This window comes from Lycium ferocissimum, chromosome 4, assembly GCF_029784015.1.
Source record: "Lycium ferocissimum isolate CSIRO_LF1 chromosome 4, AGI_CSIRO_Lferr_CH_V1, whole genome shotgun sequence".
Taxonomy (NCBI): domain Eukaryota; kingdom Viridiplantae; phylum Streptophyta; class Magnoliopsida; order Solanales; family Solanaceae; genus Lycium; species Lycium ferocissimum.
Genome location: NC_081345.1, coordinates 29,604,065 through 29,735,126, shown reverse-complemented (window position 1 = coordinate 29,735,126; position 131,062 = coordinate 29,604,065). Strand labels below are relative to the sequence as shown.

At 36.6% G+C, this 131,062-nt stretch overlaps 10 protein-coding genes across 17 annotated transcripts; 4 read left to right on the top strand and 6 right to left on the bottom strand.

Annotated features, from left to right (window-relative positions):
- The first annotated feature begins 11,450 nt into the window (after positions 1-11,450).
- On the top strand, positions 11,451-19,009 carry LOC132052198 (probable phospholipid-transporting ATPase 4). The gene is made up of 11 exons (XM_059443600.1): positions 11,451-11,682; positions 12,394-14,340; positions 14,438-14,548; positions 14,957-15,233; positions 15,326-15,414; positions 15,521-15,608; positions 15,692-15,901; positions 16,003-16,128; positions 17,515-17,613; positions 17,720-17,911; positions 18,015-19,009. Exons 2-11 carry the CDS (start codon positions 12,563-12,565, stop codon positions 18,684-18,686), a joined length of 3,642 nt encoding a protein of 1,213 aa, XP_059299583.1. The 5' UTR covers positions 11,451-11,682; positions 12,394-12,562; the 3' UTR covers positions 18,687-19,009.
- Positions 19,010-22,737: 3,728 nt separating this feature from the next.
- Positions 22,738-30,927, top strand: LOC132052197 (casein kinase 1-like protein 2). The gene is made up of 14 exons (XM_059443599.1): positions 22,738-23,216; positions 23,299-23,339; positions 24,606-24,675; positions 24,762-24,910; positions 24,988-25,083; positions 25,174-25,244; positions 26,822-26,883; positions 26,986-27,049; positions 27,661-27,745; positions 27,833-27,959; positions 28,098-28,180; positions 28,254-28,317; positions 28,769-28,905; positions 30,359-30,927. The coding sequence occupies exons 1-14, from the start codon at positions 23,141-23,143 to the stop codon at positions 30,593-30,595; spliced, it is 1,362 nt and encodes a 453-aa protein (XP_059299582.1). The 5' UTR covers positions 22,738-23,140; the 3' UTR covers positions 30,596-30,927.
- A 1,658-nt stretch (positions 30,928-32,585) lies between these two features.
- LOC132054552 (uncharacterized) lies at positions 32,586-33,366 on the bottom strand. The gene has a single exon (XM_059446535.1). The coding sequence runs from the start codon at positions 33,197-33,199 to the stop codon at positions 32,831-32,833; it is 369 nt and encodes a 122-aa protein (XP_059302518.1). The 5' UTR covers positions 33,200-33,366; the 3' UTR covers positions 32,586-32,830.
- Positions 33,367-34,868: 1,502 nt separating this feature from the next.
- Positions 34,869-39,152, bottom strand: LOC132052195 (eukaryotic initiation factor 4A-8). Of its 2 annotated transcripts, none has more exons than XM_059443598.1 (5): positions 38,959-39,152; positions 37,593-37,675; positions 37,350-37,456; positions 36,671-37,101; positions 34,869-35,914 (listed from the first exon to the last, which is right to left on the bottom strand). In XM_059443598.1, the coding sequence occupies exons 2-5, from the start codon at positions 37,661-37,663 to the stop codon at positions 35,279-35,281; spliced, it is 1,245 nt and encodes a 414-aa protein (XP_059299581.1). In that variant the 5' UTR covers positions 37,664-37,675; positions 38,959-39,152; the 3' UTR covers positions 34,869-35,278. The 2 variants fall into 2 exon arrangements, with proteins under 2 accessions (XP_059299581.1, XP_059299579.1); XM_059443596.1 differs by having other exon boundaries at positions 34,870-35,914; positions 37,593-37,665.
- A 9,878-nt stretch (positions 39,153-49,030) lies between these two features.
- LOC132052194 (glycylpeptide N-tetradecanoyltransferase 1-like) lies at positions 49,031-51,733 on the top strand. Its single transcript, XM_059443595.1, has 2 exons — positions 49,031-49,254; positions 50,280-51,733. The coding sequence occupies exon 2, from the start codon at positions 50,305-50,307 to the stop codon at positions 51,598-51,600; it is 1,296 nt and encodes a 431-aa protein (XP_059299578.1). The 5' UTR covers positions 49,031-49,254; positions 50,280-50,304; the 3' UTR covers positions 51,601-51,733.
- Positions 51,734-61,067: 9,334 nt separating this feature from the next.
- On the bottom strand, positions 61,068-66,403 carry LOC132052193 (U-box domain-containing protein 52-like). Its single transcript, XM_059443594.1, has 10 exons — positions 65,826-66,403; positions 65,497-65,582; positions 64,982-65,103; positions 64,490-64,690; positions 63,709-64,315; positions 63,067-63,150; positions 62,520-62,948; positions 61,679-62,431; positions 61,420-61,498; positions 61,068-61,270 (listed from the first exon to the last, which is right to left on the bottom strand). Exons 1-9 carry the CDS (start codon positions 65,977-65,979, stop codon positions 61,451-61,453), a joined length of 2,484 nt encoding a protein of 827 aa, XP_059299577.1. The 5' UTR covers positions 65,980-66,403; the 3' UTR covers positions 61,068-61,270; positions 61,420-61,450.
- Positions 66,404-67,899: 1,496 nt separating this feature from the next.
- On the top strand, positions 67,900-71,669 carry LOC132052191 (large ribosomal subunit protein eL20z-like). Of its 5 annotated transcripts, none has more exons than XM_059443589.1 (5): positions 67,900-68,022; positions 69,402-69,453; positions 70,640-70,766; positions 70,912-71,029; positions 71,296-71,669. In XM_059443589.1, exons 2-5 carry the CDS (start codon positions 69,444-69,446, stop codon positions 71,347-71,349), a joined length of 309 nt encoding a protein of 102 aa, XP_059299572.1. In that variant the 5' UTR covers positions 67,900-68,022; positions 69,402-69,443; the 3' UTR covers positions 71,350-71,669. The 5 variants fall into 5 exon arrangements, with proteins under 5 accessions (XP_059299572.1, XP_059299574.1, XP_059299573.1 ...); XM_059443591.1 differs by lacking the exon at positions 67,900-68,022 and adding an exon at positions 68,117-68,169; XM_059443590.1 differs by lacking the exon at positions 67,900-68,022 and adding an exon at positions 68,182-68,268.
- A 1,301-nt stretch (positions 71,670-72,970) lies between these two features.
- LOC132052190 (threonine synthase, chloroplastic-like) lies at positions 72,971-76,248 on the bottom strand. The gene is made up of 2 exons (XM_059443588.1): positions 75,957-76,248; positions 72,971-74,621 (listed from the first exon to the last, which is right to left on the bottom strand). The coding sequence occupies exons 1-2, from the start codon at positions 76,190-76,192 to the stop codon at positions 73,286-73,288; spliced, it is 1,572 nt and encodes a 523-aa protein (XP_059299571.1). The 5' UTR covers positions 76,193-76,248; the 3' UTR covers positions 72,971-73,285.
- A 14,265-nt stretch (positions 76,249-90,513) lies between these two features.
- On the bottom strand, positions 90,514-96,203 carry LOC132052189 (PHD finger protein ALFIN-LIKE 3-like). Of its 2 annotated transcripts, none has more exons than XM_059443586.1 (5): positions 95,958-96,203; positions 95,091-95,123; positions 92,545-92,773; positions 91,366-91,495; positions 90,514-91,052 (listed from the first exon to the last, which is right to left on the bottom strand). In XM_059443586.1, exons 1-5 carry the CDS (start codon positions 96,055-96,057, stop codon positions 90,777-90,779), a joined length of 768 nt encoding a protein of 255 aa, XP_059299569.1. In that variant the 5' UTR covers positions 96,058-96,203; the 3' UTR covers positions 90,514-90,776. The 2 variants fall into 2 exon arrangements, with proteins under 2 accessions (XP_059299569.1, XP_059299570.1); XM_059443587.1 differs by having other exon boundaries at positions 90,514-91,049; positions 95,958-96,200.
- A 19,364-nt stretch (positions 96,204-115,567) lies between these two features.
- LOC132052188 (polyadenylate-binding protein-interacting protein 4-like) lies at positions 115,568-129,596 on the bottom strand. 2 transcript variants are annotated; one of them, XM_059443583.1, is made up of 15 exons: positions 129,468-129,596; positions 125,834-126,028; positions 125,623-125,769; positions 125,362-125,495; positions 124,943-125,133; positions 122,975-123,152; positions 122,636-122,869; positions 122,094-122,212; positions 121,932-122,001; positions 121,793-121,826; positions 117,852-118,171; positions 117,541-117,681; positions 116,545-116,637; positions 116,377-116,439; positions 115,568-115,938 (listed from the first exon to the last, which is right to left on the bottom strand). In XM_059443583.1, exons 2-15 carry the CDS (start codon positions 125,964-125,966, stop codon positions 115,909-115,911), a joined length of 1,887 nt encoding a protein of 628 aa, XP_059299566.1. In that variant the 5' UTR covers positions 125,967-126,028; positions 129,468-129,596; the 3' UTR covers positions 115,568-115,908. The 2 variants fall into 2 exon arrangements, with proteins under 2 accessions (XP_059299566.1, XP_059299568.1); XM_059443585.1 differs by having other exon boundaries at positions 125,840-126,028.
- Between the last annotated feature and the right edge of the window lie 1,466 nt (positions 129,597-131,062).

Sequence of the window (131,062 nt, the reverse complement as noted above, 5' to 3'; positions counted from 1 at the left end):
AGTTTCTCCTTTTTACAAATGAAGTGGGCCTTTTATTTCGACCCAGGAAGATTTACTTACGTACCCCACTAACAAAGAGTGACCAAATGGCAAATGCATATACTGAATGATAAATATAATACAAACCAGCCCATAATCACTAGGCCCAAATATGTAATCTAATATGTAATTGAACTCTAACAAGCTTAGAAAGGCATCTAACAAAAAAAATTGGGAGGATGAAAGGCAGAAATGTCTAATATATTTAGTGTGCTTGCATCATTATTTTTAAGAGTTGGAAAACAGGGACAATCCTAATATACCATAGATGTGCAATAAATAATATAAATTCTATATAAACATATGTATTGTGACTAATTAATTAGGAACGGCCAGAATTTATCCACTTGCAGCAACTTCAGTAGTGGTGAGTTCCGTCCATCGTATGGCCGGCCTATTTAAATGCTACTTATTCTCATGTCAAGCATCATCTTTTAAATTGTTTCTTCACTCTTTATTTATTCAAAACCCTACTACTAGTGCTACAATTAATGTTGCCGGTAGAGTGGTAGTATTACGCTACTTATTGCTAAGCAGGTGGAATCTCCTAACGAGTAAAAATAAATTAGTATGCGTTTGGATGTGCGATACAAAATCATAATTTCATATGGTGATTTCAAATGCGGTTGTGTATACAATTTGCACAAAATTTTAACTTCATATCATGATTTTAAATCCAAAAAGGCATGATTTGGGATTCCGAATCATGATTTCAAAAATTTTAAATGTAAAACTTGACCCATAAGTTTATATTTTGTAAAAAAATATCCAAAAGTTGGTAAATATATATATTCACCAACCATGTTTACCAACTATTTATATCAAATATTTAAAGATCTGCAAGTTGATAGTGTATTTATAACAAATTTACTCTTACCAACCATGTGGGAGGATTATATTAAAGAGTGTTACACTACAACTCATGTTTAATTTTCCTTTTTATTGAACTAAAGTTTGATTTTTTTTATTTTTTTTTAGAAAGGCCTTCTAGTAGCGTATTAATTTTGTTATGAACTAGGATTTGTTTATTTGATAAGATTGTATAAGAATTTGAAAAGTTTTGATGATTTTCACAGTTTGTAGAGTTTTTATCTCTGAAAAAAATACTGTTAAAGAAATCAGAGTGCGTGTTAACAATCTTGACTTCAAAGCTGCTTACGATAATGTCTCTTTCTCTTTGGCCAGGCCTACGTTGGTTGGCACTCGGATGGGGTTGGGATAGGGGTGGCTTGAGAGGCTAGTTAAGTCGCTGCTTTAGACCTCCAAAATTTTAGGGCCCCAAATTTTTTTAATAGTGAATTTGATGCTTTTATTTTTGCTTAGAAAATATTGTAGTTTGTGGAAAATATTATGAAAGAAGAATGGCTACTTTCTAACGTAGAAATTTTTTAGAATTTTAAATCAAAATATTCAAATCTTCATATTAATAACTAAAGTTTTATACAACAAAACCTAAGATAATGTATTGCATTTATATGAAAAATATATTATTAAATTGAATTAACTCTTACCCCTATCAATAACAATAATATTATTATAAGATATTTGTAGGCTGACCGGTGAAGAGAAACCCTTTCTTGCTTCTATCATGTATTACTACATAATTTACTGGAGATTTTGACTTTCAGTCCCGCTACTTGTAAACTTTATGAATAATATATTTCCTCTGTTTCAATTTGTTTGAATCTATTTTAAATTTTAGTTGATCGTACTAAAATAAATGACCTCTTTCACAATTTGGAAATAAATTCGCTTTATGAATGATTTGTGTACACAAATTTTGAAAGGCTTTATTTTTAGCCAAGTTTCAAAAGTCTTTCCTCTTTCTTAAATGTCGTGTCCAGTCAAATGGGTTCATATAAATTGAAACGGAGGGAGTATATGATAGATGATTTTATTAAAAAAATTACTGTCAATCAAGATGCAAGTGAAACTTACTAATGGTGAAGTTGTCTTGTATCAACTCTCAGAAGGGTTACGTCGATCTGGTTGGAGGTGGTGGGGCCCTCACATCCACCAAGTCTAGTTTTACCCTCATGAGCATTCGCAATGGGGCCTTGAGCCCCTCCTGATTGGGGATTTCATATTTATCGAGTAAATTAGAAACTTTAAATTTCAAAGTAAACTTCTGTCATATTTTTTAAGGCAATTAATTGTTTTGAATCTTATTTGTGCAAAATGACAATGTGGCTGCTGGTGACGTCTCTGATTTTGGGGTACTATTCGGGTTTTCACTCGGATGGCAGGAATTTGGAGTTAGAGATGTCAAAATATGTGTTGTTGAGGCAGAGGCATAAAATTTAAGGGATGGTTGACTTTTAGAAACGTAAATATTTGTCTGTAAAAAGTGTTTGCTATGGTTGTAAGCTTTAAAGCTTGTGTACAGTTGTTCATCTTTCCCTTCTCTTTTCGGATAACTTTTTTTTTTTTTTTTTTTTTTTTGTGTCCATTGAATATGTTGAATCTCTCTAGACATCTATGTCTATAAATTGGCACATGGAACTCTCGCGAAATGAAAATACCACTCCTAAAATGTATATTTTGCAGTGGTACTTTTAGTCCCTCATGGAGTACGAAATGAAAGATATTGAACTTCTTGATGGGAAATGGATAATTACTCTCTTTTGACTACAAATAACTAGCGTGACGAACCTTGATTTTCAAAAATTGAATATGTTATTGTTCTTGATCGAACATAGTTCTGAATCAGGTGAAACTTGATCTGTTGTGAAGTAAATCTTCAATGGATTTCTCTTGATCTACTGTCTGATTCCCTTTCAAATAGCTTTGAATGATGTACAATGAAATTCCTGATTTATCTATCAAATCTTGATTAATTTATAACTTGATTTAGGAGTTTTGGTTTGACTTTGTTTCACTCCTATGGGATATGAGAAATTAACGTTATAGAGTGAGACATATGCAGTTTTCTGTCGTTTCCTTTTGCCTGATTGAAAATGTTTGAGGTTTACGAAATCTTTAGTTTAGGATTGCCCTTCATCGATATTGGCCCGTTTTCTTCTTCAATGCATGCATGTGCTTCTCTTGCTAAGGGGTCGTTTGGTAGAGTGTAAAAAGTTATGCCGAATATGGTGTATTAGTAATGTTAAGATTATTTCTTATCAACTGTTTGATTTGGTGTATTAAAAATAACATGCATCACATAATTTTTTTAAAATTATTAGTTTATAAAAATGCCTTCAAAGTGTTTAGTTTTGTACATTTGTGGATATCCAAAATTTAATCAATAATCACTCCGCCACTTATCTTTTTAAAAGAAGCATATATTGCGGATGTACTTTTCGTCCTTAACATAAACAATGTAAATGTGTTAAAAAAAATGACGAATCCTAACAAAGTTCTCCCAAGATTAATGTTTTTATATAAAAAAGGCTAAAAAAAATTCTTTGATTTGTCTACCTATGTAGTATTGAACTGAACATTTATTTATAAAAAGCGAAACATGCTAAGTATTTATTTATCTACCACGGATATGTATGTTTTGAGAAGTTATGACCAATGAAATAACAAAAAGAACCGGCGGAGAATGAATATAATAGGGTTATTTATAATTTTATTTCTCACTTTCTAGGATTATAGGTGCAGAAATAATTTCTCACTACTTCAGTTTGCAAACTCAATATATTCATATTAATCCACCGTTAATTTAATTTCTGTATAATTAGTTTAAGTTTATAACTGTGTATAATTGGTCGAACAATCAAATGACTCCTAGTGACACCACTTCCTCAAAAACAGAAAACAAAGCTCACTCCCAATAAAAAACCAAAATGGTTCTCGTAAAATAGTAGATCTACATATGTACTACGTGCATACGTTAATATCCCAGGTCACATATACGTACGTGGCAATAAAGTTACTCTGAAACAAAAAAGGCAAATTAACCTTTATGTGTCACTATAAATCTTACTGAGTACGTAATAGGAAGTTTTTATATTCCTTCCGAAAATGTTACTTTGCAAAATTTTCTTCTTATTCTTTCAACAAGAAAGTGTCGAGAGAGACGCAAATGTATAATATTAGTGGAACGGCATGGAAAAAATGACACTGACAAGATATGTATATACATTCTTGTGAAAAATTCTACCATGACGCGTAAGGAACATCATGGTCAACCACAATTAAATTCCTTCCTCCCCCAACAAGAAAACAAGAAATACAATAGATAGAAGACCCAAATCCTAAAAGGGCACGTTATTTTTAAATTTGCTAATGTATTGTTCCCTTTGTTTCAATTGATGTGACATCATTTTCTCGTGATATACTTTAAAAAATAATACACAATTCTATATTTGAATAAGTTGATTTTAAATTTTTCATTTTATCTTCAATGAGGAGTTTTATAGTTACACAAACATCATAATTTTCACAACTATTCATTTCGTTCTTATATGTGCTAGCAAAGTTATGTTACTTCTATTGAAACGGAAGAAGTACATAATTGTAGTAGGTTAGCATTATCTTTTTTTTTTTGTTTTTGTTAATTTGCACTTTAAATTATCATTGCCTTTTTATTACTTTGAGAGCCATATTTCTACATTTGATTTGAGTCCAATAATTACGTCAATTTAAGGCACTTATATTTGACGTGTGAATTGTGGAATGAAACAAACCAAGAAAAGACCAATCAGTTACACCGTACGAAGGAAGGGGCTGGAAAAAGACCAATCAGTTTGTCCACTATATTTATTCATATCCTACTAGTGAGCTATAATTACACGTAACATGCCGCCTTTCCTAACAATTACACAAACATTTAATCAATCTACACTTTATTATTTGAATTAAAACATATTCCTCTTGAGAGAGTTCCAAATGACCTATTCTGGTTTTGAGAATTTTACTTTGTGATAAACCACAGTTTTTCAATTGGTTTTATGTCTAATCTTATTAAGTTTAGGTGGACAGTCGGAAAATATGTCCGTTAGCAAAATAAATTTGGAAGAAAATACTTGTCGCTCTAAGAAATTAAGAAATTTTTTTTTCTTTCAATTTCACCCTTATGGCTTATGTTATTCAAGAGGGAGCTAGCTATTAAGTAATTATTTAAGAGAGACAGACAATTTTAACTTAATCAAATATTCCTCATAATTAAATACTTTTCCTGTCCCAATTTATATGACACTCTTTCATTTTTAGTCAGTCCAAAAAAGAATGGTACATATCTATGTTTAGCAACAATTTAACTCTAAAAATCTCATTTTATCTTTAATTAAATGATTTCTAACCACAAAATTTCTTTGACTTGATGTAGACCACAAGATTTTTTTTTTTTTAATTAAAACGACCACAAGATTCAAGAGTCTTACTTTCTTTCTTAAACTTCATGCTACCAAACACCCTCGTCTATATGAGGACGAATGGAGTATTAAATAGTTTTCGGTATCGATATTTCAAAACCTACAACGACAGTTTAATTTTCTGGTTCTAAAGTTGAATCAATCCAATTACACTATTTTCCCAAAAATTTAAATGCTGAATTCTAGGTAGAAACTTGTTTTCTAAAAACCTTTTCTTATTAAAAAAAAGAAAAACAAGAAAAAAATGAACTATTTCAAGGAACTAACTGAGCTACATTTTGACGTTGAGATCTATGGCCCCAACCACATGGTGAGCGTATTTTTCTAATTAATCTGGATGATAAGTGTCAATTCTTTGTGAACTTTATATTGGGAAGGACAATTAAGCAACTTGCAGTACTATTCTCACCGTAAACTTGTTAATCACGTTTAGATTTTTTTTTTTGGAAATTTTAGAAACGAAAACTCATAAAACAAAAAGTCAATGATGCAATTAGTGCGGACCCCCTTGTTTGGAATAAGAAATTAAGAAAGATGCAAGATGGGCATAAACAAATTCTTTTGTACCATCAAAGGTTGTTAGAATAGATGGAATAAAAAGGCACAGACCCCTAAATTTGTTCTGATATTTTATTTAGATTTTCCAACTAAGACGTTGATCATCTGGACCCTTGAACATAAACTAAACTGTGTCATTTGAACACATCGTGCTAGCTTGGCACATGCGTGCAATACACTGCTTTAAAAAGAGAGTGAGAGACCAAATTTTTCCTTTTTTAAAATTTTTAATCATTGAAAATTAATTTTAAGAAAAAATCTATTTAAATAATTAAAAAAAACTGAAAAACCTAACCCATCCTCTCCGATAGTCCACTTCGCCACCGCCACCGCCGCTGCCGCCACCGCCGCCGACACCACCACCGCAGCTTCTTCAGCCGCCGCCGCTACCGCTCCACTTAAAAATCTATTTAAACAAATCTCCGAAGAAAAATGATACCGTTTTTTTAATTATTTAAATAGATTTTGAAGCAACGGCGGAGGCGGCGAAGTGGGCTAGGTTTTTAGATCGGAGAGGATGGGTTGGGTTTTTCATGTTTTTTTTTTTTTAAAAAATTATTTAAATAGATTTTAAAATTATTTTTCTTAATTTTTTTTTTTTGTTGACATGACTTATTTTTATTGATCTATTTTTTCATGTCACAGCAAGTGTAGCTCACACACCACACTTGATCTGGACTGTGTTCAAATGGCACAGTTTAGCTTGTGTTCGAAGATCCAGATGGTCAACGTCTGAGTTGGGGGTCTAAATGGAATATCTGGACATGTTCAGGAGTCTATCGATAACTTTAGCCTTTAAAATTTATGAATTTTGAATCGTAACTTTTTTTTGTTTACTGGATTTCTGATACATTATTTAAATATATTAGCTGAATCTTTTAATACAAATCCAGTCAAAGCTTTCTGGTTGTGCCGAATCCATAACTACTATTGCAGCTCCGCCTCTGATACAGTGGGGTAGTAGTACTCCTCCATCCGGGTTTGAGCCTCAGAATAAAATTCCTTTAATGAAACGTCTTATCCCAATTATAGAATTTTTTGGCACAAATTTAAATTAATAGAGCCCAAAACACATAAAATGAATATTTTTGTAATGTAATGAGTCATGTCCTTTAATTCCAAGTTCCTAATAAAATCCACTTAAGTTGAATGAAAGGAGTTTTCGCATGTTTGATTTGCTGTACAGTCTACAGAGTGGGAGGCCTCAACTGTTGGTCCCAAACTTTACTTCTTCAACGACCTTATTTATAACGTACCACTGTTACTTGTTAGAGTACTACTATACGTACATTTAAGTATAGTCAATCAATATTCCTTGTTGCAATTTCCCAAATTAACTTTTTCAACTACTGAACTACATTTTTTTTTTTTTTTTAAATAACTGAACTACTGAAGGAAAAATAAAGAAATTGCTTGACTCCCTTTGGTTTAAATATTTGACGCTCTAGCAAACTAAATTTATTTCAGGATTACAGGATATTTGATGCTTAGAAAAATAAAAATCATTTATTGAGTTCTAAAATTAGAAGAATATTATGTTTAAGAGTATTAGATGACAAATTGCAGCTTACATGATTGAGACTTATGTTGCAAAAAGCCAAAAATTTTACGACTATTCTTAATGTTAGGTAGGATTCTAAACCTTGTAAATATCCAAGAGACCTACGTTTTTGTTTTTATGTTTCCGCCCAAAATCTCCAAATTTCGTACGAAAGTATATTACATACCATGTGAAAGAAAAAAGGCATTGGCAAGTAATTAGACCAAGTCGTTAAATGAATGCAAGTGCAGTGTATCATCAAGCAATACACAATTTATTCATTTGGTTTACAGACAAAGTTATATAAAATTATTACAAAAATTGTAATATAAGTCCATAATTATAAGATTATTTAATATTCTTATTATTATTTTTTTTGCAAATATTTAATTCATTGTGTTAACGTAGAATACATAATATATAAAATAAATATTCACAATCTTAGATTTTTCTAAAAATTAAATAAAAAATAGAAATAGGAAATCAAGATTATTTCAGCTTCTTATGTGATTTATTCTAAGTAACTATTCTTGTAAAGTTATTCCATATTAGATTCGAGGGAAAAGACATGTTTTAACCCTATAAAAACTCACTTTAAACTAAACTTAAGTTGTATTTATATACCCCCTTAACAACTTTTATTTCAATTATTTTCCACCTCTAATGTGTGGCAAAAAAGAAAAAAGAAAAAGAAATTTAGGCAAGTAAATGACATAAAAAGATGGGCCACTAATATATATATATATATTATTATTATATAATAAATCAATAAAATTAAATAAAAATGGGTCTTTTCTCTTTTTTTCTAACCACCCCCCCCCGTCCTCTTCCCCACCAACCTCCACCACCACCACCACCACCTCCACCACGCGCTACCACCATGGAAGTATATTATTAACCAACTTTCTTCATTGTTTAACGATTATATCCCCTTCTTGCACAATATAATCTTTCCCCTCTAACCTCAACTGCGTACACAAAGATAAATCATGTAACCAGCTTGATCTATTCTTTGTTTGCACGGGTCAGTAGGCACAAAGAAACATCTCATTTTGAAGTGCTGGATTCAAAGTCAGGAGATCGGTAACAGCTATCAATATCCAATTACATAAATAAGGATTATTAAGGGATCTGACATGATAATGAAGTGGTCCACTAATTCTTTTTAAAAAGGTTCACTCCAGCAAAATGTTATCCGATCAATACTAAATACTAATCAGGAAATGACACCAAAAAACAACCATGGATTCTTTACTTGTTGACTCATCTTCATCCGAATTCATGAAATGGAATGGTCGTAGTTAGGAAGTGGATACGGTGACGGTGTTCGGCCCACCACCGAAGATGGGGTGCGGAACCATGGGAAGGGTGTGGAGGCGCGGGCGACGATGATTATTAAGAAATAGGGGAATGCGGGGCGTGGGGTGATGAACAAGATAATAGGGTGGGGGCGGGGGGGCTATGGCGGCGGGGGGGAGGGGCGGGGGGTGGGTGGGAAGTAGATGGTGGGTAGGGGGCGTCGGAATAGTGGGGTGGGGGAAGAGGAGCGGGTGAAGAAGAAAGAGAAAAGGAGAAGTGGAAGAAGAAAGAAAGAGAAAAAAAATGATAAAAGAAAAATAATTTTCTTTTGGGCGGCGGCGGCGGCGGCAGGGCGGCGGCGGCGGTTGGTGAAGAAGAAGAAAGAGAAAGAGAAAAAATAATAAAAGAAAAATAAAAAATGAAGTGTTGGTATTTTTTTTATTAACATCTTCGAGAGTGATATTATTTTTTTAGGTGGAAAATAATTGAAATGAAAGTTGTTAAGGGGTATATAAATACAACTTTAGTTGTTAAAGTGAGTTTTAAAGTTCGGTTTGGTTAAAACATGTCTTTTCTCTAGATTCGATATAAACTAATATCAAGTACATTTTAGTAATATTGTTGCAGCGAAAACAACATATTACCAACTACACAAAATATCAAATTATACTCCTCAATTATACATTGGAATTAATTGACAAGGTAGGAAAACGAAAGGGAAGAAAAAAAATGTTGGAGTTGTTTGGTGTTATGGGGTTTGAAATTGAATAGCCAAAAAGCTGACTGCCGGCTCTGATTTATAGACTCATGTGGGTCAACCTGTCAGAAAAACCAATCATCTTCGATGTTTTGGTTAATGCCACGTTTGGAAAAAGAGGGAACAAACCCCATTCAAATAATACTCCTACCATTGTTGCTTCCTCCTTAAATTAATTGAAGTAGGAGTGTGATTAAATTATGTATTTTTCTGAGAATAATGACAAAAAAATGAGAAATTTTTTAATTTAAATTTTTCTAACGTAAGAAAGGTTTTAAGAGAGAGGAAAACAAAGCCCCGGTGGAGAAAAAAAAATGTCTAGAAATTTTGATATAAATTTTTAAGAATATCATAATGAACTACAAAATCAATTAATTTAATTTTTGTGAGGTATCATTATGTTTCAAAGAAAAACCATGATTTTTTTTTTTAATACTGTTCTGATTATATACCAGAGCAAATATTAATAGAGCTGTACTTACTACTCCTTTGTTACCGGATTTGTCATACACACATAATTTGAAATGAAGGTAGGTGATCACATTGTGAATAATTTTTAATTTGTTTGGTGTTAAAGCAAGCAACGCTAGTAGATTGAACTTTTTTCCTAGTTAATCCAAGTCAGACTTTCAAAATTAGTAACTCGTAATCTTGCTCTTTCCCCTTCTTATTCTTGCAAAGGAAAAGGGAAAAAATACGAGTAAGAAAGAATTAAGAGAATTGTTAAAAGATCTAATCAAAATCAATCTTTTTTTAATTACATCAAGAGGGAAAGAAAAGCTTGGCTAGCTATTAACAGGTTTAAACTCTTCACCGTAACAACGGAAGACACAAAATTCACCAATAAACTAGCCCTCAACCTCGATCACAATTTATTTAATACAATAATTTTTCTTTTTAATTTCCGCGATTTGAATCATACACTTGAAAACAAATTGGAGTATGCATAGTTGGTCAAGTAAAAGTTGACCCAACTAGTGATACTAACCTAATCTTTTTCTAGATGACCAACCAGACTATAAGACCTAGTCATGGTACAAAGATATTTTTTTATAACTTTAGAAGAATGATACATAACTATCTTTTCAAAACAGTTGTAATTAATTAAACTACGAAAATGAAAACACATTAGTAACCACTATAGTATACTCCTATATGTTTATTTTTTACAAAAATAAAATTGAGAGAATGAGGTTAGTAGACTAGTAGTGATTAGCACGTCGTACTGTCGTAGTCGTCAATTTATATAATAGCTACATACACCCACATTGAAAAAGTTGTAATTAATTAAACTACGAAAATGAAATCACATTAGTATCCACTATACTATACTCCTATATGTTTATTTTTCACAAATAAAATTGAGAGAATGAAGTTAATAGACAAGTAGCAGTGAATAGCATGTCGTAGTCGTCAAAGTATATAGCTAACATACACCTACATTTATTAAATACTCATATAATAAATACTCCCTCTATTTCATAATAAATGGGTTTTTTTTAGCTTATGCACACTGTTAAAAAATTAGGAGTGTTTTTATTAATTTACTCCTAATTAAATGTCTAGAAAAAAAAAAAGGTACTTAGTATTTTTGGTTTCCCACCCAGTGTCCGGTACTCGCATTAAAGCTCGATCATATTCGGATTCGCGCCTGTGGAGCCCCATTCTAGGATAAGCGCTTCTACCAAAGTTTTTTCATACTCAGGGCTCGAATACGAGACCTTTAGTTAAGGGAGGAACAACTCCATCCGCTGCACCATATCCTTTGTGATAAAAAAGGTAGTCAATGATTCTTGGTTATATAAATAAAGATAATTTTAAAAGAATAGAATCAATTTCTTTTTAAAATTCTAAAATATGCTTATTTCGAAACATAATGAAAAGTCTAAAACAACATTTATTATGAAACTGAGGTAGTATAATTTATTTTTGGGAAACCCCGTAAATTAGACTTTACTGAAATAATACAGAAACAGGTTTGAATCTTCAAACACAGAAGAACAAGTCTTTTATTTGGCCTACTAAACCCAAAATCCCTTCTCCTTTCTCTCTCTATACATTGTACATTGCGCGATCCCTGCAACTCCATAGCTATTTTTGTATTCTGCTCGTATAGCTTTCCTTTTTGGGTCTTCATCTATTTCCTTTTCGGTATTTGTTGACTTCAGGTGACTTTTTTTCATTGTTTTATATCATCAAAGAAAAATGTATTTTCCCTTTTTATTACTTGAGCTTTTTGTTTGTTGGAATCAGTAGATGAATTGTTGCACAAGTATGCTAGATTTCGGTTTGTCGGTTAATTTATTGTTTTTATTGTGTTAATGTGCTTGATTAGCTGTAACTTAGCTGAAATTTTATGTGATTTTCGTTTTTTGTTTCTTTATTTTTTTTTTCTATTTTTTTGATTTACAGTATTTTGGCAGCCAAATTGGGGTTTTTTCATTGTTTTGATTTTCCAATATTCCTTGTTGTTGTTGTTGTTGTTTTTGGGTTGGTCAACTTTTAATTAGTTTGTGATTTGGATAAGAAGCTAAATCTGTGGTAATTTTAGTTTTTCCTATATATGCTCTAGGAGGTGTTTTTCTAATTGACTGCTTAAGTTGACTAAAATGTCGGTTCAAATTTTTGTATGCAATTGGATGGGTCTTAAATGATATATACATGGAATGCTATTTGTATAGGGATGTTTTTTTTTTTGTTGAATATTAGTGTCACTTACATTCTGCTGAGATTAATTTGTGTTTTCGAGGTTAATATATCATCTGGGAGTTTTTTGTTGGAATTTTTCTACCGTTGAGTTATGGGGTTGGCCTGTCTATTTCTTTGTTTGTACATGTTTATTGTCTAGTTTATGAGAATAATTTTTTTTTGATTGACAGTTCAAACCTCGGGGGGTTAAAGAAGAGGCCGATCCCCTATCCACTCGAGCAGGATATTGTGCATGAGGGTGCCCTTCAATTGTCCTGGTGAAAGCTATTGATAACGATTCTTTTTTAAACGTATAATGTGGGTGTATGACTGATTTTGGCTTTCATTGGGAGGAAAACAATGGCACGAGGCAGCAGCAAAAGGGCAAAGATTCAATGGAGCAATCTATATACATTTGGTTGCTATCGACCACGAACTGATGAGGAAGAGGGTCCCCATCAGCTGGGCGCTGGTTTTTCACGAGTAGTCCATTGCAACCAGCCCCATCTCCATGAAAAGAAACCTCTTAAGTACTGCACAAATTACATATCTACCACGAAGTATAATTTCATCACATTCCTGCCCAAGGCCACGTTTGAGCAATTCAGACGTGTTGCTAACTTGTATTTCCTCCTTGCTGCAATTCTGTCAGCCACAACGAATCTTTCTCCATTCTCACCTATCAGTATGATAGCTCCTTTGGTCTTTGTTGTTGGGTTGAGTATGGCGAAGGAGGCATTGGAAGACTCGCGGCGGTTCATACAAGATATGAAGGTCAATCTGCGAAAAGCTCGTCTACATAAGGAAGGTGGTGATTTTGGTCCAAGGCCATGGATGAAGATTCGTGTCGGAGACATCGTGAAGGTGGAAAAGGACCAATTTTTTCCGGCTGATTTGCTTCTTTTATCATCGAGTTATCAAGATGGAATCTGTTATGTGGAAACTATGAACTTGGATGGAGAGACAAACTTGAAGGTAAAAAGAGCTTTGGAGGTTACCCTACCATTGGATGATAACGAGGCTTTCAAGGATTTCAGGGCTACCATAAAATGTGAAGATCCCAATCCTAACCTTTACACTTTTGTGGGCAACCTTGAATATGATCGTCAGATTTATCCTCTTGATCCTACTCAGATTCTCCTCAGGGATTCAAAGCTTAGGAATACAACATATATCTACGGAGTTGTTATATTCACTGGTCATGACAGCAAAGTTATGCAAAATTCTACAGAATCTCCTTCGAAAAGGAGTAGGATCGAACTTCAGATGGACAAGATAATTTACATCCTCTTCACCCTCCTTCTCGTGATATCATTTATGAGTTCCATTGGCTTTGCCGCAAAAACAAGATTCAACATGCCAGACTGGTGGTATATGCAGCCTATGGACAAGAACAATAATACAACTGATCCAAACAGGCCTGAGTTGTCAGCCTTTTTCCATCTGATCACTGCACTAATATTATATGGTTATTTAATTCCTATTTCCCTCTATGTTTCTATTGAAGTAGTGAAGGTCCTACAGGCATTGTTCATAAACCAGGATATTAATATGTATGATGACGAGACAGGCACTCCTGCTCAAGCACGAACATCAAACTTAAATGAGGAGTTGGGGCAGGTTGATACCATCCTCTCGGATAAAACTGGCACTTTGACGTGCAACCAAATGGACTTCCTAAAATGCTCCATTGCTGGTATTGCATATGGGACACGAGCCAGTGATGTGGAACTTGCAGCTGCAAAGCAGATGGCAGAGGACCTTGGTAGGCAAGATCCTGACATTTCACGGAGACGCTCATCAGAAATTGAACTAGAGAGGGTCGCCACTCCTAGATGTGATGTCAGGCCGGCAATAAAGGGGTTCAGCTTTGAGGATAGCCGACTTATGAAGGGAAGTTGGATGAAGGAACCAAATGCAGATATCATCTTGCTATTCTTTAGGATACTTTCAGTTTGCCATACTGCTATTCCTGAGTTAAATGAGGAGACTGGCAGCTACAATTATGAAGCAGAATCTCCTGATGAAGCAGCATTTCTTGTTGCAGCTAGGGAATTTGGCTTTGAGTTCTGTAAAAGAACTCAATCAAGAGTTATTATACGGGAGGGGTATCCTTCTTTTCATGAGCCCAATGAAAGGTGAGACACAGCCTCAAATATTCCCAGTTGCTTTCAAGAGCTGCATTACCATTGTAGTATATTATTACCAACTTACTCTTGATTTTTTTAACTCTAGGGAATTCAAAATTCTCAATCTATTGGACTTCACCAGCAAGCGGAAGAGAATGTCTGTTATCGTCCGAGATGAGACGGGACAGATTCTTCTCTTGTGTAAAGGAGCAGACAGGTCTTTCTTTTGACATTATCTAAAACTAGTCTCTATTATGTATCTATTCCCGTATACCTTGAAGTGGACCATTGAAGAGGCTGTTATGCTTTTAAAGATGCTGCTAACATGCCTGTAAATTCCAGTCCGTTTTTCTAGTTATGACTCTCCATAGCCACCTCTCTGTTACCCCTCCTGTTGGGTGATTTCCTTCCTTTTAAATTTTTATTTCCCAGCCCACCGTTTTCTTTGATCGAACATGGCATTGTTGTTTGCTAAGTTTGGGTTTGCTGAGCGCATGAAAAAAGAGTTTCTAAGTTATGTTTATCTCTTGGCTTGGCTAATTGTTTAGTCACAGACTCCCAGATGTGGCCTTTGCGACCTTTCTGATGTAATTTTTAGATGATATGTTGTTTTTTGGATATGCAGCATCATCTATGAGAGATTAGCAAAGAACGGAAGGAGATTTGAGGAGGCTACCACGAAGCATTTAAATGATTATGGGGAAGCAGGGTTGCGTACTCTCGTGCTTGCCTATAAAAAGCTGGACGAGACAGAGTACTCTGTGTGGAATGAAGAATTTACTAAAGCAAAAACTTCAATCAGCGGTGATAGAGATGCCAATCTTGAACGTCTATCTGATTTGATGGAAAAGGAATTGATCCTTGTTGGTGCTACAGCTGTGGAGGATAAACTACAGAAGGGAGTATGTATTTTGTGCTCCTCAAAAATCCGAACTATATTTTCTCAGACACAATAGCAATTTTTGACTATTTCTCATCTGTACCTTTTCATCAGGTTCCTCAGTGTATAGATAAACTGGCGCAAGCTGGTCTCAAGATCTGGGTTCTGACAGGTGACAAGATGGAAACAGCCATTAACATAGGGTCTGTCTCCCACTCAGATATATATCTTCTACGATCTCATTCATTATTCATACTTGTGTAGTCGTTGGATTTGAGTTGGTAAAATAACACTCCGGATACCATGCAGGTACGCGTGTAGTCTACTTCGGCAAGGGATGAGACAAATATGCATAACGACGATGAATGCAGACTCAGTGGAAAGAAGCTCTGAACAGGTAGGTCACTATAAAACAAGTTTTTCAAGTTGTTACTTGTATTATTATTCATGCCGTCTCAATTGCTCTCTTTCACTTATCAGACTATCAAGGAGAACATTTTGATGCAAATCACAAATGCTTCTCAAATGATCAAGCTTGAAAAGGACCCACATGCTGCATTTGCCTTGATTATTGATGGGAAAACTCTAACATATGCTTTGGAGTATGATATGAAACATCAATTTTTGAATTTAGCAGTCGATTGTGCATCTGTGATTTGCTGTCGTGTCTCTCCTAAGCAGAAGGCCTTGGTAAGCTATGTGAAATCCATCTAAAATTTCAATTCTAGCCCAACAGTTCATCCATGAAATTGGTCATATTTACATTAATTTGTATTCGATTTGGATCGCAGATTACTAGGTTAGTAAAGGAAGGAACTGGAAAAACCACATTAGCAATTGGTGATGGTGCAAATGATGTCGGGATGATCCAAGAAGCGGACATTGGAGTTGGCATTAGCGGTGCAGAAGGAATGCAGGTTGGTGATACATCTAGCTGGCATTTTGGTGGTCTTAATATACTAAAAGAATTTTTACATTTTGCTTAGATTAATTATCTTTTCAATACTGCATTCAAAAAATTTGTTAGAGAAGTACGGTCAAAGGGGTGCAATACATATACATTAGAGTGTACAGAATTACAGACTGACTTGAAACAACATGAATTTTTCCTTTCTCCTATTTCTATTGAACAGAGAGAGAGAGAGAGAGAGAGAGAGAGAGAGAGAGAGAGAGAGAGAGAGAGTGAGTAACTTATATTTCCTCTTCCCTAGATCTTTCTTTTTCCATGTTTCTTGCATTGGAGAAGAGCGGAAAAGAGTTACTGAATGCAATCGCTGGCATGGGAAAAGGGGAAGGAACAAGATTGTGGTGAATTTATGAGATATTTTAATATTTTTTCTACTGAATATTTGTCTCCCTCAGAGATATCACCTAATATCATCTTTTTTAGAAGCTAGCCAGATTGACATCAGCAATCTGACCCAAGGAAGGGTAGTAGCTGGGCTGGAGAATCTTTCCTACTTGGGAAAGATGATCATAAATCCATTTGCCTAAGTAGATTGCTGCATATAGAAGTTAACCAAAAAAGTGAGTGTGATTTCATAGGAAGATATGTTATGTCATGACAAAAATAACCTAGATCAATTGTCTCTCTTTAAGGAGCCTTGGTCATTTTAAATCACACCGAACTTTTTTATTGATTGTTAAGATCACACGGATTTTTTTTATTGATTTAAAGATCACACCGATTTTTTTTCTTGATTTTAAGATCACACCGATTTTGATCGGTAACAGCTAACATATGAGTACATATCTAACTGAAATGGTAGAATATTCAAATAATTACACACTTTGTTGAACTGCCCTTATTTTTGCACAGTGTGTCAAAAAACTATATGACTGTAGATTTCTTGTTACTTCTGGAAAACAGTGTAATATATTATCTCATCTAATATCTAAGGTCTTGCATTTCTTCGATTCAAGTAAATTCAAATTAGTAACGTAACAAAAGTTTTTATGTTCTATTCCATTTGGGTTTCGACGAGGTTTCCATGATTCATCTTGCTGCGTGTTGTCGGCAAAGATTGATTAGCTTAAGTAGAATCTGGAAAATCCTCTCTAATTTGGAAAGATGACCCTAAATCCATTGGCTCAAGTAGAGCATTGCTGCATTTATAAGTAAAAAGATCACTTAACAACTCATATTTGCTTTCCAGTTTTTAACATAAACCAAACCCGCTTTTAAAGTTTGGCATGCCAGAGTATATGGATTGAGAAATAAAACAAGGCTACTTCCCTCTCTGCAAGCATATTTTGCTCTTGGACGCTGTAAGTCGGCTTACTTGATTATTAGCTTCTTGCAGGCTGTGATGGCTAGTGACTTTGCTATTGCACAGTTTCGGTTCTTGGAGAGACTTCTCGTTGTACATGGGCATTGGTGCTACAAACGAATTGCTCAGATGGTAATTCCTCTGAATCTGTCTTATTTTATTGATAGAAAAATGATCATGTTTTGGTTCATGGATGCTTGTCATGTTTCATCTAACTTGCGGCGTATTCTACGTGCAGATATGCTATTTCTTCTATAAAAATATAGCTTTTGGCCTCACACTCTTTTACTTTGAGGCTTTTGCGGGCTTTTCGGGCCAGTCTGTCTATGATGATTCATACATGATTCTGTTCAATGTGATTCTTACCTCACTGCCTGTGATCGCGCTTGGAGTATTCGAGCAGGATGTGTCTTCTGAAGTTTGCTTAGAGGTGAGTCTACTCGATACCTTTTTCTCAGAGTTCCTAGAAGATCGATTTGCAGAGTAACCTCCATTGAACAATAGTAATTTAAAAACTGTAATGTCGTATGCAGTTTCCAGCACTGTACCAGCAAGGGCCCAAAAACTTGTTCTTTGACTGGTATAGGATATTCGGTTGGCTTGGCAACGGTGTCTACACCTCCCTCATTGTTTTCTTCCTCAACATCATCATCTTCTATGATCAAGCCTTCCGGGCTGGAGGCCAGACTGCTGACTTGACTGCTGTGGGTACTACGATGTTCACCTGCATTGTCTGGGCCGTCAACTGCCAGATTGCACTCACAATGAGTCACTTCACATGGATACAACATTTTTTCATCTGGGGAAGTATTGCCAGTTGGTACCTATTTCTTTTGATCTATGGTATGATAGCGCCAGATTATTCTAAATATGCCTTCAGAATCCTGGTGGAAGCTCTAGCTCCTGCTCCAGTCTACTGGTGTACCACCCTTTTAGTAACTGTTGTCTGCACTCTGCCCTACCTTGCGCACATATCTTTCCAAAGGTTAATCAATCCAATGGATCATCACATTATTCAAGAAATCAAGTATTATAAGAAAGACGTTGAAGATCATCATATGTGGACGAGAGAGCGGTCTAAAGCTAGACAGAGTACCAACATCGGGTTCACAGCAAGAGTAGATGCAAAAATTAGGCAGTTGAGAGGGAGGCTGCAGAAAAAGTATTCCTCAATGGGTCCTCAAATTGAGTTAACACAATCATAGCTGTGCATTACTGATTTTCCTTTCTTTTCTTTTTTCTTAGGGATTCTCCCCCTTTTTAATCACAAAAGAATGTAGGGTTTCGCCATTTGCAATTCTTTTGCTGGCGCTTTTTTGACTTGATTTGTAAAATTATTTGTCCAGTGTAGGTCATTCGTTTGTTCCAAAATTAGTGTGCACACAGTATTGTAAAATATTCATATGATTCACGTACAGTTTGGGAAAGAAGACGATGCATATAGTCTTTTATTGTTCTCAAACTTTGTGCTTTGTATATACTCTTCTTGGATATTGATACCCCTTGAAAATACTATATTCAGATCATATTTCATTGCTCCTTTTTTTTTTTTTTTTAACTTGCCTGAATAACAAATGTTCATATACATCATCAATCAAGTCCGATCTAATAATCAAGTCCGATCTAATCTTTTGATCAACAATACTATATTCTTCTTTTTAGTTGGACCAACCTTATTCTTGGTTTATTAATTATTAGAGTTAATCCCGCTTTGCCCCCTAACATTTAAGGTTTGGGAAACAATACCCCCTCCACATATTGAACGGGAACGATAATCCCCTTATGCAATATTTTCCGGTGAGCAATTTCTTTTTTGAATATAGATCTTATTTTTTTTTCTTTCTAGAATTAAAACACAAAAATATATAACTCATATTATTGTCACATTCACTTATTCCATTGTAAATAATGTAATTCTTTTAGGATGTAACAGCTACTTGGAATAATTTGTAAATAAATTTCAAGTTACGTGGCATTCGTTTTTCCTGCATGCGCATTAAATTTTTGAATTCTAATTGCGCATCAACAGTCTACCTAATTTCATTCACCTCTTCCATTGAACACCAAAAAAGCAAAATCAAGGCAAAATAGAACTCTTCAGGTACTTTCTCGATTAACTTAAGCTTGTGTTTTCCTCCTTTTTGATGAGTTTAAGCTAAAAGTCGTTTCACTTTACCCCCTTAAAATTTAAAGGTTGAAAAACAATACCTCCTCCACATATTGGATGGGAACTGTAACTCGCTTATATAATATTTTCTGGTGAGACTTTTTATTTTTTAATAAAGATAATTTTTTAGAACTAAAATACAAAAATATATAACTTTTATTTATTAAATTTAAGTCGCTCATACATTTGCATAAGCATAGACACTCCAATAAGGTGCCTTTTAATTTCATGTAACCAAGCATTTCGTTCTTAACCCTCAAAGAATTACTTATATAATTATAATTAGAATAATGTTTCATATAGGATAAGAATGATTTTTCACGTAAAAAAAATTATTTGCTTGGCTCATTTGTGTCGTTTTGAAAATATAAAAATAGGCTTAAATAATTGATTTATGTGGAAATTATTGTGAAATATATCTTAGCGAATGGAATTGCTACCGTACAAAATATTCATAGATGACCCAAAGATAATGTTAGAGGGGAAAATTAGATAGACGCTGATGTGCAATTAGAACAAAAATTTTAATGCGCATGCAGGTAAAACGAATGCCACGTAACTTGAAATTTATTAACAGATTATTTCAGACAGCTGTAATATCCTAAAAGAAGTACATTATTTTCACGGAATAGGTGAATGTGACAATAATGAGAGTTATATATTTTCGTAATTTAATTCTAGAAAGAAAAAGAAAAAAAAATCTATATACATAAAAAGGTCTCATTGAAAAATATTGCATAATGGGGTTATCGTTCTCATAGAATATGTAGAGAGGTATTGTTTCCCAACCCTTAAATGTTAGGGGCCAAAGTGAGATTAACTCTATCGACAACGTTTCTTCTTTTTAGGTAAATCATCCTGAAAGTATCTTAAAAGTAGCAATTTTAAAAGTAGTTGAGCTTACTTCATTGACTACTTGCACTGCGATTGTGACTCTGGAATTTGGTTTTGTTGGGTGATCTTTAACAAACAATCTGATCAACTTTCATATCAAACCTAGAGCCCGTTTGGATCGGCTTATAAGGTGGTCAAATCAGCTTATAAGCTATTTTTAACTTATTTAAGTGTTCGGCAAAAATAGAAAATAACTTAAATTAAATTAAAAAGTGCTTAAAATAAGCCAAAATCAAGAAGTTGCTCGACCCCAACTTATTTTTTTAGCTTAAAAGCCATTTTGGTTTGACCAACAATTTTACCCTCTTATTCCTTATATTTTCTGTTAATTTCAATACTACCCTTACTTCTAAAAACCCTTTAAGCACTTTTATCCAAACACGTAACTGCTTATTTATAAAATAACTTTCAACACTTAAAAGTATTTTAAGCACTTATGCTTAAAAGCCACTTTTGTTCAGCTAATCCAAACGGCTCCTAGTGGAAATGAGCCAAGGTCACTATTTTAGGTTGAACCAAACTACCCAATTCTTGTTTTGCATACTGCTAGTAACTTTAACTTTGACAACAGGGAGTAAGCTCAGGTGGTAAGCGACCTCTACCTCCACCTCCAAGCTTAAGGTTGTGATTTGAGTTATTTAGAAAACAAAAAAGGTGAGGGATCCTAAGAGGGATAAAAAATTATACTAATAACTTTTTCTACTCAGGCACGAAAATACATAGGTATTTCTTATCCGCCTTCTAAACATGATCCAATAAAACTCAATGATCTACATTCTTGGGCGTGTCACCTAATAGTCAATGAAGTGAGATGAAAATGATAAGAGACGAGCTCTACTTTTGTATAAACAAAAAAATAATACAAAAGTTGGTGGAATGTAATAGACACCGAGTGAAATAGTTGAGATATATAAAAAAATAAAAATGTAAACTCAAAGGTTGGCCACATACAAAGTGGGTAAAAGTGGCCATCAGTCATTACACACATAAGAGTGTGACCTAGTAGTTAATGAAATGACTTGAGAACTATGAGATTTTAGGTTCACAACAAAAATATTAGGCAATTATCATCTGTCCAAATCTGGTTGACAAAGTTATCTGATACCTCTACCGATAGGAGATAGCGACTCTATAGAATTTTATTGAGATGTGCACAAACTAGTCTAAACACCAACATATCCGGTGTAATTTCATAAATGGAGTCTGAGAAAGTTAAGATGTACGCACACATCTGCCCTAGGTTGTTTTCGAAAGACCCACGGCTTAAAAAAGGACACAAACTAGTCCAAATACCACAATAATATTGTATTAAAAAAAAAGAAAAAAAAAGTAGCCATCATACTAACATGTACAGTCAAACCTCTCTATAATGGCAGCGTTTATTCGAAAATTTCATGGCTGCTATAGTGAGGAAGGAGGTTTGTTATGCATGTATACTGGCATTTGATATTTGGATCTCATGTAGCTGTTATAAATAAAAGTACGCAAACAATTAACTTTTTATACTTTTTATGTTATAAACGAAAACAGTATACTTGTAAATTTAAAATCTCAATTGATTTTCATATCTCATAAATTAAAAATTGAAAAGACTAATAAATTACTACTAAATCTATAACTAGTCGTACCACACAAATAAAGAATTAAAATATATGGAACATATGCATTTTAAATTAATTGAGAATTTAGATATTTCAAGTTTGACGTAAGAACTCTATAATTGTAGGTCAAGCTTCGTTAATTCTAAATTTCTTAATGATAATATAATGCTTTGAATCCATTTAAAATTTTTGTCCAAGCTTTTAGCAAAAGGAAATTCAATAGCTTTTCTTGAAGGTTGTCTAAGTGCTTAACAGTTGATTCTTCTATCTCCAAGTAGCAGTAGGTTGAGGCTCTTCATCGACACTTTTATTGTCACATAATATATTTTTTATAAAATATTATTACACGCTATTTGAGTATGGTTTTGTTACGAGAGAGTAATTTTACAAAAAAATATCATTATAACGGATGACATTACTCTTATATGCAGAATGCTATTATAGAAAAGTAAAATATAATATAAAAAATTAATTTTAGAAAAAATTAGGTTGTTATAGTGAAATGTTGTTATAACGAATGACAATTATAGAGAAATTCCACGTCAATACAGTTTTCTGACTAACTCCATTTATCTTGTAGGTCTCTCATCAAAATACGTATGGGCAGACTATGAAATTCAGTTCCCCTCTGACAAACTTCCAAACAATTCTCACCGAAATATCTATAAGTCTTAACGTACAGCAGACCCGAAGATCTCGCAAAGACCAAGTACGATATCGTATTATTCTTTGAGGGGGGAACAAGAAGATATTACCAAAGCAAAAAGACAAAGCAAACAACGTACTATATAATAATAGAAGGAAAGAAAATGGGGTAAAGAGATAGAATCACACCCAATTCAAAAATGGGATGATAAGCATAGTTTATATGCCCTGATGTAAACTTACTCATTCATCCTCATTTTAGGACAAAACCCAAAAAAAATACAAAAAGCTGAAATCTTGAAGGTTTTTTTTTTTTTTTTGGGTTCAAGATTTTAATTATTATTGGTGTCCAATGGAGCCTCGTGTTGGTAATAAGTTTCGGCTTGGTCGGAAAATTGGCAGCGGTTCTTTTGGGGAGATCTATCTTGGTATATGAATCCTTCATATTTATCTATTTTTCTTTGAAGGATTCTCTTTGTTTTGGGGTTAATTTAATTTTATGTTTTTCAGGTGCTAATGTTCAAACTAATGAAGAGGTTGCTATTAAGCTGGTGAGTTGAAATTCTGTTCATTTTTTTTCTTCCAAACTTACAGTTTTAACTTGTTATAGGAGTATAGTTATGTAGCCTGTGTTTTTGTAATTGCCAAAGCATATGGTTTGCTGTGAAATACTTGAGAATTGGTGGTTATTTGATGATGGATGGTTTTGGTTAGCTATTAAAACACACAATTATGCAGATGCGCGGTGCTTGTGTATTGTTGCTAATAATTTTTGGATGTTATTAAGCTTAATATTTCAGAGAGCACACACTTAGTTATATTTTACCACGCTTTCTCCGGTGCAACCGTGGTCCTTTTCCATGGCGAAGCACTTGGGAATCTCTTTTTGATGAAGGTGATAGTAACGTTCGAATTCGGGATCTTTGCTTGTTTTAATACCATGTTAATCTGAGCATGCTACACTAAACTTAAGATAATAGGTGGATTGACTGAAGACCATTACAAACCCCCTGCAATCCTCATATAATTGTGCGGGAGAATTTATAGCTCAACACCTATATTAAGCGAAGAAAGTTGTGCCCTCTCTGATGGATTATTTTTTTTGATTAAAAATGCTCTCACACTCAATAGGGTTGTGGCCATTTGATCATTTAGTCTTATGATCGTAGTTTGCTTTAGTGCACTGGATTTCAGGATGTTTTGTCATTTTTGTGTTGTGAAGTTATGAAATAACCACCAAGTTTCAGGACATTTATAAATTTGTGAAGAATTTGTTATACATATTCCAATTCTGACTTTCTCTGTGTTTGATATCTTCATCTTTGTTATTTAGCCTTCGAACTGAGACTCCGAATGGTGAATTTGCATTAACTGAGCAGGTCCCGCGATTTTGAAAAGATTGCAACAGTTTCATTGCTTCAAATTGGTCTTTCTGGAAATTTTGATATAAAACTCGATAGCTATTGGATTTTGTAAACTGAAGTTTTGGAGCAACTGTAAAGTTGTCTCTGTGTGACATATAGGTCACAGGTTCGAGCCATGGAAGCAACCACTAATGCTTGCATTAGGGTAGGCTGTCTGCATCACATCCCTTGAGGTGCGACCCTTCCCCGGACTCGGCTAACACGGGATTCTTTGTGCACCGGGCTGCTCTTTGAAACTAAAGTTTTGCCTCTAACTTGCTGATACTCTTGACCTCATTGTACTGAACAGTTCTGCAAATGCTCGGTCATTTGCAAACTTCAATTGCTTCATAGTTGAAAATTTCATTAATTTGCGAGATTAAGTTGCTAACTTTTCTTATTTCTTGTACTCAGGAAAATGTGAAAACCAAGCATCCTCAACTATTGTACGAAGCCAAGCTGTATAAAATACTACAAGGAGGAAGTAATTTCTCATCCTTATGTTGCCTGCTATTCCTTGATTTAGTACTCAATGCTTATTAGTTGGATTTCTCTTTTTTATATTGGTAGCTGGAGTTCCCAATTTAAAATGGTTTGGAGTTGAAGGAGATTACAATGTCCTCGTGATGGATTTACTGGGACCTAGTCTTGAAGATCTCTTCAACTTCTGCAGTAGGAAGATGTCCTTAAAGACCGTTCTCATGCTTGCAGATCAGATGGTACGTGTGGCGTTTTGCAGCACTTTTTTATTCCATTAACAATTTAAGGACCTTTTCTCACCCTTGTCGATTTTCAGATTAATCGGGTTGAATTTGTTCATGCCAAATCTTTTCTTCATCGAGATATAAAACCTGACAACTTTCTTATGGGATTAGGAAGACGTGCAAATCAGGTATTTGGATTAAAGCTCTCACTTTGCTGCTCATTTCACCTATTGCAGGCATGGTATCTGTAAATTCATAACCACGATTGATTAATGTAGGTCTATGTTATTGATTTTGGGCTGGCTAAGAAGTACAGAGACTCATCAACTCATCAGCATATTCCATATAGGTCAGCTCCCTTGAAACACTATGGTTTGATATTTGTTTTGCTTAAGAAGATAAGGTCCTTGAAATATGATGTTCATACCTATGAGATGCCTATATGAGCTTTGTGTTCAAGCTATTATGGTCTGATTGCTCTTTCTGTAGAGCAATAGAAAAGAGTGATTTCTTTAAGCTTGCATCATCTTTGAAGCCCTATGACCTATCCCCTCACTTGTTTTTGATAACGGTGGTGTCATGACAAGCTTACGCACCTCGAATAATTCTATGGGGTTCTTGCTACCTCCCACCAGCATAGGTACCGGGTAACTCTGTCCACCAACCACCAATGCTTGGACAGATGGGAAGAAGTCACCTAGTGTTTTGATCATGTAGTCTTCACTAGCATGTACAGGTGCTTCCTTATTTCGCGGGGCGGGTTTATTTGTGAATTAACACAATATAATAAGAATAGAAACACAACTTATTCTCTGTATTGGATGTAAGATAAGTCACCAAAGCTATTTAATGACTTCACAAAGGTATCCGAGTGCATGACATAGCAAATTTAGATTTACTTACTCTCTGTTCGGGAATAGCCATATCCTTACCCCCCCCCCCCCCCCCCCCCAAAACACACACACACGCATCAGGGCAAGCGTGTTCAGCCGAACACCCTTCGCCGAAAAATTATACTGTGTAGACATGTCAATTATTACGTATTACAAATATATATTACATATTGAACACTCTTAATATATAGATTATATGAATTCGAACACCCTTGACAAAATTCCTAGCTTCGTCACTGCCCCCCCCCCCTCCTTTTTTTCTTACTATTACTACTTTTCATATTTTATACCTTCTCATTGCTAAATTCTAGTCATTTCTTAACTATCCTTTCAATATGATCAAACTACTTCCTGGTTTGCCTGGAACTGCTAGTTAAGAGACACAAAGCGACTACGAACTACTTGAATGGAATGAGGTAGTTAAACAAGAAAATTTTAGCACTTCATAAATGACTGTTAAAAGTTTGCTGATGGGGAGAAGAAGCTGATATCCTTTTAAGTTTTTCTTTGGTTAAAGCCTTAATATCCGAACCCCTTTTATTAATAACTTTGGTTAGGTGATGACATTGAAAAAAGATTGTCATTCTAGTTCCCTTTGACTGGGACACGGAGAATATCAGTACATGATACGGAACCAGGTCTTGTTGATCTTCCCCAACCGTTTCGTTTTGGTCATTCACATATCATTGAATTTATTTAAGCGACTTAGAGTTACTAATAGAAAGAATTGATGGCATCAATGATGCAGTGCCGTCATGCTTACCATAGAGGAAGTAATCTTTTTTTTAATATATATTTTTTTTTTTTATGAAGCTTGTGCAATTCACAGAAATTTTAACAGTGATTCTGGAGAATTTTCTTTAATTTACTAAATTACAGTTGGTCATTTGTATTTCGAGCTTGTGAAGATGTATATTTATATGTTGAATCATGATTAATTACATTGGATGCTTGTAGTCTTAATTAGTAATTAGCTTACAATGAGATCATCCTCCATGGATATATGATTTGTTCTATTTTTAATGTGACACAGAGAAAATAAAAATTTGACAGGAACTGCTAGATATGCAAGCATGAACACTCACCTCGGGATTGGTAAGCTTTTGTTTTGTTTTACCAATTTGCTCCAATTGGTTATATGAACTGTGTTTACTCTGTAAAACATGCTTACCTCTGTGTTGCCTATGAACCATATAGAACAAAGTCGACGGGATGATTTGGAATCATTGGGTTTTGTTCTAATGTACTTTTTAAGAGGAAGGTAAACATTTATCCCTCCCTAGATTTTCTTTTATTTAGAGCCCGTTTGGATTGGCTTATAAGTTGCTGAAAACAGCTTATGAGCTGTTTTCAGCTTTTTTGAGTGTTTGACTGGCCAACTTAAAGTCATTTTGTTCTTATAATAAGTCCAAAAAAATAATTGGGCCCGTTTGGCTTATCTTATAAAACAGCTTATAAGTTAAAAAAAAAAAAAAAAAGTTGGGCTACCCCAACTTATTTTTTTTTGGCTTATATAAGCTGCTTTTTATAAGCCCATCCAAACAGGCTCTTAGAGCCCGTTTGGATTGGCTTATAAGTTGCTTATAAGCTGTTTTCAGCTTTTTTTAGTGTTTGGCTGGCCAGCTTAAAGTCATTTTATGCTTAAAATAAGCCTAAAAAAATAATTGGGCCTGTTTGGCTTAGCTTATCTAAAGCAGCTGAAAACAATTATAAGCCAAAAAAAATAAGTTGGGCTACCCTAACTTATTTTTTTTTGGCTTATAAGTTGTTTCCAGCTTATAAGCTGCTTTTTTTAAGCCTATCCAAACAGGCTCTTAGTGTCTTTACTTCTCTTTCATGGTAATCTTACATCATGCTTTCAAAAACATGTAGTCTCCCCTGGCAGGGGCTGAAAGCTGGCACTAAGAAACAGAAGTATGAGAAGATTAGTGAGAAGAAAGTTTCGACATCAATAGAGGTAATTTATGTTCGACCAATTTTCATATGCTAGCTATTTAGTTTCTTGATTCACTAAAATGATAGTAGTGCAAATTTTCCTATATAGACCTTGTGTCGGGGCTATCCTGCAGAGTTTGCATCATATTTTCATTACTGTCGATCCCTGAGATTTGATGATAAACCAGATTATGCTTATCTCAAGAGAATTTTCCGTGACCTTTTCATTCGTGAAGGTATGATCATTTTTGCATTTCATTCCTTGCTATTTCATCTGTACAGACGTATTATAACCAGTACCTCAATTTCAATGTTCTCAGAATGTCTTCTGTTTTCCTTGCCCTCTTACTTTTTCCTTTTCCCGTCTATTTCAGGGTTTCAGTTTGATTATGTATTTGACTGGACTATATTGAAATACCAGCAATCACAGCTTGCCAACATTCCATCTCGTGCCCTTGTAAGTGACTTAAATAGATTAGATTATGTCATTGGTCTTAAAATATCAAAATGAAATGACGATTTTGGGACAGGGCGGTACTGCTGGGCCAAGTTCAGGGATGCCTCATGGTCTTGCTAATGTTGAAAAGAAATCAGGTATGTTTGATCACAAGGCACCCCCCGGCCCTCTCAAACATCCCACCCCCACAACACACACCAAAAAAAGAAAGAAAGAAAAAAGAAAAAAGGGAAGATTAACAAAAAAGATGAAAGACCAAGCAAATAGTCTGTGCTAACTGGTGTGGCATAAAGTGGTCGGGAAATTAATTACTTTTAACAGCGAGCCGATAGTTCATCCGGGTTTTCTGCTTCCTACTTACTTTATAGAACATGTCATACTTAGCCCTATCCGAGTTCTTCTATGGTATGTATGTTGTCTCTTACATATAGTTGAAAAGATAAAATTGGAATCAATTTCAATTAGTTCATTATATCATTTATTTTGGATGGCGTGGCAGCTGCCCTGTTCAGTAAAGTACATTACCTCTAAATCTGCTAGCTGCTTATTCTCTGTGAGATATATAAGCATGCTACACTTATTATACAGGTGGTGAAGAAGGTCGACCAACTGGTTTTTCTTCATCAAATCTTACACGTAATAGGAGCACAGGGCTTCATTTCAATTCTGGAAGCCTATCGAGGCAAAAAGGCGCAGTTGCTAATGATTTATCCATGGGTAAAGAGGTTAGTCCTCTTCCTCCCTCCACCTCCCTTCTCTCTCTCCCTATTGTTTTTACCTTTCTCCTGGTTGGGATGTGTTTGGAAAATTGTAGTACTATTGCAAATAAATTCTTTGGCAACTTTACTTATTACAAAATCATTGTGAATGCATTTGACTTTATCCAGATATAGGACAAGATTCTTTTGCAATGTTAATTGTCAAGTACCTCGGCATGAGGAATTCATACAGTTCCCAAAGTATAAGCAAAAAATTCCTGAACTTGTGTGGCAATTCTTCTTTCTGAGAAAAAGAAAAAAAAGGTAGGCTGCAGCTCTTTTGAGTTATCTAGGTTTTTCTTTTGAGTGAGGGGGATACGGAATAGTTGTGCAAGGATAGAAGTGGAATAATTAGAGGATGAAATGTTGTGCCTCTAGCTCTCATGTGGGTTCTTTGGAGGCAAAGGACCAGGAGAGTCTTTGAAGCAAAGGAAGATGACTCTGTAAAACTTAGGGCTTATCTTTCATTTTGCTAAACTTTTGGAGTACCCACGAAGTTCCTATAGGCATAGATGATTGAGAGTCTTTTATAAAGACCCATATTTTATGGACCTATTTTAATTATGAGTTATCCACTGGCGCTGTTTCCAAGGACTAGCGAAGTCAAAACAGCAAAATTCTTGGATCATCCCAAGGGGTTCACAACTACACATTTCTCTGGACCATCATAGCGTACTTGCACAACTCAGAGGAAGGTATTTTCATACTGGATGATCCTTGAAACTATAATCTGTTGAGATACGGGGTAGATCCGGATGATTGATGGAAGAACTACCAAACATATCCAAACTTCTCGCTCCCACTGGCCACTGATGGAAATAGACCCAACGGAGATACCTCTTGTATACTGGGTTTTACCTCTTGTATACTGGGTTTTCCCCCATAACATATACAAAATACTACTTTCATAAAAGGTGTGGAAGTGGAGTTAAATAGAAGTCTCCTTTGACAATCATGAAGAAGCCCGAAAAAGAAGTGGTAAAAGGCATGAACTCTCCCCCACCCTCCTAAAGAAAAAATAACCCTCTCCCCATCATTTGCTTTTTGAATTACCTTCACTAAGTGGCACTGATGATTGCCTATAAGTTAGAGGGCCAAAAAGGTGGTCTTGGCCTGTCTATATGACAGAGAAATGAATGGTGACTGCACAATTGGGGGTATCATTTATCTTTTGCTCTTCTAATGTTACCTTTACCTCTATTTCTTCTACATATTTTGTGCTTGCGTTCGTGGAACATAAGAGTAATTTGTATTCATTTGATAGTTCTTGAATATAATGGCCAACCTGAGAGCAAACTGGTGGTATACATTAAGAAACAGAATTTAGTACAATTAAGTATTTACCAGCTTATACTTTGGGGAATGGTCAAACTTTACTTGTTTTATGACTATCTACTAGTAACTGAGTTTGTATTTGCAGTTATCCAGTTCTAATTTTTTCCGGTCAAGTGGATCAACAAGGCATCCTGTTGTCTCTAGCAGTCGAGACCCAGTGATTGCAGGGGGTGATGCCAGCACAGGATCACTGCTTAAAATATCCAATGCTGCACAGAGGAGTTCACCAGTTGTGGACAAGCGCCGCTCCTCTACCAGAAACACGAACATGAAGAATTTAGAGTCCGCCGTCAAAGGAATAGAGGGTTTAAGCTTTCGATGATGAGGGACTGCATTAGTAGCTCTTCTTTGTCTCAATTCCCCCTTTACTGTATATTTTGGCCCAGCAAAACTCAGACGTGGTGGAGTACGAGTTCTGATATTAGTTGCTGCGAGGAACCATAAGCTGAAATGCCGCCCCAAAAACGCTGCAAGGATATGTTGGGGTTGCAGAGGCAAATTCATAGATCCCAGTTTATGCTTGTCCATACAATTCATAGATCTCCTATTCTTGTTCTATCGTGGTATTCTTGTTGACGTTATGTTGTGAATTATGAAGACCCCCTTGTATTATTGCCGATAAATTATATTCCTAAGAGATGTTTGATGCTAGCAGATTCTTGGTTTTGGACATGAGCAAATTCTTCTTTGTTCAAGCCATCTAAATATCAATCAATCTCTGAGTGGTCATTTACTCATTTAGGGGTCTTATTAGATGTGATTGCATTCAGTGTATTTAATAGGCATGCTTCTTGATATATATACATGAATAATTATTTTATTTGTAGTAAGTTTGTAGCCATTGTTACAACTTAGAAGTAGTAACAAGTAGCAAGTACTGTGAAAATCCAGAAAAAAAGGACAATGAAAGTGACCTGCCTTTTCAAGCAGAACAAAAAAAGGTTTCAAGTACAGTGAAATTTTGCACATGTCACGCAAAAAAATGACCTGCCTCGACCTTCTATACAGCTATAGAACCAATAAAGGAGGTTATGGAATTCCGTGAAGTCTCCCAGTACAATAAACGCACATGCTTTGTGGGACTCAAACAATCTCTCTTCTGCTTCTGTTGATCTGTTCTACTCTTTTCGAGCAAAAGACAAAACTCCTAATCTAACATAAGTATTTACTTAGTACTGTACATAGAATATCATTACTAATTGAAAGAGACAGCCTTCTTAAACTAATTATCACTCGGACAATTATTACTCTTTTCCTTTTTGTTCTTTTCTATTTTCTGAACAATTTTATTGTTAGATTTTTATTAGAATTTAATTTTTGTTAGTATGAAAATCCAATAAAAAGAAATTGATGAAATCCTTGTTGAGATTTCTTTTCAAAAAATGAATTTGTCCAAGAACCACATTTTTTTTTTTTTTTTTTGGCATTTGTCGTCTAAATGGTGCAACTTTTGATGGGTAAAACCGTAAAAGTATGTCAATTAGATTTTGTAAATTGAAGGCGACAGCCATTGTAATTGGAGTTATACCGAATTGAACCTATGTTCTCAATGGATTTGTCTATCTACCAAAGAAAGCTGAATAAAGCCAAATGAATAATTGGGAGAAATGAATTTTTGGTCCTCTACAATAATTGGGAGAAATGGATCTGAAAAGGCGTTTTATTGTTAGTGTAAGTAGAGATCTATTCTTACGAATAATTACCCTAAAATATACTACCACTTTATATTACTTTAATTATTCCTAATTAAAGGCAGCCTTCTTGAATTACTTTCACACAGCCCCATCCCTACTTTTTTTCTTTTTTTTTTCTTTTAATAACCGGATCAACTTGTCCACATTTCAATTAATTTAATGAGTTATATGCTACTTCCTCCGGATAAAAAAGAGTGTCCACTTGATCATTTACACACCCCTTAAGAAAATACTAACTGTTGAGATTTGACCACATAGAACTTTATAGGGGCAAATTTTAAAAAATAAATTTAATTTTTTTATTTGAAAAATGGACACTCTTTTTGACCAAAAAAAGAAAACTAAGTGGACACTTTTGTCGATACGGAGGGAGTATATCCCAGCCGTAGGGAGTATATCCCAGCCGTATAAGTATAAAAAAACTCCCAACACTTGGACAAATGAGAAGAAATTATCTCGTATTCTTGCTTCGGCTGAAATTTAAATTTGAAAGATCTCGTGGTTTTTAACTATGTACTTCATTGACCATTAGCCACGCATTTGGGTGCCATGTATCCTCTTTCTTTTTGTGAAATGTTTTTCTTTAGTGGTGGGAGAAATCAAGTACTAATAAAACAGGGGAAGAGGAGAACAATCTGTTATATAAGGATGGAAGTTTTTACAAGATCACAACAATCTGAGTTTTGAGATTTTCTGACTTATGGGGTTCTCAGATCATTCTTCATTAAAAAGGAGAAAAAAGAAAAAAGAAAAAAAAAACTCTCTGTCTCTAATAACAGAAGATTAATTGCTTAATTCTGAAAAGATAAATGAAAAAAAACCAAGAAAATTACCAACCAAATACAGAAAAGTATCACAATTGATCACCACAACCCGTGGACAACATGGTTGCAAGCATTCTTGATCCACCTAAAGCTCTTTCTGAATGAACCTTTCATCTTACCTTCCACACCATAAGCCTTATATCCAACTACCCTTTTCTTTCTCTGCATTTCAGGGTCATTAAAACTCCAGTTTTTCAAAGAAGAAGATGACATCACTTTGCTCTTGCTCCTCTTGATCTTCACTTCTTTATCATTATTATTATAAGAAGCATGTGATGTACTATAACTCCTCAAATCTTGCATGTTTGTTGGACCTGCCCTGCCACTGCCACTGCCACTGTCAATGCTATTATAGTTTTCAATAGGCATCCTTCTTTCTCTTGTTGATTTTGATCTAAAATTCTCCATTGGGACACCGTAAAAAAAAAAAGAGATGCTTAGCTAGGCTTTGCTTCAAGTTTAAGTTTGGAATAAGTGTAAGGATTGGCTTTGGAACAGCACAAAGGGGGTGGCTTTAATATCTTTGAGTAGCCTCTTTTTTTCCTTTAGAGGTGTGCTGTGACCTTTTCCAATGATGCAATAAGGCTGGAAAATTTAATGGTGTACCCCACTATATATTTGAATGTTGATTGCGCATGGGGTATGCATGACTCATGAGGGCTGCTAGGTGGCTGGGTGTATCATTTTTTTACAACCACATGCCATTTGTATTATTATTATTAGTCAATGTTGACTGTTGAACCACGTTGAATAAGTTCCTTCCTTGAAATATTATCAAAACCCTGGTCAATAAATAATCTACTCTCAATGGTCATGAGGGTATGTTAGATTGAAAAAAGGAAACTGAAAAATTGAGCATAGAAAAAGATAGAGAACGGGTTATTACGTGTAAATAATGAAAATCTAATGATAAGAGGCTAATCTTCTCGTTTGAGTATCATGAGTTTAAATCTCAATAAATTCTCAATAATTTTGGTTTATCTATTTATTTATTTATTTGTTTTCTTTGTCTTTTCTTTGGCAATTTTTGTAAATATAAGCAAAGGAAAGGACATAAGGAATAAGCGCCTATAAATGGCTTGGGGATATGATATTTGAACATTTACTGTGTTTTTAAGTCAACCCAAGAAAGTTTGAAATATATTTGGTTTGTGTTTGTCCGTTGATTTGTTTTGTATGAGGAAAATTCAAGAAAGAAAAGGAAAAATTCCATGATTAGACTTTATCTATGGGGATGAAAATGACAAGGGGCGTGTCTTTATAATTCAAATACCTTAGCAGTCTAATTTGAAGGAAATGCATAAATTCCCAATCGAACGAGCAGTTGAGAAATGGAAGTTTGTTTGACCAAGTCTGGCTTCAAGGCTTTGCACATGTAAGTTTGTTTTCACATATATAGTTGTACCAACTATTAATGTTGATATGTGCCTTCACACTTTATTAGAGTACTACTATTTAATTAAGCAAAGAGTACTTCAGTAATGCCACAACACTAAAATAAACTAAAAATCTATTCAATAATGTGTCCTTGCAGCGTCAGGACTTCAACTTGTCATGTACTAACAACGAATTAACAACCCATGTTACATTGAACACAGCTTTCAACGTCATATTTAATGTTTGTTTGTGCAATGCATTTCAAGGGTGTCAAGCAAATTGTGTAACCGACAATTCGAAAAATATTTGTTTTCTTTTCTTTCTGGAGACAAAATAAAAACTTTAGCTTAAAAGATAGAAAGGAATTTCGTATACGTGGCAACTGGCGAGAATGAGGGCAACTAATTCGACGTACCTTACTACCCCTCACCCCACAGGTACTGAGTAATTCTATAAATTTCAGTATCACCAAAGGCATCATAATTGGTAGTACTAATGACGATCATTAGTTGATATGATTGTGGTACTCGAAGCCTGGGACATCACCCATTCTGGTAAATAAGTGCATGCCAAAAGTTGAAAAATTGCCAAAGATAAAAGTAACTTTCGGCAGAAATGGACTTTTATTCTATTACAAACTTTTTTTAGTTTTATAACCCTTTTACAAGAGATTGTTATTTTTTACACATAAGAGATTTGAAAAAAAATACATAAGGGATCAAAAAGGCCATTTTCTTCTATTCAAATTGTAAGAGATTTCCTCGTAATTTTTCCTAAAGGATGCAATCTACAAACATTTTCTGTCCTTACAATAAGCTCTTCAAATTATTTAGAGAAATGCTTGTCCGGTTGTCCATAATGGTGAAGAATCAAGATTCCACACTCTCATAAAGAAATTAAAAAAAATAAAAAAATCCAAAGACTCATGTCTCCGTGCCCAAAAGCAAATAACAAGAACACAAAATTAACTTAACTGAACTACAAAATGCCAAAGAAGTATAAGAATTTGGAAATGAAATAAAACCAAGATCTTACTACTGACTGCAAAATTTTGAACAGCATCAATGCCACGGGTGTGTCTTCGACGCTTAGATAATAATGGTTAGTTTTTTAGAGTAGATCAGCAACATTTGAGGGGAGTTCTTCGATGATCACATTGTAAAATTTTTGAATATCAAACAACATTCTTTCATCATCTGTTGTCACAAAGTTGATTGCAACTCCTTTCCTTCCAAACCTGCCACTTCTTCCAATACGATGGAGATAATTCTCCGGCTGAGTTGGCAGATCATAATTGATCACAAGCGATACTTGCTGTACATCAATACCACGAGCCAACAGATCAGTTGTGATCAGGACACGGGAAGAACCAGAGCGAAACTCGCGCATGATTATGTCCCTAGTGTTCTGGTCCATGTCTCCATGTGTAGCCGAGACCGTGTGGTCACGGCTTCGCATTTTGTCTGTTAACCAATCAACCTTGCGCCTAGTGTTCACAAAGATGACACTCTGTGTGATAGCTAGCGTCTCATAGAGATCGCAGAGTGTCTCAAGCTTCCATTCCTCCTTGTCAACATTGACATAGAACTGTTTGATACCCTCGAGTGTCAATTCATCGCGTTTAACCAAGATTCTCACAGGCTTATTCATGAATTTTCTTGTGATATCGAGGGCTTCTGGTGGCATAGTCGCAGAAAACACCCCGACTTGAACTTTGGTAGGCAGCATCTGGAAAATATCATATATCTGCGAGTATAGACACATGGATGAAGAATCAAAATTACTAATTTCTCAGAGTCTGCATAATATCAAATCAGGGGGAAAGATTATGAACTCTCTATTTAATTTTACTCATCTTAATCAGAAAATCAAGGAATAAAATTCAATGGGATGAGTTTTTTACATTATGGCCTTACGAACTAAATAAATTGTGTGTGTGTGTGTGTGGGTGGGGGGGGGGGGGGGTAACTAATAAAGTTACGCTCCAATAGCACAAATGGTAACTAAACTCAATTGCTAATTCCCAACAATGATTAAAATGACTGGTTAACGGAGTGCAAGCACATCTTCACATCAAATAAGTTTTCATCTTCTATATTGGTTGCCTCAGACGAACTAATTCCTGATGTATTCTGAGATTAGCAAACTTAAAGACCTCAGAGCTGAACTTGTTCAAAAATATCTACTTAGGTGTAAAATTGTGATGCCCCTGACGGAAGGCGGGCTGATGAGGGCGGGTCAAGCACGACTGACAGGCTTCTAGGTCGGCAAGCTTTTGAAAATGAGGTGCACATGATACCTCAGGCGAATCACATCTAGGAATGGAAGAGGAAAGTGAAGAACTTTGTAAGGCATAGCTCGAGTGTACATGGTACCTTTTGGGCTCGATGTGGCGTAGCTCGAAAGATATCTGTGCAGGTCTAAGCCCAAAGCGGACAATAGGTGCCATGGACATGGGTTGTGACAAAAAATGCATTAATCTAATAGGAGAGTTTGAAGTACCTGATCCTTAAAACCTCGTGACAGCATTTCATCAGCCTCGTCTAGCACAAACATCCTGAGGCAATCAGGACGGAGAGACTGTCTTCGCAACATGTCAAACACCCGTCCGGGGGTTCCAACAACAACATGAACACCAGCTGCGAGAATACGTTGATCCTCCCTGACACTAGTGCCACCGACACAAGCATGGACCTTAACCCCAAGGTAGTCACCGAGTGCTCGCATTACCTTCTCAATCTGTTGAGCAAGTTCCCGAGTAGGTGCCAACACCAACGCTTGGCATTGAACTAAACCATAATCAAGTTGCTGCAAAATTCCAGAACAAAAAGTAGCTGTCTTCCCTGTGCCAGATTGAGCTTGCTGAATTACATCAAGTCCCTTGCAGAATGGTACTATACCTCTTTGCTGAATTGCAGATGGTTTCTCAAAACCTTTAAAAGATTGTGTGCAGAAAAAAGGACTATTATGAAGCAGGGACAGAATCAATAACTTTAAACCAAAAAAGGAACCTTTTTTAGAAAAGTCTCAACTAAATGGTACAACTTGTGAACAAGAACCTACAGAAAACTAGCTGCATGAATCCATTTTTTTAAATATTGACTACTGATCATGTAAAGAAGCAAAAACGAAAGAATTTTCCGTAACTTGAGAACAATTACTTAAAAGGTTTACACAATACCATAGGCATAAATGCCTCTGAGAAGGTTCTCTTGCAGACCCATAGCATCAAAACTGTCATAAACTTCGTCATAAGATGTAAAGAAATCTTTCCCCTCAGCGGCAAGTCTGCACCATATAAGTAATAAAGAAAGTGCAGGTTTTAACCATCCAATACTAGTAGGCAATCACATATAAACATTGTACTGTTTCAAGGAAGAAACTATTAAAATATTACTGTACTATGAATACCATGATAACTTACAAATCGTTCATCTTAGAATCAAATTGACGAGCATCAAATTGAGCTGCTCCATCTGGTGCCAAACGTGCCATGACTGCAATGTACTTTATGCATCGGTAAATACTAGTAGTACCAATGTCCATAGATATAATAATACTCTACTGTAAATGCTATGCACCAAATAGATAACTAACTAAAATAGATGTCAATAACAAAGCAAGACATTGGATCTCAAAATGATTTGTTTATTGAGAAACTCAAAAAGCAGGGAGGGACATAAGTCTCATATGTTTGTAAAGAGGTCAAAAAATCTTCAAGCCATGTACAATTGAACACACGCATTTTCTTCTATTCCTGTATGTGGATAGAAATTTGAATGCGGATGGCAAGATACCTGTGGAGAATACTTAAACGCACTCAATTTTTACACCAAATTAAACAATTTAACCATAAGGCAGTGGCATATTGTTACCCTTCACCAAATTTCTTACTTCAAGTACTGCCATTATTGTCCAAATTAAATTTAGTACATAGTAATATCACAAACCATGGACATGGTTAAGGGATAAAAGTCACATGCAAGACACGTCTTCATTCATTTGTTTGGTATAAGCATGAGTGATTAAATTTTTACTATACATGAAATACTCTAGTAGCCCCTCTTGCCATCTCCCCTGATTCTTATCTACCCTCCCATTGACAAATTATGATTCATGTAAACCTTTTTAAAAAAAAGGAACATTTCCATGATGAACCAATGAATCCACATTTACATCACTCCTATTTTAATGGATCTCAACAAACTAAGCAAAATGGATATCCGACACAGGCATTTAGCCTCAGTATTACTTTGTCTGAACCTTAAACTACAGATCTTATTCGTTAATAATTATCTTAAAACGCAACATGATCACAAACGGAAAAAATTATCTTAAAACGCAACATGATCACAAACGGAAAAAAAAAAAAGAACTTGCTCCAGTAGTTTCTCTCGGGAACAGTACATCACATTCTTCCATGGGCAGCGCTACGGTACCAGAAGGGGTTCATCTTCTTGAAAAATTACACAAGGTGAAGATTATTTTTTTGCATTTATATATAGTAGATGTTGCTTCCCCTTGCTTATGTTTATTTATTCATATTTTGAATCAAAAATCTGACACTGCATTCATCATTCCTACAACTAAGTGCAACAAATAAGATCGAATGATAGCAAGGACCCAAACAGCGCAAAAGAGAGAATTTGAGACTTTGCAATTTGTCGATGATTTTCTCAGTGATCATAAGACAAAATATTTGACCAAAAAAAAAAAAAAGATACAACAAACAAATGATGTTAAGTAATTATTAACATGCGAAAATGAGGAAAAAGACAAGATTTACGTACTGATCAGTATAGAATTCGGAATGTCGACGGTAATAGCGCTGTATTGAAACTAAAGAATAAGCAGAAAAGAAACTTTTATCTGTTAGAGAAGGTAAGTATGAAGATGGGGCCTGAGTGAGGCAAAGGTCTTTCGACAGCTGATAAAACGGGTCTGAGGACATGTGTAAACTAAGCACAACATTTCATGTACTTTGTTGTACCTCTTCTTCTTCTTTTTTTCCCGAAGCAACTAATGTACTTATTACTATAGTTTTAACAGAAAAAGCTCAAATATACTATCGAACTATTAGAAATAATTTATTTATGTCATTTATTAATAGTTTGACTCATTTATGTCATCAAACTATCTGAAATGGCTCATTTATGTCACTCATCAATAGTTTGGCTCATTTATGTCATCGTCCGTTACCAAAATAACTCATCCACACTATTTTTCATTAATGCTGATTTTATAATATCAGATATGATACGTGACCTCTAATTAGAGGTCTACATCATTTAATTAAACCAGCCCAATTTTAAATCCTAAATTAATAAAAAAAATCCAACACATACACCCTACCCACCCACCACCATAATCTAGTTGGAGGCCATGTGTCATATCTGATATTGTAAAACCGGTCTTAATGAAAAATGACATGGATGAGTCATTTTAGTAATGGACGATGGCATAAATGGGCCAAACTATTGATGAGTGTCATAAATGAGTCATTTCCGATAGTGGGATGGCATAAAAAGGCCAAACTATTGACGAGTGACATAAATGAGCCATTTCCGATAGTTCGATGACATATTTGAACTTTTTCTGAAGTTTTAATTTATAGCGTATACAATAAGTTCCGTTCATAACTCTCTATAATAACTCTAATTTGCTAACATAAAAAAGAATAGTATGTAATATCTTATATATATATATATATATATATATATTCAAGATAAGAAGTGTATAAATTCTTTATATTTAACATTACTAATATTGTAGTACTATATAACTTAAACGCTTATTACATTAATAAACAGATTCACTAACCATCCATGTAGAATTTTTTCGGGAGACCTCTTGAACTAAATAGATCCTAATGGAAAATATAATAAAAACAAGTAGAAAACCATTCCTTGTAAAACAGGAAACAAAGGTCATGAAAATAACAGTGGAGTTTGACTTTTATTAATGATGCAAGCCGAGTTGCCTCAAGGACATGTAGAGAACCGTTCCGGAGATTCCAAGTGTGGATGATAGCATAGGAGGACGGATTGGAGATGGAAGAGCATCGAAGTGGCTAAATGAGTAAAGGAAGGATATGATTGCAAAAGAGGCCACTTCCTAAATTCAAGACTTTCATCTCCACAAGGCTAGCCAAACAAGGCCCTTGTCTCATTAAGGGCATTTATGTAATAATGTAGTTGTCTTCTTTATTGGCTTAGCATAAATAGTAGTTCAAACATTTCATTTTGGAGCTTTTTGATGAATTGATGAATATATTGAGTGTTATAGGATTATCTCTAGAGAGAGAAACTTGTGAGAGGCTTATGGAATTAAGCTCTTGTTGATTGTTGTTGTTGAGATGATTGGTTGCTTGGGAATTCAATTCCCTTGAGGTCATCCTAAGACATTAGGTACTTATTTCTTAGGTACTTAATTGTATGTAATTAGGAGGTCTTAACTAATATAGAGTTTTGGTTGCCTAATTGTGCCAATTTTTGTGTCAATGTATCTATCTTTTCTTTTTTCTTTTGTTTATCTTTTTAATTTCTCGTTTCCGCGTATCCGTTATTGTATCAATTGGTATCAGAGCCACTAATAGATTTGCCCTGGCAAATCTAGTATTGGGTTTTGATTCTGAAAAAAAAAATCTATCCAAAAATTCGTTTGATTCCTTGTTTTGTTATTGATTCTAGTGTTAGGTTCAAGTTCCTTAGAGTTCTTAGGTTCTAGATCTTTAATTTGAGTCAAATTCGAGTTGCGGTTTGATTTCTACCATTATTGGGTTTTGAAGTTTTGAAGAACTTGAGTTGGGGTCTTGATGATTTGGGTGAAATTGGAGCTTGAAACTTAGTGGGCTTTGTTCTTCTAGTGGAAGGGAACTTGAATCCAAAATTTGGGAAGATTTGGAGTTAATTTGAAGAATCCAACATTTTTGGAATGGCACAATACATAAACAAGCCCTTTAACTTGGCGCGAGTTGGCAACTATGACCTTAAACTTTGCTAGTGCACAAGTAGGCACTTAAACTTGCCAAAAGTCGAACATATAAACACATATGCTGACGTGACGCTGATGTGGCAGTGACATAACACTGAACAAAATTATGTGCCACGTCAGCATTTGTGTTTACATGTTCGACTTTTGGCAAGTTTAAGTGCCTACTTGTGCACTAGCAAAGTTTAAGGTCATAGTTGCCAGCTCGCGCCAAGTTAAAGGCCTTGTTTATGTGTTTTGCCTTTTGAAATTTGAAGCTCGTGAAACTTGAAGAACAAGTTGGTGAGTCTTGGTGATTTAGGGTGCAATTGACTTCAATTCCTAATGGGCTTTATTCTCCTTGTTGAGGGGAACCTAAATCCGAAATTTGGGAACCAAACAAGTTGGGATTGAAGTAGTTGGAAATTTGAATTGTTCTTGGGCATCTTCAAATCTTCATAGTGAAAAAGACACCAAAAGGGCAAGTTAGATCTAAAATTTTACACCCAAGTTTTGGAAAAGTGTTTTCTAGCCCCAAATTAGAAAGATCCTAGGTTGAGTTGGTCCATTAAGTCAACAAAAGTCAGAAATTCAACCCAAGATCTAAGAATTACGTACGCGACGTCATCAATGGAAACCATTCTACGGGTCCCTTATAGTGTCCGTAAATAAACTACGGACTGTACAATCACAAGTGAAGCCGACCGTAGAAAGTGTACACAAGAATTGAAGATACTATTGCTAATCTACGGACACCATATACGGTCTGTAGATAGGATACGGTCCGTATAAAATTTTAAGGTTCAACCGTGATTTGGAGGTGCAAAGTTCAAGCTACTGTTCCCAATTTATGGTTCCAATTGACGAACCATAAAAAAAATACGGTCCGTATATTATACAAGTCCCAACCGTAGATTTCAACCACAAAAAAATACGGACCATAAAATACACTCCTCAAATGCATTTTATGCTTCCTCTTGTGGGCCTGCTTCGGCCCTTTGCAGGGTAGCATTTCATGCCATGAACAACACATATGTGAAGTCTCAAACCCTGATTCTAGCCGCATTTTCCCGAAATTTCATTGCAAGTTTGTTCTTCACCCCGGTATTATCTCTTCTTCGTTTCTAGGTTTCTCTAGGTAATTGATAATTCTTTTTCTTAGCTAATTAATTTAAGTAATTGTCCTTACTTAGTAGATAATTAGTTCTTGTGTCCGTTTATTTTCTTTCGTGCTTTTCTTCGTTTTTTACTTCATTGTTAATTTCCCGGCTCAAGTTCGTTAGTTTGTATCGAGTCGTCTGTTCTTCATTCCGACCTCAAGTAGCAATTGTGCACCTTGCGAACCACCGGATCTAAATAAGAATCAACATCGGCCAGTCTAATTGAGTAGTAAAAGGCAAGAGAGTGTGAGTTCATTTGAGTGGTGCTAGCCAAGCATAAAAGAGTGTAAATACGAGTGTGGTGAGATTCCTATACTACTAATGTTGTTTGCTTTTTTTTAAGTGTTCTTAAGCAGGTACGTTGACGACGGTGAAGGAAACTCAAGTTCTCACCGGGGGACCTACACTTGGTGATGTGATGGCTATGGTAATAAAATTGAAAAACCTAGTGGATAACCTAGATGAGACGATGGGAAAGATAGAGAGGAGTAAGAGAGTGTAAAGTGGCAACTCACGAGTGGAAAAAGGAGAGGATGTGCTGAGTGATGTGAGAGAGTTGCCATAAAATCATTCTAACCTTTCCACTCCTTCATCTTGTTTTAAAGACTCTTTTGTAGGTACTCAAAGAAATAAATTGCTAAAGAAGTCTTCATGTGAAGAGCTACCATTCTTGAAGGAACAAGCTGAGATCAATCAAGGTGAGAAGAACCTTTCAAATGGACTACAAGGTAAAATGCCTAATCTTAACACTCCAAGTGACGTGATCATGCATAATGAAAACTTAAGTGTAAATGAAGGATTATCTTTTTGTGAACTTAGTAATTTCTTGCATTGTTTTGGGTATCATGATCCATTGTCATGTGTTGATAATGTCATTATCAATAGTGCTCTTACACTAGTTGATCCTATTGATGACCAACTTGGTCTTTCTTGCAAGGTCGATTTGTGTCCACCTAGTGTTGACACTTGTGATTTGAATGATAGTGCATTATCAAATGGAAGTGCTCATACACTAGTTGATCCTTTTGATGACCAAATTGATTCTTCTTGCAAGATCGATTTGTGTCCACCTAGTGTTGACACTTGTAAATTGAATGGTAGTACATTGTCATGTAGTCATCATGTTAGTAAATCTTATGAGCTTGACATACTACCAACCAGTGTTGATAATTGTGTTGATCAACTTGCTTGTAATGATAATTCATTAGTTGAGGAATCTTGTTTTGTGCTTAATGAGCCTTGAGTTAGTGATGATGTTGATGTAGTTGGTCATTCGAAAGAATATGACACCTCGCCTTTGTTTGTTTCATGTCAAAATGAGTCTCTTGATCTTGCTTTAGTGTCATGTGATAAGACTCAAGATTGTAATGGTGATGTGTGTCCAGTGGATAGTCATGTGAATGAAAGTACTTTGAAAGATGACATTTATCTTTGTGAGAATGTAATTGCAAGTTTTGATTCCTCATTGTTCATGGATTACTCTTTCATTAAAGATAATGTCTTATTTGATGATAACATGACTAATGGAAGTGAAGTGCCTAGTGGAATGTATTGTAATGTTGAAAGTGTAGCCATTTTTAGGGGCTACATGGTATTTAAAAATCCACTATGGAATGATGACGCTCTTCCCTATGATGGAGATCTTCCCTTATGGAATGATGATACATTTAGGGGGAAGGAGTGTTTTGAAAAGGAAGGGGATACTTGTTTCGAAATTGTTACTTCTTCTTTGTGTGTTCAAAATTGAAGTAGCATGCTAGATCTTGTTCTTGAACCTAATAGTAAGGCTACATTTGAGGACACCATAGATGAAGTTGTTTTGCGTGATACCTTTCTTTATTATTTTTTTGCATATGATGACATTCATGATCTTTTTGGGAGTGCATCTTATGTAGGGCGGGGTCCTATTGGGGTGCTTAGTTGTTGCCTTGACCGTGACATGTGGGTATCTTTCCCTTTTGACCCCGGTGAGGTTTTTAATTTGGGTGATTGGTTTAGTTTGGAATTAGAGGATCATTTGTACTTCATGTTTCCTGGAACCAATGTGACCTTTTCAGCTTGGTATCTTGAAACCATTGGCTCTTTTAGAATATCCTCATTTCTTGATCTTTGGGATAGCCAAGTCCTTGGTGCTCTACTGAGAGCTTATTCTTCATGAAGATGGTTGATACTTGGCTATATTACAAATTTGTGCTTAATTGGCATGGTGGTAGGTTGGTCCACTCTTACACTAACCCTCATTCTTTGAGGACTTGGTTTTTGTTTGTCCTTTTTATGGGTTTGCAAGGTATAGATTCGAGGACGAATCCTTTTCAAGAAGGGGAGAATGATGCAAGCCGAGTTGCCTCAAGGAAATGTAGAGAACCGTCCCGGAGATTCCAAGTATGGATGATAGCATAGGAGGACGGATTTGCCACGCCCCAAAAAACACCCTAGGCGTAACAGGCATCCGATGCTATGAACAACACTAGAAGCACCTTATAAAATCAATAAACGTCTAGTCTCTTTCGATAATCTTTAATAAACCAAAACCAGTCATTAATAAATTGTATAAAAGAACGATCATACTTATAGATAACTCAGCGGAAGTCAAATCAAATACTTAATTAATAAATGTGGCAAAATGTCCCAACGAGTCATACGAAACTCCACGACACTACCCACAATCTGACAACAATCTATGGAGCTTCTAAGAGACATAAATAATATTCTAACTTCGGGATGCAGCCCGAAAACTAAAAGCAATAAGTAAAATAGAGGGTGTCCCACGAATGAAGGTGTGGACTTACCAAAAGTACGGAAGGCGACTAATCTCTAATCCCAGCGAGATCTATCTGTATAACGCTTTCGTTACCTAAAATACCATAAAAAACAACAATGGTATGCTTGAGTACTGAGTACTCAATGAGTTTCTCGGGGACAATAAGTAATATAACAAAATAATATAATAATGATTAGTGAAAACTGTTCCAATAGAATAATGCAAATCAAAGAAAAGATCAATCGTACAATTCAAAATCATCAATAGAACAACATCAAGACAAGTATATATCTTTTTCGATTCAATATACCGTTTATTACCATTTGAGCCTTTTCAACTCGAGATCAATATCATCAACAAGCCACTCACAGGCGAACGAGTTCATTATCATCAAGCCACTTACAACAAATCAAAGCAACACATGCCAATACAGGCCCAAATCAATATACCGAAGGGATGACCATTTAAGGTTCCCTAAACCAGCTTAGTAGCACCACATCGGGGTTGTCACCCTCGAAGGCTATCCTTCCTCCCGAATATCTCGGAAAAACCACATCAGGTTTATGAACCCTCGATGGCCGCTCTTCCTCCCGAATGGCTAGGCAAACCCCACTAGGATCCATAATGACTACCCTTTCTCCCGAGTAGCTAGGCCAAACACAAATAACAGAGAATCATAGTAAAGCAGTTGAACCACAATGATAGCATAGAAGCCAAATCTCAAATCATGGCATGAGAGCCGAATCACAAGTCATATCATGATAATCTCATTTTTCGTTAAGGATTATGTTCATCATCCCATTATATAGGGGTACATCAAATCATTTCAATCTTTGAAACCGGATTCACTTCTTTAAACAAGTATCAAGTTCAACACAATCCATTATAGAGCATTCACGTGAGATAGTCAAGCTTTTCAATTATCAAGTTTAAACATCCCTTATGGGTTAATTCGAGTTCGGATATCAAAGCCTTATATCTAAATTTTTAATCATCCTTTAGAGAGGCAAACAATCATGAATACGTGTATATATAATATAGTACAAACAAGGTTTAATATGGGCTTGTCCCTCATGCACACAAACCACAACCAAAGAGTTCATAAAAGCCGTTTGAAAGAGTATGTTAAAAAAAATAGACATACAAATCACCATTATAGTCAAAAAGGATTTTTAAAAAGAGACATACATCAAAGAAGGTTTTCAAAAAAAAGACATACCTCAAATCCCTCTAAAAGCTAGCAAAACGAAATTTCCAAGGTTCAACAATCAATCTACAATGGATTTAGATGAGAAACATTAAAGCTTTATTCGTTTCTACGAACTCTCTTTATGTTTCAAAAAACTAGGGCTTTTCTAAGCCTATAAACGTGTTCTTGAACCTCATGTGAATCATTAGTGGATTCCAATCGCGTAGTATAATCTACATTAGCCTAAAAGTCATTAATTAAATTAGAGAAACCAAAGTTCATACCTTTTAGACGAAGTTCTACAGAGTTTTCAAGAATCTAGGGTTTGGAGAGATGAAATAAGGTTAATTTGATATTAGATTGATGAAGTAATGATGGGAATTGATCAAGAACTTACCTTATATGTTTTGGGAAAACCCTAGGGTTGTTTCCTCTCAAAAAGTCGGCCAAAACGAAGTGGGAATGAATATAACGAAGTTAGGCTTTTATAAAATTCGGAAAAAATCACTTCAAGAATAAAATGGCCTCGTACTTCGCCCAGGGCGGCACACACGGTGTATCTATTTCGACGGTATCAAAATTTTGAGTTTCCTAAAAATTTAGCCTAGGCCATCGCCCGAGGCGCCGTGCACGCCTAATTTTATACTGCACAGATGATGTTCAGTAAAATGGGTATAACTCCTAGCACAGAGCTCTGTTGGATCTAGGCGACCTACCGTTGGAAAGGTATTTCGAAGACCTACAACTTTCATTGAGGAAGTTTTCCAAATTCCCAACTTATTTTCACGAAACTAGCTTAGAAGTCAGAGCTATTTAAATTTAGGCGAGCTTGAGAACTCTTACGAACTTCACTATTTGGTTTGACTTCAAAGCTACTGCTTAGCCCCCAAATACATCCCGAATGGATTCTATAGCTAAAATATAATCTTAAAACTAGTTTTTACACATACACACCTAAATCAGGTTTACAGGATGTTACAGGATTGGAGATGAAAGAGCATCGAAGTGGCTAAATGAGTAAAGGAAGGATATGATTGCAAAAGAGGCCACTTCCTAAATTCAAGACTTTCATCTCCACAAGGCTAGCCAAACAAGACCCTTGTCTCGTTAAGGGCATTTATGTAATAATATAGTTTTTATCTTTATTGGCTTAGTATAAATAGTAGCTCAAACATTTCATTTAGGAGCTTTTTGATGAATTGATGAATATATTGAGTGTTATAGGGTTATCTCAAGAGACAGAAACTTGTGAGAGGCTTATGGAATTAAGCTCTTATTGATTCTTGTTGTTGAGAGGATTGGTTGCTTGGGAATTCAATTCCACTCGAGGTCATCCTAAGAGATTAGGTGCTTAATATTGTGTAATTAGGAGGTCTTAACTAATCTAGAGTATTGCTTGCCTAATTGTGCCTATTTTTGTGTCAATCTATCTATCTTTTCTTTTTTCTTTTGTTTATCTTCTTAATTTCTCGTTTCCGGGTATCCGTTATTGTATCAATTAAAGAAAGTCAAAATATAAAGAAATAAACATACAAAAGTATTAAAGGGATTCAACATATAAGAGTAATATATACACATTAAAATATATCTGTACCTATTTTCATAAGGTAATTTTTTAAAATTCCTTGAAAAATAAGCACAAGCATGTATTATTGAAGTCTCACGTTGATAGTGGAAGGGAAATTGAAGTCTTGGGTATTTCTCACCACTTAAGCTAGTTTTTGAGATTGAATTTAGTCTTACATATCAATTTTCTTATTATAATAACGTCACGCTCATTTCAATTCTTCATTTACCCGATATCTAGTTTCGTATTATTTACCTTATTTATATTTGGATGGGGTATTGTGTTTGAAATGAATGAAGAACAACATAGCGGAGTCCAGGTATATCAAGTCCAAGGTCGAATTGCCCTTCTTTTGGGGTGGTCTTTAAATTTTGCCCCTCAAATTGCTGGTCTTTAAGTTTTGCCCTTCGCCTAAAACTCATGTGTTCTGGGTTCGAACCCCCGCTCAGTAAAAAATTTAAAAAAAAATTGCAAGGCAGAGTGTGAATTTCGCTCTGCCCCCTTGTGCAGACTTTGCCTTGAGGCATATATTTTTTTTTTTTTTTTTTTACTTTTCAAGGCAAACTTTTAGTTATGCCTTAAGGAAAAGTTTTGCCTTATGGGGCATACTTTTAGTTATGCCCTAACTAAAAGTGTGCCCCATAAGACATAACTAAAAGTATGCCCCATAAAGTGAAACTTTTCCTTAAGACATATCTCAAAGTTTGCCTTATAAGGCAAAGTCTATGCCTTAAGGAAAAGTTCTGCCTTATGGGCCATATTTTTGGTTATGCCTTAACTAAAAGTCTGCCCCACAAGACATAACTAAACTATACCTTAAGGAAAAGTTTTGCCTTATGGGGCAGACTTTTAGTTATGCTGGATCCGACATATCTTAAGTTTTTCCTTAAGGAGTATATGCTGGATCCTGCATACACGCCCCCCAGCCTTGCCTTGCTTTGCCTTGCGAAATTATTTTTTTATTTTATGCCTGAGCGGGGGTTTGAACCCAGAACCTCAGGTATTCTCTCACCTTTTCAAGCGACGGGCAAAACTTAAAGAACACAAATATGAGGGACAAAATTTAAAGACCACAAATATGAGGGCCAAAATTTAAAGACCAGCCCAAAAGGAGGACAATCCGCGCAAAAAAATGATGTGGAATATTGGACAAAGCCCAATAGGAAATAAGATATTCGAGGCCCATTGACAGTTCATATTCCTTCGTTGGTTCCAATGCTTAGCGAAGTCTCTCTCTCTCTCTAGCAAAAGCAAACCTAAACAATATTCTTTGCTCTCTATAGTGCAAAGAACATTCTTTGCTCTCTTTATAGTGCAAAGAACATCTTCATACTATACTGCAAACAATATTCTTTGCTCTCTCTATAGTGATTGCAAAAAAATATAGAGTCTCTCTCTCTCTATAGATCGAGATCTTCATACTATACTGCAATTCGCAAGGTTTGATTTTTCAATTTCTTTCTATATTTTACCATTGATCCTTTTTTTTTTTTTTCCTTTTGTTTTGTGTTTTTGGATAAATTGGTTTATTATGATTTAGATAGATCTTCTGGAACTGAATGTTTGCTACTGTTTCACACCTCAAGTTTGAATCACTGTTTGTTAGAGTGAGCGATTTGATTTCTTTTTTTAGTTTTCAATGTTTTGCTATTGGATTGCGTAAGTGGGGAAAAATAGTGAAAATTTAATGCTTGATCAGGCTTCCATTGACAATGTGGAATTCAGCTTGCTGTTCTCATCAACAGTGATAATTGAGCTCATTTTACTCTCAGATTCTTGAGGAAGCCTCAAATTTGATTTGATGTTATAGTTAATACATGCATCCATTAGTATGACATTTCGATAGGTTCATTCATTTGTCTGCAAACTCACATGGAACGTGTAGAACTCAAATCGCGTTTGTTAGGATGTGTTTTATCCATCTCTAATACTAGCAAATACAGCATGCTGCGAGCTTGGGCATACTCGCTGCCTTCAGCTCAGACTGTATACGTATTGAAATTATTACACACTCATAAGTGCCAGAGTTTAACTGGGCACGGAGTTTAAGAAACAAAGGGAGACTTTGAATCTTGTGGTCTTAAATTAAAGATGTGTATAGTTCTTTAAATCTTGTGGTTGTACACTTTCCATTTAGAGTGTTGGAATTGGAAAACTTACTAAATATAGAAAGAGACATCCTTTTTGGGACAGACCAAAAAGGCAAATAAGACACTTAAATTGGGACGGATGGAGTATATAGTAGGTCTGAACCCATCTCTCAAAGAAGTAGTTGGTGCAGTGGTACTCTTCATTTTACAAACTTAAAATCCCAGATACGCCTTTGGTTGTGGACCTTTTTAAAGCTTATGGACTCTTCCCGCATGTGTGCTGTGAATCTCTTCTATATTTTTTAATATGTTCTCCATGTTGCTTACGTGTTATATAACTTAGTGATGGATTTTTAATTTATGACGTTATGGCAGAAAATAATATAGCGAAGTCGGTAACATGGCTGATGACAGTAAGGCAACTGAGAACCATAACCTCACTTCTGATAATAACTTATCATCAGAGAGCGGTAAGGAGGTAATTGATTCCTTAGCACGACAAGTGCAAGAATCTCTGTCACTGGCAAAGAGGCATAAGTTTTGGGAGACCCAACCAGTGGGCCAGTTTAAGGATCTTGGAGTTTCAAGCTTGCCTGAAGGTCCTATTGAACCCCCAACACCTTTATCTGAAGTTAAACAGGAGCCATACAATCTTCCTGGTCCATATGAGTGGACTACCTGTGATTTGGACTCAGAAGATACGTGTAATGAGGTCTATGTTCTGCTAACAAACAATTATGTTGAAGATGATGAGAACATGTTTAGATTCAATTACTCCAAGGAGTTCCTTCGATGGGCACTACATCCTCCAGGTTACTATAAGAGCTGGCATATTGGAGTCAGAGTGAAGACCTCGAAAAAAATGGTTGCTTTTATCACAGGGGTACCTGCAAGGATACGCGCTAGAGATACTGTAGTTGTTATGGCGGAGATCAACTTTCTTTGTGTTCATAAGAAGCTTAGATCAAAAAGACTTGCTCCTGTCATGATAAAGGAGGTCACGAGGAGAGTTCACTTGGAAAACATTTGGCAAGCGGCTTATACAGCTGGGGTGGTCCTTCCGACACCTGTATCAACATGTCAATATTGGCATAGATCTTTGAATCCAAAAAAGCTTATCGATGTCGGGTTTTCTAGGCTTGGCCCGAGGATGACAATGAGCCGCACAATGAAGCTTTACAAGTTACCTGATCACACTGTCACACCTGGTTTCAGAAAGATGGAGCCTCATGATGTTCCTGCTGTTACTCGGCTGCTTAGGAATTACTTGAAGCAGTTTGTAGTTGCACCTGATTTTGATGAAAATGACGTGGAGCACTGGCTTCTGCCAAAGGAGGGTGTTGTTGACAGCTATCTGGTTGAAAGCCCCGAGACTCATGAAATCACCGACTTCTGTAGTTTTTACACCCTCCCTTCATCAATTCTTGGTAATCAGAATTATTCCACTCTGAAGGCTGCGTATTCTTATTACAATGTTTCCACTAAAACTCCATGGATTCAGCTGATGAATGATGCTCTCATTGTGGCAAAGATAAAGGATTTTGACGTTTTCAACGCCCTAGATGTTATGCATAATGAGACTTTCTTGAAGGAACTAAAGTTTGGCCCCGGTGATGGGAAACTCCACTACTATCTCTACAACTATCGAATAAATCATGTTTTAAGACCATCAGAACTTGGGCTGGTACTGTTGTAGTTTGTGCTCGGGAGATTATTGCCTGCCTTGGAAGCAGTTTATTTAATGTGTGCTCGGTCTCGTATTAGGGCCCCCTTAATTGCCCAGTTAAACTTTTTGCATCCATGAATAGGCGCCAGTGTGAAACCTCTGATCATAGTTTTTGCGCTTAATTTATTTGTACTTTATGATGAGTGATCTTCCATAGCTTTCATTACCTTATTTCTTGTTAATTTTCATCTTTTGCACAACTCCAAAATCTTTTCTATGCTTGACTTGTTCCCATTGGCATCATAGTCAGATTGCTGGAATCATATAACAGGAACCTGGCAGGCTCTTTTATGCCGTGAAATAGACCCAAGAAAAAAAGAAAGTGTTTTATGTTATAAAATAAAAACTATAAAGTAAGTACGCGGAAGAAATAATAAAGAGAGGTAAGGTTGTATTACTTCCTTTTTAGCTCACACCAAATCTATAAATAAGCCTTCTATTTATAGAAGGGAAACAATCAGATTGGTGGCAAAGCCAATCTAGAAAAGGCTCCACGTTTAGTGGCCAAGCCACGTGGTGGCCAAAAGAAACTTAATGGCTAAGTTATTTATGATAACTTAATGGACAATCATATTCATAACACTCCCCCTTGGATGTCCATTAATTAGATGATGTGCCTCATTAAAATCTTATTAGGAAAAACCCTATGGGAAAAAGCCTTAATGAAGGAAAAAGAGTACACATATCTAGTAATACGCTTTGAGGGCTACCTCATTAAAAACCTTGCCAAGAAAACCCAATGGGACAAAACCTTGGCATAGGGAAAAAGAGTGCAGCGCGTATTCTACTCCCCCTGATCAAGACCACGATTCAGATGTTGGAGTCTTCGCATTCCAATCTTGAATATCATCTTCTCAAGAGTTGAAGTTGGCAAAGCTTTGGTGAACAAATCTGCAGGATTGTCACTTGAACGGATTTGTTGTACATCAATATCACCATTTTTCTGAAGATCATGTGTGAAGAATAACTTTGGTGAAATGTGCTTCGTTCTATCTCCTTTTATGAAGCCCCCTTTTAGTTGAGTTATGCATGCAGCATTGTCTTCATATAATACTGTGGGTATTTTTGTATCACACTTCAAGCCACATCTTTCTCTGATGAAATGTATCACTGATCTCAACCACACACATTCTCTACTTGCTTCATGAATAGCGATTATCTCAGCATGATTTGAAGAAGTAGCAACAATGGACTGCTTTGTCGATCGCCATGATATAGCAGTACCTCCGTATGTAAACAGATAGCCTGTTTGAGATCGAGCTTTATGTGGATCAGATAAATAACTCGTATCCGCATAACCAACAAGATTCGTACTACCTTTGTTAGTATAAAACGGACCCATATCGCTAGTTCCTTCGTATATCGCAATATATGCTTAATCCGTTCCAATGCCTCCGTGTAGGAGAAGAGCTATATCTTGCTAGCAAATTAACAGAAAATGCTATGTCAGGTCTTGTAGCATTAGCAAGATACATAAGTGCACCTATTGCACTAAGATATGGTACTTCAGGCCCAAGTAGCTCTTCGTTTTCTTCCTGAGGTCGGAATGGATCTTTGCTCACTTGGTGAGCGAACAACCATAGGAGTACTTAAAGGATGCGCATTGTCCATGTAAAACCGTTTTAAAACTTTCTCTATATAAAGCGATTGATGGATAAAGATCCCTTTTGTGAAGTGTTCAATTTGCAGGACCAAGACGAGTTTTGTCTTTCCGAGATCTTTCATCTCAAATTCTTCCTTCAAATATTCAATCGCCTTTTTGGAGCTCTTGGAGTTCCATGAGATTTATGTCATCAACATAAACAAATAAGTATAATGAACCCGATTTTGTTTTCTTAATAAAAACACATGGACAAATGGCATCATTTGTTTATCCTTCATTTATCAAGTACTCACTTAAGCGATTATACCACATGCGCCGATTGTTTTAAACCATATAATGATCTTTGTAATCCGATTGAATACATTTCCCGAGACTTTAAACCAAATGCTTCGGCATTTTATATCCTTCGTGGATTTTCATATAAATTTCATTATCAAGTGAGCCATAAAGATAAGTCGTAACCACATCCATCGATGTATTTCAAGGGTTTCATATACGGACTAAACCGATAAGGTATCGAAATGTTATAGCATCCATAATCGGTGAATACGTTTCTTCATAGTCAATGCCGGGTCTTTGAGAGAATCCTTGTGCAACAAGGCGTGCTTTGTATCGTACAATTTCATTTCTCTCATTTCTTTTCCGTACAAAGACCCATTTGTGGCCAACTGGTTTTACACCATTAGGCGTTTGGACTACAGGTCCAAAAACCTCACGTTTAGCAAGTGAATTCAATTCTGATTGAATTGCTTCTTGCCATTTTGGCCAATCATATCTTCGTCGACATTCTTCGACGGATTGAGGTACCTGATCCTCACTGCCTTTCATAATATTTAGTGCAACATTATATGCAAAAACACTGTTCACCACAATTTTCGAATGATTCAAATTGACCTCATCACCGAAAACTTAATGATAGTTCTTTACTCACCGGAGTCTCGGGTTTGCTGATTTCTTCGGAATATCAAGATTAATCGAGATCTTGAACCTCTTCATGAGATCCTTTCATAGTGTCATTCGATCATTGTTTGTATTTCTTTTTCTAGATTTGTATCCTTGGAGCCCATGGCCTACCACGCTTCGGGCGTGGATGAGATCGAGGCTATGACACTAGTATATTGTCCCTTTGGAACGTCAATTCGAATAGGCACATTCTCTCGGCAGGATATGCGACTTAGTTATTCTTTTCAAATCGGTAAATCCGTCCGGCATTTGATTTGCTATTTTCTGTGTGGATGATCTTTTGGATCTCCTGCTCACATATAGGGGCACGTAGATCAAAATGAGATAGTGATGAAACTTTCCACGCAATTTCTCTTTTGGTTTCTTCTTTTCTCTCTCCCCCTAATTGTGGGAAATTTGTTTCATCAAATCGACAATGCAAATCGTGCGTGAATAAATCTCCCGTTAATGGTTCAAGGTAGCGAATAATAGAGGGTGATTCAAACCCAACATATATTCCTAACCTTCTTTGGGGCCCATCTTAGTGCGTTGTGGTGGTGCTACGGCACATACACAAGACAACCAAAGATTCGGAGATGAGCAATATTTGGTTCATGACCAAATACTAATTGTGATGGGGAGTATTTATTATAATGACTCGGTACGAGGCGAATAAGGGATCTTGCCGTGTAAGATAGCATGACCCCAAACGGTGGTAGGCAACCGTGTTTTCATAAGTAATGGTCTTGCTATCAATTGCAAACGCTTAATAAATGACTCAGCAAGGCCATTTTGGGTATGAGCATGAGCTACGGGATGTTCAACTTTTATCCCAACTGATAAACAATAATCATCAAAAGCTTGGGATGTAAATTCTCCAGCATTATCAAGACGTATAGCCTTAATAGGATAATCTGGGAACTGTGCCCTTAAGCGTATTATTTGTGCCAATAACTTCGCAAACGCCAGGTTGCGAGACGATATGAGGCATACATGAGACCACCTCGAAGACGCATCTATTAGAACCATAAAATATCTGAATGACCCACAAGATGGGTGAATAGGTCCACATATATCCCCATGTATACGCTCTAGAAAAGCAGGAGATTCAACGTCAACTTTCATTGGTGATGGCCTGGTTATCAATTTGCCCTGATGACAAGCGACACATGAAAATTCACTGCTTTCAAGAATCTTCAGGTTCTTAAGTGGATGCCCATTTGAATTTTCAATAATTCGTCTCATCATTATCAATCCAGGATGACCCATCCGGTCATGCCAAAGCATAAAAGTTCCTGAATCGTTAAACTTCTGGTTTACGATTGAGTGCGTTTCAATTGTACTAATTTCTGCATAGTACAGGCCAGAAGACAAAGTTGGTAATTTCTCCAAAACATATTTCTGGCCGGAGACATTCTTTGTAATAATAAGATATTCATCATTTGTTACACTTAATGTCTCGACGTGATACCCATTACGGCGGATATCTTTGAAACTCAACAAGTTTCTTGGGGATCTAGAAGAGAATAATGCATCTTCTATAATAAGTTTCGTCCCCTTAGGTAGAAATATAGTAGCTCTTCCGGAGCCTTCAATTAATTTCGAATTGCCAGAAATTGTATTAATATTTCCCCTTTTTCTACGCAAGTGAGAAAAATATTTCTCATCTTTGAATATAGCATGCGTTGTTCCACTATCAATCACACAAATATCTTCATGACTGGTCATTGATCCAAATAATGTTCGAGGATTTTCCATATATTCTTCAAAACGAAAGAATAGACAAAGTAAACATCGAAGTAGATATTATGATTAGACAAAGCATTACATACGCTTTATAACATACATTACTATTAAACAAAGCATTACACACACTCTATTTACATAACTATGAAAACATAACCATATTAGCTAATATAAACGACATTTATGAAATATCTAAGTTATTACGGATCCATCGCCGATCGGATGATCTATTTTTCCTTCGAGTACGTTCAAAGAAATACGCCACATCTAGATGCGTAGAGTTCAACATTATCTTCGAAATGAAATTTGCTTCGGCATTCTTTTCGACCTTTTGAGGGAGGCACGATACGGTTCAACTAGGTGCTTTGGCGTACGACGTGTACGTGACCGGTGCCCTTTCCTCCACATCGGAAGCATTTATTTTCTGAATTTTTCTTTTGCACATTGTCATGCTTTTCATCCTTCCTTTTACACTGCTGGTGGTGAAGGGTATTATTTGGTGCAAGACGAGAATCATGATTAAAATTCCTTCCTCGACCACGACCATGACCACGACTGGAGCCACGACCACTTCCACGCCTAGAATGGCGAAAATTTGCCTCATTCACTTCAGGGAATGGGGGCGCACCGATGGTCGGCTTTCATGATTTTTCATTAATAATTCGTTATGTTGTTCAGCAATTAAAAGATGTGCAATGAGTTCACAATACTTCTTGAACTTCATTTCTGCATCTAACGTTGCAGGAGCATACTCGAGGCGGGAAAAGTGGAGAATGTTTTCTCCAGCATATCATGATCAGTGATATTTTCACCACATAATTTCAACTGAGAAATAATTTTAAACATTGCAGAATTATATGCCTTAACAGATTTAAAATCTTGCAGCCTTAAATGGAGCCAATCATAACGTGCTTGTGGAAGTATGACCATCTTCAGGTGATCATATCTATCTCTCAGATCATTCCACAACATAAGAGGATCTTTAACCGTGAGATATTCCATTTTCAAATTCTCATCAAGATGATGGCGGAGGAATATCATTGCCTTGGCACGGTCTTGGTTTGATGCCGTATTTTTATCTTTGATGGTGTCTGCCAGACCCATCGCATTAAGGTGAATCTCGGCATCAAGAATCCAAGACATATAGCTATTGCCAGATATATCTAAGGCTACAAATTCACGTTTAGTAAGATTTGCCATTAGTAAAGGAGAAAAAAAAAAATCAATACCTTCGAGGCTTTTAAAGTATTTGCTTGAGATAACAGAGTCTCGTGCTGATAACGTGTTATAAAATAAAAACTATAAAGTAAGTACGCGGAAGAAATAATAAAGAGAGGTAAGATTGTATTACTTCCTTTTTAGCTCACACCAAATCTATAAATAAGCCTTCTATTTATAGAAGGGAAACAATCAGATTGGTGGCAAAGCCAATCTAGAAAAGGCTCCACGTTTAGTGGCCAAGCCACGTGGTGGCCAAAAGAAACTTAATGGCTAAGTTATTTATGATAACTTAATGGACAACCATATTCATAACATTTTATATCTATTTTGAGTAGCAAACAAGTTCCGGCCGAGTTGTGCTCCCTTTCCATTAGGAAAAAAGGCACTTGTAGGATAACAAGCAGATATCCTGTTCAGAATGCATCTTATAGCCTGTTAAAATTACTTTTGAAGAGCATATCAATTTTAACAAGCACTTTTGGCAATATTAGAATAACAATTTGTGCTTAATCATGATCTCAAAAAAAATTCTGGAAAAAAGCTATTTTAGTTTCTGAAAATTGCTTTTAGGCTAACGTCATCTGGCGCCTCCTAAAAATGTCCACAGATTCCATTTAGACACCTCAACCCAGGCTTGTACCTATTGAACACCTATACCATTTCGGACTTGAACTACTTAGACACTTTTTGCAGACATGACAAACTGTGTGTAATGCACACAGCACAAGCGCGTGAGAGGTTTTTTTTTGCCCAATTTCCCTTTTTTTTTTTTTTTTTTTTTGGTCTTCTTCTTGTCACTCTTTCCGCCACCTTCTTTGCCGGAAAAAATGTAGGAACTAGTTGAAGGGAAGATTGATAGGAGCATTAGAGGGATACACGGCCAAAAAAGAAGAAGAAAAAAAGAGGGGATTGGGGTCGTCTTCTTGATAGAAGCAGGCCGCATTTCTGACGGAGCATCATCATCGGAACTTCGTCCAGCACCACCATCGTCTCAGGCGTACTGTGACCCTTTTTCTTCATCTACACCACCGATCTCTATGTTAAACTGTCGTGAACTACCTTTCTCGGACATCATCATCATCTCAAACACCCAAATCCCCACCAGCGAATCAAACCCAGCCAATAGCAGCTCCCCTCTCTCGTCTTCCTAACAAGTCTAAATCTAAAACAAACAAAACACCAAATCTGAAACACAATGAAAAAAATACAGATTTGATACAAAAAAATGGATCTGCAATGGGAAAGAAGACATAAAGGGGACATTAATGGAAATGGAGAAGAAAGATGCTTTGGCCGGCGACGGGTGAAGATGGCGACGGCAGTGATGTAGCGGCTGATGGAGGGGTGGTAGCGGCCCGTTACGTGTGGGGTTTAAGTTTAAAAAATAAATTTTCTTTTTTTACTCAATTCTTTTTTAATAATTTTTTTGGACTCGTCTTCCACATGTCCTCATTTAATTAGTCATTTTGCCACGTCACCGTATTACACACATTTTATATTTTATGCTAATTGTCAAAAAAGTGTCTAAATGGTTCAAATTTGAAATGGTGCAGGTGTTTACAACTATACAAACCCGAGTTGAGGTGTCTAAGTGGAATTTCTGAACAAATTTAGGGGGTGCCAGATGACTTAAGGCTAGCTTTTACTATTACTCAGAAGCGCTTCCTTTTTTAAGAAAAACTTATCAGTCACCTCAACCCTGTCAAGTAAACATTTAAAAAAGTCTATTTGGCTGCCAAAGATTTGACCAAACAGGCTATTGATGTACAAAGCCGTATGCATCTTGGTAGGCATGGATACAATGTTTGGGTTGTGATTTATAGTAGAAAAGCTTCTTAAGGAACATTTTCGAAAACAAAATCCCCTTGTAATCATCATGTAAACAATTCATACACAATTATTTTTGAAAAAGTACATTTCAAAAAGCTTTTCCCCCAAAATTTGTTTTCATAAACAAATTAATTGTAAATGCCAATCAATCCTTTTGCCTGTCTAACCATGTCTATCGTTTTTGCACGTAACCATGTTCATTGTTAAACGGAGAAAAGAGGTCATCATGAAACAAACAAATCCGTAGAGCTGGCTGATCCAGTGCATGATATTTGTTGTATCTTTTATCGTATATATATTTTACTTAATTAAAAAGCACAATGTTATATAAATGAAGTAGCTCCTTCAAACAAAAAAATGGAAAGAGACTACTTATTTTGCCTACATGACATGAAAATAAAGTGATATAAATTTAGAGGGCTGCCTTGTTACTTTTTCGGTGAAGAAAACACATTGTCAAGCATGTGTTATACAACAACAACAACAACATACCCAGTAAAATCTCACAATGTGGGATCTGGAGAGGGTAAAGTTATGCAGACCTTACCCATATCTCGGAAGATAGAAAGGCTGTTTCCGAAAGACCCTCGGCTCAATAGAAATCATGACGAGAAAAGGTCAGATAAGCACAAGCGGTTCAAAGCAATATGAAAATGAAACTAATGAAAGCGAAAAAGTCATGATAAAGCCGTCTGAGAAAAAGAAGCAGTAGTTACTACAGATAAATAAGATAATCGAAGTACAAGAAACAACATATAGTAGCAAGAATAAAAGGACAATAGACTATAGATCAAAACTGTGACTACTTATACGAAGGGATACGTGGAACTACCTACTAGTCTTCTATCCTAATCTGAGTCCCCATAAAATGAGTGACTTTATTGTTACCAAAAAAAAAAAAAAAAAAAAAGTGACTTGACTAAGTCGGTCAACCTATCTGACTATATAAGGAATTTAACTCATTTTAGTCTCAAACTAGTCAGGTATAATATACCAAAATTTTTTATGTTGCACCAAATGCATTGTAAAAATAAAGCATCTATCTTGTATCTCGAAGGTAGGAGATTAATTGAGAACAAAGTAATTTATGCAAATCTTTCTACTTCTCGAAAGCATAGGTACTGTGATTTGCTAACGATTCAGCAAATTCTTCACTGCTAATCCTGATTCCTGTATGTCTTACCACTTGTAGTAAGATCCTAGTTATACTTGTGTTGCTTAGAACGTAGTATCTAAATCTTTCTTTTTTGTAATCTTTAAGATTTTACACCGTTACGATCCTTTAGCTGCAACTTTCTAATCATTTACCTGCAAGAAAAACTTTTTGTCTTGGGATATCCATTTTGCACTAGTTACATGAAAACGTGCTTAGAGAGGAAACACAGATGTAGAGGCCGTTTGGTTAGCTGATACACATCAAGTGCTGAAAAGTAATTTTAGGTGCTGAAATTGATTTTATAAATACTTGTTTGGATAGAAGTGTTGAAGCTAATAATAAGTAGTTAGTGTGTTTGGTAAAGGTCTTTCTGAGCCAATGTTCCAACACCTCCTGAAACTCTTATAATCGTGGATCAAGAATATATAATAGCTTGTTTGCATTATATTTTCGACAGGGGCGGAGCCAGCCCTTCGGGTGTGGGTTCGGCCGAACCCAGTAGCTTTTGTCCGAACCATATATTTGTATTAAATTTTTTGTCAAATATGTACAAATTATTAATTAAGAACCCAGTAACTTTAAAGAATTAGAATCCCGAACCCACAAGTTTCGAATCCTGGCTCCGCCTCTGATTTTCGACCTTCCAATGCCTAAAGACATTAATCATCAATATCAGAGGGTGGTCATGTTCATACCTTAGTTATCATAAATAAGAAGTCAATACTTTGCTCTAACTCCTGAAGTCAAGTAATAGGAAGCAATTCTGCAGATGTATGTACTGACATTTACAAAGCTGCAATACAGTTTCATTGCCACAATTGCTTTGTTTAGTTTTTACATGTCTATCGTAAAGGTAATTAATGCTCTGGAGAAACTAAAAGTATGTCACTCAGGTGCTCTTTCCATAGGTTTATTGACAAGATTAAAAAAAATGACAAGATTTCATTAGAATATCAGTTTTGTGTACAAGAATTCCAATGGTATCAAAATGTATAGTAGTATTTTCCTGTTTCCAAAATTACAACGGGACGATGTGGTGATGACTATATATGGTATCTCTGTACATTTAGTATTCACATTCTTGCTGGTCAGGAGAGGCCAAAATATGCTTGAATACTGAGGTGGAGACCAGCGGATATCACCTGAACGACATCATAGTTGGGAAGTTAACAGATCTGAAAACAATTCATTGTATATACTCCTCAACCTCAGTCAGGGTTGGATTATGGAAGGGGGAAATGTCTCAGAAACTATTTGAAAGCAACTAGTGAAGGCTTCTGGTAATCATTACCTTGTCAATAGGTACTAGTAGAACTGTGCAGTTATGCTGCTTTATCTGATTGACCGTCAGAAATGCTGCTTCTTATTTCCTGATAGATAGAAGGACATAGAACAGCTTAAGTACATGTAATTTCTATTTGAGTAAAAAGGGCAACCCGATGCACTATGCTCCCGCTATGCTTCGGGTCAGGGGAAGGGCTGGACCACATTGAAGGCAAATAATATTAATGTCCTTGAACATAAAATGAAGCTTAGAGTAGGTAACATACCTCACTCACTGCTAAGTTTTCTTGTGAACTTGAGGGACATAAAGTAAACCGGCCTCTGTGTCTGTAGTCCAATCCAATGTTTTTCAGTCGTTCCAATTCAGGCAATATGACTGAACCAAGGTCTGGCCTGTCCTTCCTCCTGAGTTCACAACATTTCAGAGCCAATTTAGCAAAGGATAGAGCCTCCTCCAAGGGCCAATCGTTCACTGATGGATCTAGTATATCATCAAAGTTTCCTTTTTCAATTGACCTCTCAACATGGTGCGTCAAACCCATTGGAGGCCTTGCTGTAATTATTTGTAATAACATGATTCCCAAAGAATAAATGTCTGATTTTGTATTCAGCATCCCAGTCTGTTGGTATTCTGGGTCAATATAGCAAAATGTCCCAGCAGCTGATGTCATGAGATACTGAGTGACACTATCCAAGACAGATGCTGGAACCAATCTGGCTAGGCCAACATCACTAATCATACTTCTGTAGTTAGCATCTAAGAGAATATTAGCAGGTTTGAGGTCTCGATGCACGATAGGTTCTGGTTTTGTTCGGTGAAAGAAGTGAAGAGCAGCAGCAATCTCTGCAGCTATCCTGAAACGAGCAGGCCATGGTATAGGAGGACTTTTGTTCTTGCAGAACAACCTATCCTCTAAGCTACCATTCTCCATACATTCATAGACAAGGCAACCGTACTCCGGACATGCTCCCAAGAGGAGAACCACATTTGGATGTCTCAAGCGGCTTAGAACTTCAATCTGCAATAAAAGTAGGCACCTAACTGTATTGGATTTCCAAAAATATCTGCCTTATCTGTTACGTGAGCTCAGAAACATGGATAGGTACCTCTTGCTGAAACTGTGCTTGCCCCTGTGTGATGTCTGACCTTAAAACTTTAATAGCTACTGCAGTGTGATCCAGATAGCCTCTGTACACAGGACCATATCCACCTTCACCAATCTTCTTTGAAGTGGAGAAGTAATTTGTTGCAGCTTCAATTTCATCAGTTGAGTATTTCCTATAGCAAATTGCACTGCGGGCAGATGCAGCTTGTTCTTTCTTCTTCTCTTCTGCTTCACGCTGAAATTGCCTTTCCACACACTTTCGCTTCTTAGATTCCAATTCTGCTATGTGTTGCGCCATCCGCGCTACTTCTAAAGCAGCTTTGCACTTCTGCTTCTCCTTTTCCAATATAGCGTCTGAAGCCTCTCGAGCCTCCTTGGCTTCTTCTAAGTTGCATGCCTCTTTTGACTTCAAATTATCAATCTCTCTTGCCTTGAAAAGATGGAAAATAAGTTGCATGGCTTTTGTCTAAATGTATGATTATTTATTTGTAGCAGTGAAAATGAATAATTCACGTGCTGATAAAAATATGTGACTGCCGAACTCTGACCTGTCGTCTACAAGTTTCATTGTACATATTCAGGGTTTGCTTCAGTTGAAATTTTAGCCTTTTCATTTCCTCCTCCAACTCTTCCTGCAATGCATGTAAATATGAGGAAAGACTAGACAGTTGACCTGTGTTAGCTACAATCTTCCAGGTCACACTATATGCAGTTTTTAGATAAGCTCAAGGACACTTAATTATCTTGAGACGATGGGTAAAATAGATAGGCCATAAAATGCAATCCATAACTAGACTGCCATTTGGTTTTTGGTATAGTTTTTAAAAACACAGAAGTTTTTCTGTCTTAAAACAAACCGGGTACTGATGCTGTTATCTAATAATGTGATAAGCATTACCAAGGAAAACAGAAAAGAGGTTAAAAATTTAATTGGTATCGTGACTTGATTGTCCACTGCACAACTATCTCCTAGCTGTACATGCCCATTTAGACAGAGTTCTAGCAGAATAGTTGCTCGTGGATTTCCTACAAGGAAAAAAGTAGGCCACATAATAGCCTTAGATGTTCGCTGATGTAGTAAATAGTGTAATAACAAGTGATCTGCAACAGGCAAAATGGTTTGTGAATCAAGGTTTAAGCTTTTAGTGGTTCATTTTTGCCAAATCAATGGAGCATATATTTGAACTTACTGCATTTTGGGAGGAGATGGAACACCTAGAAGCATCTGAAACACTGTGAGAAGAGTCCGAATGCTCAAAGGACATATCAGAGAACGGGTAATTTGAGGAGCCAGAAAGATTACTCGAACCAGATGTAGAGTAGAATGAATTCTCTTTAGTGTTGGTACGAAGATTTAGGTGCTGGGACGGAGGTATTAGGCTACCAAGGTGTTTATCATGTAGTATTTGAGTAATATCCAAATTTGAATTCACAGTATCCTGGGAGGTATTTTCACTACTTCCAGCAAGCTCTGCTGGTGGTGCCCCTTCACCAAAATCACCACTACCGCCCGGCGATGGCATAGGAGTAAGATTCTTGCTGCCAGGCTGCCTCATTAGTTGAATTTTATTGAAGACTTCACTGATATTGTTGACAGATTGATCTGGTGAATGAGTCCTGCTGCTGGGTTGGCTGTCGGACAATGCCTTTGGTGTGTGCTCACTGGCACTGCTATAGTTGGGTGAAGTATTCTGGCTTGCAGGATGCCTATCCGAGGCACTGCTGCTATCAGAAGATATGCTATGGCTGCCAGCATCAATAGACTCAAAGGTCCCAACACTTCCCCAACTCCCCTGGCTGAAAAATTGTGTATTAACATCATGAAGTAATATGTTAAGACATACAACAATAACATACCCTGTGTAAGACATACATGAAAGAATAATAATCTAAATGAGTCTTATCCGCTAGCTTAGAACCATGATGGACCTTATTTTCATCAACCAGGGGAGATTTTGTGAATAGACTTACGGAATAAGAGCTTGAGAAACTGGGGAATCATGTGAGGATCCTGTTTGAGATGATTGGCCGGAGCTTGCTTTACTGCTAGGAGTTGCAGGTTGACTTGCTGACTTAAGTCTTAGAACTTTTCCCCTTGATATGGCATAGATTGAGCAGAATTCAGGCACAGATTTGGATAAAGAGCTAGGCACATCTTGAACTTTAAATGCTCTGACATAGAAAGCCAAGAATTAGAATTCTTTGCTAAGTACCCCAAAAAAAAAAAAAAAAAAAAAAAACAAGGAAGCACTTGATGCTCAAACCCTGCTAAAATAATCTCAGTCAATTTTTTTTTTAAGAGCTCCATTTACTCGACAAGCCCATGCTTTATGGTAAAGCACTCTTAGGCTCTATCTCAAATTTATTAGGAAAAAAAAAAAAAAGGAGCTTAAGTATCCTGCTTAACATACTCTGGATTCCCAAGGCACAACTAAGGGCATGTAAACTAATACTTACTCATACCTTGTTAGGGCATTCCGGGTTGAAGCGCCAAGGACAATGGTGGTGATGGACTTTTGAGTGATATACTCGGTTAGTGCTTGTGCAACGTCAGTGTCCTGGAGAATCACTTCTTTTGCCTGAATCTGGAATGATCAAAGTAATCACAGAATGCTCACAACTGCATAAATTCTAATATCATGTAAGTTGTTAACCTTGTGATTTCCATGATTTGTGGATCTTTTCACCTCAAAATCTGAAGAACACTGTTCAGTATTCACTTTTTCCTCCGACTTTAACTAAATATAATACCGAAAAATCCAGAATAGCATGCTAATTGCTTTCAAGAAATAGAAAAATCTCAAAATCAAACCAAACACAAAACAATTTTCAATCCAATTACTACTTAAAACATCAGATTCTCTATTATCCCTTTTGGCATTCCTTCATAATCCCACAAATTGAACTGAAATATCAACAACACTACTTAAAAGAGACCAATTAGATTAAAAATAGGTAATTGCAAGGTTATATATTACCCCTTTTCGAGCACAAACTCCACGATAAGGAAGGAAGAACTGCTGCATTTCAGCCATTGTGGGAGAACTATTAGCAACCATGCTATCTGCAATGCATGAAAAGATGAAAATAAATGCAAAGTGACAAACAAAGAAAAATTAATATCTCGGCGTTAACATTAGATTTACACATCAAATTTGAAGACGTTTTTCCTCAAATCAATTTCTTGTAAGTGAGTTTACGTAAAAATAATCAAATTATTACACAGAATTCACATTACTGCCTTAAAAACAATTAAAATTGAGGCATCGTTGATTGAATTCAATTGATAGAGGATGTTAAAACATACGGGACTGGACATTTTCATGGTGGACATGAACGTGGATAAGGAGGATTTGTCCGTTCTTCTTTCTAGAGAGGTTATCAACCGCCCAACGCACAGCATGTTGGCTCTTCTTGTCTCTGTCTATGGCCACAGCCACCGTGCTATCATTCTTTGTCATGCTTTTCAAATGATCAGGTTAATCTAGGATTTATAATCCTAGCTAGGTTCCAATGAGTGTAATGTGTAGGCGAATCTAGGATTTATAATCCTTAGGTTCCGAATGAGTATAATGTGTATATTTATTTACACAAGCATTAATTATTTGGCTTATGTACATATGAATTGAGCCGAAGCAATGGATTCTATTGAACCCATTGAACCGCTCTAGATCCACCGCTACCAGATCACCAGCACTAGCAGCACTGGCTAGGTTTTGGCACCGTTATTGGGCGGAACACAGCCATGCATGCACGTAGAGAGCCACCACCTCCAAAAGAAAACAGAAAAATTCTTGTTATTGATATTTCCAAATGATTGGGAAAAAATATATGAAAATGAAAAATGATATTTCTAAAGGAATGGTTTTGACATGGGCCATGCTCTACATTTTAGGAGCTAATTTCAAATCTTCACCTCTCAATTCAGGTAATTAAGTCCTAATACTTCAAATCATAATGTACTGTTTTGACTCCCAACAACCTTTTAACTACTGTTTTTGATAAGGTTAACCTTTCAGCAATTGTTACGATGCTGGTGTACAGTCAAATCTCTCTATAATGACAAAGATTTGTTCGAAAATTTCATGGATGTTATAGTGAGGTGCTGTTATGTATGTATACTAGCATATGATGTTTTGATCTCACTTAGCTGTTATAAACAAAAGAACGTAAACGTTTATTTTTCTGTACTTTTTCTGTTATAAACAAAAATAAAATCCTTGTTAATCTTAAAATATCAATTGATTTTCATATTTCATTAATTAAAATTGAAGTGACTAATAAATCCATAACTAGTTATATCGTACCGATAAAGAATTAAAATCTAACGAATATATGCATTTAAAATTTGTTAAAAATTTAAATATTTTAAGTTTAATGTAAGAATTCTACAATTACAGGTTGATTCGTAAATCTTAGTCTCTTAATGATAATATAACGCTTAAATTGATGAAGATTTTTATCCAAACTTTCAGCAAAAATGAATTCAATAGCTTTCCCTTGATGATTATTATAAATATTTTAATATTTTATTTTTATACATAAGAGATTTCTCACAAGATATGATTATACAATAGTTGAGTATGACTATTATAGAGAGGTAACTTTACAAAGAGTGTACCGATATAACGAATGCAACTACTGTTATAGGTAGAATGATGTTATAGAGAAGTAAAATATAGCATGAAAAATCGATTTCGGAGAAAATCAGATAGTTATAGTGAAATGCTGTTATAACGAATGAAAACTGTAGAGAGGTTTGACTGTATATATTTTCTGCTTCGGCTCACTCTCGCAATACATGTGGCACGCTCACTTTCGCAATACATGTGGCACGCTCACTTTCGCCTTGCCAACTATTGTTACGTACAATGTGGTAACTATTGTTATCTATTCTAAAAAAAATGTCATTTTTCTATAATTTTAATTTTAAAATTCTCATTTTACTCTTAATAATGAGATAATTTATATCCACATAAATATATCTAGACTTGTATTAGGACACAAATTTAAAAAAAGAGTTTTTTCTTTTTTAAAACTTTATGTCCAGTCAAATAATATCACATAAATTGTGACAAAAAAATTAGTATTGTTGCCAAAAATTATTCTCTTGTACGCAACATTTACGGAAGGACTTAACTTTTATATATCGACACTAATGGATAATGTTGTAACCTATTTTCACATTGTTAATTTCACCCATCATAAATATTCCTAATTATCTTAAAGTGACGTAATAATATAAACTCAGTGTTCAGACTAAACCTCAGGGGTACGACAAATAATTAACAATAGAATTGTAGTCAATTGCAACTTATCATGCGATAACTAGAGGACGAGGCTGTCGGTGCTTTCAGTTTCTACGAGGAATCGTTGCTTCTTGCATTTTCCTCCCTTACCTAAAACCACTTTCTCACACTCACAGTCAAAGTCCTTCTCTGGCTCTTCACTTTGGGGCAACACATTTTTTTATTCTTTATCTTAGGCAATTGGCATCGGGAAAGGTACGTTTATCATTTAATGAATCAATTAATTAATTACACGTGTAGTTGAAATCCTTGATGTAGTCCTCTATATGACTTTTTGCAAGTATTTTAATCATTCTTATGTTGGTAAGTAAATAGGACATATTAGGGGTTCTTTAAGACGAGGTATATATCCCAGTATTGTGTGATTCGTACCGTGTTGGGTTTACTTTTTGCTTCTCCTTTATTGTACTCAACTTCCTTGGAAGTTGTCTTTACTTGAAAGTAAATACTCTTTTGCTTGGGAATATTAGGTTTCATATTGTTCAAAGCTTTTGAGAATTTTCCGGTTTTGTTTTTTTATTGTGAATATTGAATTGAAGATATCTTGTTGGAAGTTTCCCAATAGATTTTTTTTCCTGAATATATTAGACTTTACTCCATCCTTCGTTATAATCTTGCATATGCCCTGGTCATCTATTGAAGCTGCATTTCCAAGGTTTCTGAGAGGGGTAGTTATATTGCAATATTTATATACGCTTTAATTGAACCTGTCTTAGTTCTCCTTTCCTTGTGCTTCTCAGGCATATTTGACAAATTACTAGAGACACTATATTATTTTCAAGTAAGAGCAACTAGTAGAAGAGAGACATTTGTCTGGATTTTCCTTTATTTTCTGAATGATTTTGTCTGATTAATTCTAGGCCGTCGTCGTTCTCCTGGTATTTTTGCTCCCTGTCTCATTTTCTTAGGATTTATGAGTCAGAATGATAAATGTTGTGGAGGTTTCAAACAATGCTGTTCTGCTTTCTGTGTCTGTTTTGTTTCGGTATTTTGTTATGCACATATTTCTGAAAGTAAACTGGAAAGAGGAACAGCATTTGATAGTCTTCATTAATCATCCACTTCCTGGCAATGCCTCAGAGGTAGTGAGGAACTATGGGTCAAGGATTTTCTTAATGGTGTTTGACTAGGAGTTGAATGTAGTCTTCTGTGAGTTTAAAGAGTTGTTACTGATATCAAAGACTTCAACTGTGGCAAGAAATGTCATAGTGGTGTTTTCGAGGCATATGAGAGGTCTTTATGTGAACGTAACCTGGCAATTTGAGTGGTTACTGATATCTTTTAGTGCAAGATAAACTCAACCTTTTTTGTCCCATTTTAGAATGAACAGTTGGAATTTAGATGCTCAATAAGTCCTCTAGGTTCAGCTGAATTTTGTTCCCAAGATGGTATTTTATTTCCTTGCCCCGCAGTTTGTTCGAAATTAGATGCGACAATAAGTCCTCTAGGTTCAGCTGAACTTTGTTCCCAAGATGGTATTTTATTTCCTTGTCCTGCAGTTTGTTTGCTTTAGAGTTTTAGCACAATTAGATTGGAGTAACAACTGCTGAAGTTGCAAATATCACTTGTTGCAGGAGTCGTGGAGGAGGAATTGAGGATCAGACCCAGAATAGCACATGGATCAGAGTATGTAATCGTGTTTGACTTTGATAGTACTAGCCGATCCGCACTTTGTTTTCTTATTGAATCTCATAAAAGATTTTTCTTAAAGCTAAAGTTGTTGCTCTTTTATAACGTTATGAATCTGTTCTTTCCTAGAAACTTTTTACAAGAATGGACAATACCAACTTCTAACATATGTTCTTTTTCTGAAATTGATAAATCGGAGACAACGGTATTTATATTGTGGAGATGGGTAATGGTAGTGATCACTCTATCTTGGAATTTCATGATTTTGAAAAAATGTTTGACTACAATGATCGGAGTTGTAGATATGTCAATAAAGTAAACTCTTCTATTAAACTATCTGGTTTATTGCTATTCTTGGTATTGTGCTACAATGTTAGATGTTGTGGTTCTTCAGAGATTGATTTAAGATGTAATCCAGTTGCTTTCTTCACTGACCTTGTCTTTATACAAAAAAGGTAAAAAAAGATGGCCAACTTTGCTGGTTTCATATGTCCTTCAGGATAAACTTGCCCAGTTTCTCGTTGTTTCACATTCAAAGAACACATTGGTTATAATAAGTTAGATGGTGACTTGAATACTATTTTGAATACATGATTTAGAACCACTGATGGTATAAGTATGAACACGAACACTGTTCTTTTAGCTCTTCCCTTGAGCTTGACAGATCTATTATAGTTTTGACTCTTGTAAAGACATCTGACTTTCTTAGCTCCTATACAACAATTGAGCATTAAATTCAAGAAAATAGAATTCTGTAATGGAACTTCTTTTTCTAAGCTTCAGCACTTTATATCAAGCTCAAGATCAATTATTTATTTCTATTGTACTCCTACTTGAAAGTTAATGAAGACCCAATAGCCTTTTAGGCATTATATGTTGAGCTTCTTAGCCCTTGAAGAATACATTTCTCGTGTTTCAAGCATTGAATCTCAATAGCCTAACCGCTATAAGATTCAGAATTAGGACTTCGGAAAAGTATTTCCTCAAGAAGTATTTCTAAGTTCATATATTTGTTAGCAATATTTATGCTTGTCGAACTCTAAAGATATAATAAATAAATGGAGATACTAGTAGTAGATTATGTTTGCTGCAGTCTACTGAATCTAACCATCGTTTGTTGGTCTCACTTGGTATTGGAGTTTATGACCAGTAGTGGTTGCTTATGTCATTTTTATGCATACAGATCTCCTGCAAGATGCCAAAGAACATCCCAGTAACGGCTATTTTCCCCTGAAAGATGTGGAAGACAATCAGTTGGGAATCTTTGACAGACCTCTTCCTTGTTTTGGTTGTGGAATAGGATGGTTTTCGTGAGTTTCGCATTTGCTGCTCTCTTCTCATTCTCCACCTCTCTTCTGTCATTATTTCATTTGTGTCTTGATCTATTCTTCTCTTTGGGCTTATATCTTATATGCTCTAAGTTGCGTTCTTCTTCTCTTATCTATTTTATTGCAGTCTGCTAATTGGGTTTGTATTCCCGGTCATGTGGTATTATGCAACAATTCTTTACTTTGGGAATTACTACCATAAAGATCCGAGGGAGCGGGCAGGGCTAGCTGCCAATGCAATAGCTGTGAGTTACCATCCTTAAGTGCAAGTTGCATTGATTCTGATTTCAGCTTTATCGCGTAAAAAGTACATCTAGTTTCTCACAGGACAATCCTAGTACTATTTCTGATCAACATAACTTTTTGCTTACTTTCTCGAAAAAAAAGAAAGGGAACAAGAAGCCAAGGAATTCTAGTTGTCGGCTATTTGTAGGATCAGCAGCATTTTTGTCCTAAAATCCTCTATCTATTTACCTTTCTACATGTATCTCAAACAAGATCACCATTGCAGGCTCTGATATTTACTGTAGCAGCTCTAATTGCAGTTGCCCTGGTTCTATTGTAGTCATCTTCTGCGATGCTGTTATCTATTAGCCTATATCCATAATCAAGAGAACTTAGAGATGACTCCCCTATGGAGAAAGTAGCTTCACCTGGTTCACATACAGAAAAGGTGTACCTACTGGAACAATGCTGCAGGCCACATGGGAATGGGAGAAAGTTAGTCCATTACAAAGGCAATGAAGATGTAAAGATATGTAATACTAGTGTGCATTTGTTGTGCTGTCTATGAGACGATAACATGGCTTAATCCTGTAATATGTTAGTGCATCAATTAATTTTCTACACGAGAAACCAAAGATCGTGTCCAGTTGCTCATGAACACATCTTGTGTATATAAGTTTTCATTACTAACTTTTTTTCTCTTGCTGCCGATGAATTATTTGTAGAGTTTCAAATGTGTTAACAGCAAATTTGTCCAGAGTCTGTGCAACTACAAGTAGGAGTTGGCTATATGAATCCTTATCGATCATGTAATACAGTGCAATTATCTGTCATTGGAAAAAGAAATATCTTATATTTGCTCAGAAGCATGTAAACACTGACCGATCCAATGTCCATCAGTGACGTGTATATAAGTTTTCATATATAAGTTTTCATTACTAACTTTTTCTCTTCTTGCTGCCAATGAATTATTCGTAGAGTTTCAAATGTGTTAACAACAAATTTGTCCACAGTCCGTGCAACTACAAGTAGGAGTTGGCTATCTGAATCCTTATCGATCATGTAATAAGTGCAAATATCTGTCACTGGAAAAAGAAATGTCTTATATTTGCTCAAAAGTATATAAACCCTGACCTATCCAATGTCCATCATTGACATCTTGAATACAATAGAGTACTGGTAAAAACTTGACCATACTGTTGCTTACACCAAATCAATAAATGCTAAAGTATTTGCAGTATTAAGTGCCATCAGTAATATTTAATCTCAACAATCATTCAACAGCTTCAGCTGCAATTCACTGGCAAACCCAATTTGACAAATCGCGATAAATGCAGGAACGTCTAAGGACTCATCCTAGCCCAGCGAGCAATTTTAACCACAATGCCATCCACCCAAGTCATGTGCACAAATCAAATACTAATTCTTATTTCAGCACTAAAGGCGAATTAGAGAGTGTTTGATACAGAGTTTAAAACCGATGCTTATGGAGAACAAATGTAGAAAGCCTTAGTGCGCAGAAATAAATAAGTCACAGGAAGTTAGGAACCAATGGTATGTCTGATCTCAGGTCCCACCTATTACTCGTGTGACAAAGAGCATGCAAAAGACTGACGTTGTGTGGTTCAAGATTACAAATTTTGGTTAGGAATTCTAATAAATTACCAACTGAGAGCCTTTCTGAGAAACCAAGAGAGCTACATGCAAAGTGAAAAAACTAATCAAATAAGATGCTACTATACAGATACATTATCTAGAAAATAAATCCTATTTAAGATATCAATGACCCTGCTGAGGTGGCCAACGACATGTAAAATAAACTCGAGTCTCCTTCCAAGAAAAGGTCCGATTTTCGCTTTTAGCTATAAAGCACTTGGTGAGGTAATTTATAAATTTCAGATGATAAATGATCTCATTTGGAAGGCCCTTTCTTCTGCTTTCAATGTTCTTTGCATAGAATATAAAAGAGTAGGAATGAAAACACCACTCAGTTGAGGCGGATGCTATGCTACAAAATATTCAGAATCAATTCTGATGCTGATATTAATCAAAGGAGGATATTAATAGCAGAAAGTTACAACCCCCAAAAAGTTCCATCAAACTACTTAAAAATATATTTCTCTCATTAGAACTCTGAACCTTTCATGACTCTACCAAACTCTACCAGCAAACGGATCACCATCTAAACCAAATTCTACACTACGGCTAAAGATGAACCAAAAGATGATAATTTTGGTATATAAGTAGAACTTATTCTTCCAAAATGCCGGGACAAATCAGAACTTGGAGTTTTTGCTCAACAGATACTTCTTGAGAACATCCATGACTGATCCAAAGTCAGCTTTCACCTGCACCGGTGGATTAGCAAACCGGCATTCCATGTCCTTTATTTCTTTTGAATGGTAATTAACCTTGGAATCTGTAAACTTCAATCCATGAGCTGTACTCACAACCACAGCCCTATCAGTAGGCCCAATAACTCCGGTCTTTCTCAGCTTGGAGAGTGCAGTCAATGCCACACCAGTGTGGGGGCATATGAACATCCCAGTTGAGTCCGCTTGAGCCATCGCATCCATCAACTCTTCCTCAGTTGCCTCCTCCACTATCCCATTGGAGTTCTTTAGAGCAAAAACAGCCCTATCAATAGATACAGGGTCACCAATCTGTATAGCAGATGCAAATGTCGTATTTGCCCTAATAGGTTTGAAATCTTTCCAACCAGATTTATAATGCAGGTAAAGCGGATTAGCATTGGCTGCTTGAGCACAAACAAGTCTCGGGATACGATCAACAAGTCCCAGCTCCTTGCACATTTGGAAACCTTTGTAAAATGCATATATATTGCCCAGGTTCCCACCAGGAACTATCACCCAGTCAGGAACTTCCCATTCGAACTGCTGCAGAATCTCTATTGCTGCAGTCTTTTGCCCTTCTAGCCTCAAACTATTCAAGGAATTTGCCAAGTAAATGGGCAACTCAGCTGTGACTTCACGAATCAACTGCATACAACCATCAAAATCAGTGTCAATACTCAACACAAAGGCCCCATTGGCTATTGGTTGAACCAGTTGTGCCATAGATATCTTATTTGAAGGTAAAAACACAATTGATGGAATGCCTGCAGATGCACAGTAAGCCGACAGCGCAGCTGACGTGTCTCCAGTGGAAGCACAGCCCACACCCACAACTGGTTTATGCATTTTCCGCAACCGATTTACTTGACTCACCAATACGGTCATGCCAAGATCCTTAAAGCTACCAGTGTGGCTGATTCCACAATGTTTGACCCACAAATCATTCATGCCTAGGAACTGTTTTCCGAAACGCTCAGCCCAAAAAAGATTGGAATTTCCTTCAAAAGCACTGACAATATCATCACTGTCAATTTCAGGTAGGACCCATTCCTTCTTGGACCAAACACCTGAACCATAAGGCCAAGTAGTCTTGCCCACCCGGGAATCGAACAGGGACCGCCAGTACTGGCCGTCAAATTTCTTGAGCGCGTCCATATCGTGTTGGACATCAAGTAGGCCACCGGATCGGCTGCGATAAATAATCTCATCGAGTGAATACCACTCACTGGAGTTAGGATCGGCATTAAAAGGTACGTACCTGCAGAAGCATATGCAAAATATTAGTTAGCAGGTGCAGAGTGCAATTGCACCCATATTTTGGTAAAAATATAAGTTGTCCTTCAACGGACTTGAGCCCCCATGACTGCTATCAGGATGAGAATCAAGTATACCAGAATAACGACGAAGGAAATGGATCTTCATTTTTCTGGAGAGGAGTTGAAAGAAAAAAAAATGTGAACTATACACAGGAGTCTGGTATTCGCTCAAATAAGCGTTCTGCCAACTTGGCCGTGTATAGTTCACAGGCAGTTGGTGATGAACATTAGCATTATTATCAAATCCAACAACAGCATTATCGTAGGGAGAAGCTAAAGCTTGTAGCTCCTGGCATTTTAACTTCAACTATTTCCTCAAAGACAATTATCAATCCTTCTTTCGTCTCGTTCAGCCTACGATAATGCTTTTCTTTCGTCTCGTGTAGAGAGGCTGAACGAGACGAAAGAAGGATAGAGAAATTGTCTTTGAGTAAGCAGCAGAAGTTAAAATGCCAAGTGCAACAAGCTTTAGCTTCTCCCTATGATAATGCTCTTGTTGGATTTGATAATAATGCTAATGTTCATCACCAACTGCCTGTGAGCTATATACAGCTAAGTTGGCAGAACGTTTACTTGAACGAATGTCAGACACCTTTGTATAGTTCACATTTTTATTTCTTTCAATGTTCTTTCTTTCTCCTCTCCAAGAAAATGCAGACCCATTTCCTTCTTCATTATTCTGTTATATACCCTTCAAAGGAGAAATGCTCATTTGCATCAAAGAGTTATCAAGCTCTCTCACCTCCTTAGCGCTTCCAACACTCAATAAATCACTTCAAACCCTACCAACAAAAAAAAGGACCTTGTTCTGTACTGCAAGCAGACACGGTGGAGGCAGAAGGCCCTTCTATTCCTGAACCGGTATACTCCAATCTCTCCAACACTCAACAGTACTCGAGACCAACCCCATTTTCCCACCGTTGTAAAATTCCCAGGACCAAAAAAACCCACCATTTTAGAACCTCCAGAAATAACAACTTTTCTCACATACCCACAAATTAAGCAGATATAGTACTATGGGTGAAATGGGGAAAAAACAATTAATTTTGTACTGAACTTCTACGACAAATAATTTGAGACAACTGTTAAGGGTGAACAACAACAACAAACCCATTACCACAAGTGGGGTCTGGGTAGAGTGTAAGTAGACCTTACCCCCATCCCTACCCAGATAGAGTCCTAAGGGTGAAATGGGGAATAAACAATTAATTTTGTCTTCTAAAATAGACAAATAATTTTAGACAAACTATTTTTAGAAATCACGTCAAATAATTTACCTAGCAGAGAAATTGTGGGAAGAGATATCGCGACGGGCTTCTTGGCGTATGTTCTCGTCAGCAGGGCGTCGGTGTTTTTGAAGCTGTGGAGATGGTGAGGTTGCATCATTTGTAGATGATGACGTGGCTTTGATAGGACTCAAGAAAGATACACCGTTGGATTTAACTGGGGATTGTTGATGAAGATTAGGGTTAGGAGAAAGGAAAGAAGATCTGAACATGCAAGAAGCCGCCATTGGTGGAAGTAGTGGAGATTGGCAAAGAGACAGGTGAGATACGTATTGTACACTTTGAGTCTCCAGTGGTTAAATAGGAAAATTATTACATGTATAGATGGTAAAATGGTAAAAATTACTTTGCTGCTCTTTTATTTGGTAAGTAATTACTTAACATTAATTATGCACTTTGATTAATTTTAAGAATATTAATTTTGTTTTTACTTGAAAACTTGAAGATTAGTATTTCAAAAACAACAACAAATTCAGGGCCTGTTTGGAAAGCCACCTGGTAATTGGAATTGGTGTAATTACTAGGTAGTAATTACAATTCCTAGTAATTACACAAAGGTAGTAATTACAACGACCTATTTGTTTGTCGTAATGTAATTACGGTGTAATTACAAGCATCTTGTTTGGTTGCACAAGTGTAATTACACGATCAGTTTAATTTAAAAATAAAATTTAATTATAAAAAATTTAAAATTAATATTTAAAAAATATTGCCTTTATAAATGATATTAAATTAGTTATTTAATAACACATTGTTTCTTGAAAATATATTAATTAATAATTATATATTTGTAACTAATATTGTAACAAAAATAATTGATATATATTTTTCAAATTAATATTTAATTTTAATTAATTATAAAACTTAAAAGAAGACTTTTTGTGAACGTCATGGATTGGATGTTTGACAAAAAAAAATATTAATAAATATAATGCCATAACATTATTCAAATGTTTGACACAAAATATCCATCAAATGTAAGTGAAAAATAAACAACATGTCTAACTTAAAGTTGGAATATAACCTAAATTCAAAATCCAAAAGAAAAAGTTCAACATAGTACTCTTATGTCAAATTCTAATATTGCATAAGTAAGCCCAACGTAACTTAAGTAAATAATTCAAAAGAAAGGAAAAATATAAGTTTATAACCTCATTCACATGAAATTCTACTTTAATAACGTCGCTCGTTATATGTCAAGTTTGTTAATGACTCATTCTTTCCAGATTAAGAGGTGTAGTTTCAAATATTAGAATAATAACACTAAGTTATGCTAAATGAATAAAATAAAAAAAATACGAAAGAATTACACGAAACCCCAAGAAGTAAAGGTTGGGAATGAAAAGAAAGAAAATGAAAAAATAAATAATATAAAAAGAAAAATACATTTTAAAAAATAAAAATAATTAAAAAGTAAAAATAAAAAAGAAATTAAAATAATAGAAATTAAAAAATTAAAAATCAAAAAAATTAAAATAATAGAAATAAAAAATAAATTAAAAATAAAAAGAAATTAAAGAAAAAAATAAACAAACTAAAAAATAACCCTGTAATTACAGGGTGTAATTACACCACTTCTCGGCCCGACCGGAGAGTGTAATTACAGGTGTCAATTACACCCAATTCCCACCTAACCGTAATTACTTGGTTAAACAAATGTTTCAAAGCTGCGTAATTACATCCAATTACCCCCAATTCCAATTACCACCAAAACAAAGCCCTCAATGTAATTATACAAATGGGGTCCGGGGAGGAATGCACCTCGAGTTGTTTTCGAAGTGACTCTAGCTACAAAAGTATATTTGATGCAGAATTGTAATAAAAACAAGACAGCACAATACCAAAATACAAAACAAATATAGCAACATAGATTAGCCTGTTTGGCCAAGCTTCTAAAATCAGCTTATTTTAAAAAGTATTTTTCAAAAAAGTACTTTTGGCGAAAAAACGGTGTTTCGCCAATTAATTTAAAATACATTTTTGGCCAAAGAATTAGTGTTTAATTAAACTTTTAAAAGACTTTAAATGTATATTTCGCAAAAGTACTTTTGGGCAAAAAATATAATTTTTAACCACTTAAAAAGCTTCTACTCTTATTTTCTCCCAAACGTCATTAAATACCTCATTTTTTTTAAAAAAAAAAACAAGCACTTATTGAAAAAAATAAGTATTTTTAGAGAAAAATAAGTTTGGCCAAACAGACTATAATACACACTAAAGAATAAGAAATTACGTGGTAACTAAATAATGCTACTAAAAAGGAGAAGAGGAGGAGGCTAGCCCCTTTCCCCTCTCACATCTGAATTTCAACATTGGAATATTGTGGACATTATGCATTATTAGGAATTACCTTATAACAAACAAATTCGAGAAAATCACTTTAGATCATCAATCTGAAAAACCCTCTTGAGATTATCAATTTGAAAACTTAAATAAAACTGAAAAAGAACAATATAGAAATATAAGTAAATATATGGAGAGGAGACAAAGCTTTTTTTCTTTAAATTGTGTGCCATAATACAAAAGGTAGAGCATCTTTTATAGGATGAAAATTGTCCGTGAATTACAAGAGTTACCTAATATTAATTAGGTACATGTAAAGAAACATTCATTAGATGGCCATCCACTTAATCAATTGCCTTAAATCTAAAGTAGTTGCCTTTGGCTAACATTATGAATCTGGTCTTTTGTTGTGCCATTTGGTAACATATTTATGTTAATGAAATCTAGTCTTTTGTTGTGTGAAGGGTGTAAATTATTCATGTAATTTTATATATAAAAAATAAGTTTTAAAATAAAACATGAATAATTATATCTTATTCTCGCATATTTTCTGAAAGAATCTTGCAGGAAAAAAAAAATACCCCAGAAGAATGAAAAATAAGCAAATGCCAAAGAGATAAAGAAAATATTTCATGGGTGCAACACAAGTAAGCCTATTATCCGATTAAACGGAATCGACCGGTGAATGGTTATAAAACCAGCCGGTTTCCGGTCTAAAAACCAAATCGGCCACCGGTTCCAAACATGAAAATCGAACCGACCGTTCCAAAACATTAGAAAACCCTTTTTTTTTTGTGTGTATAGTATATATATATATATATATATATATATATTATAGTATTTATTATTATATTGTAGGTATATTTATATATATTATATAAGTTTATAAGTAAAGTTTATATATTTACTAACTAACAGCAATACAGCATATACGTGTATATATATTAAGTTATATGCTTAAGTTATACTACATATACCTAAAATATACTAAGAATATACTTATATATATCAATATACTTAGATTATATAGCTTATATATATATATATGTTTAAGTTATATGTATACTATATATACTTATATATGTTTAAGTTATATGTATTATAACTTAAGTTTTTTCTAAGTTTATAAATTCCTATTTTATAAATTAAGTATGTTTATATTATAAGTATATCCTTAGTATATTTTAGTTATTTTTCAAGTATATAACTTTCTATTTTTAATTTAAGTAGATGTATATTATAAGTATATTCTTAGTATATTTTAGGTATATTCCTAACTTAATATAAGTAAAAATATGAACACAAGTAAATAGAAGAAAGCTCAATGAGTCATATATTTTATTCATTCATGGATAACATTTATTTGCAAGTTGTAGTTTTTTTTAACTTGCAAATAATACATGAGTTGCAAAGAAATAGTAGAATAATAAAATCAAAAAGTGTCAATCATTTGGCTAATATCCACCATATCTTATTCGGTCATGGAGATATCTTCAAAGTCTTCCATTTGGTCCACTCCACTTGCTATCAAATCTTCAATCTCTTCCTTTTCGCCTTCCACCACTTCCAAGTTTTGGTTGCGTCGCTTCGATCTAATCCAATCGCGAATGCACATTAGTACTTGCAAGCTAAATCCAGATAATGAGTGTCTATGGTCTCCAATTTGTTGTCTTCCTTAGCTAAATGCACTCTCCGAAGCCACGGTTGATATTTAAACCGTAAGGATATCTCGAGCCATTCTTGAAAGTATCAGATAACTCGCCTTGTATTTCTTCCACCATGCTAAGACGTCCAAATCATCTAGTTGGTTGATATCCACATTTGGCTGCATTAAATAAAAGTGATATTCATCAAAGTTTGCATTATGAGAAGGAGTTGGATGTGAATGTAAAACTTTTAAATGCGACAAGCCCTTTTTGCCACTTTGAGAAGTAGTAGGGCGTGGAGCAACGGGTGTAGCATTTTCTTCCAAATTAGAATAATGACTAAAAAATTTTCTAAACTCGGCATCAATCGCGAGCTCGGCGTCAGTTAAAGATGGTTCAACTTCCTCTTCAATTTCTAAAAAGGTATAAATTTGATTAACCAATGCTCTAGTATAAGACATTTTTAAACAAGGATTTAAAAGAGAACCCAATATAAATAAAGTTGGGATGCGAAAAAAGTACTTCTTAAATTTTTGTTATAATATTAAAAATAACCGCTTGATAACCGGATTTATTTTTATACTCTTGTAAAACTCTAGTTATTTCCGCTAAGTATGCTAAAATTTCGGTTCTGATAGAATTGTCTAGAAAAAGCAAGAGTTGCATTATAAATTTTTTGTAAAAGTTCAACACATTCCTTAACATCTTCCCAAACGGTAATATTTAACCAATCATCACTATCCGTATTAAAATGGTTGTGAACTTATTGTATGGGAATCCTATAATCATATGCTTGTTGAAACATAATGTAAGTGTAGTTCCACCTAGTGTCAACTTCTACTTGAATTTTCCTAGGTCTAAGGCCATTTTCCACATAAGAATTCTTAAAATCTCTCAGTTTTGCCCTATTAGCATTACAAAAAGAAACGCAACCGCATTTCTAACTTTTTGAATAGAATCTTCAAAACACTCAAGACCATCTTTAACAATCAAGTTTAAAATGTGACAACTACATCTCACATGAAAAATATTTTTTAGCGGAGGGCTTAATTCCTTTTTTAAAAGACCAATCGCCTTTGTATTTTTAGAAACATTATCTAAAGCAATACAAAGTGTTTTTCTATAAATGTTAAAAAAATCTCATAATAGTAGACATTGAATCCACTAAAAAAATTTCATCGTGACGACCTTTTCCTTCATCATATAAAAAAGCTATAATTCTTTTTTACATCACCGAATTATCATCAACCCAATGACATGTAATAGCAAAAAAATCTAACTTGTTAAGACTAAGACCCAAATCGGCGGTAAGAGAAACACTACAATTTAAAGAATTAAATACATGGCGCAAATAAAATCTATATTTTTTATACAAATCTATAACATCCGCTCTACAAGTATTTATAGGAATACCCTCAAATAACGGATTATAAAAATATTGAATATAAGTAACAAATCCCAAACCCGAAGGAAAGGAAAATGGTAGAGCATCAAAAGCAATCATTTTAGCTATTTCTACACGCTCTTTTTTCTTGTCATAGCAAAAAAATTTACCGGTTCGTGGGTCTATCGTCATTCGAATACCCCCCACATTTGAACCCGTTTGCTCTCCCCAAACATCCTTATGTTTAGCTTTCATATGACCCGTTAGTGTACCCGCTCCACCATCCTTACTAGTTTGTTGCCTAAAAGCAAATTCTTGTTTATATAAATTACATTTAGCTATTTGTCTTTCTTTATTCTTAGTCATAAATTTCCAAATTTACCGGTTGGCTTACGAGTTCTTGGCGGTTTGTCTTCTGTATGTGATTGCGCAGGACATGTATCTCCTATGGGATTTTCGGGGGCTTGTGTTTCATCATCATCATCATCATCATCAATTTCATTAAAAGTGTCGGTATAATGTTGTTGCATTACCTCATGATCTAAAAGTGGATTATTTCCACCAATATCAATACCTAAATTAGGTGTTGAGTTCGCAAATGTTTCATTAAAACCACCCCTAACAATACCACTACTACTACCGGCACCATGTCTAAATCTCTTTGCCATTATTAAATATAATTAATTTAAATCACATCAAATAAATCACAAAAAAATAAATTGCAACAAATTAGATTGCTAGAATTAAATAGCGGAAAATAAAGAAAGAATTGGAACGAAGGTACCAAATTGCCGAACTAATTTCCAACAAAGTGAAGCGAATTAGAATTGCAAATCCACCAAAGCTTTGGAGCTACTTCGGATTGTTGCAAAATCACCAACTCCACCAATAATATTATAATTGCAAAATTAATAATTGAAACTAGAATAAAACTTTATAATATTTAATTGAGAGAAATTTAAAGTGGCTAATTGTTGCAAAGTAGCTACAATTGAGAGAAATTGAGAGAAAGAGAAGAGTGAATTGGTGTGGATTAAAATTGAAAATGGAGAGGGGTTTATATAGGAGTGGGGGATGGATTAAAGTGTGAAAAAAAAAGTTTCGGGGGTTGGGGGGCCAAAAGGGGACTTTGGAGCCGTTGGCAACAGCCATTTTTGCAAAATGAACCGTTGTGACGGTCCCGACCACATTTGAATAACGACTATATTTAAAAAAAAAAAAAAAAAATTGACTGGTTTAACCGGTTTACCGGTCCCAAAAATACAAAACCGGACCGGTAATATTTATACAGTTAACCGTAACCGGTGAACCGGTTTCAGTTCCGGTTCCGATTTTACCGGTCCGGTTATCGGTTTGAACTGGTAAAACCGGACCAGTTGCCAGGCTTAAACACAAGTCCATGGTCACAACCGTGAACTTTCACATGTGGAAATTACATAAAGACTATATTGAAAGAAGTTGCAAAATTCATGGATACAACCGCTTTTCATACTCACACCTGTCAAGTGTTGGCTTCAAGAGAAAAATTATAAAGCTCATGGATGTGATCACCACTTTCATACTCAAACCCATCAAGTGTTGGCTTCAAGAGAAAAAATATAAAGCTCATGGATGTGATCACCACTTTCATACTCACACCCGTCAAGTATTGACATCAACAAAAAATTACGGTTGTGACCACCACTTCAAGAAATACATTCACGGGGAGATACTATATTTTTCTATAAATAGAGGCATCACTTTGCTTAGAGATTATCTAATCCAATCCCTGAGAAAGACATAAGAAATAGTCTTTTCTCTTATTTTTATTTTATATTTGTAGGAGTAGTATTTTATTTTTAATTTTTTTCTTACATACTCCTTAATGGAGTAGTTTCTTTTTGTTGGGATAGTTGAAGAAGGTAATGATGTTATAATATTATCTTTACTTTAATTTTTTCATGTCTTGATATTCAAATCTTTGATCTTGCTTCTTTTAGTCCTAATTCTCACAGAGGGATTAATTCAAGCTAGTTTATCGATTCAAAAATCTCAATATTATTTCTTTTAGTCCTAATTCTCACGGAGGGATTAGTTCAAATAATTTTGTTGGTTTAAAATTGTTATCTTATTTCTTTCGGTTCTAACTCTCGCGGAGGGATTGACTCAAATAAAGTTTAATGATTTGATGGGTCTCTATTTTATTTCTTTCAGTTCTAATTCTTGCGGAGGAACTAACTCAAATAAGTTTATTGATTTCAAGGGCTAATAGCAAGAGGTCTTTATTCCTCATAACACACATCAAGTCAAATAAGTTTTCCTATTCTTTTGTGGAATTTACTAGAATAAGATTTTATTATAATTGTACCAAGTGGATTCAATGACTCCCAACTCTTTTCTTTTTAAATTTTCTAATAAGTTGTTTGTTTTATTTTAAGTAATTCATAATTTCAAAACCTCTCCTTTCATCAATTTGATTCTCTCAAATAGTACCCAAGACAATACGCATCTGTAGCCTAGGTGGTTCCCACGTCTCTCGTAGGACGATATCTTAAACTATACTAGAATTTGACAGAGTACGAGCGAATTTTACTATGCACTTTGGCCTCTTCATTGTGCCCTTTGGTACCATATTTATGTGGCTAAATACCTAGATAAATTTCTTAAACTTGTTTGTAAGATGAATGACACTCAAACTTGGTTAATGAGATAGACAACTGACACTTGAACTTAGCAAAAGTGTGTCTTTTGGACATCTGTGTACGTATGGCCAAGTGTGTGAAATACACTTGCTTCAAATGTGTTAAGTGCACCAATTGTTAAATGACACACGTAATTTCAAAAAAAAAAAAAAAAAGACAAATGTAACTAAAAATATTAGAAAAAAATGTAAAGAAAATGCGATAAAGGCAAAAGAAATAAATCCTCCTCCCACTACCCCTGCCCTGGCTGTTCCCCCTTCCCTTCCTTTTCGCCACCCTCCCACCCGCTTTTCCATCTTCTTTCCCAAGAAAATCCGTCCGAGATATTTATTAAGCACAAGATTTAATTTATAGAAATACCCATTTCTTGAAGGATGTTTGATTTTTACAATATGCAACTTGAATAAATTCAAAGATTTATCTGTATTAATTATGTTTTATTGAGTTTTCTTCCCTAACATTCGATAGTTTACTTGAAATTTTATGTTTTTTTGGTGATATAGTAATAACCTAATGATGAAAAAGAAGTTGATCTTTGTAAAAATGAAAAACATGAAGCTAATGATCGAAGGAGAAGAATGATAATATAATACTCCATGTCCCAATTTATGTGATACACTTTTCTTTTTAGTCTGTCCCAAAAAGAATATATTTTTTTATTTGACAACAATTTAACTTTTAAATTTTACCTTTTACGAGATGATTTATAACCACATAAATATCTTTGGCTTATTTACGACCACAAGATTCAAAAGTCTTTATTTATTTCTTAAACTCCGTGCCTAGTTAAACTGTATAACATAAATTGAGACGGAGGGAGTAGTAAAAAAGGAGTAACCTAAAACTGTAGGATCCACATGAAGTAATATACTGACATGTAAAAGATCAACTACATTAATACACGTAAGAAATTATGTGGAAAAAAAGAAGAAGAAAAAGAAATCACAACTTAAGTTGCTCAATTGATCATATGTGCGTGCAGAAGATACCATTTGCCATGTCAGCATAAAATGTTTAAGAGATACACTTCCGCTAAGTTCAAGTGTCTATTTAGTCATTTGTTAAATTTGAGTGTCAATCTTTACAAAACCTCGAGTTTAAGGGTCTATTTAGGTATTTAAGCCTATTTATGTTAATGAATCTGGCCTTTTCTAGAATATTTGGTTATTATTTTACAATTTCATATAAATAAAAATAAATATTAGTTACAAGTTAATTTATATATTATTTTATGCGGGAGATAAAATAATTAATGCGTAAATTAATAATATGAATAACTAAATACTGCATAACTAATTGATGCATTATTATTATTATTATTATTATTATTATTATTATTATTATTATTATTATTATTTCCATAATTCCACCAGCAATCAAATGATCCTACATGCTACTAGTTGCTATTTTACTTTGGAAGTATTTCTAATGACCAACAAACATTTAGTTTCTTTCCAACGATAGGTGATGTTTCGATCATTTTATTTACATGTTGATTATTTTATAAATATTTTGTTTCTTGAAAAGTTGTGAATCAAACTTGAATATTAGTATTTCAATTGCCTAATATTTGGGGACGTCGTACATCATTAGAAATTACTTTTTCACAAACAAACAAACGTGAAAATTTTCACTTGAGATTATCGATTTTTAAAAATTAACGAAAGAAAAAATTGAAAAATAAACAAAACTATTTTAAGTAGAGAACAATAAAAATAGCTGAAGAGAGCATATAATGGAAGAAAAAAATTATATAGGTGATATCTATAATTGAGAATAGATTTTGAACTTTTTGGAAACGTCCAATATTATTGCTTTATATATAAATTTAACTATTTTTAACATTTATTGCTTTTAGACTTGTTAGCGAACTTCTCATACTAATATTACATATCAAATTTATTTTGCACCCTGAAACCTACTGTTCCAAATGTTCCTGGATTTAGTATGATGATGATATGTAATAGACTTAATTGAAGTGAGAATTCATGATGCTAATCTTAATTTTTTATTATTATTTTTAAAAAATTTAAGGCCACTAGGGTTTTTATCACCTAGTGGCTATTCTATTAATAATCAAATAAAGCAAAACAAAAGTAAATAGAGTCAAATGCCAAAAAATAGAAAGTAAAGTTGAGCTAGCTATATCGGAAAAGGAAAGGCCAGAAGAAGCATTTTTCGGTGTGGCCCTGTGTCTCCGGAGTTGATGTCGTCGTCTTTGGTGCTCCAACATCCAATCTTTCATTTGAATACATCGTATGAGCTCGTAGATCTGAAGTTTGCTGCATGTCCTCTTCTTTGTTCTCTTGATGTTATGTCATCATCGTTTCCTAGAAATTATTGAAGTTTACTATGTTTATCTTCTTGGTATACGTCTGTTGTTATAAATCTTACCTGATATGTTCGATGTTGACCATCTTCATCTGTTATTCGGTCATGTGTGATTTGAATGATTGCGTCCCAATTTCTTTGTGTGTACTTCACCATTTTGCTTTAGTTTAGGTTCTATATCTGCACCATTGATTGTTTACCTTGTATTCTGCCTTGATTTTGTTGATTGCCTCATTCTTGTGATTTTGGGTTATGTGTCCACCTCCATTGTTGCTATCCTTCGCATGTGATATTTTCTTTTATTTTTCTATCCAATGGAACGAGCATCCAAGGATGCTAATATCACACATTGAACAGTATAAAAAAACACCATGGGAACAAAACCTGCAAAACAAAAAACTATGTTAGTATAAAACAACGTCTGCATTCTCTTATTCTAAAGAATTTGAGAACTTTGACCGTTGAAGTTCCTTCTTCTCCTAATACTTACTCCTTCCTCCTGACAGCCATTATTCTCCAACCTAATCATCCACTTTTGCAACTCCTAATCCTTAGGTATGGAATGTTGCTCTTGTCGTTGTTGATTAATTTCCTCCCCCATGTCTCCATTTTCAGGAAATTATTGGCAATGTAATCCCCATTATCCAATGCCAAATTAGCAAGGAGGTCAGGAATTTTATTTCATTCCCTGAAAACATGACAATCACCACTGTTCTTCTTGCCATAATTCTCCAGATTTCCTCCAAATTGTTAATGAGTTGCCAAGGGCAGTTCCATCTCTTCTCCATTACATTCTTCATTAATAATGAACCAGTTTCAACAATCATCTGAAGAATATTCATTCTATCCATATACCTCAAAGTTTGAAGATTAGCTTCAGCCTCAGCTTGTGTGATGGAATAGTTTTCATCTTTCATTTTCTGTGCTTGGGCATATATCAAATTACCATATGAAATCCTAATGTAGTAACTCCAAGAGCTTCTTCCTGGATTACCCCTAGAGGCCCCATCAGTATTGCATTTCATCCAACCTGTAGCTGGAGGTACTCACTTTACTTGTATAATCTTCAATTTAGGAGAGTAAGCCTGTAGGGACTTTGTCAGATCCAACCAATTGTATATTGCATACTTAAAGTTTTTCCTTCTAACTCTCATGAAAAATATTAAGGTATGCATGATCTGATACTTCAATTTAGTGATAGACATTTCCCCTTCATGTAACAACTTGTTCATCCTCTTCCACAACTCTCATACTATAATTGTTGGGATAACCTGGTAGATCTTTCTGATATGCTGAGCCCCTGCTACCTCCCATAATATTGTTATCACCTGAGACAGTTGCATTCCTGTAATATTGAAACCAACAGGGCTACAAAAATATTTCCAGATTGCTAGTGCCACAGTTGAATTTAGAAAAACATGTGATATATTCTCTTCATGAGGTATTTGATAGCAATTACATTTAGAAGCAAATTGAATACCCCATTTCTTTACAGTGTCATCTAAAGGCAGTTTGGATTTCTAAAGCTTCCACGTGAAGAAGCTTATCTTAGTTGGTAACCCCTTAATCCACATGTAATCATAAATCTTACTGGGTTCTCTTCTTTTCCTCATCAATTGGTATGTGCTTACTGAAAAGCTGCCTCTATTATCCAATTTCCAAAATGCTTTGTCTGCAGATTCCTCTCCAGTTGGAGGTTTAACCTTTTGCAACATGTACTATCTCTTTAGGTACTAGCTCCCTTATTTGCTCCTCCTTCCATCTTCCTTCCTCGTGAACTTCATTTACCAGTACTAAAATGAAGTCACAAGAATAATTTGGTGGCATATTATGAACCAAAGCCCCTTTTCCAGTCCAGTTATTTAACCATAAGTAGGAATTTTATTGTTTTAATTGCCACCAAATGTCCTGATCTATGGAATCTCTACACTGTAACATCTTTTTCCACACGTATGTTCCCCTTTTCCATTGTGCCAGAATTGTATTGGTTTTCTTCAAATATTTGTTACTCATATAAGTCCTCCACAAAGATTGTTTTGTTCTAAAATTCACCATAGTTTGGCAAAAAGAGCTTTAGACATATCTTGCAGACATCTAAATATCATTCCACCCTCTTCCCTGGGTGACATAATGTTGCCCAAGACACCCAATGCTTACTTGAATTTCCAACAGAATTACTCCAGAAAAACTTAGCAAATGTTCTATGAATTTGTGCAAACACCCCAAGCGGATCACAAGCAGATAAAAGTTGGATATGCATACTCTATTACACATGATCTATAAGAGTTGTTCTTCCACCAATTGATAATAGCTTACTTGTTCATGAGCTTAGCCTATTCTGAATCTTGACAGTGATCTCCTTGAAATGTGCTATTTTTCTCCTTCCATGGTATATTGGCACTCCCAAATATACAAATGGAAATTCTCTTCTCCGGATATTGGTACAATCAACAACACTGTTAGCCAATGTTTGAGACACTAGTTGGTGTAAGTACACTACACTCTTCTCCTTATTAATTTTTTGGCCACTGATTTCCTCATATTTTGCCAAAGTGTCCATCACAAGCTTTAGTGATTGTGGTTGTGCAGAAGTGAAGATTATTGTATCATCTGCATATGCTGAATGATTAATGTATGGACTCCATTTTGACATACCATGCTCACATACTCCTCCTTCTTGTGTAAATCATTCAAAGCCCTTATCATGCACTATGCTGCTATGATGAATAAAGTAGGTGATAAAGGATCCTCTTACGTTACTCTCTTGATGATTTAAAGAACCCATGTGTCTGTCCATTGATTAAGACATCGTACTACTATTTGAAATGATCATGCACCATATCAATCAACATCTCACTAAACTCCATTTCCATTAGCACTTTGGCTAAGAAAAGCCAAGATACTTTATCATGTCTTTGCCATATCCTGCTTAATAACTGTATTGGCTAGTTTGCCCCTTATTCTTATCTCATGAATAATTTCTTGAGTCAGTAGAATATTCTCTACAATGCTTCTGCCTTTCACAAAACCTGTCTGTTGTGTAGAGACTATTTGAGGAAGTAATTTCACTAGTCTCTCATGCATGATTCTGGAGAAAACTTTCCTGATGAAATTACTTAGACTGATAGGTCTTAAGATCAGAACAAGTAGTCATTTTCTTTTTCTTAGACAGTAATTTCACGTACCTTGGAAGTTAATGACTACAGAAGAAAGAATGTATCATAGTAATCACATCTTTAGTAATGATATCTCATGTAGCCTAAAAGAACTTTTCAGTAATACCCATCTGGACCCCTTGCACTATTAGCATTCAAACCAAATACTGCATTCTTGATTTCACTCTCTTCAGGAAACTCTTTGATCTCTCTGTTCTGTTCATCTGAGATCAGCTTGGGAATATGCTTCAGTAGATCAAAGTCTGTAGCCTCAATTTCAGCAATGAACTGGTTTTAAAAGAAATTTATAGCTTCCTCTCCAATATCCTCCTCCTTGTCCAGCCATACTCCCTGTTGATTCTGAATTCTAGTAATTTGCAGTTTTTTCCTTTTTCCTTGCATATGAGCATGGAAAAATTTTGTATTCTTGTATCCATCCATAAACCATTACATACCAGACTTTTGTTTCCAGAATTGCTCCTCAATAGCATAAAATTTAATTAGCTCTGTTTGAACTTTCTGAAGTCTTTCCCTGTTAGCATCAGTAGGATGTCCTTCAAATTCTTGTTCATGTACTTTAACCACTTCTTCCAATGTAGCAATCAGTTTGAATATATTCCCAAAGGTATCTCTACTCCATTTAGACAATACTTGACTCAACTTCTTTAATTTGCTGTGAAATATGTAGAAGGGGTATGTCCATGATATCCTGTCCGGTTAGCTTTCACCACATCATGAAAAGTAGGATATTCAACACAAAAGTTTATAGGAATCCAAAAGATTTCTTGATAACCCTACTATCCTCCTTACATGTAATTAAAAGAGGAGAGTGGTCAGATCCTTGCTTGATTAAATGTTCAACTTCAAAATTCCTGCAACCCCTGATCGGCAAGACATCTATCCAGCCTCTTGAATATACATTGTTTATCTGATCTGCCATTCCACCAAGTATGTATGTAAGCTGACAAATATGTATACACTGAGTGAAATCTTCAATTTCTGCGAATGGCACTTCTAAACCCCCATAATCTGAATTTATTTGGGACTGAAGGATAACTATGATTGTCATTGTAGAGACCAATGAAGTAATCATTACGAATAGAAACAGTTGACAAATTCACAATAATGAGATTTACTCCTACTAAAACAGAAAATATTTAAAATCACAGTATGGACCTGTGTTTTGGCTAAATTACGACTATTTATAACTAAACCAACAATTAGAACCCTATTCATCTGCATGTTAGAGCCAAATACAAAGATGAATCATAACCATCACACATCCTCAAGTTAGAGCCAAACAACCTAAATATCCTGACCAACATCCGATTTTATATGTCAACTCGAGCTCTCTTGTTGCTACAAGATGGACACTTGTATTGCTTAATATGCTCAGCCCTGGCAGGGGTAATCTTCACACAATTTCCGTGGAACCACTTCTCACATATGTCGCAGCATATCCAAAATTCATCTGCTGCATAATTCTCTCCACAGGCACCACAGAGTGTCTCGCCATGCTCATCCTCGTCCTGCTGCTCATCCAAGCCCTCCTCTTCATCTTTAGGCTGCAACTTTGTAAACTTCTCCTGATGATTTGGTGCCCTCTGCTTTTGCCACCAAAAAGTAAAATAATGATAAACCAAAAGAATTTAAGATCATGAGGCAAAGTGATAGGCATCATCGCAGTAGCTAGGCCAAAACAAGCTCTCCTTGCAACCTCTAATATCCCGGAAAACAGAAAAACAAATATACAGTAGAATGATGTTACAGGTGTTCAATCAAGATACTTGATAAAACCTCAAAATTAGAATCTCCCAAATCATGCAAGAAATGCATCTACTGCAAATTTTTCTGAGAAAAATTTAAACATCATGCTACTTCTGACTTGCAAACCAACATATTGTGCAGTGATACACTTACCGCCTTGGAATTTGACTTGGATTTTTTGCCACTGTGGGTGGAAGATTTTTCTTTCTGTTGTTTCTTTACAGCACCAGTAACTACTTCATATATTGTAGGCAGATCATTTATCATGTTGAAAAGCCTCTTCCTGAACAAGAAATAGGAAACTATGAGCAACGGGGAGATGAAAACCGCAGTAAACTTCATGAGGTGTAGATCTGTGATGACTTCTGTCGCCACTGAGGAATATATGATGTGTGTCTCAAACAGGAGGCACAATCTTGGGTAGGGTTAATTGCAATGCGAACCTAATGGACTATTCTGTCCAATATGCAGTAGGGCTAAGGAGAAAGACAGAACATGACTTCCATTAACATGAGATTTACTTTTCTAAGTGAAAGGTTGGAGCATTTTCAATTTATCAAACCTCTGACAAAGGATCCTTCATGAGCAAACACAATGCATAAATGATTTAAAATTGAATCTTGCTCAATAATAGCTCTTTCACAATTTCAAAGAACATACTTGAGCATGAATACTATGATTTTGGTTGATCGATTGGGCTTAGCCAAAATTAGGCTTGACAAGCCTTAAGGTATGTTAATCATACAGATATCCAAGCAACAAGAGGTCAACTTTCTATTGCTTTGATAAACATTCCATTTGAGATCTGTCCGTATATAACAAAATAATGCAATCTTGAGGAAGAATCTTTTTAGCCAGTAACTAGAACACCTACTTTTCTAATTGAATAAGCTCATTTTTACCCATGCCCAATAATAGTCTACGCATACAATTTAAATATGCAGGCTCAACATTTATACCTTCTCTGGAACAGTAACAAACTAGCACGGCTGTAAGTAGCAGCTTGATACCAAAGAGTGTCTAAACTATATTACCGACCATAAAAAATACTATTACTTCAACGCAACAATCCCAATTCAAATAGAGGCATGGAATTGATTGAAAAAACAAACCAGGAAAATAGATCAACAAATTGAAGTACTGAGAATCAAATATGAACATTATATCAAATGAACTACTGGAAGCAAATATCTCCAAAGGTTATCACATCGCTAACAGCCTACATATATTTTTTTAATCAAGTGATGGTCTTAACTCTTAACTGCATAACGACCATTAAGCATCAAAATATGTGGGCTTACAACAAATAAAAATTCGGATGAGAAGAAGTACCTGCTGGGTTTATCAAATCCAAATCTAGCACCAAAATAGAAGGCAACGGAAAGCAACCAAGAGTCACTATGGACAGCAACTAAGGCTAGCCAGTCCTTTTCTTGCATCCCATCTCTAGCAAAGTTAATACCGAGAGCAGGCTCAGGGAGCTCTGGTGGTACTTCTTCAGCAGGCAGATTGACCTCCCATTGTTCATTTGGGAGTCCGTACAAGCACAAGTTTTCCTTCTCTGGATAATACACAATGGACATGTTTAACCTCTTGAACTAGAAATATGTAAATCTTAAAAGATGGATTAAATTACCAAATTAGGAGTATACCACATTAATGTTAACCAAAAGCTCTTTGTTCCGTGAAGAAGGGGACCATAGTGTTAAAAAAGAGCATAGTAAATTTTACCACAAATTGAGCCTCAATAAAAAGAGAAGAGAGGAGTATCAATAGGGAACTCGAGTACCCTGAGTTAAGTCACCCTATATATGACACATCCGATTGCAGGACTATCAGTCAGAGACATATATATGATACTTCCAAGTTCCAATAGCAAAGCAAGTTCAATTTTGAAAACTTTAAGCAAACATTTTCATCCATAAATTACCATTAAACGCATCCAAATACAACAATAGTTAGGTACATTCATTTAGCAGAGCTACAGAAGCAAGAGTAAAAGCAAATCAGGAGCAAAGACACAGGATGAACAATATGTTTAAGCTCAATGGCCTGTAATTTTAGAACACTACTTCTAACTTATTACAGATATGGCAATACAGAACTTTATCGATATGCAAGAGAGTTTACGTCTCCAATCATCGTTTTGCTTCTGTAATTGGCCAATGGAACAAAATAGAGGGCTGCAAAGAACTTGACATGCCAACCTTAGTAAGCTGCAGAAGGTGACATGTACATAACATTTCTTTTTACCCAGGCTGGGCACAAAAACTTGGCAATGCCAGATTTATAAAGCTGCAGACAAGTAACACTGAGCTGTTAAAAGAACCAACAACAATTGGCCCCAGTGCCAAAAACAAGTTGGGGTCGGCTATATGAATTCTCACTGACCATGTTTCTCCATTTAAACTTGTCTCATGCCACGCTATTACCAAACAAAAGTAAAAGTAAAATAGAAAAAGGTAAATATATACAAATAGTACAATATTAAAGTTTCTCTATCTCTTGAGAAACATATAAATCTATGATAAGGCTAAAATACTCTTAGAAACACATGAGCCCCAAATAAATGTACTAACATGCAACATATTCCTATCTAGTAGATATCACCTATATATATCTTTCATTCCATTGTACCGTATCTTTAGCTAAGTCTGCATAGATTCCAGGAAATTGTAGGTCTTTCGAGACAGCTTCCCTTTATACAAAAGTTTTAATATTATCGCTGAAACAAAAACCCAGGACGAGAATAAAAATAGAGTCCCGTTCTACATGTCAATACCAGCAACAATGAAATTTATAGTAAGAGGAGAATCACAACCTAGTTTTCTCCAAAGGAATCTTACTGTGTGTGTCGTACAAATAAAAGACAGGAAGATTGAGCAATTAGAAAGGAAAAAAGCCAAATTGGTCATAACAAAAAAGAGCTAATCAATTGACTGCTCCTACATATATTCCTAGGACCAAAATACACCTTAATCCTTTCTTCCTACTTTGAGCAATTATATCAGTAGGATCACATATTCAGGGGCGCAACTAGTGTTAAGGATACGGGTCCGGTAGAACTCAATAGCTTTGGGCAAAAGTTATATTTGTGTTAAGAAATCCACTTAATATTTATAAATAATTTATTCAGAACTCAATAAGTTTCTTTTGTAGAATCAAGAACCTATAAACTCAAAATTTTGGATACGTCTCTGCACATGTCAGCACCACCTTATCAAACATAAGAATGAAAGGAGCCAGTTCAAGGGGAAAGAAGATAGTCGGGGAAAAAACAACAATGCAGCAAATGTGCAGCTAGTATCTAATTTAATAAAAAAATACACTTGGATTCGCGAGGCATAATATGCAGTTACTTCAACATGGTTTCTTTCTCGCATGTGATCGCATCTTAAATGAATAATTACAGCAGCTTGTTGTAGCTTTATTTATGCAACAAATGAACCTATGTATCAGACATCACATTGAGTTCTAAGTCAAGTAAACAGCTGGGCATCAGATAGAACAGTCTGATGGTCAGTTCTAGAATTTTTTAGACATAGTTATCACCAAATGACAACTGGGACAAAACAGTTTAACAATTTCATAATGAACTGATTCTGTTTCCTTAAAAATCTTTAGAGAAAAAAGAAATGCACACACACAATAATGACGTGGACACAATAGTTGCCAAAGAACAAATAAATTCTGCAAAAAAGGCCGATAACGTTCCCGGACAATACACAATAACATCATCTTTGCCTAGTGCAACATCATATTCTTTAGTACCCAAAACTAAAATGAAATTAAAAAATGCAATGACAGTCGCTGACAGGTTATGCAAGTAAAAGTTACCAAACTTTATACTGAAAGTCAAACTGGAATAAAACCCTTACCAGGATCACACTGCTGATAAAATTCCTCCACATCTGGAATTTTACAAAAACAAAAAACCCTATTAGATAAAGATATATTTTTTATAAAGAAAAAAAGATTTAAAAAATGAAAAGGAAAACAAAAAAAATACTTGAACCAAAGAAAACACCGTTCCTACTGTTTGGAATTCGACAAAAAAGAGTGGGGTCAATAATTTTCTCAAAAGCTTTTAAAATTGTAACTTTTCTAATATAGTTTCTACGTAAGCAAACCTCATCCGAATACCACATACTCAAAACAAAAAAAGGCTACAAGAAAATACTGTTACTACTATTTGAAAAGTCAATGATAATCTCAAAATCCTTAAAATTGTAAACTTTTTAAATATAATTTCTAAATAAACAAATCTCATCCGAATTTCACATAAGCTACAAGAAAACACCGTTACAACTACTTGGAAAGTCAATGATAATCTCAAAATCCTTAAAATTGTAAACTTTTTTAATATAAATTCTAAATAAACAAATCTCATCCGAATTTCACATAAGCTACAAGAAAACACCATTACAACTACTTGGAAAGTCAATGATAATCTCAAAATCCTTAAAACTGTAACTTTTCTAAGCAGGGTCCAGGGAAGCGCCGCACCCCAAACAGTCTACCCTAATGTAAGCATTAATAACTGCTTCCACAGCTCGAACCGATGACCTATAGGTCACAATTTTACCGTCGCTACAAGACTCCCCTTCAATTTTGTAAATATAATTTCTAAATATTCAAATCTCCTCCTAATTTCAAACAAACACAACAACAACAACAAAAAGAGAAGCTATAGGATTTAAATGGAGCAGTTATTAAACTTTGAAGAAAAAAAAAACGAATTAGACCTGTGGTAAGAGCCTTAATTAAGGCAGCACGACGACCCTTGAAATCCCTAAAAACATCCTCAACAGTACGAGGATTATACTGTTCTTCTTCACCGTCCATTAATTATATATACCAAGGAAATTTGAGAAAAAAAGGAGAGTTTGTAGGGCTGCACAGTAAGGGGGAAAAAAAAAAAAAAAGAGAGGGAATGGAAGGGAGGGTTTTTGAGTAGTAGAATTGAAGGCGAGATGACGAGGTGGAAACCTAGTGGATAACGTTAAACTAGTGAAACTATGAAATAAAACCTAGTAATTAAAATGTTTTTGTTAATTTTTGGTCTACTAACTGCCGTAAAACTTTACCCGCACTAATATTTATACGAGCAAACTATGATGTACGGGATCCAACATGATTAATTTAATTACTCAATTTAGTTAATCTTTATAATTTATATATCTTGCAAAATATACTGCGATTCTCTTTAGTGAGTCTTTATATTTTTTTCTTTTCCTCTTATTTTTCCCTTTAATTTCTCAATTTTTGTTAAAATTTATCTTATTTTAGCTATGTCTGTCTCTTTTTATATATAGTAAGTTGACAATTCAAATATCCTACATGTCGAGTTTATAATCACAAGATTCAAAAGATATTTTATTATATTATACACATTTTTAATTTAGAACCACGAGATTCAAAAGTCTATCTTTATTTCTTAAACTCCGTGTCTGGTCAAACGTAGACACTTAAATTGAGACAGAGGGAGTATGCCAAATGAAAGGACAATTGAGACACTACAGACATGTAGGGACTTAAAAAGTAAATACACAAGAGGTAGTATTAATGTTAAACTTCTGAAATGTAAACATGTTAGTCCTGGTTTAGAGTACAATTTCAGTTGCTTTTCGTACAACTTATTGTTGTTGTATTCGTCCACTTGGACGTTTGTTGTTACAAAAAAAATTATCTTATTTTGATTATGTCCGCTTCTTTTTATATTTAGTAAGTTGACAATTCAAATATCCTACATGTCAAGTTTATAATCACCAGATTCAAAGGATATTTTATTATATTATACACATTTTTAATTTAGAACCACAAGATTTGAAAGTCTATCTTTATTTCTTAACTCCATGTCTAATCAAACGTAGACACTTAAATTGAGACAAAGGGGGTATATGCCAATAAAGGAAATGAAAGGACAATTAAGACACTGCGGACCCGTGAGGACTTAAAAAGTAAACACACAAGAGGTAGAATTAATGTTCAACTTCTGAAATATACACATGTTTGTTTATCCCGAAATCGGATAAGTCAATTGAATTTGTAAGCGGGTATAGGATATGTGCTTGGATCTTGATATGTACGGAATAAAGAAAATGTATATGCGAGGGTTCTTCGATGAAGTGGCTAATGATGGCGATTCGCTTACGAATATGAGTGTTTATGAGCAATATAGAACAATTGGTAGATTGAATGCAATGTAAACTTGAACAGGATGGCCTTGGCCGAATCAGAATTTAAGAGAAAGATTGTATATATGGGCTATTCTATTACAAGTGTTCTTAGAAAGCATGGAGGAGCCAACCCCCCAAGGGATGGGGATGTGTCCTATTTATAGTGTATGCCTCTCCAATCCCATACAATTAGGAATCAATAAAATAATAGTAGCAAAGACAGATCTGCACGGATTTGGTGGGATTGGACTGACTGCGCCGTCTGACACACGCTTGGTAGGTAGTTGGTCATGACAGGACGCCATTGGCGCGCGGGTCCCCATGCACGACGGCTATTCGGACCAACGGTCGCTCGGACAATAGCTACACGGGACAACAAACACGGACGCTCGAGCGCCGGACTTGGCCGTTTCGATAACTTATAAGAGAGGCTCATTTACTCCGTACAGACCCTTTCCCGAGCAGACCGGTAACATTCGGTATATTCCCACTCCTTCTCTATAGTCGGTTTGGATCATATCCGGTTTTCACCGTATACAGATAGCCCCTCACTTCTCGTCATGCCGATCCATCGGAATAACGGGGAGTGAATAACTTTTGAAACCGGTGATTCGGCCAGCTCGTTCTTATCTCCGCATTTTGGCGGGAGCCAACACGTAACGCCTCCCCTTTTATTGGCCACGTGTCTTTCCCCGAATGGCCGGCTCCTGTCAATCGCCTTTTGTCAGTCATTTCGAGTCGCTTCTCATTAATAACGGGGCACGTGGCGAAATCTGATTGGTCGTCCTCGGAATCGTTCCTCTTCCATGCCTATATAAGGCCCTTTACCCTTCATTTTACCACTTTTACGCTTCGTTCTTCTTCAACTCCTCCTTATTTCGTGTTCTTTCGTCTTCCCCATAAACAATCGTCTTCTCATTTGACTTGTCGTTCGATCCACCGCTTCATATTTTGTGAAAAAAGAATCGATTTTGCCATCATCTTTTTAAGCGTTTTGGTTCGAGCGTCGCTGTTTTGCCGTCCCCGGCTCGCCAGTTTCTTCATTTTCCTTAAGTTCTACTTTCGAATCCCCTCTCTTTCATACTTCCAAGATGTCTGAATCTACTTCCCATAATGCTCCACCGACGTCACCGGGTTCCGGGACTGTTTCCCCGGCTAGAATCGAGCTCACGGCTTCGGATATTATACCGGCCAAGTTCGCTTTAACAAGGATCTCGAGGTCGACAAGCGTCCTCTCGTTTCGGACGGGGGATACGATGCGAGGCGATACCCTTCATCGATTACCGAGGAGAAACTCGATGTGTCCGGCCGATCGCGGATGGGACACTGCCCGTGGGGTTTTTGCACCGGCCTCGGACGAATCTATCACCGATCATCGAGAAGGATTCTTGTTCGTATATACCTACCCTTTTTACCCTCAAAATCGATCCTCCGATTGATCCCAAGCCATTCTTGATATGTGCCGGACCTACGGTGTGACTTTGGCACAGATCGGCCCGATCGTTTGGAGGGTCGTTGCGTGTCTCCGGTTATTAGCCAACAACGCCGGGAAGGAATTTACGCTGGGCCACTTGATACGCCTGTACTCCCCGAGGGTCTTCCGGGGCGGCGTAATAAAACTTGTCAAGCGCAGCCGGAACCCGTTCTTCTCGAAGATGGACGAAGACCCAGACGAGGGGCGGTTAGAGCGATATGTCCGAGTGAAAACCGAGGACATCATCCCCGCCGACTACATGCCCTTCCCGGAGAAATGGAACGATAAGCATAAGTTCGAATCTTTGGGCAATCGTTTTTACGCATTCAGTCATTCTTTAGCCATTCTTCGATCTCGTTGTCTCATTGCTTTCTCTTTGCTTTTATTCAGCCAACGGATACGTTCCTCCCGTTATTCGCGATCTGAGCGAATGGGTCACTGCGCTCCTCTGCCAGTACCCCTATGAGAATCGAACATGGGCTCACCTGTCTCGTGGCCGGTGGGTGGCGCAAAACCATGGTAATATTTTTATTCCCTTTCGTGTTTTGTTGTGTTTTCCACTGCCCGTGGCCCTTTGAATTCACAACCTTCGCTACTGCTTTTGCCTTTCAGGTTTGCCCAAGGGCTCGGTGGCCCCGAGGCCTGAGTCGGGAACCGCTTGTCCTGCACCGCCATCCGAGTTTGACACGGCGGGTTCTTCCCGTGTTCTTGACGATGCGCAAAAGAAAAAGGACTTCCGAAAAGTCGCCGACACCAAAAAGGAAAAAGGCAAGAGCGTTGCCGGCCTTCCCCGCGGAAGAGGCCGAGCCCGACATCATCGTTCGGAGAGTCGCCCGGCCCTCCGTGGCCCCAATACCGGAGGAGAGCAGTCTCCGTTCCGCCCTTCCTTCTATCACGAAGGTCCGTTTGTTCCCGCACCATATTCGGTGCGGAAGAAATATTTTCACCGGCTCCTCTTCGGTCGATTGACTTTGTCGACATTTCAGGCGAAACTTCTTCGGAAGATACTCCCCTGCAAAGGAAAAGATCCGGGGAAGCAATTGCTGCTGAGGCCGGTAAAAGGGCAGCTATAGAACCGGAGATCGGAGCCCCTACAGGCGTTCGTCCGTCTCCCGGTACGAGCTCGCCGTGATCGCGAGCCCCGCCTTTGCCGAAAATATCGAGGTCGCTCCAAGTTCATCCACTCCGGCTCTCGCGCGTGGATGATTTTGACGATATGTTCTCGAGGACTCCTCCCGCCACTTGCGGCGGGGGCCGGCTTCGGCCATCTTCCTATTCCTCGGCCACGAGGCCGCCGATCGGCCTCCGAGTCCGGGCGCCGTGGATAGTTTGCGAACATTTTCCCGGCCCCGAGCGTGGAGCCAAGGAGAACCCGATCCGTCCCGTCCCGAGGACCGTAGCTTCTTATCTCCTCCGGTGGGCGTGGCGAGTTATTTGCGTCCCCTCATCTCGGATTCGGACGACGCAAAACGACCGAGTCGGGCTGGCGTTGCCTTATTAACGAGGGTATGCATGCGGGCAACCGGGTAAGATTCTTAGCCACTTTCGTTCATTTTATTCTCAGAATGCCATCCCCTCTTCACCTAAGTTTTTCGATTTGTTTCATCCGCAGAGCGTGGTGCTGGTCAACGAGGCCTTCACTCGTGCCCAACATGAGATAGACGATCTTCGAGGCCAACTCTATGCCCAGGGCCGAGAGACAGAGAAATATCGACACCTCCTTCAGGAGAAGGAGGGAGAATTAAACAGGGCGGCTGTGCTGGCCAACCTTCGCCCCGAGCTTGATGCGGTCAAGGAGGAAAACCGTCGTTTGAAGAGTGATCTGGCTGCCATGACCGATTATAATCGGAGCCTCGAGGCCGACAAGATCGCTCTTAGCCGGGATAAAACCCAATTCTCTATGCGGTTGGATGAACTCGAGGCCACGGTTTCCCAACTTCGGGGAGAGCTGGATTCGGTGAAGGCTGATGCTACGGGTTTGTCCGAGAGGAACCTGGCAGGCTCGAGTCCGAGGTCGCTTTGTCCAACGAGCGACGAGGATATTCGAGGAAAAAGCCGAGGAGCGGGCCCGGATATGTGAGGGTATTAGAACCGAACTCGAGGAGGCGATTAAAGCTAATGACACCTTGGTCGAGCTGGATGTGGCCAACCATATGAGAGATGACCTCGAGAGAAACCGGGCTCATTTGGAAGCCAAAGGCGGCCAAGGCTGAGGCCGATTTGGAGGAAACTTGGAAAAGAGTTGAGGCGGCCGAGACTCATACCGCTATTGTCGCTGAGTACGAGAAGTGAAAGTCTCGGCGTCTCACTCTCGAGCAAGTTGGGCACAGCTTTGAGGATCTTCCGGCCCTGATACTTGAAGCCAAAGGAATGGAGGAGAAGGCTAACCGTGCTCTCGAGTCCGAGTCAGACGATTCCGAGCGGACAGAGTCCGAACATTCATCCTCCTCTGGTCATGCCGGATAGCGTAGGGCCGATGATTTCTGGCATCTATCTTTTTATTTTTTGTCTTCATGGGACTTTTATTTCGATGCAAAGAACATCCGTTGTATAAATGAAAAGTGCATCTTTCCTGCTTCTTCGTTCGAATGTTTGTCATTATTTTTGCTGCGATCGTTGGTCCGTTTTCGGGACAGGTGACTCGTGGTCATTGATTCATCATGCCCGTTTGGATTTTATCCGGTTCTTCTAGGGTTCGGTTGTCTCCGAATTTCGAGGACCGTTTTATTAGAGTCGACATTTTTCTTCGGCTCTATTTCAGGGTCGGTGTCTTTTCGGCCTTGGCCAACAAAGTGGCAGCCCATGTTTGGGGGTCTTATCGAGTTTTTGGTCGATTGCCTTTGCTATCTTGTAGAGTACAATTTAACAGGAAGTTGCTAACTTTGACAGTTTTTGACAACTTTGCTTTAGTAAAACGTTTGTACATATGAGAGTTTTGACTCTTTCGTCCTTTGCCGTAGCAAGTGTAAAAATGGGACACGATTCATTATGATCGTTTGGTCCTTATTGGAGGCTATGGCCGGTGGCCGGGCCTTATTTTGCCGTAGCAAATTTTGGATGGGACACGATTCATTATGATCGTTTGGTCCTTACATTGGAGGCTATGGCCGGTGGCCGGGCCTTATTTTGCCGTAGCAATTGATCAGTGTTACCCTTGGTATGTGCATAGTACTCCCCCAGCACTGATCCGAGCCTTGAGGTCGGGTGAGTGCTGTTACGTTCTTCGCATTTGTTCAGTAACACGTCGTACTTGTTGCCTCGTTAAAAACCTTGTCGGAAAACCCTTTTTGGGACAAAACCGTACTAAGGAAAAGAGTGCAACACGTGTTTTCAGGCCTAGACTCTATTTTCCATCTGTTCTCGACTTCCCCGCAAATGAGAAAGGTTAATGAGGGGATACGGGCCATACCTTAGCGAGTATCTCTTTAGATGAGCCACGTTCCGCTTATTGCGCAGACGTTGCCCGTCCATTGACTCTAACTGGTACGATCCTTTGCCCGTTATACCGGTTATCTTGTATGGGCCCTCCCAGTTCGGACCTCAGCTTTCCTTCGTCGGGGTTTTTGGTGTGCAAGGTAACCTTTCGGAAGCACTAAGTCCCCAACTTGGAAATGCCGAAAGCTCGATCTCCGGTTGTAGTATCTTTCCATTCTCTCGTTTTTGGGCCGCTATGCGGATAGACGCGCATTCGCGTAGCTCATCCGCGAGGTCAAGCTTCACGCCCATGGCTTCCTCGTTCGACTCCCCGTGGTATACCGAAACGGAGAGTCGGTTCACCGACTTCTACGGGGATAAGGGCTTCGGCCCCGTAAACCAACGAGAATGGAGTTTCACCGGTGCTCGATTTGGATGTGGTTACGTAAGCCCACGCGCACCTCCCGCAATACGTCCCTCCAACGGTGCTTCGATGCTTCAAGTCTTTTTCTCGCATTTTGGATTATTGTTTTGTTCGTGGATTCTCGCCCGCGTCCGTTCGCGCATGGGTGATACGGGGTTGAGACGATTTTCTTGATCTTCAAACCTTCGAGGAAACTGTTGACCTTGCTGCCCACGAACTGAGGGCCGTTATCACAAGTTATCTCGGCAGGGATGTCGAAACGGCATATGATGTGATCCCATATGAAGTTGATGACTTCTTTTTCTCTGATTTTTTCAAAGGCCTGCGCTTCAACCCACTTAGAGAAATAGGTCGGTCATAAACAAAATAAAACGGGCCTTACTCGGTGCCCGTGGTAACGGGCCACGATGTCCATTCCCGTTTCATGAAAGGCCGTGGTGAGACCACCGAGCGCGGTAACTCCCCAGCCGGTGAATCATCGGGGCGTGTTTCGGCACCCGTCACACTTTCGGACGAAATTCTTGAGTCTTCATCCATCCGATTCCAATAATAACCGGCCCGATGATTTTGCGGACCGAGCTTCGGCACCGAGTGGTTGCCACGGGTTCCTTCGTGGACCTCTCTCAATATATATTCCGTTTCGCGGGGCCCAAACATTTAGCCGGGGGCCGAGAAAAGATCGTCGATACAATTGACCATCTACCAAGCAAAATCGGGCGCCTTTGTCCTTAATGACCGCGATTCCTTTGGGTCGTTCGGGAGCTTGCCATCACCCCAAGTAGTCGATGTACACCGTTGCGCCAATTCCAAGTTAGGCCCATCGTGTTTATCTCGGCATGTCCGTTTTCTATGGCCGTGTTTGATAGGTGCACCGTGGTACGGGGTTGATTTTCTCCCCGTCGCCGAGGATCCCTAAATTTGCCAAGGCGTCGGCCTCGACGTTCGTTCCCTCGGTATGTGCGCACGGTCCATTCTCTAAATCGGTGAAGTACCACTTGGGCTTTCTCGAGGTACCTCTCGCATCCGTTCGTCCTTGACCTCGAAAACACGTTCACCCGGTTTGCGACCAAGAGCGAGTCGCATCGAGCTTCGAATGGTCGGCTCCCATACTCCGAGCCGGCTCCAAACACGCAATCATAGCCTCATACTCGGCTTCATTGTTAGTCAATCTAGCGATTCTAATTAGCGTCGAATGATATCCCCGATCGGACTCTTAAGGACGATTCCCGGCCGAACCTTTGGTTCGAGGCCCGTCCGTATGCGAGAGTCCAAATGCTAGTGGTTTCTCCCGAGGTCGCGAAGTTTTCGACCTCGGGGACCATAGGCACAAAGTCGGCCACGAAGTCGGCCAAGATTTGGGATTTGATGGCCGTTCGGGTTTATATTCGATGTCGTAACCGCTAATTTCTACGGCCCATTTTGTTAACCTACGGACGACTCGGTTTGTGCATGATATTTTTTCAAAGGGTAAGTGGTCACTACACGTATAGGGTGGCATTGAAAATAAGGTTTGAGTTTTTACGGAGGCGCTTACCAATGCTAATGCCAATTTTTCCAAATGAGGATACGGCTTCCGTATCCCCCAAAGTTCTACTCACATAATAGACGAGGGAATTGTGCTACCGATTCTTCTCGGACCAAAACGCCACTTACCGCTACTTTGGAGACAGCTAGGTAGAGGAAAAGCGGCTCGTCGGCCTTTGGTGTGTGCGACGAATTCGGGGGGCCGGTCAAATACCTTTTCAACTCCCGTAGAGCTCTTGACACTCCGGTGTCCAAACGAAGTCGTTCTTCTTTCGAGCAAGGAGAAGAACGGTGACACTTGTCGGAGGACCTCGAAATGAAGCGACTCAGCGCCGCTATTCTTCCGGTGAGCCTTTGCACCCCTTTTATGTTGTTCACAACCTCGATGTCCTCGATGGCTTTGATTTTGTCCGGATTGATTTCGATTCCCCGGTTTGACACCATGAAGCCCAAAAATTTGCCGGACCTTACCCCGAAGGCACATTTTTCCGGGTTAAGCTTCATGTTGTATCTGCGGAGCACATCGAAGGTTTCCTGCAAATGCTTTAAATGGTCCTCTGTTTCCAGGGACTTAACAACCATATCGTCAATATAAACTTCCATCGTTTTTCCTATTTGTTCTTTGAACATTTCGTTAACTAGGCGTTGGTAAGTTGCACCGGCATTTTTTAATCCGAAAGGCATGACGTTATAACAGTAAGTCCCATAACGGGTAATGAAGGATGTTTTCTCTTGATCCTCCGAGTGCACCGGATTTGGTTATACCCGGAGTAAGCGTCGAGAAAACTTAGCATTTCATGTCCGGCCGTGGCATCGATCATTCTATCGATGTGCGGCAACGGAAATGAATCCTTCGGCACGCCTTGTTTAAATCTTTATAATCGACACACATCCGAAGTTTATTACCTTTTTGGGCACCACCACCACGTTAGCAAGACAATCCGGTATTTTACCTCCTGGATAGAACCATATTTAAAAGCTTTGTTACCTCGTCTTTGATGAAGGCGTGTTTTGTCTCCGCCATGGGCCTCTTTTTTGCTTCCACGGGAAAAACTTCCCGTCCAAGCTGAGTTTGTGTGATGCTATTTCTGGTGATATACCTGTCATATCTATATGCGACCATGCAAAGCAATCGGCATTAGCTCGAAGAAACTCAATTAATTTGCGCCTGAGCTCCGGGGTAAGCCCCGGTGCCCGGGCATACCTTCCCGTTCTGGTAAGAACTCGAACAGGATGATGCGCTCCAGTTCCTCTATGGTCGATTTGGTTGCGTCCGAGTCGTCTGGCATGACAAAAGACCTGGGTATCCCGAAGTCATCCTCTCCGTACACCGGATCCGCCCGGTATTCTTTGATTGCTATTGTGGGGCTTCCCTCCCATTATACCCCTTCTTCGTGAGCGGTTCTTTAGGCCGGGCGCCGATTCCCCTACAGCGAACATCTCCTTGTCGCGGGCTGCTCACCGCGGACGGTTTTCCTCCCTCTAGGGTGGGGAATTTCGGTAATTGATGCGGCGTTGAAGGTACCGCCCTCATGCTATGTATCCAAGGTCGCCCAATGCGCATCGTACTTCATGTCCCCTTCGATCACGTAGAACAAAGTTTGTTGAATGGCGAGCTTCAATGTTCACGGGCAGTGAGATCTCCCCTTTCGTGGTCTCGCTTGCCGTATGTTGAACCCGCCGAGTACCCGGGAGTTGTCGAAAGACGATCCGATCGAGCAGCTTCCCAATCGTTCGACCACTCTCCATCGAATGATGTTGGGTCGAGCTACCCGGGTCAATCAAGATACGTTTAACCTTAGTTTTAAAGATAAGTACGAATTACCAACGCATCATTGTGCGGTTGAATGATGCCCTCTGCATCCCCGTCGTCGAAAGAGATGGAACCTCCGGGTAAATGATCTCGGGTACGTTTTTTTTGAACAATGGAAATCTTTGTCCGCTTCATTACCGGAAACCGAGGGATGTCAATACCCCCGACTATCATATTGATTATATGCTGGTGTTCAACCGGTTCGACCCTCTCGATGAACTTCCTTTCCTTATAATGGTTTTTGCCTCTCGCTCAATAGATCCGGAGGTGGCCGTTTTTCAACAACCGGCTACCTCCTCTCAATCGCGGCAATCCTCGCCTTGTGACCGCGGGTCTCGTGATATTCACAAACCATGCTCGGATCCGTTGCCCGGATCCGTCCTTAGTGGTTTCGGCCACCGCACATCCGGACACGACCGATGGCCGAGACAAGATCCGAGGTACTGACGTTGAAGTTGTACTCCGAAATCCTTGGAGGGCCTTTATTGTTGGCTGAACTTCCGGTATCGCTTCTGAACGAGAGCCCCCGGCTGTTTAACGGGCGTGCGTCCAGCTTGCTACCTCGACCTGAGAAGTGGCTCGGGCCTTCCCTTGGCTTTTCCGACCTGAAATTTGATCGCTCCGGGTGCGAGTATGGCCGAAACCTTTCTTTAGATGATTCGGACTTCGCTTCATAACCCTTCCCGCTTCTCGAAACCTCTCGTCCGCCTTCAACTTTACCGGGAGAGCTCGAACCGATCATCCTCTACCCGAATCTTCGATTCATACCGATTGTGGACATCGGCCCATGTTACGGCCTCGTATTCCGAAGAAATTCTCCTTCAACTTGGCCGAGGCAACCGAGCTAGCATGTCGAGCCCTTTCGTGAAAGCTTGCGCGGCCCATTCTCCGGCACCGGTAATTCCATCCGTTCCTCCGGAATCGGTCACGAACTCCCCTTAGTAACTCATCGTCCCTTTGAGTTATCCCAAGATGTCGGCTTACGGCCGCACCTTGATGGCACCGGCGTGTGCCTTTACGAAGGCGTCGGGCACCAACATTTCGAACGAAGTGATCGAGTTCTCGGGTAGATGGTCATACCACGTCGCTCCTTCGACGAGTTTCCCAAATTTTTTTCGAATACCGACTCAATTTCATCTTCTTCCATATCATTGCCTTTTATGGCGCAAGTATATGAGGTCACGTGCTCGTGCGCGGTCCGTGGTGCCGTTGTACTTCCGGATGTCGGCATTTCAACCTCTTCGGGATCGGTTCGGGCCGCGCTCGGTGAAAAAAGGCCTTTGGATGTACCTTTTCGAATTCGGCCCCTTCGCAGAAGCGGGAGCCCCCGTATCCGGTCCACCCGAGAATTGTATGTCTCGACTCTCTCTTTCGGTCGAATCCACCCGTTTTGCCAAAGTCTCAAGCATCTTCAGGACCTCGGTGGAGGAACCGGCCCGAGAATCATTACTTTCGACCATCCGTGGCTCGTTCCTTCCGGTTTCCACTGTACCCTTAGCCTTTTCCGGCCCAGCTTCCCCGTGTCCACTTTGCAACCGGGCAATCGCCATTCCTTGCTCGCAATCGTCGCTCTTTGTTCCCGCAACATCTGAAAATCGACGCAAATTAATGCCGTCATTTGGTGCCTCCGGCTTCCTCCGGCTTTGGGTCCGAGACAATGTAACGAGTTATGAGTTCTTAGAGGATCGGTGGCGGTAGGCGGCATTCTCTGATCCACGGTGTTTTGTCGGCCGAGCCCCTCCTCGAGTTAACGGGGTTCGGGTCGGCAGGATTTGGTAGTCCCCGTGGTTCGCTCCCCTCATTTTCTGCCACAATTTCGGTGTTATTAACGTGACCAGATTGTCCGACGTCAGCCATAGGCGTTACGATTTGGATGAGTTTGATAAAAATCAAGACTAAGAACTATTATCCTAGCCCCACGGTGGGCGCCAAACTGTTTATCCCGAAATCGGATAAGTCAATTGAATTTGTAAGCGGGTATAGGATATGTGCTTGGATCTTGATATGTACGGAATAAAGAAAATGTATATGCGAGGTTCTTCGATGAAGTGGCTAATGATGGCGATTCGCTTACGAATATGAGTGTTTATGAGCAATATAGAACAATTGGTAGATTGAATGCAATGTAAACTTGAACAGGATGGCCTTGGCCGAATCAGAATTTAAGAGAAAGATTGTATATATGGGCTATTCTATTACAAGTGTTCTTAGAAAGCATGGAGGAGCCAACCCCCAAAGGGATGGGGATGAGTCCTATTTATAGTGTATGCCTCTCTAATCCCATACAATTAGGAATCAATAAAATAATAGTAGCAAAGGCAGATCTGCACGGATTTGGTGGGATTGGACTGACTGCGCCGTCTGACACACGCTTGGTAGGTAGTTGGTCATGACAGGACGCCATTGGCGCGTGGTCCCCATGCAACGGCTATTCGGACCAACGGTCGCTCGGGACAACAGCTACACGGGACAACAGCCACGGACGCTCGGAGCAGCGGACTTGGCCGTTTCGATAACGGAGAAGAGAGGCTCGTTTTACTCCGGTACAGACCCTTTCCCCGGATAGGACCGGGTAACATCCGGTATATTCCCACTCCTTCTCTATAGCCGGTTTGGATCATATCCGGTTTTCACCGTATACAATGTTAGTCCCTGCTTAGCGTACAATTTCAGTTGCTTTTTGTACAACTTATTGTTGTTGTGTTCGTCCACTTTGAGCGTTTAATGTGGCCAAGTAATATGGGACGAAGGGAGTACTTCATTTATTAATTCTTAAAGAACGTGAAAAGTCAAGTAATGTAGCCAAGTAATATGGGCTGGAGGGAGTACTTCATTTATTAATTCTTAAAGAACGTGAAAAGTCAAAAGTGAACAAGTAAAAGTGTACGGAGAAAATAAATATGTGTCGGAGAATTAAAATTGAAGTATATATATGTATACATGAGAAGAGAATAAATATTCAGCAAGAACGTGAAAAGTCAAAAGTGAACAAGTAAAAGTGCACGGAGGAAATAAATTTATGTAGGAGAATTAAAATTGAACTGCATAAGTCTACACATGAGAAGAGAATAAATATTCAGCAAGAATGTGAAAAGTCATAAGTGAATAAGTAAAAGTGCACGGAAAAAATAAATGTGTCGGGGAATTAAAATTGAAGAGTATACATCTATATATGAGAAGGGAATAAATATTAAGTACTATGACATATGTCCACGTGGAATAAAAAAATAGTTGGGTAAAGTGTACAAGTTATATAACTTTTGGTACAAGCATTCATTGCGTGTACAATTTGTAAAGCTTTTGGTATAAACATTTGATGCGGTGTTAGTCCTCCTTAGCCACTTATTATATATAATATACTAGCAATATATGCAGCACATGCACGGGCCGAACGTGTTTATTCACTTTAATTAACCAATTTTTAAGGTTTGTATTTTGTAAATAATTTTTAAAAAATTGGCATTCTCATGATAAAGAAAGTTATTCATCGATGTGAAAAAGAAAATTAGTCAGAAGGTGAGGGAAAACTAATATTTTGATCCTAGATTTTTTTCTTTTAAATTCTGTAATATCTCATATGTATACCGACAAGTTAATATCCATCTCAATTAATTAAATGTTCAGATCCAAACATAAGAGCCATTGTGTTGTATATATTGGATTTTTTAAAAGAAAAACTAATAAAATATTTTTATTAAATTAATTAAAAAATATGCTAATAAGGGAAAATTAGTTACATTATAATTTTTTATATTAACAATTATAGATAAAAATAATTGTTATAGAGAGATCAAAATTAGAAAGATATATGCTATATCGTAAATCACCAAATTAATTCTTAAATAACGTAAAAAGTCAAAAGTAATTGTCCACGTTAACATATCAAGAGAAATAATTTTTTCTTCTTATTATTTTACCCTTCACATTAGTTATTGATTTTCAAATCATTTTCTAAGACTACTGAGACTATACTACACTAATAAATATGGATATTATGATAAAATATTTACTTTATTTATTAATTCTTAAAGAACGTGAAAAGTCAAAAGTGAACAAGTAAAAGTGGACGGAGGAAATAAATATGTCGGAGAATTGTTCGTCCTGTCTTCACATTTAAAGTATTGAGAAAGAAGGAAAACGGGGATAAAAGTCGCTTCCTTTATTAGAGAGAAATAGGAGTACGATAGTAAAATACATCTTTTATTTATGATTTCTTAAGGGCCATGTAAAACGGAAAGAGGGCAAGTAATATATTTTACCATAATATTCATAGTTATTGGTGTATAATATCAATAGCCTTGAAAAATGATTTGAAAATGAGTAATTAATGTGAAGGGTAAAATTAATAATAAGAAGAAAAATCAACATGGACAGTAAAAGTGCACGGATGGTGCATACATGTATACATGAAAAGACAATAAATATTCAGTACTATGACATATGTTCATATGGAATTAAAAAGTAGTTGGTTAAAGTGTACAATTTATTATCCACGTGGAATTAAAAGTAGTTGGTTGAAGTGTACAATTTATTATCCACGTGGAATTAAAAGTAGTTGGTTGAAGTGTACAATTTATATAGCTCTTGGTACAAGTATTCATTGCGTGTACAATTTGTAAAGCTTGTGGTACAAGCATTTTATGTTGCGTTCGTTCACTCACCACACTTATATATAATAGAAATAAACAAAAATATAGAATAGAAAAATAGACATATATTTTTAGTAATGTAGTCAAGTAATATGGGACGAAGGGAGTACTTCATTTATTAATTCTTAAAGAATGTGAAAAGTCGAGTATAGTAATGTGGCCAAGTAATATGGGACGAAGGGAGTACTTCATTTATTAATTCTTAAAGAATGTGAAAAGCCGAGTATAGTAATGTGGCCAAGTAATATGGGACGAAGAGAGTACTTCATTTATTAATTAATTCTTAAAGAGTGCAAAAATTCAAGTATAGTAATGTGGCCAAGTAATATGGGACGAAGGGAGTACTTCTTTTATTAATTCTTAAAGAATGTGAAAAGTCAAGTAATTTGCCCAATTAAAGAAGAGAATAAATATTCAGTACTATAATATATGTGCCGTGGGATTTATTAATTCTTAAAGAATGTAAAAATTCAAAAGTGAACAAGTAAAAGTGCACGGAGGAAATAAATAAGTGCATACGTGTATACATAAGAAGAGAATAAATATTAAGTACTATGACATATGTCCACGTGAGATAAAAAAGTAATTGGTTAAAGAGTACAAAGCCAAGTAATATGGGACGGAGGCGATTCATTTATTAATTCTTAAAGAACGTGAAAAGTCAAGTATAGTAATGTGGTCAAGTAATATGGGACGAAGGGAGTACTCCATTTATTAATTCTTAAAGAACGTGAAAAGTCAAGTAATATGGATCGAGGGAATACTTCATTTATTAATTTTTAAAGAACGTGAAAAGTCAAAAGTGAATAAGTAAAAGTGCACGGAAGAAATAAATATGTGTCGGAGAATTTAAATTGAAGTGCATACATGTATATATGAGAAGAGAATAAATATTCAGTAAGAACGTGAAAAGTCAAAAGTAAACAAGTAAAAGTGCACGGAGAATTAAAATTGAAGTGTATACATGTATACATGAGAAGAGAATAAATATTCAGTACTATGACATATGTCCCCGTGGGATTTATTAATTCTTAAAGAACGTGAAAAGTCAAAAGTGAATAAGTAAAAGTGCACGGAGGAAATAAATTTGTGTAGGAGAATTAAAATTGAACTGCATACGTCTATACATGAGAAGAGAATAAATATTCAACAAGAACGTGAAAAGTCAAAAGTGAACAAGTAAAAGTACACGGAGAAAATAAATGTGTCGGAGAATTAAAATTGAAATGCATATAGAATAGAAAAATAGACATATATTTTTAGTAATGTAGACAAGTAATATGGAACGAAGGAAGTATTCCATTTATTAATTCTTAAAGAATGTGAAAAATCGAGTATAGTAATGTGGCCAAGTAATATGTGGCGAAGGGAGTACTTCATTTATTAATTAATTCTTAAAGAACAAGTATAGTAATATTGTGGTCAAGTAATATGAGACGAAGGGAGTACTTCATTTATTAATTCTTAAAGAACGTGAAAAGTCAAGTAATTTGCCCAAGTAAAGAAGAGAATAAATATTCAGTACTATAATATATGTCTACGTGGGATTTATTAATTCTTAAAGAACGTGAAAAGTCAAAAGTGAACAAGTAAAAGTGCAGGGAGAAAATAAATAAGTGCATACATGTATACATGAGAAGACAATAAATACTAGGGAAAAGGGTCAAAAATACCCCTCTACTTTGGAAGAAGGGCTAAAAATATCCTCCAAACTTATTTTGGGTCAAAAATACCCCTCCCATCCTTAAAGTTTTCAAATATACCCGTCTTGTGGAATTACCCCCCAAATAACCCGAAATCATTTTTGAAACTTCCGCTCCATCATTTAAGCTTCGACCCAACTAAATAATAACCCATAAAATCCCCTTATTCCCCCAATACGAAGGTTTGAAGTTTGAGGGAATTGGGGGAATAAAGGGATCTTATGAGTTATTATTTAGTTGGGTCGGGTTTAAATGATGGAACGGGTTTAAATAATGATTTCGAGTTATTTTGGGGGATGATTTCCGTCAAGACAGGGGTATATTTGAAAACTTTAAGGATGAGAGGGGTATTTTTTACCCAAAATAAGTTCGGAGGATATTTTTAGCCATTTTTCCAAAGTAGAGGGGTATTTTTGACCCTTTTCCCTAAATATTAAGTATTATAACATATGTCCACATGAGATAAAAAAAAATAGTTGATTAGAGAGTACAAGTTATATAGCCTTTAGTATAAGCATTTATTGAGTGTACAATTTCTAAAGTTGTTGGTACAAGCATGGGAAGCTGTGTTAGTCCTCCTTCCATGCTTATATATAATAGAAAATAGAAAAATGTACTAAATTATAAATATATTTTTAATGATGCTAAGTGATATATTCTTTCGATTATTATTAAACTGCTATGTTAAATTACTCCTTCCGTTCATTTTTACTTGTCCACTATGGACTTTACACGCTCCTTAAGAAATAATAAATGAAATGCATATTTTACCATGATACTCATATTAATTGGTGTATAATTGTAATTAATTTGAAAAATGATTTGGAATGAGTAATTAATGTTACGGGCAAAACAGGAAAAATATATTATATTTCTCTTGATATACGAAAGTGGAGAAGTAAAAGTGAAAATTTATTTTTGAAATAGTGGACAAGTAAAAGTGAACGGAGGGAGTACTTAATTTAGTGTAAATATTGGGTACAAATAAGTATTTATTATTTAGGATGGTGGGCGTGTCACGCAATTAACGATTAATTTGTTTAAAACGGAGATTATAATTTCGAGGCAAATTTGATCCTTCTCCCTAATTTTGAGTTTTGAATTTTTCTGTTCCTCTTTTTTCTCTCCCCACCACCATTATCATCATCACCTCCACCGCCATCTTCTCTTCCCTTTTCCTCTCTTTCTCTCTCCCCGTCGCCCCACCATCACCTACACCATTAGGGGAAATGTGCTAAACAACTTAAACATTCAATATAAAATACTAATTTAATGCATGCATAGAACCACATATGGGTCAAAGAAGGAAGAAAATGTGATTGGCGATAGAGGTAGTAGCGCAGAAAGAGATCCAAGGAATAGAAATTAAAAATTCAAAATTAGGGTAAAGGGTGCCCCCGAACTATGCTTTATGTTCAAATTTACTCTCCAACAACAACATATTAAGTGTAATTCACAAGGCTAGGGAGGGTAGGATGTACGCAGACCTTTAGAGAGGTTGTTTTCAATAGACCTCAGCTCAAAAGACATACCCTCCGTCTTATAAAATTAACCATTTACTGTGTGACACGTGCCATCATAGGGTGCTAAACTTTCACTATTTAAAAATAAGGTAAATTTGTTCCATTCCGCATAGTCCAGGAATATAACCCCAACTAGTAACAACGAGGGCATATCTGACCCAACTATTAGCGGAAGACAAATCTATTCAATTTGGCGTAATTCAACGGCAAATTTGACCCAACTAGTAACAGTGAGGGCATATTTGACCCAACTATTAGCGAAGGACAAATCTATTTCATTTCGCATAGTTCAGGGTCAAATTTTACCCTTTGCCCCAAATGGTATGACAACCATTATGCATTTATTGATCGATTTGGTGCATGAACTAAGATAAACAAATCTGGAAATTGGAAGTTAAGGCAATCAACTTACGAATCCAATTGTTAACCAGATCGTGGAGATAAAGAAGAGAAGCAACTGCAGGTTTGCTAGCTAACTGAGACTTACAGAGCTTTCTTCATGAACGTTAATACTTCATCAAGGAAAAGTGAAAGTCTCAATGTGTGTGTATAGATATAGTCCAATTAATCACTTCAGAGTTAAAACTAGAAGGTAAATTCTTGATATAATCGACCTGAACAACATATAGAGATTTCCTCCACCCCTTTTTAATTACTAATGGAATATTCTTTACTATTTTACTAAAAGTGGAACGAAATGATCTTGTTTTTCTCGTCGGTTGAAAAGAGATGTCCTGGGCAATCGAAGAAGCACTTTGATAAACAGATTTGATCTTGACAGATTCAATTAAGGTATTGGTGTTGGTTCTATTATACAATTTATTTTTGGATTAGTTACGAAATCTTCATGAATAGTTATGCCATTGTATTTACATGAGGTTTCTCTTTAAGAAAGTCACCGAGAGGGCTTAGTTGATCCATGATTTATGTTTCATCTTTCGTTTCCTTTTTGTTTGTTTCGAGAAATCTATTGATCAATTCCGACTCTTTCTTTTACTCTCGATTCTTTTCCAATCGAAATGTATAGATCTTGTTCATAGATTAACGAAAATGTGCAAAAGCTCAATTTGTCTCCGCCATTCTATGAGTCTCTTCCTTTTTGCGTATGGCATCACTACTCCCTTTGACAACATCCACTAATTCGAAACTTATTTGAAAACCATATTTTGACCCGGACATTTTCAAAATGCCGCTTATAATCAACGAATGGCAAGTGCTTGTAGACAGGGAAGATAGGGTACTCCAATATTGTAAATGTATTCTGTCAATCAAATTGCGCCTCAATGACTAATACTTTTTGGCGTGTAATATATAAGTTGAGGTTAATGACTAATCTCTCACCAAGTCACCATAATGGTAACTTCAAAAATAAAATAAAGAAGACTTGCACATCTGTTATTTCTAGTCAGAGAAAATGAATCAACTTTTAGTAAGATTTAAGTCTGAGTTTTAGTAGTTAGAATTGATTCACACTTTCACAGTATTGATTTGGCATTCATGCTTTGATCATTTTCAGTGTAACTATTTTACTTTAACCTCATACAGTTTGCATTTAACTTTTTTGGGAATATTTTCCACGCTAACAAATAAACTTTAAAAAATGCGTCACTCGACCCGCCTTCACATCTTTTTTGGTTTTAATTTCCACCAAAAAGTACCTAAAAATCCACTAAATAGTATTGAAAAGGAAGAAAAACATACATTATCAGGATTACAGATCAAAGAGAAGAAACATGAACTGCAGTATATCACAGAACCACCACAGTAAACTCCACGAAAGACCATAAATTTGAAAGCTTACAAATCTATGATCACTACAAATTCGCAATCACTGATATTCCACTATAATGAAGAGCTCTAATCAAACCACTGGAGGCCTTCACCAACCAGCTGAACTTCGCACCAATAAATGATCCACGAAATCTAGTGTCAGAAATTATTTCCTATATCAGCAATCGGTTCAACCCACCACACGATATGGTTTGCCAACTGGTTAGTACTCTCTTCCTTTGAACGGCATTTCCTGTCATGTCTCAACAAAGTAACAGTCAGTTTGAGCCACTGACAAAGAGATCATGCATGCTGGGATAAATGAACATCTGAGCTGTGGCTATCACTAAAAACAAGAGAGATTTTCTCCCATATTAGAAGACTCAACTCTCAAGTACTCGGTCTAATTATGCACAAGAGGGTTGGCCAAATAAAACAATCAATTTTGTAAGCATAAATGAAGTGTGATTGATGCATGAACCGACTAACAGACTGGAACACAGCTTAAGCGTTTGGGCTGCTCTTATGTAAATTAATTATTATTTTGGTGTTACCGGACCACTATGGTTTTTATCCAGCAAGCTTCTCCGCATCTTGACATTTTATCAATGATGAACTATGATAATAGCAAGAATAATGAAACTGGTAAAGACGAGCAAAAATAAACGTAAAATGTTAAAAGATTTCTTACAGTTGGGTAACTCGGCATATAGACAACTTGCCGAGGGTGGCCAATCATCATCTGCTGTCCATACTGCATCAAAAAGAAAAGAATTTTGAACATTCTGAAACCTACTTCAAACATAATGACAGAAGAATCAGTTAACGTATATGCTGATAACCCAAAAAACTGACAAACCTGTGGTCCATTTGGATGAAAAAATGATGGTGGTACAGGTGTAGGCTGTGGATTATATATAACAGGCTGATGTGCAGAAAATGATGGACCAACCTGCATCAGGTACATGATTAGCAAACATTCAGTAATGCATTAAAACGTCAAAAAGGAAAAAGAAACAAGCAAGAGCATGCCTTTAGCTGAAACACAGACAAGTACAGCAAAAAACATTTCACAAAGATGCGACAGTAGCTTCAAAAGATTGGTGAACTTCACCGGCTATCATCTAACAATATGAAAACAGTATGGCAGTTACAAGCAATTTCAGCTTCTCAACTTACTGCATTATTTGTAGTTCAAAGAGGAGCACGAAAGCAATAAGAGCAAACATCTACAGCATTGCATGGCTTTTTGTCACAGGTGCATAAGGAGTACTTCGGAGGAAAATGGAAAAGAATCAAGGACATGTACAGAACAAGTTCCCAGCTTATTTTGTTTCTTTGAAACTATAGGCAGATAAAAAGCACAAATTTTCTCAACACAGCATTAATTATACCCGATAAGAGAAGTAACGATATTTTACCACAATTGACTGCAACAGCACATAGAGTTTCAGTTCCACCATGAAAATGAGAACAAAGAGTAAACAACCAACAACAGAAGATTACAAAGACAGAATCCTTATGTACTCCACTCAAGTAAATTACCATTCTTAGGAAAACCCACTTGCAGATTTTACATAGTATCACCTAGTATCACCCAAAAATGGGTTACCGACAAACCAAATCTATAAACATTTCCACCAGCATAGCCAAATATTTGACTCAAAATAAAGCTGATAGACAGTTAAGACACTACACAAGTACATGTCTAAATACATCTTAGGTAATACCGACACTACAGGGTCGACCATGCTTTGACTTCCAAAGGCAGAGCAGGTAAGATTCACACAGATTTTTTTTTGCTCTCAAAACAAATTCCTCATATATTGACTATAAATATACAAGAATCACTTACCCCAACAGGCATGCCATGCATGTTTGTGACAGCAGCCACACCAGCTGGATAGTAGAAGGAATTATCAGACACTGGAGAAGCAGGTCTCAAAGGTGATTGAGATGGGATGAAACTCTTTGCATTAGGATTGAATTTAAATTCCTGACAAAATATTCGACAGAAGCAGAATAGATAAACATGTAGATGATTAGCCAAAGGGAGGGGCAAAAATAAATAAATAGCACAACTCCAATAGAAATTATGGAAACTATTGCATGAAGATAGGTCTCGTCATTTTGTTGAAAAAAGAAAGATTAGAAAATAGTTCTTGCCTTAGCATGTGGATTCAATGTGGATTTTTCTGACGAAAATGAATTTACAGAAGAGGTTCGTGATAATCCATTGTCAGCAGATGTTGAGGCAGCACCTGTTCCATCAGAAGCGGATAGAGCAGAACTACTAGGTCGCACATGAGAATTAGCAGATTGTGAAGCCCCTTGAATGTTGGAAGACACTGCACCCTCCAACCTCTCTCTAGAAGAACTTGTGATCTTATCCTGGTCCCCTGGATGAACACGCAATGCAGAGATGTCTGAAGACAATCTACCCCCATCAAAGGCCTCCATTTTCATTCTTGAAGAAGACTTTATATCTGCATGTGTTAAACCTAAGGTTAAAAGAAATAGAAGTTGGAAGACAAGACATATTAAGGGAGTTGAATTTGAATGTACAACAGACCAGCAGACAGCAATTACCGACATGAAGTAACTGTTACTGCACAAGTATGAGAGATCTTGTTCCTTGATCACAAATTCAATCTCAATATTCAGGATGAGTTTAATGGAGGCAAAATGTAATTACCCTATAATTTTACCATTAACAAGAATCCCTTTTGGGTGGGGGTTGGGGGCGGGGGGGGGGGGGGGGGCGAAAGGAAGAGGAGGGAGACGCAATATCATTTAATTGCACTAACAACAATGTTGGTCTCACCAAAGTTAATACCAAATTGTATCTTTTTTTCATTTTTAGATAAAGTACTCCCAAATTGGAGTGAATATTGTGCCGCTAACATTCAATACATCCACAAGATGAATGTCGCAGAGATGCAAATGCTAAGATGGATGTGTGGTCATACAAGATTAGAAATGACCACATTCATGACAAGGTTCAAGTAACACACATTGAAGATAAAATGAGAGGTCGCTTGAGATGGTTTATTCATGTCCTGCGTCGACCTCCAGATGCACCGGTCTGTAGGTGTTAAAAAGGACAACGTAGACCTAAAATCACATGAAGGGAGGCTGTCTCGAAGAACCTACAATTTCTGGGGATTCATATAGACTTAGCAAAAGATAAGGCACCACGGAAGAAAAAGATATATAGGCGATACATATTAGTTGAGAATATGTTTTAGACATTAGCATTTTTACTGTAGTCCTATATGCTCTTTAGGAGTGGTTTTAGCCTTTCAGAGATTCATACGTTTAGAAAATATACAGAACTTCTAAAACTTTTATTTGTATTTGACTATTTGTATAAAATTGGCATGAAATGAGTTTAAATGGAGTAACATGGTCAGTGAGAATTCATATAATTGAACCCAACTTATTTGGGATTGAGGCGTAATTGTTGCTTTTTGTTTTGTTTTGAAAAAATTGTATCTTGAGTGTACTTGAGGCTCTAGCACTTCATCTCAATGGAAGATCAGATCTTTGAAAACGCTATCTAGAACCAAGCTTCATTAGAAACTGACTAAACAAAGACACATCTATCTTGTTCTAAGTAAAGCATCAAGACGCATCCTCAACAGTTTTGAAGCAGACCGTTAGTTCTTCAAGATAATTACTATTATCATACTAAACATTGAAAAAATAAATTCTATTTCGAGCAAGCAACTGAAAGAGATAAAATTAGCAAGCTACAAAAATGACTACAAATTATAAACAGAACTTAGCACAAAATGAGATCTGCCAATGAAGTTTGCTTAGCTCAATACAGAACTACAGAAAGCTAATGGCGGTCACCATTACATTAAAAAATTTCCATTGCAATGTACATTACTCAACCTAATTATTCTAGGTCAACTGCCTAGAGAGAGCATAAATCAAGTTCAATGTGGCAATTCAAACATCAGGACACAAAAAGTCAAAACTTGAAATAACTAACTAGATATATTGTAGATTGAGTAAATAAAAAGAATTGAAAGCACATAAGAATACTACTTTATCCTCTCCCCACCTCCAAAAAAAAAAAAAAAAAACACATACACACACTTTTGTAGTAATACAGTAAAATCCATTTTGCATTAAGAAGTTAGGGGCTTGAAACTTGATAATCAGCCACTGTGACAGCCAGAATTTATCAGGTGCACCCGAAAGTTTATAGTTTCACGACAGCAAGGTGTGCATCATGTTTTAGAGGTATTCACCATTTCTACAGCAAAACTTGCAATTCCATATGCCGAACAATCTGTTACCCTTGCGCAAGTTACCAACAACAACATACCCAGTGTAATCCCACACGTGGGGTCTGGGGAGGGTAGAGTGTACGTAGACCTTACCCCTACCTTGGCAGGTAGAGAGGCTGTTTCTGATAGACCTCGGCTCAAGTAACACAGAAACAACATCAGAATAGTAAGAAAACTAAAGCAGAAAAGACAACAAGTAGTAATAGAAAACTAGGAATAAGAAATATGCGAACACTAAAATAAAAATACAAGAAAATGACGGAAATAATACTGATTCAACAAGAAAGGAAATTCTTCTTTTCCTTTTAAAAATTAAATGTTCTCTTTTACTATATTTACAAGAGGTTACTTTATTCTATGCTTAAATGTACCTTTAAATCTTAAGGTATCATGTTTAGAGGTAACTTCACTACTTCTGTTGCAAAACTTGTTATTTAATTGGAAAAACAGCCTCCATGTTTTCCCTACTAAAAAAGGAAAATAAACTCCTTTTTTTCCTTGGCCTATGATTACCATATTAAGAAAGTTTAATCGTATAATATTCTACTCCATTTCTTGTAAAAGCTAAAAGTTCTATTTCCTTTATTTGCAATAATGTAGCTGCTTCCTTTCATGCTTGAGTGTATACCTCAGCATCTTGAAAAACCATCTCACTAAATTCTCTCAAGATTTTAGTTAGGGTCATATATGCCAATTATGTTAGTACCTTAACATAAACTTTCATGCTAATATCTAAAAGTTCAATGAGGTCAATTGACAAGGAACTAATTGTGCCATCACCTGCTGACACATCAAAAATTTAGAAATTTCTAGTTCGAGAGTGTTGAAGCTACTGAAGAATACAATCTGGCCATGAATTGGAAGTACACAAAGATGAATCGAAACATCCAATTTCAGGAAATAGCATCCTTTATACCCCTCCCCCTCCCCCACCCCACCCCAAAAAAACTGTTCTTTGTGATAATTTTTGTTTCCCCATGGTACTGATAATGCAAATAATACATGAAACAAGGCAAAAGCTCTACATATTATATATTTACTCGGCTCATTCACAGATATAGCCGACCTCAACTGTTTGGGACTGAGGTGTGGTTGTTTTTGCTGTTAATTTACAGCGATGAGTTAGCCTAATAAATGACAAATGGAAATACTGTTGGTCAAGCCGAATAAGGTGAAATGTTTTACATGGCTAGTGGTGAAGAAAGCATGCCTGACCCTGAGCTACTTCAGAAGAGGAAAATTCAGATAGTCTCTAGAAGCCCTTTATGTATGGAGGCAGCAGAAACAAATAGTCACTTGTTCCTTCATTGTAAGCTGACTGCACAAGTTTGCGCACTCTCTATTTGTTTGGCCAGGGAGGAATGGATAATGCCAGAGCACACTGCAGATTTACTAAGCTGCTGGATAAGAGGAGGTGCGAGTAAGAGTAAAAAAAAAGTGGTGGAGAACAGTACCAGCCTGTATTTGGTGGAACATATGGAAGGAGAAAAATGAAAGAACTTTTGAAGGCTCCATACAAAATATCAAATGGAATTGTACCACAACTTTATGTTTTTGGTGTAAAGAGCAATGTATAGAAGATGAAGTACAGATAGTGGACTTCCTAGGAGTTTTGTAATTAATATTCTCCTTGTAAGCTCTTTGTTGGAGGTGGCCAGCATATCCTTAATGCTGAGGAATAGAAGTTACCAGTTTAAAAAAAAAAAAGCGCCCACTATTTACAATGCAAGGGAAATAATTTAAAAATTCCATTTGCAGGAGTTGGCATGAAATATTTGTCTACTCCAGCTCACAAGACATACTCACCTTCCAATACTGACGTTTGAGCCTCTTCAGCTATCTACATGAAACGAGGAACACCAACCATAAGAAAGTTTTCCAAGAAAAGGATAAACATTAATAATAAGTTAAAATGAAAACAATATGGAAGTACAAATTAGCTAACCATTTGATTTCTCGTATCCTCCTTATTGCAACTTGCTCCAGCATGCTCACTAAACAGGGCTTTGAGTCCCCTAAAAAGATAATTTCAGTTAGAGAGACGATAACAAGGCTAACGTTATCTTTTAAAAACTACTAGTTGGAGAAAGGAATGATTATAGCAAACCTGTTTAAGATAGAGGCACCTTTAGGGATAACTTCAGCTGATGACTGTTTCACATGATCATCAGGACAAGTCTGATAGACATCCCTGCTGGTACTTAACCGGGAAGATTGCACTTCATCCTACAAACAAGATAGGCATAGAAACACTAAGACACGCCATATAATTAGCTTATGATTCAACTATAGTCGAGTACACAGAAGCTAAGGTATTATTTATAGGCTCTTAAACCACATGCATGATTCACTCTGAAAGTGCTTGGTCTAAGACGTGGATAACTCTCAAACTCGCCAGCACTAGTAGAACTTAAATAACCAATTAAAACATTTTCTAACTAGCTTGAGATATTTGACTAATATGAAAATAGACTTCCTCTATCATCCATATCTTAAGTTAATGCCTTGAACTATATAATAAGAAATAGGTAACAAATTACACAAACCGAGAAACAGAACCCACGATCATTCATAGAAGGAACGAGCCCCAGCACAGCAAAAAAAACAATTGTTAGATAGAATAACGAGTGTAGGTGAACAAACTTATACCATGGAGGAAGATCTTGATGACACTTGTGCACCTTCATTCATTTTCCTGCTGCTCATGTCAGTAGATGACTTGCCCATAGCACTAGATACACCTTGAAATGTTTCATCATTACGTGAATCCAATAATATGTCCTCGCAGTCATCATAGCCGCTATCATCAACCTCTCTAACAACTGCGGAAAATCTGGTTTCCTCATCAACTTCTAGGTTCTCATGAAGTTGAATCCCTCTCTCCTATGAAAAGTAAATTTCAACCAATGCAACTAAATTTAGAACGAAAGAAGCAGAGAAAAATCAGAAAGAAACCAAGGTTCTGTTAAAAGGAAGCAATTACCCCACCTCTGCTAGATGAAGATCACGCGTATCCTCACCCTCAATTTCTCTAGCTATTCTTAGAGCTTCTTTTTCCAATTCACTCATTTGAGGACCTCTCTCAAGCTTTGTCGTATAAAGGCCCTCATCAAATGTGCTTTTTACTCCAAACAGTGTTTCATTGGCTTCAAATTGATCCCAGCCCCTGACAAACACACATTGTAAAGGTTGAAGCAAGTAAGCAACTATAAAGAAAACGTCAATAGATGACTAGAATAGACCTGCAAAAATTTACAATTAGCAAAACTATAACAACATTGGACTAAGAAAGTCTAGTAGACCATGTGTTAAAAATAAATGGGCGATCCAATAATGAAGCACATCATTCTATGCATTCATCTTGCATTGATAGTGCAGAAGGGACACTCTGGTAATTTAAATGAGTGAAATTCATTTTGTATCATACAAGAAAGGGGCACTCGTGATGAATTAAAATGGAATAATGTGCTACAGCAAGTAGATGTGATCTTTAGACCAGGGAATGACACTTTTTCCCTCCTTTTGGTGATTACCCGCATCAAAAGAAAAAAGAAAAAGAAAGAGCTACTGGAGGAATTACCCCTTCTCACCAAGAAATATTGTACTTCAAAAACAGTTGAGATGACTTGAAATGCAATTCAGAAACAATATAATAATTAAACCAGAAGAACTTTGCCAGTGCTACTATCTGGAGCAATCCAACTCAATGTCTGTCTTCAGAATAAATTTAATTCATATTTACTTAGCTTTGGAGAAAACGAGATGCCTATAAAAGGAAGAACTTCACAAACAACACTTCCACGACAAAGGAGGAATATGTTTCGGATAGGAAAAAGACACTGAGACAGATAGAAAGAAAAGCAGTGAGACAAATGATGTAGGAAGTATGCATGAGAGGGATGGGATCAAGAAAATACCTAGCCGCTTCAATCCCAAGATGGGAGGAGTCGGCATACAAGTTTTCACTATCCATTTCACTCTATTTAGACCCATTTCATTCGAATAGTAAAAAACTTGGGGTTCTCTATACTAGATCTTACATTACTACTAACACAAATCTCTAAGTGGAACAAAAAGACTCCTAAAAACATTGGACCTAATGTAAGCATAACGTCAAGACTAAGCCTTAATCCCATTTCCTTGTATTGTCTATAAGAAACTTTTTGTCCCATTCTTCCAGATTTTTCTGCTAGATCTGCATGGATTACTAGAGAACATAGGCTTTTATGAATGTGATGCTCAAGAATAACCAACATTACCATCCCACTAGAAGTATCACGAGAGTTCTTTGCTTTAACCACAGTAATACTCTGTTTCCACAAGAACACGGGATAATAATTCTATAAGAAATTGATAACGTAAGTTCAGAATTTTTTTGCTGTTAATTTCACCATGGCCCATAAGTGGCAGTAACTACTTAAATCCATGTCTGCTAATTAAGTTAAATAAAAATGACTATTACGTAATTATGAATTGATATAAGTACAGTATTAGCATTTTTTAATCTTAGGACTCGGGGGATAATGATAGGACAACGAGTACGGGTGTTAAGATACATTCAAGAAATGTATATTACGACATATACAAGTATATATTTCATCAATTGATTGAAGTTATTAAATTAAAGCTTACTATAATTAAATTCTTAGCAATTATATTTTATACATAAGTTATCTCGTATAATACCAAAGTGTTCTAGTACTTTAAAGTGAATATATTTATATGGTATAAACCGAAAACCAAACCAAATATCTAATCGACCTATACTACTTGGCCATAGGTGTAGTCAAAGCAGCCAAGTTAGGTTGATCAAACCTAGAGAAGATCAATCACCCACACCCAAATCGTGTTGGATCGACAGCGGCACAGCAAGGATTTTGAAGGATCCGAGCAATATAGGTTACATACAGCTAAAACATCCTCTTAACAATCAAGGAAACGATGTGAGATAGCAACCTATTCCAATGGCCATCAAATATATTGTCTAGTTCAGGACATTCAGGAGCATCATCATCAGGTACCCAGCGCTCCAACTGCCGCTCTACCTCAATATGCCGAGATTGTGAAATATATGAATCTGTCAAAAGTTCCTGCTGCTGTTCCAGCATGAATTCTGTTCTGAAGCCATCTAAAGTTGTAGGCACACCCTACTCCAAAGCAATAGAGCGTCATTATTATAACTAGAACTATTTGAAAGTCACAACATTCTGAGTCAAAATTAATCAGAAATGATATATAAGGGTCTTCCATGAAGACCATCACCATAATATACTGTGATCTGATTTGTTTGGTAGGTAATATAAAGCATTGTCATTGTTGAAATCAGACGGTGCATAAAGTAATTGCTAGAAAGAATTATAGTAGTCGCCACAAACCTTTGCTGTAACTTGCACAAACTCTTTACCCGATATTATCAAAGTCTTTGACGGAGGCTTGGTAAAAGTTTCAGAAGTATTCTTCATCCCCTCAGAACTATCTTTTATCAAGTGGGCCATTTTCAGAATAATACCTGTGCCAAGTGAAGGGAAGATAGCTAATGTTAAATATAAAATAGTTGAACATATGCCAAAACAATGTTTAGCGCCTTCAATTAATACTCAAAAAACCTGCAGTCTAAGTTAACTTTTCTAACATACCAAAATCTTTGTCAGCGTTTGTCGCATGAAGTATCCCTGAAAACACTGATCCGTCAATCACTTGTACTTCCACTTGATGTCCAACAAGACTATTACTTAAATAAACTAGTCGATCACGTGACAGGCTTTGATATGCTCCCCCTTTACCTGGAACACTAGGAGTTAGAATTAGGGAAGAATTCATAGATAATCCTAAGACAGTGGCTCTCACCTGCACCTGTAAATTGACGGGAAGTATTTTTTCCAGATTGCACTTTATTCTCCAACCTAGCACCCATTTCTCTATCAACTTTACGACGGCCATATCCATTGGCAGAAAGCCTTGGCTGCACTGGTTGCTGCATCGTCCTCAAAGATGTGTTAATTTATAGACGAGATGCAGTTCAGCTCGGGTTCAGTCTATACACTGCAGAAGACAACACTCCAATAAACAAATAACCCTAACTGCTAAAGATTGAAATTTGAATGAAGCATCATTTTTCAAGCACGGCAAAGTACCAAACTACCCAGTACACCAAGGCGACAACTAAGACCTGGATCTTCCACTAGCTGGTATAAAGAAACCAGGAAGAAGAACTATATAATACGAATAGTAATGTATCTTTTGAACAATAACTAGGCATTAATCCACTTTACTGGACTGTGATTAACAAGATACAAAGTAATTTGTCTTGGGTAGACTTCATATTGAGATGGTGGCAAATTGATCGGAGTACCGTGCAAACTGTGAAGTCATGAATCCATAATATCCATATTAATCAAAAGTCAAACTGCCTAATTTAGACTAAAATCCAAGAAAACAACCTCAAATGGCAGGAGTATCATGTGGAATGAAGTATGGCTAGCAAGCACCAACTATAATATGTCCAATCGAGAAAGAACTACATGAAATTGTGTTACTGCAATGTGACTTGTTATAGTCTTACTCTTAACTTTTCACGTATAATTTTACGTAGAAACATAGGAGTGAATGGAAAACCACAGGCATACATATCAACTTGCCAGCAAATCATTCAACCCTTTCGCCTTTTTTTTTTTTCCACTTGATGTTCAATATCCCGGGCCCTAAGTAACCCAAACCCCTATTACCCAATGGTTTTTGACTATGAATAGAGAACATAGGTCCATTTTTCCATCAAAAATTCCGGCGGCAATTTCCTTCCCGGACAGTGAGGCTTTGAGACAACAAGTTGTAGTGCTTTCAACCCAAATGGGTATATTGTACTCGAACTCTCCAGAATCCACTGAGATGGTCCTTGGAATACAATTACAAGGCTTTTGACGCAAATCCAAGCCCATTGTAGGTAACCTCTTCCAAAAAAGTTTTTTCCTCTTTTTGATGAAGCAAAATAGTTTTTTCCTCTATTTCCATCAACCACACATTATTCACCAATTTCTCTGAAAGTATCCTGATTCCATAGGTGTAGAAGCATGCCCAACAACCTAATCCAACACCATCTTGGTATATTGTTGTCTGAGACGAATCCCATCGCTGGTGACCGACCACCAGTCCAGCCTAAGTTCCGCGTTTTTCCATCTCCATATTTTTTTGATTCACTGAGATTCCTCATACGATGGTAGTTCGAAGATGAAATTAAACCCTTTCATTTCGAAGACCTGTGCCCCCACCCCCAGGAAACCTTCCAAATGTTGTGAACCCATCTTCTCAGTTCTGAGCCTGTCAGGAAATCTTGGTGAACACCCTCGAATCTCCCCAACATGCAAGTTTGAAGGGACTCCTTCTTTTGTTCAATTATTTTGTTATCCAACAGTGATTTTAGGCTACAGCTAGTTCCTATCTTTCAGCCCCATGTCACTTTCAGACCATCTCTTGAGTTCACTGCCTCTGCATAGTTCTGTGGTTGCTTCCCTTTTAGTAATCTGGCTCTCTATAAGTTTTTGTATTTTTCGAGTTATATTGACCCAGCATGTGTCGTAGGAAAGTTCCAGGATGACAATGTTGCTTCTGTTTTGATAGCCACAAATCTTTCATGAAAATTAAAATTCTGAGCTACTGAATACTCATAGAGTTGGACTGACTGATCCAATATCCTGAATATGTTCCCAGATCCTTCTGATGCACCAATCATCTTTTGGCATGCGTCTGCTGATCGTCAACCGCCTTACGGAGTTTCTTTTTCTCTCTACCATTTGTCATAGGAACCCCCAGACCCCAGTATACCGGCAAAAGTGTAGAGTTAAATACCTGAGTAACTGCTTTTTAAATTTGCGTCCCATGAAGTGAGCTTTTAAAAATCGTTTTATTGGCGGGGGTCTGGGAAAAGAAAGGCAAAATGACTTTAAGCTCAAGATCAGAGAGGTATTTTCCATTAATCATGTAAGGTTTCGATTGATAGGCCCAAGATCAGAGATTTGGTGAAGGAACAAATATGAACTAGCTAAAACCTCAGCTGCTCTTAACCTTTTAAATGATCACATACTGAAATATATAAAGCTATAATGTGTACGAAGGAACGAAGATGAAGATGCAATCCTTAGAACACCTTCCCCAAAAAGGGAAGCCTGACTACCAGAATCTTGACAAACTAACTAACTGTAACCAAGAAACAACATGAAATGAATCTATTTTCCCTTCATTGGAAACTTAAGTTCAAAGTCTTCTGTCCAACATGCAATTGATATTGTTTTTCTCTTTCTTTCTTTGTCTATAATATATGTAATCATACCAAGTGATAGTACATTCACCATTGTGAGTTTGGTACAAGTAGAAGGGATCTAGTTCGATTGAGCTGACGTGGCTGAATTAGTTGGAGTTAGTTAAAATTAGTTAAACAGTAATGGCAGGCAAAGGTCTTAGGATCGAATCTCACTGCCACCCATTATCAAAAAAAAGTAATGGCTGTTAGTGTTTAGTTAGCACTGTAGCATCGATTCATGTAACTCTTTCAGCAATTTCCACCTAGGCTATATAGCCAATTCTGTAATTGAAATTCATTCATTCATTCAAGATGATACAAGTCTCTTCTTTCTCTCTCTACACGTTTTCTCCCAATTTAGCTATCTTCTCAGAGTTAACATACAACAACTGTATCAACCAACAACTCCCATCCTAAGTTAGTTGGGTCAGCAACCTCTATATCCACATTCCGCTATATTTTAGGTCCATTTCATAATTTTTTAAAACTCAACAACTTGAAGCAGCAAGAAGCCAGAAAAACCAAAGCTTTGGCATAACAGGCACATATAATCAAGAATAAACTGCATTCTCATAAAAAGGATCTTTCTTTCCTTTTTTTTTTTTTAAATCGAGTAATAATTTTCATATAAAGGATCTTCTGTAAAGCACCCAACTTTCCAGACAAGACAATCTACACAGTAGGAGCTAATCAAAAATCACCTACTCGATTGACAAGCATAACTTTTATATCTGCCTTATGAAATCGCAAGTAATGGATTGAAATCCCAACTTTACAACGAAAAAAGGCAACTCTATTCCGAGGTCGATTCAAAATTAGTTTGGTCAGCAACCCCTTTATATCCATTCGCTATATTTAGGTCCAGTTCAAAAAATTAACAAACTCAACAACTTGAAGCAACAAGAAGCCAGCAAAAAAAAAAAAACACTTTGGCACAACAAGCACACATATAATCAAGAATAAACTGCATTCTCCATAAAAAAGTATCTTCTCTAAAGCACCCAACTTTCCAGCTAATCAAGAATCACCTAATCGATTAACAAGCATAGCTTTTCACAAGTAACCCATTGAAATCCAAGCTTTTAAAAAAAAAAAATTCCGAGCTAGATTCAAAACCCTAGACCCATATTTTTGTGCGATACAAACAAGGTGATCCATCAATACAAATGTAGATAAGTAAGAAGAGACTTACAAAGAGAGATGTTGGGATCCTAGCAAAGAGAAAGTGAATTTGATATGAAACGACACCGTTTATGTCAACGGAATAGAAAACTGCGCCACCGAGAAACTGAAATTGCCCCGAATTACGCAGAGTCTATTATGATGTCGTTTAAAGATCTTGTCTGTATCTACTAATTCAAATAAATTTACTATTATTGCAAATAGAGATAAGGTTAAAAACACCCCTAAAATATCACACTTTTTTTATATCCTATATTGAATCATCCGAAGTGACACACCTAAAGCATCACCAAATAGTTAACAAAACACACCTGAACTTATATATGATGGTGTGTGTACTGCACTCTCTTTTTTGGTTTAAAAATAGTGTCACGTGGCACTCCACCTGGATAAATAATTCCACCGTAGCAGAAGTTAATTTTCACATGGATAAATAAAGGTTAAAAGTTAAAAGGGTAATATATTTGGGTAAAATTAGAGAATACGATCATTGTAAAAATTTAATGGGTTTTCACCGTTTGTAAAATTCTCATCGGAGATTCTCTTCTTCTCCGACAGTAGTCTCGTCTCTCTTGCGTGGTTGGTGTCTTGCTTTCCCTCGTTAAGCTCCAATTTCCCCAAGAAGATGAATGGAAACAAAAAGGAGGAGAAAATCTTAGTAGCCCTTACGAAGAAGAAAATGAAGAAGAAGGTTGATAATGAAGAAGAAATAAAAGAAAAATCTGCACAGGAGAAGAAATGAAGAAAAATGGTTGAGCAATGATGAAGAAGAAAAGGGAGAGCTTAGGGTTTTAAAGAATTAATTGGAAAATTAAAAAAAAAAAAAAAAATGAGCCAGCAAATATATAGCAGTTTCATACTGCCAAATGGACGAAATCTTTTGATAAAATTTTGCTTCACGCCCATTTAGGTGATTGAGGTCAAAATTTTAGTCTAGTCAGCGTTCAAGTGTGTTTTGCTAACTATATAGTGATAGTTTAGGTGTGTTTTGCTCACTTCGGATAGTTCAGGTATAAAACACAAAAAAAAAGTGATAGTTTAGGTGTATTTTAGACCCTTATCTCATTGTTAATACATTAACATTATTTTGATTCTTTTACTTGTATAACTAAAATAATATTCTTGTAAGCTATGCAGAAATTTATATAGTATCGAAATAAAACTTGAAAGTAAGGAGCCGTTTGGACATGATTTGAAATCATGATATGAAATACAATGATTTGAAGTTGAAGTTGAAGTTTTGTTTGGACATGGAATTAAAATTTCTTAAGTTGTATTTTTTCTCATAGACATAAAAACTCACAAGTTGTGAAACCATCAAAACTTTTCCAAGTTTTTACAATCTTACGAAATGAGCAAATCGTAGTTCATAACAAAATTAATACGCTACTAGAAGACCTTTCTAAAAAATACAACATCAAGTGATCGAACTTTAGTTCAATAAAAGGGAAAATTGAACGTGAATTGTATAAGTAAATGCAGTTGGTAAATGGTTCATAAGAGTAAATTTATTATAAAATATACTACCAACTTAGCATATTTGATATAAATGGTTGTAAACATGATTGGTAAATATATCTACTAACTTATGGGTCTTTTTA

Coding starts and splice junctions, on each gene's coding strand:
- LOC132052193 (XM_059443594.1), bottom strand. CDS start 65,979: ATGACAAAGAATGATAGCACGGTGGCTGTGGCCATAGACAGAGACAAG. Junction 65,583..65,825: donor CCATGAAAATGTCCAGTCCC/GTATGTTTTAAC, acceptor CATGCATTGCAG/ATAGCATGGTTGCTAATAGT. Junction 61,499..61,678: donor AAAACTTAGCAGTGAGTGAG/GTATGTTACCTA, acceptor TCTATCTATCAG/GAAATAAGAAGCAGCATTTC.
- LOC132052188 (XM_059443583.1), bottom strand. CDS start 125,966: ATGCAGCAACCAGTGCAGCCAAGGCTTTCTGCCAATGGATATGGCCGT. Junction 122,870..122,974: donor GTGATCTTCATCTAGCAGAG/GTGGGGTAATTG, acceptor TACTTTTCATAG/GAGAGAGGGATTCAACTTCA. Junction 121,827..121,931: donor AGGATACGAGAAATCAAATG/GTTAGCTAATTT, acceptor CGTTTCATGTAG/ATAGCTGAAGAGGCTCAAAC.
- LOC132052191 (XM_059443589.1), top strand. Junction 70,767..70,911: donor TGTGGAATAGGATGGTTTTC/GTGAGTTTCGCA, acceptor ATTTTATTGCAG/TCTGCTAATTGGGTTTGTAT. Junction 71,030..71,295: donor TAGCTGCCAATGCAATAGCT/GTGAGTTACCAT, acceptor TCACCATTGCAG/GCTCTGATATTTACTGTAGC.
- LOC132052189 (XM_059443586.1), bottom strand. CDS start 96,057: ATGGACGGTGAAGAAGAACAGTATAATCCTCGTACTGTTGAGGATGTT. Junction 92,774..95,090: donor TTATCAGCAGTGTGATCCTG/GTAAGGGTTTTA, acceptor TGTATTATCCAG/AGAAGGAAAACTTGTGCTTG. Junction 91,496..92,544: donor GGATTTGATAAACCCAGCAG/GTACTTCTTCTC, acceptor TTTCTTGTTCAG/GAAGAGGCTTTTCAACATGA.
- LOC132052190 (XM_059443588.1), bottom strand. CDS start 76,192: ATGGCGGCTTCTTGCATGTTCAGATCTTCTTTCCTTTCTCCTAACCCT. Junction 74,622..75,956: donor TCCCACAATTTCTCTGCTAG/GTAAATTATTTG, acceptor ATGCTTCTGCAG/GTACGTACCTTTTAATGCCG.
- LOC132052194 (XM_059443595.1), top strand. CDS start 50,305: ATGGCTGATGACAGTAAGGCAACTGAGAACCATAACCTCACTTCTGAT.
- LOC132052195 (XM_059443598.1), bottom strand. CDS start 37,663: ATGGCACGTTTGGCACCAGATGGAGCAGCTCAATTTGATGCTCGTCAA. Junction 37,457..37,592: donor GATTCTAAGATGAACGATTT/GTAAGTTATCAT, acceptor TATATGGTGCAG/ACTTGCCGCTGAGGGGAAAG. Junction 35,915..36,670: donor CACGAGGTTTTAAGGATCAG/GTACTTCAAACT, acceptor CTATACTCGCAG/ATATATGATATTTTCCAGAT.
- LOC132052198 (XM_059443600.1), top strand. CDS start 12,563: ATGGCACGAGGCAGCAGCAAAAGGGCAAAGATTCAATGGAGCAATCTA. Junction 14,549..14,956: donor TTGTGTAAAGGAGCAGACAG/GTCTTTCTTTTG, acceptor TTGGATATGCAG/CATCATCTATGAGAGATTAG. Junction 15,609..15,691: donor TGGAAAGAAGCTCTGAACAG/GTAGGTCACTAT, acceptor TTCACTTATCAG/ACTATCAAGGAGAACATTTT.
- LOC132054552 (XM_059446535.1), bottom strand. CDS start 33,199: ATGGAGAATTTTAGATCAAAATCAACAAGAGAAAGAAGGATGCCTATT.
- LOC132052197 (XM_059443599.1), top strand. CDS start 23,141: ATGGAGCCTCGTGTTGGTAATAAGTTTCGGCTTGGTCGGAAAATTGGC. Junction 28,181..28,253: donor ACATTCCATCTCGTGCCCTT/GTAAGTGACTTA, acceptor ATTTTGGGACAG/GGCGGTACTGCTGGGCCAAG. Junction 28,906..30,358: donor ATTTATCCATGGGTAAAGAG/GTTAGTCCTCTT, acceptor TTGTATTTGCAG/TTATCCAGTTCTAATTTTTT.